This window comes from Saccostrea cucullata, unplaced genomic scaffold (genome assembly GCF_032062105.1).
Source record: "Saccostrea cucullata isolate Sc308-1 unplaced genomic scaffold, CSIRO_AGI_Scuc_v1 ctg650, whole genome shotgun sequence".
Classification (NCBI taxonomy): Eukaryota; Metazoa; Mollusca; class Bivalvia; order Ostreida; family Ostreidae; genus Saccostrea; species Saccostrea cuccullata.
In genome coordinates this window covers 58,815-202,993 of record NW_026922915.1, presented here as the reverse complement: position 1 = coordinate 202,993, position 144,179 = coordinate 58,815, and the positions used below count along the sequence as shown (strand labels likewise).

The following is a 144,179-nucleotide window of genomic DNA, read 5'->3' as shown; positions in this document are numbered from 1 at the left end:
TATAAATTTATGATCTTGAATACTGCTCGTTATCTCCCTATGTTTCATTCTATTAAAATGGTTAATTTTTAATTTACGAGTTGTAAATAAATACTAGGCTAATTATTTTTTATGATGCTGATCATCCTTAATTCTCTTGCTTTTGGGCAACAAAGCTTCTATCTTTTTTATACTCTATGGATTCTGGTTTTATACTCAGGTGACCATTCAGGCCATTGGACCTCTTGTCTTTTTAAACACAGACGAAAGATAAAAAATCCCACTTAGGCGAGAGAAATTATATTTTTCGTATTACGGATCCGCCGACCCGATTTTTTTCGATTTCTAAAAAAAAAAAAAAAAAAAAAATCCGGAATTTTCATATCCACCCAAGTTTGGTTTTAAAATTATCTTTATCAAATAAAATCTTCAAAACGTTTGACAATGGCAGCACTGAATGTGTAATTTAAAGCGTCTTATTCACACGGAATATTAACCAACATGGAGACACAATTAAGCCATGCTTGGTTTGTTCATCTGTGTTATTCTGAAGATATTTGGAAATCAAAAGCATCTTCAGCATTCAGAAATGTCCTAATTTATTTGAGCCCTACACTCTAAATGAGGGTATTGGCCACTTACTTGCATTGCATTTCAACTAGGCCACATTAAAGAGAGTTTTGTCGATAGTATTTTAGAAAAGTATGTAGTAACTAAGTAAGGCTTCCATCATAATGAGTCCCACTTATGCACAGTCTTCAATTAATCTCTTTATTCTCTTTGGGTTTAGTATGATGGAATTTTGATATGAAGACCAGATTATTTAAGTTGTTAGGCATGTTTACTGCATAAACATTTAACCTAGAACTTTTGAATAATAGTAAGCCTTACTTGATCACCCTGCCGTTTTTACATGTAATTGAAATAATACATATTGTTCATTTTAGTCCTTTAAACATGGGTGAATTTTTTTTATCATTGTATGGGTACTCCTTTTTTGAAAATCATATTCTTTTTTTAAGATGATCCTTTCCGTTTTCAAAAATAGCTAGTTTCTTGCATGGTTCAATTTGGGATTTATTCTGTTCATACCCTAGGGCTTTCAAGGAGATTACAAACAGGCAATACTTTTACTAAACATTGGAGGTACAGTACTTAGTGAAAGTGATTTAATCTAAATATTAAATATCTTATCAAATTTGTCTGCAGCAAATAGTTTGGTCGGTACAATTGTAATTTCAGCCTGGTAAAAAGTACCAGGTATTGGCAGAATTTAAAAGGCCTACCTGATATCCTTCATTTTGTGTCTTCAAAAGTAATTTTCATCACAAGCTTCATAGCTAGTATTTTACTTGGATGATAATCAGACCCTAAAGACTAATGATTTTTGAGAAATGTACATATTCAGTACTGGAAAGTGTTAATAGCTAAATTTACATTATAGTCTGAGTATCTGAAAAATTTGACCATTTGTATATTGTCATGTCAAAGAAATTGACACTGGTATGTGATATTTTTTTTAATAAGTCAATCTTTAATGTGTATGATGAGTTCCATGTGCCAACCAGCAACACAAGTTGCAACAAATGGCAAAAGACATAAAGGTTTGATAAAATTTTAATTGAATAATAAAATATATCTGTCTCTCTCTCTCTCTCCCCCCCCCCTTTTTTTCCTCCTCCTACCCAATTTTTTTGAAAAAAATCCATAAAACTAAAAATTAAATTTCTCTCGCCTTAGCTGTGTATTTTCTTTTAACTGATAGAGTAATTCACGAAATAAAATTTCAAAGGCTACATTTTTTTCACAATTTATTGAAAAAAAAAAATATATATATATATACTTTTTTTTATATAAAAGATTCTTATTCAAGGCAATGTTACATCCAACAAATTATTATAGAATATCTGATGTGTAGAAAGGAATTCTATATGAATTTTCTTTTTCAGAAACATCAAGTTTTAGTAGCTATTGTTCTTTAGAAGTCAGCACTTTTTTTTTAATTTTAGAGAAGATTATTTTCATTTTTAGAAACAATAATGTATGTCAATATGTTTTCAGAATGTGTGGGAATGTGGGGGGGGGGGGGGGGGGGGGGGGGGGATTTCGTTCCTGGAGAAGTGTGAAGTAATAATGTGTAAATTAACTTTTACATTTCATGGTTGCCATGAATTCTTGGGTCTCTCGATACCTCGGAAACGACGGAATTTGAACCCCCATGTAAATTAAAGATTTCACTGTATATATAAATCCCGTTTTCGAAGGGATGCTTTGTGGTGTCTACGTTGATGTTTGATTTGTTAGAGTTACAGCTCTTGTCATATTCGTCATGGTTCAGTTTTAATTATTAGTGGTCTATGTTTGCTCTGCTCCACAACTTGTATTGTTTAATGAACCTTTGAGCTTGAATAATGTTCGCTTTCTCCATATATTTCATTCTTTATATGAAATTGATGTCCGAGAGAGTAATGATGTTCTTCAGCATACTGAAAGTATTTTAAGCATTAAGTTGGCATAACCTTTGAAATATTAAAAGTATTGATACATTTTAACAAGTGTTTTTCAACCAGATATTTTAAGGTTTTGTCTCATGGGATATATTCATTTGAATATAAACAATTCTGGGAGATTTTACAAATAAAATATTTCATAGACGTAATTCCAAGGCTGAATTTGATCATTTTCTATTAAGATAAAAATAATACAAGAGTCGCAAACTTTCTAACTGTGATCAACATCTTATTTCAATAAAATCAAATATACTTGTAGAGGAGATTGAACGAGGCCCAATGATAAAGGCAACCTTTTTATGGAAAACCTGTAGATTACTTATATGATAAACCATCACAAAATCAGAGTACTGAATGTACTGATAGGCGGAAGCATGATTGCAAGTTCTCATGTGCAAAACTTGAATGACACATATTTGAAGCATAATATCTGTCTTAAGGGGGAGGGGGGTAATAAATATTTTGAAGGATTGTAGTATTGAAACCAAAGAACAAGAATAAACAATATGTCTCCCTTTTGAAGCAGAGATACGAGAATAGGTGAAGCCAATAGCAATATGAACATTTTTTTAAACATTTATTTTTGTAAAGTATAGCAAGATAAAATTGAAATGCAAGTTGTAATTATACATTAAATTTGTAAGATACGGTTTTTGGGAACAAGAAATGGATAATTATAAAATTTCACACAAAAATGAGTACTAATGAGTAATAGAAAACAATAAATATCACAACTGCTTTTTAGGGAGAGGGCTAAAATAGGCTTTGCCTGCTGCCCAATCCCATTCACTTATGTGAATAAAATTTTGTATAAATAAAAACTGCTTTTGATTTTTTCTGTATATTAAGTTGCCTTAGTACCGATGAAACAAAGTCTTGTTAAGCTGCAAATCAAATAAGGATGCAACATACATAGAAGACCTTACAAAGATTTACAATGTGCTTGTGGTTCTATAAATTGTCTTGATTCAATACACGTATGACTCAGGTAGAACAAATCACGTCTCTAATGCTGATGACAGGTGAGCCCTGTGTCATGATGTCCATAATAAATGGATTTTTTTTTTCAGGAGAGCTCCTATCATGGCAGACCCTTGAACGCCATACAATATTTTTTTTTATTCCTGTGGCCAATTTGTCTTTCGGGATTGTAAAAAATTGGTACATGCATCCTAATATCAGTAGTGTTTTCTTTTCTGGAGATTGTCTTCACCATTCTTCTGACAACTGTCTCTTGTTAGAATTTTCTACAAAGTGTATAAGTGAAAAAAAATAAAGAATGTCTCATAATTTTATTTGGCAAATATTCCTTTACAATTTATCCGACTTTCAATAAATGAAACCAAGGACTTCAAATAACCCTTTATGATGTATTTAATATATTTTCGAGGGATGTCAACTTAACCGGATACTCGATCCAACGTCCAAGTATTGAATACTAAAAATAGATACTCAGTTACTCGGATGTATATTAAATAATTTCTTATTTCAAAGTAAATACTTTTATCAAAACTTATCAATATTAACTTAAATATGCAAAAGGTAATTAGCATGTTTTCATCTACATCTAGCTGTAAAACACCCGTTATCGCCTCTACATGTAGCTGTGAATATGCAGTAATTACTGACCAATTAGCAGGCACAGAGTCGTTCTCAACTATTGTGGCCCTTAATTTTTGAATGGGTGACTTCAACGATTGTTTTCAGTAAACATCATAATGATTGGAGTATTTGCAGTACACAGCAGTGAAATATGACATGCATAGAAATGCCGCTACCCACTTCAACGGTGAAGAAATATATATTTAGAAATAACAAGATTCAAAACTGTTAAAAGTCAATTTGCTTATTAAGTTTAGTGTATACTAGTATACTGGATACGACCAATAAATGAATTATTATAAGACTGAGCATGCAATCCGTTCAACATCCATTCCTTCTCTTTCGCTAGTTTAATAAACAAACCTGCACAACAATTTGTCATCCTTTTGCGTTGATCAAATAGATCCAGAACCTTTTGTAATTTTGGGTGTATTAATTGTGCATTAAATTTATTGTTTTTTATTTGATAAATAAATTAAGTACTGAAAAATAATTTCCAATCGAATTATTGTTTATTTGTACATGTTTGTGGGTTAACAGAGATTAACTAGGCTCAAGAACAAACTTTTGTCTACATTTTACCGTCAGTAACCGAGTATTCAATCGGGGAAAAGTCCGAATAACCGATTATTAACTATCAAATAATTTGACCGATTGACTTCCCCAAATATTTTCCTGTATTTCTCTCTTTCTCTCTCTCAAAAGCATACTATTGTTCGTAATCATGCATTTGCAAGAAAGCAGATTAATTGTATATAAGAAATACAAGATATGGACTGATAAAAGATAAAAGTTACTTTGGTGTGTTTGAAAAATTGAAAAGAAAAAATAAGTCAATTTAATAACAAAAATACAAAATGTCAAATTATACTTACAAAAAAATATTCGGTTCATTTTTGCCATTATAACAAGAACATTTGTCATGCTATCAAATATATATGTATCATCATAACTTATTACAGATTTTTACCACTTGAAATATAATAAATTGATTTAAATATACATGTACTCACCTTCAGAATCATGAGAATAGTGTATCTGACTGCGGTTGTGCTGAGTAGAGATGACACAGAGCGAAATTTCTACATATTCACCATGCAATGTTAATTATCCCGCTGTCTGTTAGCTAACTCCGTAGGGACACATTTATACCGACTAAAATAGTTCTTATATGCTTGTGTCTTTGAGACTGTCCAATTTTCATAGCTTTGGTCCATCCTTCAACATATTTACATTAAATGAAAAGGATATATAAATGTATAACAGACTAGGCATGATAATTCCTCAAATAATTTTTCCCAGGCATGCATAAAATTATACACAGATACAGTACCAGTTCGTTCGATCAAGACCGACCAAAACAGGTATCATGTTACGATATCTAATTAAAGCATGTCTGCATAGGGAGGCGACATTTTCAAGTTAAAACAATAAAGATAAAGGTTACAATGAAAGATAAGCTAATCAGACAACGTGAGTAACCTTGCTAATGTTGAAGGGAAGCCTGTCACTTCCATTGTAAATCATTTGTACTCCATGTGGGTTTGTTTACAATAATTTCAAGCTGAATCGTCTCATGTTAGATTATTACGCGAAAGTAGTACATGAGTATAAATAAACAATTGATAAAAGGAACTACATACCTCTTTTCTTCTATTTTCCAATAGATTATTTAAAAAGATTAGTTTATCAGTAGCAGTTTACCTGTCATTAAATCTTAAAATTTAATATAATTTATACCTACTTGAACTATTTTGTCCCTCGTAATATTTCTGAACATCGCTTCAGGACTCCGTGATATTGAACCCCATTTGTTTTTGTTTTAAACATACAGAGTTGTCGTTAGTTTCTCTCTCAAACGTGAAACGTATCAGGAGTACTTAAGTAAATATTAGTTAGTTATTAGGGTATTATTTTTGACTTTTTAATTACATTAATCAAAATAAATGATTAAAATAAATTCAGTCATAACACACGCTTTTGATATGATAATAACGATAAAGATTGGGAAAAGTGTCGAATAATGATTAGGCGGCTTCCGCCTAATTAGATGTAAACATTAGAAAACTTGTAAAATTGTGGTTGTCTGTTCCACAACTTAGAACCAATACTCATTTTGCGAGTGGGGTGACAACAGGTGTTTATTTGGGCCCCGCTTGGCGGGCGCCCTATAGTGATCAGTCTGTCCGTCCGGCTGTCCGTCCGTCCGTCCGTCCGTCCGAGATCTCTTGTCCGGAGCGTATCTTCTCTCTCCTTGACCCAATCTGCCTCATACTTCACCCACAGAGTGCCTTTGGGTAACCGGTGTGCAGTGACCTTGAACCAGGTTTCTAGGTCAAAGGTCAAGGTCATAGAATTTTATGAAAAAACCTTGTCCGGAGCATATCTTCTCTCTCCTTGGCCCAATCTGGCTCATACTTCAACCACAGAGTGCCTTTGGGTAACCAATGTGCAGTGACCTTGAACCAGGTTTCTAGGTCAAAGGTCAAGGTCATAGCAGAATTTAATGAAAAATCCTTGTCCGGAGCGTATCTTCTCTTTCCTTGGCCCAATCTGGCTCATACTTCACCCACAGAGTGCCTTTAGGTAACCGATGTGCAGTGACCTTGAACCAGGTTTCTAGGTCAAAGGTCAAGGTCATAGCAGAATTTAATGAAAAACCCTTGTCCGGGGCGTATCTTCTCTCTCCTTGGCCCAATCTGACTCATACTTCACCCACAGAGTGCCTTTGGGTAACCGGTGTGTAATGACCTTGAACCAGATTTCTTGGTCAAGGTCATAGCAGAATTTTATGAAAAACCCTTGTCAGGAGCGTATCTTCTCTCTCCTTGGCCCAATCTGGTTCATACTTCACCCACGGGGTCCCTTTGGGTAACCGGTGTGCAGTGACCTTGAACCAGGTTTCTAGGTCGAAGGTCAGGGTCATAGCAGAATTTTATGAAAAATCCTTGTCAGGAGCATATTTTCTCTCTCCTTGGCCCAATTTGGATATTACTTTACTCACAGAGTTCTACTAGTCAATGGATGTGCAGTGAGCTTGGTCGAAGTTTCTAGGGCATGGTCAGAATTAGCCTCTCTGTTTAAAATCTTTGTTTGGTGCATACTTTTTTCTCTTTAATAGCACCGATCGATAACTCCTGAGTGTGCTAAATATAACTCTATCCCAAAATGCATTGCGCGCGACGCCATACTTTCGGACAATAACAATGGAGGTGTCTGAGGCGTACAATGTATCAGCAGTGAATATTAGCGAAAAACACGAACGCAGAGGTGCAACTAAGCATTGTGCTTATGGTCTTTGTAAAAGTGACTCTAGATATATGGATAGACAAGGTATGGAAGGCGTTTTCTTTATTCGCTTTCCACAATTTCATCGTGAACCGGAGAAGTGTACTCGATGGGCCAATGCATGTCGACGAGAGAACTTTACTGCTTTGTCGGTAAAGAAGGACACATATATATATGTAGTTTGCATTTTAAGGGGGGTAGAGGCCCCACGGAAGAATATCTTGATCCAATTCCGGCAACAGCTACCAAATATGAGGTAAACACAGCATGTGAAAACTTTTTAGACGGAGGCTTAGCCTCCGCTCTATTGGTACCGCTCATCTGAGGCGGAAGGGAATTTGCGATCGCCATCTAGCGGCAAATCACGTTAACTTTGATTAGCCTGGTCCCCAGGCTCATACTTTCCAAGGCAGGAGTACAGGAAGCAAAACAGGGACAGGGAACCAGGCTAAATTTTGATAAACTGGCCTGCCTGTCTGATATCAGATATGCGCTGTATACAGACAGGTGATCAGTGATGTATAGAGTCTGCTGCTGACACGCTCATTGGCTGATAAAAACTCTCGCTGACACAGAATTTAAATTGTCGGGGAAACCAAAACAGATCACCGAGTGCAGTTCTCTGCATCTGATTTTGATGCAATTAATCTAATTCGGTCACAATATTTTCCAAAAACAATACATAATTCTTTTTTTTTCCTCATGTACCTATAATTATCTGACCTCGCCTGAGGGCTTTTAAATTAGTTTGCGAAGGTCCTATCACATTAATACCCTACATTACCTAGGTAAAAGAAATCTGCATCATTGTTTAATTGAAACTGACATATTTTAAATGTTCACTCACTGACTCAGCAGAGAGCTGCGTCTTATCTGTTTATAGCACAGGTACAGAATCTCTGCTGCATCTATTTTTAGAATTCCTTATCACATATTTCAGAAGATTTTGCAAACTATTTAGATGGGACAAACTGACCCACATGTTTCTATGTTTACATGACCAAAACAGAGGCTTGAATCTTACTTTGTGGTGTAAATTAATTAAGTAATATTATGGCTAATCTGTGCAAAAAAAGGATGCATTAAAACACTGTTGTCATGGAATCTGCAATAGTGACTCAAAGTATGCCCACAAAAAATATATGCAAGGAGTTAAATTTATTAGGTTTCCCAAACCTTGGAGAGATATTGAAAAAGTGTCAAAGATGGGTGAATGCTTGTAAGCGGTTCATTGGTGGATCCAAAGGAGGGTAGGTTCCGGGGTTGGAAGCCCCCTTTATTTTTTGTCAAGTGGAGAGAGAGAGAGAAAGAGAGAGAAAAAACATTTTCCGAGAATAAATTAAAATACATGTATTTGTACGTCTAACTTATGTATTAAATAGATAGATTCTCACACATTAAGTTTCTTCCACCCACTATTCCCTTTTATATGAAAGAATATAGAGTATACAGTACAACCCTGGAACTCCCCTTTCAAAAATGGCTGGATCCACCTCTGAAACGGGAAGGATTTTCCACGAAATTGGGTATTATCCGTAAAATCACATATAATACTGGATATTAGGGTATCGTTGAATCCATGAGATCTAGTATTAAGGCGTTGTAATCACTTTATTAAACTTAAACAATGGGATGGCACATTTTGCGGTACGTGTCAACTTTCACCTGGATGCAAATGTTTTCTTAAGGTATCACCAATCAAGTAAGAATTTGGAAGTCAGGATTAATGCACACTGGAAAATAAAAGCTATAGAGCTTAGTACATTTCATGATCTGGACCAAACAGGCGTTTGTTCTGCTTAATATTTTTCATGTTTGAAATATTTGCATCCTCTTCATGTTCATTACCCAACACAACAGAATTGTTAATCAAAAGTTGAATGTGCATGTTTTGATCTATGCATTGATATATCTGAATGCTTGTATCTCAGCTCCTTTTAGTCCTGAAGAGTTAGATATACTAAAGTACTTTTGGTTTTCTCACATTTCAGGAAGCTCTTACCATGAGTCACTAAAGAATTCAAATTAATATAGTTTATTGCAATTAGAGTGGTTTGTCCTTTTGATGAAAAATGGGAATTCAGTAAATTACATAATTAAACATTAGACCACGATAAATAAATGAAGAAGATGTATTTGTGATACACTCTGGCCCCCCGTGTGGCAATATAGCGAAGATGCAAATTTAATATATTGGTACCAAAAGTATGGTATTCTTACTGGAAATACAATTGTGAAATATGAAAGTAGGCTAAGGCTTAAGTTAATCCATAAGTACGGAAATCTCCAAGGTAAAGGTCAAAAGGTCATGATTGTTGGTATGCTATGAAAGGTCTTCCCACAAAGAATACATATGTGAAGTATGAAGCCCTAACCCTTCAAAAGTTATGAAAAATGATATTTTTTTTAAAGTAGGCCAAACTCCAAAGTCAAATGTCCTGCAATAAAATGAAAGGTCTTGTCATAAGGATTAAATATATAAAGTATGAAAGCACTAACCCAAAACCTTTTTAAGTTATGGTCAAGATTTGCTTTATAAAAGTAGGTCAAACTCCAAGGTCAAAAGGTCAAAGTTCTGGGTCTTCTTACAGGGATTACATATGTACGTATAAAAAGCACTATTTATCCCTTACCATTCAAAACTTATGGCCAAGGTTAAAGTTTTTTCATAAGTATGGAATCTCGTAGGTCAAGGTCAAAAGGTCAAGCTTCTTAATATCTAATGAAAGGTCTTTCCACAAAAATACAAATATGAAGTATAAATGTCCTGGTATCTAATGTTCAAAAGATATGACCAACTACCCTTAGGCAAATGTTGGGGTCAGAATATGAATAAAAAATTCCCAAAGAGATAAACAATCATGTTCATTCCAAGCCTCCGTCTATCAGTACTTTCAGTACTTTGATTTATAACGCCGCCAGTCAATGTTTATCATTATTATTGTATTGTGTCTAAAACATCACACCAAGATAAAGGGTAGATAGATGCAAATTTACCAACAATTTTTGTGAACCATGTACTACAATAATTCAATTCTCCCCCGCACAAGTCATAATTTAAAAGCGGGGATTAGAATCAGAGGAATCTCGGATTAGGCCTAGTTCAATAGTTGGTATATACAACCATGTTACAATACTTACAAACATACATACATGTAAAGTCAAATACTAAAGTAGATACAGTCTTTAATCTGTCATATAATATAAGGGTTGAAATATGTGCTAGGCTTATATTAAAATGACATATTACTGTTATGTAAAGTGTAGAATTTTATCAAATTTAAACACAAATCGCTCTTGACAGAGTTGTTGACAATACAAGTAACATTATAAATTCTAATTCAAAAAAAATGTGTGTGCATGCATTTAATGTCTGCCTCATAGAATCTACATTGTCTTGTGTAACAGGAAGGGAGAAAATGCATAATCCACGGCCCTAACCATTACACTTGTAAAATTCCCAATATCAAAAGTAAATAAAAGTAAATAAGTACAGTAGTGGGTTTATAGTGTCAAAAATTTTTATTCATTTGATATCATAATACTATTATGCCATATTATAAAAAAAATCTAGAAAATGTATATTCTTATTGATATATTTGTTTTTAGCTTCAAAAATTTGTCAGAAGCAGAAAGAGGCCGTTAGTTCGAAAAAATTTGACATGGTCCCCAGAACCCAAACGCAAGAAGAGTGATTTAGGGAATATAGACATTGCTCAGACAGAAGCTGCTAGTGCAACATCTACTGAGGATCATCCCATTGCTAAATTAAATCTTGATACAGTCCAGGCAGCAGAGGCCTTATTAATGCTGCAGAATTCTGAAAGTGAAGAAGTGAGTTAAATTTTGAGGGTTTTTACTTTTTAGAAATTTTCTAGATTCATATCAACAGACTTTTGCTATCTCTCTGTCCCTGAGGTATACAAATTTTAAAGGTGTGTCTGGTTAAAATGTGTACTGGGTCTTTCATCTAAATATATTAAGTTATTATATATTATATAAATATTGCATTTAGTTGAGTTTGATATTGAAAAATTTCACCCCAAGAAAACCAATGTCAGCGGAGCCCCAGCCAAGGTTGACAGTGGTTTGCGCCTCTGTTGACAATGGTTTCCTAGCCTAGGTGAAATTTTTCAATGTTACACTCATCTACATGCAATATATATTATACACATACTGAATGTTCTAACAGTAAACTGGGTGCACATAAATTCTGCGCAGTCTTTATTTTTCGGAATAACACCTCGTCAAGCAATGTTGACTGTTGCTGTGCTAGAAGACATGGCTTCATTATTCAGCGTGTACTAGCATTTTTTTTTTAAAGTTTCTCGACAAATCAGAATCAACCCGAATCAACTAATTTGCCTGAAAGTGTAATATAAATAAATATCGTACTTTCATGTAAATTACTTGAATTCGTTGAGAAACAATTGTTAAAAAACACTATTGCCCGCTGAATAATAACACCACACCCTCCTGTGTAGCAACAGTTAAAAAAAATAGTGACTGCACAGAATTCATGCGCGCACGATTCACTGTTATATACGTATTTGTATAAAACATTCAGTATAATATAATTAATATAGCATGTAGTTGAGTGTAACATTGAAAATTTTCACCCCTGGAAAACCACTGTCAACCTCGGCTGCACCTCAGTTGACAATGGTTTTCTTGAAGTGAAATTTTCAATGTTACACTCAACTACTTGCAATGTTTATATAATACAAAATTATTTTTAGCTCACCTGAGCCGAAGGCTCAAGTGAGCTTTTCTGATCAAAATTTGTCCGTCGTCTGTCGTTGTCGTTGTTGGCGTTGTCGTAAACTTTTCACATTTTCGTCTTCTTCTCAAGAACCACTGGGCCAATTTCAACCAAACTTGGCACAAAGTATCCCTGGGTGAAGGGGATTCAAGATTGTTCAAATGAAGGGCCACGCCCTCTTCCAAGGGGAGATAATTATGAATTAGTGAAAAATTATTAGCATTTTTAAAAAATCTTCTTCTCAAGAACCACTGGGCCAGGAAAGATGAAACTCATGTGGAATCATCCTCAGGTAGTGTAGATTCAAATTTGTTCAAATCATGACCCCCGGGGCTAGGGTGGGGCCAAAATGGCCGACCAAAGTTTTACATAGGAATATATAGGAAAAATCTTTAAAAATCTTCTTCTCAAGAACCACTGGGCCAGGAAAGATGAAACTCATGTGGAATCATCTTCAGGTATTGTAGATTCAAGTTTGTTTAAATCATGACCCCCGGGGCTAGGGTGGGGCCAAAATGGCTGACCAAAGTTTTACATAGGAATATATAGGAAAATCTTTTAAAATCTTCTTCTCAAGAACCTTTGGGCCAGGAAAGACAAATCTTATGTGGAATCATCCTCAGTTAGTGAAGATTCAAACTTGTTCAAATCATGACCTCTGGGGCTAGTTTTGGGCCCAAAATGGCTGACCAAATTTGTACATAAGTATATATAGGGAAACCTTTTAAAATCTTCTTTTCAAGTACTTCAAAGCCATGATTAGTGATATTTTTCTATTTACATGGAATCATCCTCAGGTAGTGTAGATTGTACATTGTTCAAATCATGACACCCAGGAGGGTTAAAATTCAAGCCCCCCCCCCCCCCCCCGGTTAACTTTCAGTTTTGATCTGATATGTGCTTTTTCCTAGTAGATGTGCTCAGGTGAGCGATGTGGCCCTTGGGCCTCTTGTTATAATAACAATACTATTTCATTTTTTTGTTAAAAATTGAAATACTTTAATTAAATTAAAACTCCTTGCTGCTTCATTACACAATATAATAATAAGTTCACAGTTGGTTGCAAATTGCAGTAGTTGTGAAAAAATATGCAGATGATGCAGTTTTTTCTACAATGCCTGCAACAGATTTGCCTAGTATATGATTCAACAATGAAATCATGTAGCATTCAATTAATCTTGATCAGGTAGGTTTATTTTAAATGCAAGGTCATTCATCTCAGTTCTATTTTTTATGTAAAAATTTTCAGTGGTTGACACTTATTAAGTACTGATGTGTTCTAAAGATGTTTGACTTTGAAGGAGTAAGACTCAAAATGTATTTTATTTTGCAGGTAAACATTGTTTCTGATGGACGGAAAGGACTAGATATCCAAGATCCAAATTCCATGTTAAAGAATTCATGTGATGAAGAAACCCAGACATCATCTTGTTGCTTAACCTTGAATGAATTTTTGGCATTAAAATTAGAAAATTTTGATTTAAAAAGCAAGATTTTTGAACTTGAAAAAAAAAGTACACAGTCAAAATCATTTTCCATTGCTGATGTGAAAGATGATGACAAGAAAATGATATTTTACACGGGTTTAACTTATGGGCAATTTATGTGTTTGTGGAAATTTCTTGGACCAGCCACAAGAAATCTTTCTAGAATAAATAATATGAGGAAATTTGAGCTTACTCCATCTAAGTCAAGAGGACCAAAGAGAAAATTGTCACCAGAAGATGAACTTTTCCTCACACTGGTTAGACTTCGTCTCGGATTATTGCATACTGACTTAGCCTATCGTTTTGGTGTTTCAGTTAGTACTGTCAATGAAATAACTTCAACATGGATACAGTTCTTATATTTACAGTTTAACAGACTACGAAATGCTATGTTTCCATCTAGAAAAATAATTAGCAAGCATTTACCAAAGTCCTTCAGAAAATATAAAAAAGTACGTGTAATATTAGATGCCACTAAGTTTTTTACACAGGTACCTAGAAATTACGAGCAGCAGGGTAATCTTTACTCTTCATATAAGAATCATTGTACTTGCAAAGTTCTGATAGGAATAACACCCTCAGGAGCAATATCATTTGTATCTGATGTGTATGAAGGGTCAATTTCTGATAAGGAAATTTTCAAAAAGAGCAAAATTATGGATAAAATAAATCCTGGTGATCTGGTAATGGTAGATCGGGGATTTAATGTTCGAGACATTTTGTTGCAGAAAGGTGCCGATATTGTAATCCCACCATTTTTGGGAAATAGAACTAATTTGTCACCACAAGAAGAGGCCCAGACACGTGTTATTGCAAAATTACGAATTCATGTTGAGAGGGTAATTGAACGCATAAAAAAATATAAAATTTGCAAGAAAATTGTACCTTTGAACACACTGTCAACTTTCTCCCAAACAGTCTTCATTGTTGCATGTTTGGTAAACTTTCAGAAACCAATAGTGAAATAAAGGTGATGAAAACTGTTGTATTTTCAGTGTACATTTTGAAACTGAGTAAATTTTAGCATCAGAAATTAATGAATTTGAATTTTAAACCATTTTTTTGAATTTTCATGATTTACTTGATCTAGTTGGTTTAATCTTTAACTGATCAGAATACCTGTATGCACATATTTACTTATCTGTGAATTTGCAAAATAAAAACAGTACACAAGAATGAACGAAAACTATGTTTTATTATGTACCGATGTAAACTAATACTTAAGCTGTATAATTTCAAGTTCACGAGGTAGTCGCATGAGGAAATATTCTGGAACAAGATATTCTCTATGAAAAGCCTCAAGTTGCGGACACATGTAAGACCACAAGTCATTACTGACAGTTATTCTCTCCACTGACATACCCTTTGGAGACCAGACAACAAAGTCACAAACATCTAATTCACATAAAGCTCACTGCATTTGAATTTGATTATAATATTTATGATTTCTTTTGAGTCTCAAATTTCCTTGATTATCTTTAACACAACAAAAATCTTTACATTGCTTTATTGACAAATTGTCTATGAAATTCAAGGGATTGCAATTTCTAAGTACATATGGGCATTTGATCTCAATTAGACCCTTTGTTTCATTTGATTTATCAATGAATATTCCATCAGGACTACATCCGAGAGTAGGGTGTTTAGGGTTCAACCACAAACCTGTTTCCTGCACATTGTAGTTTGGATGTTGTTGTTTGTAATGTGCAAGAGCATCAGATTCATGTTCACGCCCATACAGTAGGGCTGCTGTTACAGGGGAATCTGACCACAGAAGCCTATTGACTAGACTCGTAATACCTGTTCTAACACATTTGATATCTTTTGCATTCGATGCTGTTACCCTGCACCATCTATTTACCTGCCAGTCTTGCGATAATGACTGACCTACTGTGTTATCAACTACAAAGGGGGAACATTTATCAGAACACTTTTCATTTAAATTATCAATGAATTGTTTGCATTGAATCTTTAAAATATCTACACCATAATCATCGATACTGAAATTTTCATAATGAAAATCTAATAAATTTGTCCATCCACATTCTTGTCCATTCATGACTAAATTTGATAGAAATTCATTTTTCTGTTCATTTGATAATTCATTCTCCCTCAGTTTTTCAGGTCTTGGATCAGAGTTCAAGATTTCTTTGACTGAAGTTTTTTGACGTTTAAGATTTTTCTTCATGGACTTGTATTCCTTGTTAAAAATTGTCTCTGGATTCTTATTTTTTCTTCTACCTTTGTTCCACTGTAGTAGTTTGTCTGTGCAGGTAGGCAGGTCAGTCCCAAATTCAATAGTGTAGTCCTCTAATGCAAACAACACAGCAGCAACATGAGAACATCTGCCCATGCCAGAAGCAGAGAAAGTGCACGTACCCTCTAACACTGATCCAGATGATTCGGATAATGTTACTGTACAATTGTAGGAATGTTTTGAGTAGGAAGCTAACACTGATGCTTTAACAAAATAGTGTCCTTTACAACTGACATCATGCATGTTTTTCACATGACCACTTCTGAAAAGATTCATACCCTTAGTAAATGGTTTGCTAGTATGTACATCATCTTGACAGTCATCATCAGAACTGTTTGAGTCACACTCTATTGATGCTACTGATTCCACAAGATAATAGTAGATATGCCCATGATTAAAATGTTTTGGTATAGAACAGATGGAAACTTCTTCCAACCTTGAATTGGAACATAGGGAACTTGTGATGCAACAGGTGTTGGATTCTTTTTAAGATTCAGCCATTTACCATCGTCAACTTTCAGATCAATTTTAACATTGTTGTTTACAGCATTCTGGCATCTGCATAATAATACGTAAATTATTTAATGGCAAAAAGGTCAAAGTATGTGTTATTGTAGATTGTTTTTGTAGATTTCCATCATTTAATAATTTAATTGCCACAAAACATTACCGAAAAAAATTATTTATATATTTATTTTTTACATAAATGTTTCAATCGCGGTGTCGTGATTTTCGATGTTTACAAATACACATTATCAAAAATTGGGTACCTTTCTATTAAATCTGGCCGTTTTCCAGAAGTAGGAAGCCCACGACATTTCAACCATCTTTTTAATTGAATATTTGTGTGTTCCTCGACCGATGTATGAACAAACTTGGCCCCAGGAATATCCTCTTCTAATAACGAATTGGCCACCATCATAACTATATTTGTCCGAACCGACTGCAGCGCCTCTAGCGGGAGACTAATTTTAATTTATGCGCATAAATTATGACGTAAATTTCTATCGGTGCTATTCCAGTAACTTTATATAACTGGGGATACAAGATAACTTCGATATATATCTGTAAATACGCAATATCCGTGAAGTCCTACTAAATTACTTGTACTGTATTACACAAATGTTCCTCTTCAAAATAAACCTTTTTAAACTACCTTACATTTTCATGTTCATTGTTGAAAGCGGGGCCCTTTGAGATGGCCACCATCTCAATGATATCTAGTTTATATATTGTTGCATCATTCTAAAAAATATGAAAGTATGTACATCAATGGTGAGACACGTCAAGAAATAAAGGAGTTGGACGGACAATGCGTGCAGATTGCCTACGGCTTTAAGTATATAACAGTCATTCAATTAGAGACTTTATTATTAAGAGTCCTCATTATTGAAATTCATGAAAGTTATCCTAGGGAAATTTGTCGCCCGCGTGGCGCAGTGGTTAGAGCGTCTGCTCTAGAGACGCGAAGTAAGGAGTTGCTCCTTAGTTCGAGATCACTGGGGAACGTGGAAACCGGTCCTTCGGATGAGACTGTATGAACCGAGGTCCCGGTTCCCCCCTGCTCAACGGCCCTAAGAGCCGAGTATAGGACGAAATTTGCAGCTCTCCACAGGCAAGTGGTGGCGTCTCCATATTAGTGAGAGATTCTCAAGAGGGACGTTAAACAATTCATCAATCAATTCAAGGGAAAATGTAAACATTTTAGAAAGGCGTTTTAAGTAAAACAAGCTAATTCAGAGAATCTGTGCCCACAGTTTAGGAAAAAAAAGAAGAGCATGCGCGGATGTAGATTGGAGGAGGGGAAGTTCCTCTTGATTGCGTAAATTCATCTGTAAAATCGAGTGATACCCATACAAAGTTGGGTATATAATTTTTGTTTGGACAGTGTTCATGTTGATGGTGAAAGGTTTCCCTCTGAGTGTGTCCGAGTTGGTGACCATCATGATAATGAATATCAGGACATAAGTGTCGATATTGATTCTGAAGAAGAAGAGAATGTTTCTTCTTGAATGAATTCAGTAAATGAAATATGTTTGTCATTCATAAAAAATGTATTACAAGTCTGTGCATTAGGTATGTCAAGTTTTCAGCAACCATGCTAATATGTACAAAAATTAAATGCATTTTCGCGTCTATTTCTATACATGTCCATTCATCACCGGTTTAACATACATTAATTTCATGCGCGGAAGAGATCTTGAAGGCCAAGAGGTCGGGGGGGGGGCGGAGGGGGATTCACAAGTCAGAAGTTTTCCGGACCTTTTTTCACGACTCTGATATTTTACGTTCAAGGAAAACACTAGAACAGTGGTCATTATAAAAAGGGAATAACAAAATAAATAGAAGTTATAAAGCAGTAAGGGGTGGAGGCCGGTCCTTAGGATGAGGCTGTGGTCCCGTGTTGCAGTAGGTACTGGTACGAAAAGGTCTCGTAGTTGTCCGTCAAGTGGTGGCGTCTTCATATGAGTGAAAAATATTTTTCGTGAGTGACGTTAACAATATACAATTAATCTAAAAACCAACAATATAACTCAATTTAAAAGCGAGATAACTAACAACGTCTTATCAGTTTGAGATTCATTTAGGCATATGAAATCATAATCTATGATGTATTCAATAAATTCTGAACAGTTAATCCTACAGGCTAAACCAGGAGCATTAAGAGAAACGATTTTAAGAGAGGATATATCACAGGTTCTGCGCCCAGCATCCTCAAATTCCTAGTAAACTAATTGTCCTGCCTGAATGAAATTTAATGGTGCAGGGTCTTTCACGGGCTCCTCCACTGGGGCGGAACCTCTTTCGGGCCGCTGTCCAGAATGTCATCTGGTTCATACAGTTGACTGTTGGCGTCAAGTTTATCTTTGACCATCTTAAATGTGTTTCCTTGATTGCGGAATTATCTCATCATAGGGTGTACAGCTTTTCTATGATCTTCAACAACAGATGGGAATTGTTGATGTTTTCCATAATATCCAACACAAGATCTGCATCTTTTAGGTCTTATGGCAATTGAGCAGTTAGGAGTCTTTTTCGTGCCAGCATATACTGTGACATGGGACCTCAGTTTACACTGTCTCATTCGAAGGACCAGTCTCCACAATCCACAATTGGACTAGAACCCGTGACGCTCTAACCACTGCGCTACGCGGGCGACGGGGAACGTTACAGAAGATAAGTATCTAGTTTAGTTGAAATAAGGTGGAGAAAAATTGTATTGCAGGACTATAATAAATGTTTTAACAAAATCATCGCAAGGGCTGGGTTCATTTAATCATTTTTCACAAAAATCAAAAGAACATATAGCATCTAGGTAAGGGGGATATATATATCATGGATACCTTATTAGGGGTGGTTAAGTTTTTAAAAATATTAAGTAAACAAAATATGTTGCAGCACTATAATTAAATTTTTAAACAATATCATCCGGGGTAGGGAGGGTCCATTTTAACAAATATTAAAGTGTAAAGCATCTTGATCTTTGGAAGAGGGGGGGGGGAGCGGAGGCATAACATGGATACCTACATATTGGGAAGTTTCCTTTGTATCTAACAGAAACATATCACGTATGCTCTAAGTTCAGTAATATACCTTCCTAGATATGTTATATATCTTTGCATCTAACAGTTGCCTGCAACATGCATAAAATCTGAGAATACTCGCGGAGACATTTTTTTCCTAATGAAAAAATGACAGTATACATGGAGAGGTCAATTGAACTTGTGAAATGTCTTGAGAGCTTGAAATTACGTGCACCTCAAGAATAGAGTCGGTATATTGTAAACAGCGAGGCACCTGTGGAAATTCGGACGTTTATCAAATTAATTCAATAACTCAACGTCCGAGATTACATGTTTAGTTCATACAAACTGTCTCAAGATACGCACAATAAATGAAAAGACGCAAACGCAAGGTAGAACCCGGATTTCCCACGCCGATTAAGCGGAAGTGAGTATTATGAAGTCGTACAGTCTATCGAAAAGACCCAAATTAGCGGAAGTGATTACTGTCAAAACATGTATACAAACTCATGTAAATCTCGTGCGCGTCTGTCTTTGTGCCTGACGCTAAGGAGGCCAGATGAAAATCTCGTGCGGCTGTCTTTGTGTTTGACGTCAGTGGTTGAGGACTATTGAAAATGGCATGGGTGTCCTCATGTAATTTAAATCTAATAGTCTACTTTTACAAAATCTAAATCTACCATTTTATTTCACAATGAAATGTAATTGTAAAGAATCACTGTCTAGTTAGTATAGTATCACAGTCCACTAGGCCGGTGTCCTGAAGCTCCTACAGAACATCAGTCCATAAAAGACCACTAATTCAGACAACATCCCCGGGAAACTGTTGAAAGAACGAGGAAATGAAATATCACCCATACTTACCACTATAATCAAAGTTTCGATACAGCAAAGACAGTTACCTGATCAATGGAAAGAGGCCCTCGATCATAACAGCATTATTTAAAAAAGGAGACAGAGGAAAGGCTTCAAATTACAGACCAGTCTCCCTAATATCTATTTTGTTGCAAGTTAATGGAACATATATTACACAGCAATATCATAGACGCTTGTGTCAAAGATATTTTTAGATAATGTATTAATAGACGAGGAAATTCGAACTATATTCGTATCATTTTCTTTCAGTGCATAGTGTTAATCTTTAGTTTATTGTAAACCTTTCTGCTTCATAAACACTAGAATGTCACGGAAATTTGATTTTACGCACGCTTCAAAAATGACATAACTCACTGTATGTTAAAAGAACAAGGCTTGCAACTTCATTTGCCCCTTTCCGTGCCCCCGTCTCGATATTTTTCTTTTAATACTTACATACACCGCTTACCAGCTGAATTACGAACCCCCATCTCTCCAAATAATCCTTATATAATGATATAAATCCTCAGGTATAAACTTTTCATCCATCTTATATTTATAAATAATTATTTTCTCTCCAATTTCACTCGTTTAATCCTGTAATCACGGAAGTCCCCGAATTCCAATCCGAAACCAAACACGGGCGGACAAAAATTAATTGACAGCTCTAAAAATCGCAATGATCAGAGTATATGCCGATTTAAAATGTCTAAAACTTCTTACACGACAATACACAAGAAGGTGGTTTGTGATTCAAAGGAAGAAGAGTATGATAGGAACGTCAGCGATAGTGGGAAACGTGATATAATTTATGCAAAACGGGCCTCGCCATTTTATGCATATTATCCCACGTTTCCCACTATCGTTGATGCCCTGACATACTATACAAACTAGACAGTGATTCCCTAATTGTAGGAGTAGCGTTTTTAATTTCACAGAAATTTCTTTTTTTTAGTTATAATGTTATGCCGTTAATCGAAATCAAACATCGACGAAATTATAATATCATATATGTATCTTAGTGTAGTCTGCTTGCTTGCAAAGTTACAGTTGTATATTGAAATTATACCTAAACTGGGGGAGGGGAAGAGTTTGTGGAAATTTTTTACAGACAGACCTTACCACTACAACGGCTCTTCTGGCTTCTACCTAGTTGCGCTTAAGGATATCCGATACTCAGCCAGGAAGGATAAATCCAAAAATTAATATTTAATTTTAAAGCATCAATTTGAGGCTTGAAAATTTAAACTTTTCATGCAACAATTTTCATCCTATTTATCTTTATATGATTCAAGGTTTATGGAAGTCTTAGAAAAGGTCTTATAAAAAAGTTGACATTTGTACCCCATAAAAGGAAAAAAATAAATACAGTTTTAGGGAAGTAAGATTTTCTTGAATCGAACCTTAGATACCAATGCTTATTAGCATGATAAGAAATTAAAAGTGATTTGTGATGTCTTGCAATGATAGCAAAAGCCTTTTACGCTATGTATCATATAATACATGAAGGAAATAGAAGACATAGTGTACCAAATAAGTATAAATATCATAATTTCTCTGAATGCCTGGATACCTATTGTTTTTTAACCAAAAATATATTTGTTGATCAACTTGCAATTAGAAAATGCATAGCTGATGTTCCTATTCGCTTTTTCTGAATATATATTTGAGATTTGACAATTATCCCTATATGATATGATTACCTTTAAATTTTAACTTTAAAGAAATACTGTGGATAAATTTACATTATTTTGTGGATTCAAAGATATTTTTATGAGTATTTTCGATTACTTAACTGCTAATTTTATGAACCTGAGGATCGGACTACATTAAAATTTAATCATATGCACGTAGAACCCTACTCTCCTACAACCTTCCCAACCTTCAACTGATGGTTCGTACAATAAGCTGAAGTACAAGTTGATTATCATTAAGTTAATTATCTCAGTGATTTTAAATACGATGTGAAATGCACAATTGGCATACCTTGCATTTTATGCAGACACAGCTAAATAGATACGGATCAGTATGATTCCCTCCTATAAACAAGAGGCCCACGGGCCTTATAGGTCACCTGAGTAACATGTAACAACTTTCCAACAACTGATTTTGGTACGACTATTCTAAACCAAAGGCCTTGAAATTCACAATTTAGAAAGAGGCACCGTTGTTTATTAAGCATGCTTACTTTGGTTACTTAATACCCACAGGTAGATCAAAGCAACAAAGAGAAAATGTATTCCACTTTATAACCAACAGATGTGCACACCAACCCAGAGGAACCACTGACCCTGGGGCCACATATTTCAAAAATTTTGGAAATTTTATCATAAATTTCATTTCATCATAAATGGGTGATTAAAACCAAAGAGCAGATTTCAAAGTATTACTTTATTTTCAGACTATGACCCGCCCCCCGTACAGTACCCCTAACCCATGGGCCCTGAAATTAATCATTTTGGAAGAGGTACCTTCCTTCATCATTAATATGTACTTAGATGATTGGCATTATACCTAGGAGCAAAGGAAAAAAAATCCAAAGATTTCATGCATTTTCATAATGTAATCATTGTAGAGCCCCACCCTAACCCCAGAACCCATGGGCCGTGAAATTCACAAATTGGAAGAAGCAGCCTTATTCAGTATAACCATGTACTTGGTTAGTTTATTTCATACCCAGGAGCAGAGAAGATTTTAAAAGAATTAATGCATTTTCACTATATAAACAATAGAGCCCCGCCCTAACACCAGAACCCCTGACCAAGGGGCCATGAAATTCACAATTTTTGGAAGAAGCAGCCTTATTCAATACTGTACAGTATAACCATGTACTTGGTTAGTTTACTAAGTATTTCATACCCAAGAGCTGAGAATATTTTAAAAGAATTAATGCATTTTCACTATATAAACAATAGAGCCCCGCCCTAACACTAGAAGCCCTGACTTATGGGCTATAAACACAATTTAAGAAGAGCATTCTCGCTCATTATAACTATGTATTTAGTTTGTTTGTTTAATACCCAAGAGCAGAGAAGAAGATTTTCAAGGAATTAATGCATTTTCACTATATTACCAATTGAGCCCCGCCCTAACACCAGAATCCCTGACCTAGGGGCCATGAAATTCACAAATTGAGAATAAGCATCCTTCCTTATCATATCTGTGTACATAGTTCATTGGTTAAATGCCCAAGAAGAGAGGAGAAGATTTTTCAAGAATTTATGCATTTTCACTATATAATCAATAGAGCCCCGCCCTAACACCAGAACCCCTGAACCAGGGGCCATGAAATTCACAATTTTAGAAGAGGCAACCTTATTCAATATAACCATGTACAGGGTTAGTTTATTTCATACCAAGGAGCAGAGAAAATTTTTTTAGGTCACCTGGGTAAACTCAGGTGACTTATTGCTATCTATTTTTGTCTGTCGTCGTACGTCGTTCGTCGGTCGTAAGCTTTTGAACATATTTAGCTTCTTCTGTGGAACCACTTAACCAATCTTAACCAAATTTGGTATACAGAATCTATGGGTGAAGGGGAACAAAAATTGTTAATTTCATGGTCCCTGCCCCCCTGGGGCCTGAGGGGTGTGGCCAAAACCACTAAAATTAATGCAATCTTTAAAAATCTTTACTCCTGAACATCAAGCAGTCAAATTGTTTGCATGATTGTAATCAGCATTGAGTCCTTTACCAAAATTGTGAAATTCATGGCCCTGGGGTCAGGGGGCAGTCTTCACGACAATTTTTTTTCCAGCACATGCCCTTCGGGCATGTAGACCCATCATTTTAACCCAGCCCGTTCAAATTTTTACATGCCCAACTCAAAATTCTTATATTTACCGGTGCATGTATGGTGCAACCAAAATAAATAAAGGTTTTATATCAATTTTTGTATTAGGGACAATGTTTCAAATTCTTTCCAGCTCCCTCTCAATTTCAAGCTCTGTCATCTCCATATCGCTTTCTTCACTTTCTGTTTCACTTTCCTCTAAATCTGTCTCTGCATCTGCCTCTGCATTTACATCTTCTGTCAAGCTGTTTACCTGTAAGATCATATTGACACAAGAATAAGCAATACATAGATGAAGATATTTTATATTAATGTTTCACTGCAATTGTCAATGACACACTTGCCATTTAATGAATTTTCAGATACCTTATTCAAAACAGATTCAGATTCTGTGTTTGCCTGTGCCGTTGTGACAGTCACTGACTGTACAGAATCTTCATCCACTACCTCCATAATGTCAACCTATTAAATAATTGTATTTCAAACCTTTTGATCTATTGATTAACAAATGTTTGTTTTTAATGCAGAGAAATGTTGTAGGAGTACTTACCTCATTTTCAGCAGTTAAGGGTTGTGTCACAATACTTGTTGATTTTGTGGAAATTTGTGCTGAACTGCTAGTTTTCTTTAAGTTATTGATCAGTCGTCTCTTCTGACCAGAAGGATTTTTCTGAAAGAAAAAGTTCCGTGAAAAAATTTGAAATGCAAGTAGCTACAACAGAAATCATATAACATTAACAACTCTACCAAAAAACTACTTACCATCCAGTGTTTAATTGTTTGGTCTGGGTCGAAGTTCTCTACACTCTCAGATTGTATCTGAATCATGAGGAGGTCATTTAGAGTGCTGGCCTTCATCCTTCCCCTCCGTTTTCCTTTGCAGAGCTTCATGGCCGAGAAGGTGCACTCATTCACAGATGTTGGTGGAAGACAAAGGATTATGTCAATGAGCTTAAAGATGTTTTCCAGCCCATGATTAGAGAATCTTACCATTACTTCCTTCCATGAGAGCAAAGGAATTCCTCTGTCATACCTTGAGAAAATATTATTGAAATAAGCTGTAGTTCTGTGAATTTGTAATTTTATAGCAAACTTCACCTTAAATCAATAGAATGCATACTTTTCATATATAACAGCTTTTAATAGTGCCCATTCTTGAAGCAAATCCTCCTCACTACATTCATAAGCATGGAATTGGTCGGCCAGGAATTTAACTTCCTTATTTCCAAATTCTATAAAGAAATCATAAACATTTTATTTTATCTTATTAATAAATTAAAATATAATTACAGGAATATAATAATTTCAATTGTTTTCAGTTTACAATGAAATTAATTTCAAAATGAATTAAGTAATTTATAAATCACACCTTATTAAGTGCTATGTTATTATGTGCTGTGTCAGGAATTAATCCAAATAAAAACAAGCAAACTGCAAACAAATTTGAAAACAAAATCTGTAAAAAACAAACAAACTGAAAGTGTCTGAAAAATAAATTATAAAAAATAAACATTAATAATAAGTAACCAGGTATGTTCTCTTATCCCTTTTCTGGCCAGTTAATGAAAGATGCAAGGACAGTGGGTTCCACAATATCTGTGGCTGGAAATCTCTTTTCCAAAGATGATTTCAAACTGGTGACAAAATTTTGTACTCTTGCATTTGGTTTCCCACCTTGAAAACTCAAAGTTGTCCCTTGATATGATTCGCTTTCAATAATTTCTTTCACTGACAAAACATCTCTACAAATTAAATGATCTTACCATATTGTCTTGTTTCAAATTAATAATCAACTTTCACTCTCATTAATTGAATACAAAGCATGTGTGTACTTACACAGATTCCATATGAGTAAGTACAGTTTTTGTAACACCAAGTCTGTGAAATCCATCTGCAAAAGACATAGCCCTTGAGTTTGCAGAAACAAGGACAGCTTCATCAAGTGGTTTATGATTTCCTAGTCAAATTTATTACAACATATTTTATTTTTAAATAATGAATTCTCATTACCTACATGATCGTCATTTTGTGAATGCGATATTTGTAATTGTTTTACCTTCAATTTTAAGATGTATGCAATGACATGACCATCACTGATCAGGCGAGCATATCCCTCTGCCTTTGCATTATTATGACTACTGGTTTCAAGTTGTTGTCGAATAGCTTTGTATCCTGAATGATTTTAGTTTCTGTGACTTTCGATGACTAAACTATTATAATAAATTTGACTATTATTTATAAAATAATTAAAATATATATATTTGCATGAATTTACCCTTTATGAGTACTGTGATGGCCCTGTATGTGTGTGGCAACCACCTCGTTCCTCCTACCCTCGTAGGCAAAACCTGTTTCATTTCTAACGAGGCAAAACTTCGCTGGAGGGCCTTCTTTTGTGTTGGACTTTTGTGGTAAAGGTAAAATAGTCCTATAAGTAATGTCATGCATTTAGTATACAGACTTGGTTGGCACGATTTTATTGCATCTTTGAAACTCAATTCAAGACGATGGGCTAGACAATGCACAACAACTAAATGGGGCCTTGTCTCCTTCAGCAGTGCACCAAGTCCTGATTTACAGCCTATAAAAAATAATAACACCATTTACTTTTCATTTTACTTTAATTAAAAGTCATGATCATGGAAAACAAATAAGGCAATACTTATTACATTTATCATGTAATGTTGCGCATCAGTTTTAAAATTACTAATAGGTATGACATACCTTGCATGTTAGATGCCCCGTCTGCACAAAAACCAATAAGCTTGTCTTTGAACACATCATGAATCTCAAGGCTTTGGAAAGTTTCCTGGAACATCAGATGTAGATCACTTGCTGAAGTGGAGTTGGGACTCCCAATGTGCAAATACATATCTTCAACGACCCCTTTGTTACAAATTCTCACATAAATGTTTTCTAACTCATCCCCTGTAAAGTCAGTCACTCCATCACATGTAAGGGAAAAAAACAAACTGTGACGTAACTTTTCACATACTTCTGATCTTGTAACTGCGGCAGTGTGGTGTATCATTGTAGCTGCAGACTTGTCATTGAGGTACTGTTCTCCTACATCAAGACCCTTCAATTTGTCCAACTGACAAATAAATGTGTAGTCCAAAAAACTTTTGTTGTGCTTCGCTATAGCATGGGCCGTTCTAAATTTTATAGCCATTTTGTCATAATCGGCTTTTTTAAGTTGCAGTAGACATTTTGATGCCAAACTTTCTGAGTGAGTTTTTAAAGAGTACTTTGATGTAAAGTGTTTGTGCATTGATTCCTCGTGGTCTTTTACAGCGTCGATTCGGAAATGATTAGAGCCTGATGTAAACTTACTTTGTACACCTTTTTTACACCATGCACAAGACATCAGATTGTTTTCCGAGTCATACACCAGCCATGGCCTGTCTTTCTGCCATTGGTGCTGAAACTTTCTCACACGTTTTTGTTCATAATTCACTTTAGAGTCACTTGCTGGTCGTTTGACCGGTTTAGCTGATTTCAAAAATGGTATCATGACCTAGCCTTTCCAGATAACGCCATCTTTGCCAAGAACGATAACTCTAATCTATTGCAGAACTTGTTCAGAGTCGGCCATGTTGACTTCATATGGCTCGGAGTAAGTAAGTATTTTTTGTTATTAATTATATAAGATAAGATAGGACCTTGACATAACAAAAATTGAGTAATGCTGGTAAGTTTTGAGTATAAATCATCTTTTATACAGTGTTTTGTTTTTGGAAAATCGCGTAAAGCACGAATAATGGTATTTTATTATGTACACGGGCGTAATGAAAATATGAATAAATTTTTTTTTTGGAGGATAATGATAGGGTACGCTCAAGTTTCACCCATTTTCGTAAGCGGTAGACATACTGCTACAATATGTACGATTACTGAAATTTTGGAAGCTATGGCTTTCTCTTGCTGATTTTTTAAAGATTAATGCCTCAGTAATGTGACATGGAAAATTGATATTATAATGGCAACACGAGGGCACACTCATAGTTTCCTTCAATAATTAATTGATATATGTAAATTTAAGATATTAAAATATATATTTACGAAAAATCAAGTTAGAGTTTAATTTATTCAATTACTTTTATGCCTCCCAATAGTTTCAACCATTCTAATAATTGAGTTACCTCCCTTTCATCATAGTCTTTTTCAATATATCATAGGAAAAAAGTGATTTATATATCTTTTTGCAGATAAATTTCAACAGTTATATTGGGATGCTTTATGAGGTGTAAATAAACTTTCCCGGATAATCAAGGTAAATAGAATTTCATTAAATGTCATTGCTTCCATACAAGTACATGTATTTGCAACAATAAGCATTTTGTTCTTCCAGATTTCACTGATTACCTAGCCAGAGACTGTGTGTAAATATTCTTTCGCTTGTTTGTTTATTCCTGTACATACCCCTTGTTGGAAAACTCAAGGGTAATTTCTTTACAATATTTATAATAACACTTATAAAGTTGGCCACATATAAAATGTAAGAATTTATTGCAATTCTTTGAAATTATTAATGACATTTTTTTAAAATAATAAATAATTAAATATATATATTATGAATTTTATTTTCAGATTCATCTTTGGTTTTTCTTCATTGAGGATTTTTCCTAAAGACATTGAAAAAAAAAAAGAAAAGAAAAGAAAAAAGACAAAAAAAAAAGATTTATTCAGTTGAGCTTTTAAGGTATGTATTTATTAAATAATACAGAGGGATCACTTATTATGGAACTTGTCCATCTGTCAGTCTGAAATAAAAATAATACCAATGCAGGCGACGCTATCAGTATGAATTATATATGTGTGTGATGTGTGTGCATCGTCTAGTGTTTGTCTCGTTTTACTAACATGCAATATCATCATTTCTTTCAAAACAGCCAACATAGTATATGTGTATATAGGGTAAATATATTTGTTAAAACTAACTTATCATAACCAAAATGTCCCTAACCAACAAATTAGTGGTCGAAATATATGAAAGATGCAAAGGGAACATCAATTCAATTCAGAGTGATATATGCAGAGTTGTAGGTAAAAGTCGGGAAGAAATTGACAAGAAATCACTTTATGTTAAAATTAAAAGAACTAAAGCAAAGATTCAACAGCTTAAAGGGAAAAAAAATTGTGAATGTGAACATTTTTTGAGAAGTACATTTAGTGTACCAGTGAAAGTGACTTCTAGAGCTGAACCACCCTCATTGCCACCACCACAACCAGCACCAGCACCAATAGACCAGGGTATTCAGATTATTCAATTACAGAAGAAAGTGTTGCTATTGAAAGATCAGCTAAAGAAAATTAAAAGTAGGAGATATGAACAAGCCATACAAAGGAAAGACAGAATTATTAAAGATCTGCGATCAAAATTACATGTATCAAGGAAAATGAAAAAAGAAGAGAAGATAGACAGAAAAAAAGACAAAGAAGTATGTGTACCGGTAGATAAAATACTTAGAGACAAAAGTGTTCAGTGCAACTCATTAAATGGTATTTTAAATGATTTAGAAAAAGAACTTGATATTTTACGTTGTGAAAAAGAGGAAGAACAGGAAGGGTGTGACACAGTTAAAGTTTTAGATTTTAGGGAAAATACCAGAGGTAGACCATTTGATCATAGGATTAGGGAACTTATATATTTTTTTAGATCTCATAACATTGGTATCGAACATGTCGAACCAGTAGTTAATGCTGTTTTATCTTTAGTGAATTTTAAAGTGAAAGAACTGCCATCTAAGAGTACTAATGCAATTTTTAGCAATGAAATGGGTATTTTATGTAAAAAACAGTTAAAAGAAAAATTTTTAAATACAGAAAATTTAACTATGCATAGAGATGCTACCACAAAAAAAGGGAGACATTTTTATGGTGTGAAAATAGCCACAAATAATAATATTTTTACTGCTGGTTTAAAAGAAGTAAGTGACGGCAAGGCTGACACTTACGTCCAAACTACTTTAAATATTTTAAATGAAATAACTGATGGTCAGTCTTGTGACATTTTAAATAAAATTTCCAGTTTTATGACAGACCGTAGTGTTACGGAAGAGAAAGTTAACGGTATTTTAATGAAAAAATGCAGGGATGATTTTAATTGTGACAAGGACTTTTATTCTTTTAAATGCTCTGTACATGCTCTTTTACAGTTTTCAGATCAGTGTTTGAAAGAAGTTTTAAATTTTGAAAAAGATGTAAATGTTTCTTTTAACAATGTATCTTGTAGAAGTAATGAATCTTACACCTTTTATCTCATTTCATGTGTATCAAAACTTTTTTTTAAAGATGGAACAGGTGATCCCTTTTTAACAGCAACCTATGTAAAAGAACAAGGTTTTGACAAAGTACCTGTGGTGAAAGTCAAAGGGAATAGATTTAATGTTTTGTTTTATAATGCTGTAGGAATTTTTGGTATGAGAAAGCATATTTTACAGTATTTGTTATCCACAAAAAGTTCTTTGAATTCTTGTACTGATTTTATCGAGTGTGGCTTACAAAACAATCATATTTTATGTATTTTAAGAGCACTTGGTATTATATGCAATTCATTTTCTGAACCTTATTGGTCCAAGGCAGAAGAGCTACCCACTGCTTTGTCTATGGGTAGCGTGTACAGAAGAGTTGTTCAATTTTTAGATCTGTGTATACAGGAACCTTTTTTACTTTTATCAAGAAAAATTTCTCTGTTTTATGGTCCTTTTCTTCCAACTGATGAATTTGAGGAGGTTTTATATGATGATTTTTACAATGATGTAACATGTTCGATTTTGAAAAAGTTTTGTGTATCTTTAAAAACCAAGTCATTGTCACTGTTTAGTCCTTTTATTGAAGAAACTGGAAAATATTTTAATCCATCTGAAGATGTTGTAAATAAATGTAATAGTTGTGGCACAAATAATATTTCTGTAGAAAGACTAATGGGCAGGTTGGACAAAAAAATGATGGATACGCCAACATCTAGTGTTTTTAGTGTAGAGAACCATATTTTATTTAGTGAAAATAAGACAAGTGAGTGGTTAAAGGAAAAGACAGTGTCAGAGAAGAAAGAGCTTTTAGGAAATATTAGGAAGGAAGGGAGGGAAGTTTTATGTAAGAATAAGTTGGGAAAAAAATTGTTATTTCAAAATCATCTGAAAATTATAAGAGAAAGACAAGAAAATGTAAAAGCAATGAAAGAAAGAAAAGAGAAAAAATTGACAAAAGCAGTAGATTCGATATCAGACGATGGATTATGGGACACGGAAAGCAAGGTTGACAACAGTTTACAACATATAAAGAAGAAAAACGATAAAATTACAGCGGTGAAGAAGCAGTTGAACTTATACAAAACAATATTTCCTCTAGAAAAACAACATAAAGGATTGACAAAATTCTCAGAAAAAAGGAAAACTTTTTACGATTGAAAAATTAATTGAAAACTTGAAAACCATCATAAAGCTAAAGAGGGAAAGGACCCAACGGGAAGTGATTCCATCTACACTAGTTAGGAAAAAAATCATTCATACCTGGACAAACGATGAATACGAAAATGTCGAATGGAATGGTGAAATTGTTGGTTATGAGAATGGAATATTCAAAGTAATTTATGATTACTTCAGTATTAAGCATTTTAATATGAAGTTTACACTAAACTCTTTTTAAAGTGGTATAGTGTGTTTGCATGTAAGTAAATCACACAATGAAAATTTTGTTAATCACTGACAGTGTTTTCCCTTTATTTTAAAGTAATGGGTTAAAGATGAGTTGTTACAGGCTAAGGCTATGTTAACCTTACAACAAAGTTTGATTTGCAGGCAGCATTTTTATCAGTCAAAGCGGTCAATTTGGCTGACTGCTGGTTCTTAGGGAAAACACTGCACTGTAACAATTTCACATCCCCAAACCTTTATAAGATATGTATTGAGTTCATAAATGATAGTTTTGTTTACTGTGTCAAGTTATTTTAGTTTTTCTTCATGAATTATTTATATTTCTAAGACAATATTCAATTTAATTCAATCAAAAAAGGAAAAGGAAGAATGCATATCTTAAATATAATTTTTCATTTGACTTGACTTTGTAAACATTACAAGACCTTGAGTGAATGAATTTTAGTATACCTGATTTACTGATTACTAGGGCCATATTTTAAAAATATATATATATTTAATTGATGAGGGAAATACAAAAAAAAATGTAAAGTTTTTAGTCAGTAAGCCTGTAGAGGGCAAATAGCAAATTTTTTTTTTTAATATATGGCATAGTATGAAATAATTTTCTTCCTATCACCTACATTATTTTCTCTAAAATACTTTTAACTTATTGAATGTGTTTTAAAAAGGGGTATGGACTATGGAGTGATAAACAGTACTTAAACATTTGGTACACTTTATTTGAGAAGTAAATTAAAAAATCATTTTGTGTATAGAATTTTAAATTGAAAATAAGTAACACATTTTTATTCTTGTATTGTTTCAAACTCCACATAGGTAAAATTTCTTCTTATTTCAAACTATTCCTTTCAAAACCCATCACAATTCGTTACAATGAAGTATAACATTCCAGTGGTGTGAGGTGGTTAAAATTTTAGCAATATGGTATACTTTAAATATTTAAGAAATTAAAGCATTTTATCTTTAAGTAAATTATATATGTATGTCTTGTATTTGTAATGTCTTACTTTGTGTTACATGTCTGTGTCTTTAAGTAAAGTAGATTTTAATATATTTTGCCTCATTATGAACATAACTGACTTATACAAATATATTACAACAGGTGCAGTATTGGCTGGATGGTTGTGAGAAGGACGATGATGTTTATGAATTAACAGAACAGGAATTTTATACAGATTTGAAGGACGGAAATTTGTTTATCCTTAGTAAGTGCATTTTACATTTCCTATTTCAATACACTGCTTTTTGGGGGGATGTAATTTATTACTGGGATTAAAATTGTCCTAATATTTCATTATAACTATGTAACCTAAGAATATTTAGTTATTAAAATGAGTATTTATTTAATTTTCAGACAGTACACAGTTGGATCATTGCTACACAAATTCTTGAAAAAGACTATAAGGTTTATTGATTTTTTAGAGTTATCTTTCATAAAAATGAATTGTCTTTCTTTGAAATTACAGTCTTATATTTGTAATTGGATTACCTCCCTCTTTGAACAACTGTTTCATTAAAAGAATAAAATGTAGTTTTCAATTATTTATAATTTCTTCTTTCTCACTATGAATATATCAAAATTCAATGCAGTCTTAAGTAATATTAGTAGAAAGATATTTGAAAATGTTAAATATTGTTTTTTTTTTACAGGTTTTACAATTTTATGTGGAAAGGCTGCAGGTGTCATAACAGTATTACACTTTGGTTCACGTCAAATCATGGCTGACGAAAAATAATCCCGGAATCTTCCCTTCCGATTCGGACATTTTGATACGAGACTGGAGCTGAATTTTTTTATGAGATGAAAAACAACATGTAAACTTCCTGTATTGACCAGATTTATTAAAATTTAGGGCGTGCTGATTTTTCTATATACTGTCAAGAGTGGGGAGTGATTAGGCCCTGGACTAGATTTTCAAGCACCTGCTCGACTTCGACCGAAATAAACTTGCGTGCCTTGCTGGATGGCTATGTATTTTTTGGTACTAAAATCTTTATAAAGAATGGTTTTACAAGATCTGAAAAGGAAACTTCTCAGAAGTTTGTTTTGAATTAGTTACATCTACTCAAACTTGCGCATTTTTGGTAAGAATATATAGCAGAAATTAATACTGTTGTGACACCTGCAGTAAAACCGAATTTTGTACTTAGAAATATTGTAGTCTAAGAATTAAGGTTTTATTTTGTGAGTTTAGACGGAAAATGAGAAATAATGGCATTTTTCGGCCGTCATTGCTGTTCGTTCATGTTTAATGGAGCATAGAAAATTAGTCCAGATTTCCTCCAAAATAAATTATGTTGGCCACACCACGGCCTGATTTGGATGTATCGGGTTGAGAGAAATGCATGAAATTTAGAGGACAGCTTAAAAAATACCTTGCCATCACACTCGTTAACATTATTTACTCATAGTTAATTTTAAAATCTATAAATTAAAAAAATTTAGACCACACTCGGAGCAAAATAAAAATTTTGAATATGTGTAAATTTCGGTTTATTTGGAACACATTAGTAACAGATAAAGAAATCCGGTCGGAAAAAATAATTATTGAGGCAAATCAATCGTAATTAAGCAGAAAACACTTTAATATTTCAATAATATTTATTTTTTCGATGCCCATTTTAACCCCACCCCCCAACCTTATGACAAAAACTATTTCTTTCGCCCTATTATAAAATGCAAACTTATTTCGAACAATTTTTCATCCTCATGTGAATCAGTATGCATCCATTAAAAAATTAAAACGAAAAAACAGCACAAGTTTAACGCGCAAGATCATTACATACAGTTCAACTTGTGCCATATTTTTAGAAATCCGTGTTCACCGCGAAGCCCCCTGTCACAGAGTTTTGCCCGTAATTTTCCTATCTTGGGACGGATTTTTATGAAACTTGGTAAATACATTAGATAATCATCATAGATCGGGAAAATAGCAATATAACGGCAAGGAAAAAATTTAAGTTTAATTGCAGGTGTCATAACAGTATTACACTTTGGTTCACGTCAAATCATGGCTGACGAAAAATAATCCCGGAATCTTCCCTTCCGATTCGGACATTTTGATACGAGACTGGAGCTGAATTTTTTTATGAGATGAAAAACAACATGTAAACTTCCTGTATTGACCAGATTTATTAAAATTTAGGGCGTGCTGATTTTTCTATATACTGTCAAGAGTGGGGAGTGATTAGGCCCTGGACTAGATTTTCAAGCACCTGCTCGACTTCGACCGAAATAAACTTGCGTGCCTTGCTGGATGGCTATGTATTTTTTGGTACTAAAATCTTTATAAAGAATGGTTTTACAAGATCTGAAAAGGAAACTTCTCAGAAGTTTGTTTTGAATTAGTTACATCTACTCAAACTTGCGCATTTTTGGTAAGAATATATAGCAGAAATTAATACTGTTGTGACACCTGCATGACCGCCCAATCATGACTACACGTGGCATCGATGTACGTCTCGTAGTTAAGCAAACATATATACAACAGGTTTAAGTAAACACTTCAATGATTACGATTGACGCTTATTTGACAAGTCGTACCGAGAATGTAGACTGCACAAAGCAATTTACGCGAATACACTTGGGTACGATGGAAAAACTGGCAAGTAAACATTGTACGTTGACAGAAAATTTACACATGCCCTCCGGGCATGTTATTTGGCAAGTTTTACATGCCCTCCTGCAAATTCACCAGGCCCCGGGCATCGGACTCCCGGGTTATTTCGAAGACTGGGGGGTTCTAGTGCTGGGGCGGGGCTAACTAGATTATATAGTGAAAATGCATAAATTCTTTGAAAATCTTCTCTGCTTCTGGGCATTGAATAAACTAAATAAGTACATAGTTATGTTGAATAAAGCTGCCTCTTCCAAAATTGTGAATTTCATGGCCCAGGGTCAGGGGTTCTTAGGTGCTAGGGTAGGGCTATATGGATTATATAGTGAAAATGCATTATTTCTTTGAAAATCTTCTTTGCTCCTGGGTATTTAATAACCAAACCGAATACATAGTTATGTTGAATAAAGCTGCCTCTTTAAAAATTGTGAATTTCATGGCCCTGGGTTAGGGGTTCTGATGTTTAAGGGCGGGGCTCTATTAACGATATAGTGAAAATGCAAAATTCTTTGAAAATCTTCTCCGCTCCTTGGTATTAAACAAACTAACCAAGTTCATAGTTATGTTAAATAAGAGTGTCTCTTCCAAAATTGTGAATTTCATGGCCCCTGGGTTGGGGGTTCTGGTGTTAGGGTGGAGCTTTATTGATCATAAAGTGAAAATACATTAATTCTTTAAAAGTCTTCTTAAATGAACTATAAAACAAGTACATAGTTATGTTGAATAAGAGTTTCTCTTCCAAATTTGTGAATTTCATGGCCTATGGGTCAGGGGTTCTGGTGTTAGGGCGGGGCTCTATTAGTAATATGGTGAAAATACATCAATTTTTTTAAAAATCTTCTTCTTTGCTCCTGAGTATAATCCAATGAACTGTGTACATAGTTATGATGAAGAAGGATGCCTCTTCTAAATTCATGAATTTCAGGGCCCCAGGATCAGGAGTTTCGGTGTTAAGACAGGGCTCTAATGAATATACATGTATAGTGAAAATTCATCAATTCTTCGAAAATCTTTTCCTTTGCTGATGGGTATTATGCCAATGTTCTAAGTAGATATTAATGATGATGAAAGGGGCCTCTTCCAAAATGGTTAATTTCAGGGCCCCTGGGTCAGGGTAATTGGAGTGGGGGTTACATAGTCTGATATTAAATTAATGCTTTGATATCTGCTTTTTAGTATTAAACAACCATTTATGATGATATAAAATTCATGATAAAATTTCCAGAATTTTGAAATATGAGCCCCCAGGTTCAGTGGTCCTGTAGGGTGGGGTGCACAACTGGTTATAAAGTGGAAATGCATTTTCTCTGCAGTCCATGTAATATACAATACGTAAGTAACCAAAGTAAGCAAGCTAAGTGTATAGTTATGATAAGCAATAGTGCCTCTTTCAAAATTTTGAATTTCACGGCCTTTGATTTAAAACACGAACGAATTCAATTGTTGGAAAGTTGTAACATGATAATCAGGTGACCTATAAGGCCCGTAGGCCTCTTGTTGAAGAATTAATGCATTTTCACTATTTAAACAATAGAGCCCCGCCCTAACACCAGAAGCCCTGACCCATGGGCTATAAATTTTACAATTTTAGAAGAGCATCCTCGCTCATTATAACTATGTACTTAGTTTGTTTGTTGAATACCCAGGAGCAGAGAAGAATATTTTCAAAGAATTAATGCATTTTCACTATATAACCAATTGTTGTTAAACAGTTGCAGAGACGAAGCTGAAAATGTTCAAATGTTAACGCACGACGACGGACAAAAATGGATAGCAATTGGTCACCTGAGTTTACCCAGGTGACCTAAAAATAAACTGACGTTGAATTGTCATTCTAATCAATTATCATCTTATTTAATTATAATTCCTTAGCCCATCTGTCGTCGAGTAAAACGCATGTGGGGATTATATTTCTATACAAATGATCGATATTGTGTACACTACTCTGAAAAACTGTGAAATTATATACTAAAGTTTCTCTTTATCACGTCATCTGGTGCTCAGGAACAAACAAGTAAATTTGTTGATCTCCTGACACAATGTTCCAGAGCCAAATCCTACTTTTCTTCGTGCACTTGACGACTCAGATTTATGTTTACATAATCAAGATTTTACCTATGCTTACGTTTATAGATAATTTCTTTTTTACTATATTGAGATTATGTTTCATCATAGGAAAGGGCTTTTGGACCCAACGCCTCAGGTTTGGCTTTTCATCGATCACTGCTTGTGCACTTAAGTCAACGATATGAATTATGTACCATTGTATTTAATTATTGATATGAAATAATGGACAAAAATCATCCATTTTGAGATTTATAAATATATATGAGAGATTTTGCTTTTGAAAAAGGAAACCCACACACATTAAGCTAATGGTGGCAAAAAGCGCATTTTAATAGCAGGAAATTTTTTTTTAACAATTACATGTGTATAGATTTTTTTCTTCTGAAATTAAAACACCTAAGTGCTGATGTAAGTGATTGGCATCTGATATTTCATGACAAGAGAATTATATCTCTGCTATCTTATTTCAAAAACAACAGGGAAGTAATGACAATCTAAGTGTTAGTTTACAGATGCCGCCACACAACTAAAAAGAAAATGACTTCAAATTGTTTACATGTGAAAAGCTTGAAATAAATTACATTATTATCTGAATTAAAACTAATTATAGGCCTTTTTCTTTAATAATTTGAACATGGGCTCTTTTTAAAATAGCCTTAATTGTTAACAAGCATCTTTTATTCATTTGGATAATTTTATTCAAAATCAATTATAATACCTGTCTTCGGTTTTGAAGATAAGTTCAGCTATTTGAAGTTAGATACAAATATTAAAACATTTTAGCTATCGTTTCATACTTACAGAATTTTGTTTGCATGAAAATTCAAGTCTTTATTTTATTGTTTGTTTGTCTACGGTCCCTTTGAGTATTTTCACTCATAATAAGATCAACAATTTGCTTGCTGCCAATTTAGAACTGTGTCCGGTGGCATTATGCAGCATATTGAGAGGTCTTTCTCGAAGCAGAACCTACTGCGACATGGTAGTCGTTCTATAAGTCCCATCCGATGGACCGGTCTTCATGTCATAATATACATTTGTGGTATCTTTCCATTATATAAACATACAGAGAGAAAAAATCTTCAATTCTGTTTGAAGTTTGTCAGAGGTCAATACATGGCCGAATCACAAGGCGCAATAATATCTACCGTTAGTTAGAAATATAAAATGACTTGCTTTTCATGTATAAAACTTAAAAAAAATAAGCAAGTAAAATAATATTATTGTTTTATTTTCAACGTAAACAAGTACTTCATACATTTTTTGACGATCGATTTAACCTGTGTACATAGATAATATATCGATAGAGGCTAAACTTTGTTTACGGGTTATCACTTTTGTCAGCTGCACAGTGAGTCCCTAACGTTTATCCATATTTTTGGTAGACTTTAAGTTAAATCTTCGTGATTTAGGCTAAAACTATATTTTTTCATTAAAATGTACTCACGATAAATATGTAAATCTGTTGGAAAATATCAAAGCATTGCAATCACGCCACGAACAGCTAAGAAACCTGTCGTACTTCAGTGTTATAGCTGTCGCCAGTGTCTCCGTGTTAACATCATAAATGTGCTTTTAGTTACTGAAATCGTGGATTGAATGTGTTTGATCAAATTTAACTTGATTGCAAGTTAACTGGCTCGGACAAGTGTATCTATCCATCGGATCCATGCATCCACTTTCAGGCGACCGAAATTCCTCCAACTTTTTCATCAATCTCGTCTGTCTTTTGAAGTTTTCAGCATCAATTATCAATTTTCACAAATAAAAATATTCCCAGACACGAATCTGTTCACTATTACTGTTCACATGTAGCCTTTAACAAGATATTCCCTTCGAAATAAAATTCTTGGCCTGACGAATTCGAAGCATAACCGCCTTTCAAGCCGATTTACACCTTGCGTACGTACTTTTGACGGAAATCTACGGCGACCGTTTAGTGCAATATTTATATCCGAATATATTTATTTTAATATTAAATTGTCCATCTCAAATGTATATATAAGTAATAAATAACAAGTTTATAAACGTCAATGGGAATTGAAGTGGGTCGGTACGTGATCAAATCATTTGAGAAGGCCTTCGGCCTTCACAGGATTTGATCACGTAACCGACCCACTTCAATTCCCATTGAAGTTTATAAACTTGTTATTTATTTCTTAATTGTGGATTCATACCCATGACGTAAGGCTCAACTCCTTACTGTCTTTAGTTTAAAGCGAATCTTTTAAACATTTTACCGCTTTTCCTCAAGGTGATCAATAAGACAGTTGAAGGGTTGCAATCCCAATATGTAAACGAAAGACTGGTCTTTTAACTTGCACTCTTGAAAGTTATCCTAGAAAGTGTCATGAACTCTTCATAAGAGTTCTGTCATTGTACTTAATCCTTAGTACTTAATCCATTATAAAAGATTGCTAAACATGAATTTTATTATATACCAATACATTTTCATTTTTCAACATATAAATTTGACACGCATTAAAAATTGTTATTAATTTGATATATAATGTGAATATGCATTGCCAATTTTATTTATATATGTACTAGTATGTGTACAACTTTACATAAGTTTTATCTGATGCTTTTTGTGTCATTAACACGGAAAACATTTTTTAATGATTTATAGAAATACTTTCAAAACAATTCATATATATCCACTTTGTATGATTTCTGCTTAATGCATCAGAACTCCGAATACATCAGAGTTCTATGAAAAATTGATTATAGTTCTGTTGACAAGTTTTTTGTTTAAAGAAAAATGACCAAATTCTCAAATGACTCAATGTTTCTTTTGCTTTATTTAAAGCCTGAAAATATATATAAAAACAGGAACACAAACAAATGAATTCACTCAGATATCAATATATGATTGTGTCGTAATTGCAAACCGGGATAAAAAATATTGCAGATTACCAATCAACCACATCTAAGCTCTTTATACATTAAATTATTTGAATTACCTCAAGCATGCACATCAAAATATTCTATCTCCAAATAACTATTAGTATTTACATGTTTTGTACATATATAACACAGTAAATTTGAAAAATGTTGAGCATTTAAGTTAATACAAAAAATTGACAAAACATCTATAAAGTGACAAAGAAGACAATACCAAACAATGATCAATCTACAAAGAATGCAGGGCAGAAAACAAGGACCCCTTAAAACTGCAGATATGAGATCAGGTGCCTATGAGGAATATTCCTCTCGACCAGTCAGATCCAACATGTCCCTACCAATTGATCACTAGACAGAATTACATGTATGTTGTCAAAATTAGTTAAGAAACAATGGCTTAGCTATAGTTTAAAGAGTATTAGACCAAATGTTGAGTAGCATTTTCAAAGAAGATATATTATGATGATCATAAAATTTTAAAAAGAAATTCTGACCAAGATAGTTGAAAGCGCTTTAAACTACATCAAGTTGTTTGTTAGTAGCTTTTCTCGGTTTAAAAATTTGATTATTCACAAAGTATATTCAGTGTCAAAAAAACACCTTATGCAGGATTGTTGAATATAATAAATGGATAATTTATGAAAGAAAAACTGACACCATCTCGTTTGTCGCACAATTTATTGTACAATACGTTATAAGCTGGCCCCCACTTTTCAGACCACGAAAGAAAAATCTTATTCGCCTTTCAGTTTGTCACAAAAAATTTGGGCATAACTTTTGAATGAGAAAGAGGGCTTCCTTTTTACCTTACCTGTTATAAGTCTGAATCTTAAATCTGTGATCATGCAATTCAACCTCCTATTTAAAAATTGTAACATTGCTTTACCTGTGACTAGACTTCTCGGAATGTATAGTAATATTTGATAGAAGAATTTGATGCATTTTTTTGGAAACTTTTGTTATAACCTTTATTGAAAATTGAATCTTTCTTTGTGTTGATTGTATGTTGTTTACGTCCCATTCTAGAATTATTCACTGATTTAGATACATGTACGTCACCATAAAGAGTTACAAAGATCTTACTCGGAACTCAAATCCATTGAGCAGTAAGAGATCTTAACCATGCCAACGCCTACAACGTGACCCTCGGGTTTTAAGGTCTCATCCAAAGGATCCGCAACTATCACTTCAAAGCGCTTATCGAGGACCAGTTCCTACCTATTTTTGATCTACTTAGGTCAGGAGAGGCTGAGATTCAAAATAATAGGCCTTCCGATCACGGAGTAAGCGCTCTACCTAATGAGCTACTGTGATTGCCGAATCTTTTGACACTGAATAGATACATGTATAACACGACACGTAGCCAAGCAACAAGACTCCGGTTTTGGGGATATCATTACCTTTGAATTTTCTTCGATTGCAATTTGAGGGTTAAATATCCTTGTACCTTAAATATATATTTCCTACTTTCGATCGTGTAAAAAGAAACGAAAGGGAAAACATTCATGTTTTACATGCATTTTATGAATTGTTGCTTTGAACACTTTGAAAGTGCTTTAGACTACACATTACTGAAGAATCTTAAAAGTCAACTCGTACTGTTGTCATTACTAAAATGTGTTATCTGTGTTAATTATTAAGTAGAACACCCAAAACCCAATATTGAACAGGATAAAAGTTAGCGGAAATAAAACTCTGGAGATTTTATCCACATGTCGTGCTCTCTTCCTAAAATCAATGTGCTTCAGAATCGGTAGCATCGGTGATGGTGTCGTCTGTGGAGAAAACATAATCAAACAGTGTTTAATTCATATCATATATAATTATGCATATCGAATACTTCCACTATTCTGTCAATCATTACTTTGATTTTTGGTTGATATGAATCTGGATGGTTTATTTTTTAGAAAGAAATTGAATCAAAAAAAGTTTTTTAGAATATAAAAGACGTAGTTATCTTGAGTTAAGGCAAACTTTAGAAATTTGATTTTTACCTTATCTCGTACATATGCAGTTTGTTATTATCAAAATACTCTTACACCATTCCATTAACATTGTTCTTTTTTTTCATTTTTACTTCATAAAATTAATGCAAACATGGAATATACGGAGATAAGAAACAGTATTCAAACTCAAAAGTCTATTCAAATCAGGTTCAGAGCAAAATCGGACCTCTGTTAGGATCAGTTGCCAGGAAGGAGTGAGCATCCCCTGCAGACCGGTCACACCCGCCGTGTGCTCTTTGTCATGAGAAGAAAACAATGGAAAAATAAGTGTGTAAAAAAATTTATTATGGAGAACGTCCGTCCGCAATTATTATTCATGTAGATTCATGTTTGCTGACAATGTCATTGTATCGTACGCGTCCATACAACTAACTTAATGATGACTTTAAACAAGACTCTTGTTATCATTTGTTGATGAACATCTTCGAATTGCGATAAACTCAGTAGGTTCATTCATTATCATCGTAAACTATAGGAAGATGATGGTTTCTTCAATCAGCTGTTACTATTATTATCTCTTTCATGAAGGCGCGCTACTTAATCTTATAACGGCTAAATTTCAAGAATCTAGAATTAAATATTTTATTTTCCATTTATTTGCCAAATTGAACATAAAGCATATTTTTATCAACTTTATAAATTTCTTCTGTATAGTAAAAATAACCTTAACATATTGTGTAGGGAACCATTTTGTTTAAATCTTACTTTACGCCTACCATATATGCTACGTAAATTTGGAAATATAACAGAGGTAATTTGGAAATATAACACAGATGTAAGCTTGTCAAGAAACTTGTATGGCACGCCCTCTGGTGAGAGATTTGGCGGAAACACAATGAAGATTGGGTACCTTTGGATACTTAATTACGCCTCTCTTTAGGGCCATTTCACACTGTGAAGAGGTACGGATTGGCCTCGACTTCCGTCTTGAAACGACATTTATATATGCAAATTCCAGGAGAGCCATGAAGACAAATGTAAGGCAAACTGACATCCAAACATCGATGGCTTTGATGTAAGACACTCGCGGTAGCGCACTTCGTGCACCGGAACTTTGTGTTGTCATGGTGAGAACTGTGAGGACACCTAGTGACACACGCGCCGGAATAGCGTCCATATCAACCCAGAAAGACACCCATGACAAAGTTACTATCAGTATGCTTGGAATAAATATCTGTGCAATGTAGTATCCAGTATTGCGCTCAAACTTGAGCTCAACAAGCAGACAGCCAAAGTCACCAACTGCAAAAACAAACACATCGGTATCAGATTCACAATTCTTTATGCATTCATTCAAATGAAGCTGAATTCAGACCCCTCCCCTAACAACTACCATGAATGAAATATCAATCATACAGGCACTTCCTACTACCCATTCCTATTGTAAAGGCTTTTAATTTCATTTGATAGTCTACTCATATTTTTAGGTCACGTACCTGAGTAAACTCAGGTGACCTATTGCAAACCGTTCTCGTCCGTCGTCGTGCGTTAACATTTGAACATTTTCAGTTTCTTCTCTGCAACCGCTCAAACACTTTCAACAAATTTTGGCATAAAGCATCTATCTTTAAAGGGGAACAAAAATTAAGAATTTCATGGTCCCTGTCCCCCCTGGGGGCTGAGGGGTGGGTTCAAACCCACTAAAATTAATGCAATCTTTAAAAATCTTCTTCACTCCTGGACATCAAGCAGTCAAACTGTTGACATGATTGTAATCAGCATTGAATCCTCTACCAAAATTGTGAAAATGGCACCAGGGTCAGGAGTTCTAGTATTGAAAATGCATTATTTCTTTGCTTCTCTGGGGCTTAAATAGAGTATGAAGTAAAAATGCATTATTTCTTTGAAAATCTTCTCTGCTCCTGGGCATAAAACTAGAGGTACTTTGAGCTATGAGCTCACTAAATGATACCCCCGCCTCCCATATGAATATAATGGCAGTGTCCATGTTTTGCTATGGTAAAACCAAAATATGAGTCGGATCAAAAAGTAAAATACATGTAGGAGGTGCATAATGGCAATATATTATAAAGATTCTGTAAAGTTTTATCAAATTTCATTCTGTGGTATGAGAGGAGTTGCGGATAAGAGATATGTACCCTAAAGCGTAACAGACGCTTCAACCCAAATCAATTGTTGGAAAGTTATTACATGATGTTCAAGTGACCTATAAGGCTGTGGGCCTCTTGTTCAGACCTGTTTGCAGGTGTCCGTCTGTTTGGGCCATGTTTTGAAAAATAAGGAAAAAAGAGAGTCATTCTAAATATTTAGAAAAGCAGTTATGTAATTATTTTAATAGTACTGTTGTCAAAACTATTAAACACATACATATTGGGTGACAAGTAAAAAAAATTGTGTTAAGAATTCTGTAACTTAATTATACAAAAAATTATTTTAAAAAAAAAAGTGAATGGGATTGGCATCAGGCAGAGACTATTTTAGCCCTCTCCTTACAAGGTCAAGTTAAAGACACACACCATACAGGTATAATACTAAATAAACAAACATACATGTAGTAGAAAAATAAACAAGAGAAAAGTAGAAAAAATTACAAAATACGTATATTACCGGTTAACTTAGGATATGTTGGTAGAAGTATCGTTTATATATACGACTATGTCAAATAAAACGTTTGGTTGCATGTACTGCTTCAAATCTTTGAATATAATACCTACTCCATGATTTAGACTACCATATAATAATCAATCAAGTTCTTGAATCTGATCACAATCGTTAATATTTTGGATTGTTTGGGAAAAGTACATTTCTGGGAAAGGAATTATGTTGTTGCAGATTCAGAATTGTTTTTCTATGCTTGTAAGCTCTGTTGTTGCAGATTCAGAATTGTTTTTCGAAAGAAAAGAGAGATTGGGATAGATTATTTAGATATGGTGTTATTTCTAATCAAATACATATTGTATTCCAACAGCATAAACATACCTTCCCCGTATTCTGTTTCGCATACCGTTGTTTTGATCGAATCGGGCATGTTAAACTGTGGCAGTGAGACAGGCGGAATTTGAACAGGTCTGTAGCTGGCCCAGTGGTAATCTATGTTTTCCTTCGTGTAACTATCTGAGTAAAAAAGGAAATGGTAGTCGACAATTATTTTTCTTTGAAATCCAGTGATGAAAATCGACGTTATACGTATTTGACACTTAATTTGGACAACTAGAACAATCTAAAACTGGACGGAGATACTCACAACTCTCAATGGTAATTGGACACACTTGTCTGTCTAGAGGGTAGTTCTGCAAGGCCATTGCACAGGATAGTGTCATCTCAATTCTACGAGGTAAATGACATTGCACTTAAAAGTAGACGAAAGATGAGCGTGTATTCTACAATTTACAATCTGTCAATGCAAATGCTAAAACTATTTGCATTTATACTTAAAAGTACGTGTATATAGTAGTTTCTAATAGTCCTTTATTAAATATGTACAAGTAATTATCCTTTTTTCTGCTTGAAAGGTTCGTCAAGGTTTTAGGAAGACCTTGAGTAAATGCTATATCTTATTTTCTAATACTTTATTTTGAAATGTGGTGTTTTGTTGTACCAGGAAGGACATTTAAAATCACCAACAGATATTAATTGATACTGGAGAAATTCTTGCCTCATGCTGTAGAATACGGTTCCATTCTCGTATATATGTAGGAGTTGGTTTGGAACAGTTACTTGGTGAATTGTTGCGCTCTTTTCTTTCGGAAAGTACGAATCTGGAACCCAAATTTTCTCAATCATCTTTTGAGAAAGCTCTAAAGAATTGATATTGGAATGATTAAAAACCAGACGCTTATCTGTCCACCTCTGCCTGAATATAACATCCACTGAGAAATCCTGTGTAGAAACGCAGAGAACATTAACAAATACACAAAATACCAATTTTAAAAAGACTATACATGAAAGCAATAATGTTGGTCTTTATAAATCTTTCTTAATAGCTTAACGTTACGTGTATAGCCATACAACATAAGCCTACTAGTATTTATATTACATAGTTCTTAATAAAAAAGAATTTTGAATTGATACCAAATGCCCACTTACCATACGAAGTTCATCAAGACTGTGTATATTCTTGATAATTAGTTGAACGGAAATATTTGTTGGGAAATCTACAACATTTAAGCAGAGGAATTATCTTAAATTCAAAATAAAAACTGAAGTTCAACATTTTTTATTCATTGATCAATGTTGATACTATTGTTCCATTATCATCAAATTCAAAACCATTATCTGGACGAGGTACAGGAAGCATATCAGATGTCTTTCGAATCTATCGCAACTAGTATTTAGAAAACACTTATACTAATATTGTACTTTATTGTCAAATAATCCATTAATGTGTTTATCTTTTCAAGATTATGTTACAGACCATAACTATTGCTTTTAAGACGATTGCAATGGGATTTCATGATGATATTGACATTTTTTAACTGTGTGCTGTTGTTACGATATTATTTTGCTAAAATCATGCGATGAAAATGAGAACTTTATATGATAAAGTACATGTACATGTTTGTGATATTTTAAAAATCAGTCATTATATAAAGAACAAAAAGTAAATGGCTATTGTTCAATTTCTTAAAATCCTGGTGGAGTAGTTCGCAACAAATATCAAAATTTGCAACTTTTTTTCTCTATCTTTGCCCAGAAAGGTATAAATCAGGTATTTAAGACCTAAGCCTAAATTTTGAAAGATGAATACCCCTTACCATCTTCGTAGTTTGGAGCAATAAGAGGATCATAGCCAGAGTCATCCAGCAGATCGTGCAAAATTTCATGTCTGAAATAGTAAAAAAAACATACACTATTTCATCTCATGGATGCAATGTAATACTTCTAATGACGACAACCTTATCCCTTGTGTTAAGTTGATTGTCAAACTATTTTCTTTTCATGACATTGAACATAAAATATCGGGTGATCTGTTACCTTGTCAACTCCCCGCAGCAACCATAAAACTGAAGGAATATCATCACAATAAAGATCATCTTCTACACGGACACAACGACAGGGGATCATCGGGTGTCCTAGAGAGAGAATGGGGTTTCATGTGTTAGAGAAATCTTGGTGATTCCATTAGAATCTCAGTTAAATTTCACTCTTGTTTTGTGATTCCTGTATGAAAAAAATTAATGTAGTTTGAATAATATTTTTACATTATTTAAAGAATAGATGCAATGCATTACAAAGGTACATAATATTTTACGGGCACTTAAATCTTCATATAACATATATTTATATGATTACATGTGTGTTTAAAAAACAAAATGTATTAGCTGATTTTTCGACGACAGTTTTTAGAAACTGTTACAAATTAAAGAGGCGACATCATTTGCTTTAAAATGTTTCATAGGTTCTTGACGCAGCCCTTCATTCCAACACAAATGAGTTCCCTTCTCAAGGGGACCATACCAAGTCAAACGCTGGTCAAAATCTCATTTGAGCTTTCAACCTTGTTTAGCAAACTGCTTTTTTGACTTTTCTGTAGTAGAGGTTGATCTTCAAGAACATTAATGATTTATCAAGTACTTGCTCTCTGTTGAAAGATGTAAACATTGAGTTTGTAGGCAACACGCACTTTAAAGGAGTAGACTAGCTCAGTTAATCGATTGATATATTATATTATAATTGAATCGATATGTTCTGTTTACTTTGAATAATATATTTATTAACAAATTTACAAATTCAGCAATATTAAATTTGCAAGAAAATAAAGCCGTGAAGCTAGCTAAGAGCCTTATTTTAATCCCTCTCTAATTAATATCTGTAATATATATCGTGTGAATGTTCATAATGCATTATCATTATGCTTTAATGGTTATATTGATATACTTTAACGTCTAGTTTTGCCATAGTTTCTGCGAGCATCAAAGGAACACTCAATTCATATTTATGTTTGGATCCTTGCTAATTTTTTCGTACGTCAACGTGTGGATTGTAAATCATGAATGTTTGCTAATGTCCGTCAATCCCAATTTTTCGTAAAAACAGCTCTTTATTTGTTTTTTTTCATTCAATGAATATCCACAATACACGATAATACACGGGGAGGGATCAGATGCCTGGCAGAAGTAAGCATCCATTGTTGACCAGACATACTCGTCGTAATCCCTATGGCGTGCACTGAAGGTTATACATGATAGATAACTTTCATTCTAAATCAGTATGATATTTTTGAAAAAAAAAACAAAAGGTTAAATAAGCTTATGACTCACATGGGCAGCTGTTGATATAGCTATAACTCAAATTTTATTTAAATAAAAAGATCAGAACATTTTTTTTCTATTAAGTATACCAAACATTTAAATTTGTGGGTTTTTTCTTTTAAATATCCTGATTTGATGTTGAAAGCAGTGTTTGGTAAGAGGATAATACCTGAGTCATATTTCACCATTCAATAAGAGCTATCCATTTGTTAAATTAAATTATCCAAATATTTACATTTCATAATTAATATTGTTGAACAATATTGCACATTTAACACAACTATAACTCTTTTAAAGCACTACAAAAGTAAAGATCAATGCTCATTATCTGTCCTGAAAGAGCGATGTTTACAGAATCTGAAACAATCGTTAGAAATCCTTCTGAAAAAAGCTCTTTTCATCACAATCTGCTCTCTCTGTTGATGTTAATTTGGATCTTTTTACATTTGAAATAGAGACTGAAAAATAAATTTGAGAGTTCTATTTAATTAAAAGTAATTTTTTCTGTCGTTTATGTACCACTTAAATCTACATGTTAATTTCAGTAATTATATAAATAAGAAACTATTGCTTTTTCCATAATTATAAAATAGATAGATTAGAAAGCAGAAATAATTTTGAGACCCATATATGCTCTTTTTCTCGAGGGGGACGTTAAACAATATATAATTAATCAATCATTACTTTGCTCCAAAAACTATGTGACGTTTTTTGCGACGTTTTTGACTTTTGTATATTTGTTAGCAATATTATATACCATGTTTTGCAAAATGTATAATGAAATGTCTAATGTAATAGTATAATGTTTTAATGATAAGGCTTGTCATTTAAACACTTCTTAGCGTTCACCAACAAAATAAATCTTATTCAGTTTTATTTACTTTTGCCTTAAACACCCAATTTTATGTTAACGCCCCCAAAATCTACCTGATTCAAGATCAATAATTTACCGCCTGTCAATCATTAAAAACACAATAGCTTCTGATTTGATTGACAGAAATACTCTGAGTTTGCATGTTTTGAAAACAATTACCTGGTCACGCGTCTAACGCTTTCATGTACCCGCATAGTATACACGGGGGTTAGAAAAATAATATGTTTGAATTTTATTTCAAACAAAAATTGAAAGTAGATTATTAAAACATTGACATAATTATTTCGAATAACTATTTCTTTTTTATCTTCACTGCTGTTTGTTACTTGTAAGTGTTATATCGTCCACGTATCTGTAGAAAAAAGACCGCGTCCACAGAAACAGGCTCTATTTGCCGTAATTGGAAGTCCGACGATTTAAATTATTTTTTAAAGAATTAAAGAAAAATATTCAGCACTAATAAACGGCATAGCATAGTTTTTAAAATATGTTTTATTTTGTACTATGGCTACAATCCGCACGATGTTGTACAGAAATTGATGTCAGAATTAATGCTCGAATTTCCTTAGAGTCTGTATATATACGTACATTTTTCCAAATTTTGTTAAAACACGAAGAATCAAAATTATAAATAAAACATTGTTGGCCAGAAAAAAAAAAAACATTTCGATTGTTCACATGCACGACGGATAGGTGGATTAATTATTTTTTATTTCAATATTCAGACTTTTTAAACCAAGTGACTTCTTTCACTGAAGATTAAAAAAGATAAATTTTATTGATTTGTAGTTTTTACTCGTGATTTTTAGCTCTACTGGTCAGAGACCAGAAGAGCTTATGCGATAGTAAGGCGTCCGGCGTCCGTTTGTCTGTCTGTCTGTAAACAATTTTTCAAAATGCTACTCCTCCTACAGTTATGGTCTAATTTCAATATAACTTGGCACACAAGTAGACTACATTAAGATACATAATTCTGTGTATCGGTTTTTGATTTCAATGAACGGTGTTGCCGTGGTTACTATAGAAATTTCTGTGAAATTCTTTCAAAATGCTTCCTCCTACAGTTTTGGTCTGATTTCAGTATAACTTGGCACACAAGTATAAATTAAGATACATAATTCTGTGTATCGGTTTTTGATTTCGATGAACGGTGTTGCCGTGGTTACTAAAAATAGAAATTTCTGTGAAATTCTTTCAAAATGCTACTCCTCCTACAGTTTTGGTCTGATTTCAGTATAACTTGGCACACAAGTAGAATACACTAAGATACATAATTCTGTGTATCGGTTTTTGATTTCGATGAACGGTGTTGCCGTGGTTACTAAAAATAGAAATTTCTGTGAAATTCTTTCAAAATGCTACTCCTCCTACAGTTTTGGTCTGATTTCAGTATAACTTGGCACACAAGTATAAGATACATAATTCTGTATATCGGTTTTTGATTTCGATGAAAGGTGTTGCCGTGGTTACTAAAAATAGAAATTTCTGTGAAATTCTTTCAAAATGCTACTCCTCCTACAGATTTGGTCTGATTTCAGTATAACTTGGCACACAAGTAGAATACAATAAGATAATAATTCTGTGTATATTTCGATGAACGGTGTTGCCGTGGTAACTAAAAAATAGAAATTTCTGTGAAATTCTTTCAAAATGCTACTCCTCCTACAGTTTTGGTCTGATTTCAGTATAACTTGGCACACAAGTAGAACACACTAAGATACATAATTCTGTATATCGGTTCTTGATTTCGATGAAAGGTGTTGCCGTGGTTACTAAAAATAGAAATTTCTGTGAAATTCTTTCAAAATGCTACTCCTCCTACAGTTTTGGTCTGATTTCAGTATAATTTGGCACACAAGTAGAATACACTAAGATACATAAATCTGTGTATCGGTTTTTGATTTAGATGAACGGTGTTGCCGTGGTTACTAAAAATAGAAATATCTGTAAAATTGTTTCAAAATGCTACTCCTCCTACAGTTTTGGTCTGATTTCAATATAACTTGGCACACAAGTAGAATGATAATTCTGTGTATCAAATTTTAATTTTGATGAACGGTGTTGCCGTGGTTACTAAAAATTGAAATGTCTGTAAAATTGTTTCAAAATGCTACTGTTTTGGTCTGATTTCAATATAACTTGGCACACAAGTAGACTACACTAAGAACATTCTCATTATTCTATATATTGCTGTTGTAAAGTTTCAAATCCCAGCTGCTTAAGTACTCTTCTCTTCCTTTGCTATAAGTTAAAACCAGTAGAGCTTCAGTCTCGACAGAGACTTCTGGTTTCTTTTATGTAAGGAAAACATTTCCTAAAACGATATGTATACATGTATCTTATTATTTTTTTTCCCCTTCAAAACATTACCATGATTACGATGAATGCGTTTAGTTTACAAATAAATTTCATATTAAAATAATTATTTTACGTAGTTTCACTCAAAACCAGACACAAAACACGTAATGTTGACCCTGATTACCAAACACAGACTTCCTGTGTAATGCTATGTATACACAGATTTTTGACATCTTGGGTATAGGGGGTCTCCAGGTAAAAAGCACCACTGTAACTTCGACCACTCCCCCTCCTCAGGTAACCGTACGGTAAAAAAATTGGGTCTTTAAGTGTCTATAAAAATGAGCATTTTATTATACATGCATATGTTCAGTACTCTACAGTGATACTGATTTATAGTACATGTATAATCAATTTCTCATTTCTTTTTCTCAAAATCTAAATATGAGCACCCCTTTCGCAAACATTGTCAACTATTTATTTTGCCATTATTTCCAGACTGAGATAATACAAGGGTAAACGAACTCCTAATATAAAGGGGCAGAATTCATTAGAAAAAAAGAAGTGATCACGATGTCAATTGGTATTTGACAATAACGAACACAGGGTATCGCGACTGCAAACAAGATGTCAAGTGAACGATAATAGACGATTGATTACACGCTTACATGTTCTTTAGGAGCGAAAGTTTTCCGATCTTAAAATAAAATTATATGCAAAATGGGAAAGATTTAAAGAAATAGTGGTGTAATGTTGGCTTAGGGAAAGATGATGCAAACTTTTGTCATAAAAATTGAAAATAACAACTTGAGTCATGTTTTAATGAATAAAGTGAATAAGTTTCACTGCGCAGTTTTTAATCTTTTATTCAAAGTTTAAAACAATAATGGGATTTGAAGTGAAAACTATTTGTATAGATTAATAAGGATGGTTGCAGAAAGGTGGAATTTTTAACATCATAGAACGTTTACAATTTCTTAATATTTTAAAAATATATTGTTTGAATTATTTGCAACAAAAATGGGCCAAGAAATATATACCAATTCAAGCATCCATTTTTTGTATCATCTCTCCTTAAACACTTATAAAATTATCACTAACTTGCAAAACTTGTTTGATATTGCATGTTTTCAACATAAACCATATTTTCTCCCATTGTTAAATGCAGTTACTGAATAATATATAAGACTGTGTACAAAAATCAGGAAAAGATTTGTCCAGAATCAATTTGTGCTCGCTTGAAAGTAGGCGATATTGTGATGGATTTTACAGTTTATTTATCAGTCCTAATATTTAGCAGACACACGAATTAAAATTCTGTAAACAGTGAATAAGACTTCATCAGGAAACAAACTTATCGAGTCAATATTTCAGTGTTTGGACACACATTTGTTTTCCCACAGAGTAACGCTACGTCCATACAACTATGCATGTGTTTACTTCAACATAAGAGACAAATCCTTTCTCAGAGCATACATGTAATTCTAAATTGACCCCTTCAGTAAAAAGAATTTGCGTACCTGATGTAAGGTCATGTAAAAGGTCAAGGTTAGTAAGCAATGCGGTGGAAAACTAGTGTTCGGACAACTACTCTGGGAGCCTTGTTGAGAGTATATTTGTAGCCTAAAGGTGTCTAGAATCATCAGCACATACTTTAAAGATCGGTTTTAATTGTTATTTGTTTGGGGCAAAGGCATCATTTCCAAGAGAAACTAACTTAAGCTGACACTTTTAAGACTGGCAATGAACATATAGAATTAAAACATGATCAATGTTTAAATGCACATGGAGTCAGTATACAAGTAAAACATTTTAGGTACCAATTTCATAAATATATAAAAAATAATACATATTAGTAAGATATATTTATTGTGCATCAAACTGCAGTGTGTGTATAATGCATCAACGTGTGCACATACTTAATTGCTAAAGACGCTAACTTTTACACTAAAGACGCTAACTTTTACACAGTGTACATGCATGTACAAGTACTTACTATAAACAGTTGTCTGCGACAAACCATCCGCTGTTCATACACATTATTGTCACAAGCCATCTGCTGCCATGCAGTGTATGACTTATACTAATTTATAGATTGTTTTCCATAATTTTTCATTTGCATGCACTTGCGCCCCCTCTGCAGTGTTCAAGAATTACGTCCTAATCAGTTACCAAAGTCCTGTTATAAGTCAAAGTCAAAACACTATCCTGATTATGTATGACGTGGAGTCAAACGGAAATCCCAAATATGCAATGAAGCCTAGAATTTTTATTCTGTTCGCTTCATAAAGTATTCAGCAACAAGGCTGAATATTCCCGGCACTCTGTCGATCTGATGATACGTATCCTCAAAGCAATATGATATTATATCTTTCCTCAAAAGGTTCAATTTGACGTATAACCGCCGTGAGGTATTGTTTGTATTCACCTGAATACATAGAAACACAATAAACTGTCCTACAAACTATTTTTGTTCAAATGCGATTCAGAATTACATGCAGATGCAAATACTGGAATCACCTGGCCGAGCAAGGCCATCAGGTGAAGATCAAACCGATGTTTGGTGAGGTCAGATAAAGAGTACAATACTGAAAACGTCTGAATGATCAGCCACTCAACATAAGCAACGGAAAATCTATCTGCAACAGCTGTCTAAAAAATAGGTTATAAGCGCAATTAGATTATTTTCGTTTATTCCAATGAGAACATATATTTTCATCGTTTATATCTACATGTTTCTGTTAGAAGTATAAAAATTATAAGCTCTTTGACTTAATTACTGGTATATTTGCAACATATGCTTTACTGAATAAAATACTTCGTGTAAACTTTTTCATGCTTGCTAAGAGCTTCCGATCCTTTACTCCTCTAGCATGGGATTCTGATCCGCTAAACACTGACATATATGTTTCTGATCCGCTACTCCCTCGCCAAAGGATGCGGATCTGGTACTCACAGTCGTGGGGTTCTAGTCCGCTAAGTATTCTCCATACAATCCTTGTGTTTAAAAAGAATCGCAAATCAGAAACCCCTGGCTAGTAAAGATGGCATTTTACTTCCCTGATAAAAATATGACAACAACTATAAACAATAAGAATCAGAAGTCTCTGTCGAGACTGTAGTTCTACTGCATGGTTTGTACTTATGATTAAGGAAGATAAAAGAAGCAGTTGGGACTTAAAACTTTACAAAAGCAATAAATAGAAAAATAATCCTTGATAAATTCTTGTTTCTGTGGCAAGACTACAATAAGACTGCAATTAACAGACTGTAGGACCGAGTAGCTTTTAATAAAACTTAACAGAATTTTCAATTTTAAATACCATGGCAACACCAATCATCAAAATCAAAAACAGAAAACTGATAATTATGTATCTCAATGTAGTATACTTGCATGCGAAATTATATTACAATCAGACTAAAACTGTACTTGGAGTAATATTGAAAGTATTTCAAAGAAATTTCTATTTTCAGTAACCAAGGCAACATCGTTCATTGAAATCAAAAACCGATACATAGAATTATGTACCTTAATGTAGTCTTCTTGTGTGACAAGTTATATTGAAATTGGACCAAAACTGTAGAAGGTTTAGCATTTTAAAAGTAGTTCACAGAAATTTCTATTTTTAATAACCATGGCAACACGGTTCAACGAAATAAAAAAGCGATACACAGAATTATGTATCTTAGTGTAGTCTAGTGGCCAGGTAATATTGAAATAAGACCAAAACTGTAGGAAGAGTAGCATTTTAAAAGTACATGTACATGTATTTCAAAGAAATTTCTGTTTTTAGTAACCACGGCAACACCGTTCACCGAAATCAAAAACTGAAATACAGAATTATGTATCTTAGTGTAGTAGTCTACTTGTGTGCCAGGTTATATTGAAAATCAGACCAAAACTGTAGGAGGATTAGCATTTTAAAAGTAATTCATAGTAATTTCTTTTTTTAGTAACCACGGCAACATTTTTCAACGAAATCAAAAACCAATAAAAAGGATTATGTATCTTAGTGTAGTCTACTTGTGTGCCAAGTAAATTTGAAACCAGACCAAAACTGTACGAGGAGGAGCATTTTGAAAAATTGTTTACAGACAGATACACAGACGGACGGACGCCGGACGCATTACTATTACATAAGCTCTTCTGGTCTCTGACCAGTAGAGCGAAAAATTAAGACTTCCATTTAAACGAATTTACAAATCAGAAGCTACATAAGTGTCGTGGTGGAATAAGCATCCTGTGTCGACCGGTCACACTCACCGTTTGCTCCTCGTCATGATCGGGAAAAACAGAAAAACCTGTAGATAATTTAGTGTTTAAACAGTGGCCTAACATTTAGTATGAAAAATATCAGACAATGTTCGACTTTATTACAGATCAACTTGTTTGTCAATAGCTTACCTAGTTTTAGAAATTGATCGTACGTAGAGCATTTGTATCCAATAGATCTGATATTCTTAAAAATAGATCAAGATGAGGAAAAGGTAACAAAAATTTATGGAACGCCAAATTAACATATATTTAAATATTTGTACCTATCTTCAGATAATTGCACCTATCTTTAAGTAATTGTACCTACATGTATCTTCAATTCATTTGAAGAAATAATCAATTCATTTGAAGATATCTTCAATACATTTGAAGATGTCTTCGATTGAATTGAAGATAGGTGCAGATAATTATATCTATCTCCAAATGATTATACCCATAGGTACAAATTAATTATACCTTTCTTTAATGGAATTACACCTATCTTCAAGATAGGTTCAGTTGAATTATACCTATCTCTAACTCATTTGAAGATAAGTATTACTGATTTAAAGATATGTACAATTGATTCAAAGATAGGTGCAATCGATTTGAAGATAGGTTTAATTAAGACATATCCACAAAGGATTTGAAGATAGCTACAATTCAATTATACCAAGGTACAATTCGTATTGTGTTCTTGAAAATAATGAACGCTCATTTGGAGACAATATTGAACATGGAGGGAAACGCACAAAACCTACAAAGCGACGACAACGAGGATAAAAGGAGAAATAAAAGTAAATTAAAAATGTGCAAAAAGCATAATATACTCATTGAAATATCAAGTATATCAATAAGTGAGCGAAAAACATATACCGGAAATGAGGTATGATAAAAGGAGTAGTTATTATTGCCAATATCTTAGTAATTACAGATAATTTCATTTCAATTGTACCTATCTTGTAATCAATTATACCTATCTTCAATTCATTGGATTTGTATCTATCAAATATATCTTCAAATGAATTAAAGATATAATTCATTTGAAGATATAGATACAATTGATTTAAAGATAGATAAAATTCATTTGAAGATAGGTACAATTTATTTGAAGATAGGTGCAAATATTTGATTATAAGTTGATTTGGCGTTCCAAAAGATTACCCATGGACCATTTCATAGAAATTGGTAATGTTTGTTTGTTAAAACTAGAAAATCAAACAATAAATACATATATAGTACAATGACTAATACTAACCGATACCATTGTGCTTTCGGTTCATGTAAGTTAATAATTAAAAGTAAGACGGTTGTCCAGGCCCTTTGCTTTTCCGTTGAAGTTAAATCGGAACACATTTAATTTTCATATCGGACTGAAACCATATCCGTACGTGTTTAAACTGCACTATATGTTATTAATGACTTGTAAGACTTATTTATTATTATTTTTTTTTAAATCGTTGATAAACAAAATGTATGTTAATGTTTTCAGAAAAAAATAATGTGTAAGTATCAGAGACTACGGTTCAAAAAATAGTGTTCACAATAAATTACTAAATGGATTCACTATACGACGTTCTGCGATGGAAAGACCTTTATAGCTCCCATAAGATTAAGAATGCCGCGGGACAAAGACTTGTACATGGTTCCTGGTAATCAGGTCCAATATATTTGTAGAAGCAAAAAATTAGTTTTCTTTATCCATTAATCTGAATAGAGAATAATGTTTATTGGATTAAAATGAAACAGAAATAGTTCTCATCATCCAAACAATAGAGAGACTAAGCTGTCCATCGTGGTTTACAAAAAATTCAGCTAGATATTGTTTCAGTTGCCAGCTTAGTTTTATACCACAAAAGCACCGTTCTCCAAAAACCAAATTCACTTTGTGATGAAGTCAACTCAATTTTTCCTACAAATGAATTAAATTGTAATCGTCTGATATGCTGGAGACCAGCATGACTTAGACCAAAATCTATCTCAATTTCAGATTTTTATTCCTATTAATAGTTTTCTCGTGGTTTATAATTACATGCTAGGACTTTTTATGCCCCCGTAAAAGAAGTTTTGGGAGTATATAGTTTTTGCCGTGTCCGTCCTTTTGTCTGTCTGTCTCTCTCTCTGTCTGTTTGTCCGCAAAAACTTTAACCTTGCCCATAACTTTTGATTTAGCGGAGCTACATGTATGACTTTCATATTTCACATGTGTATTCCTTGTGACAAGACCTTTCTTTGGGTACCACCAAATTTGACTTTTGACCTTGACCTTGGAGATTGACCTACTTTTGCACAAAAATTCCGAACGTTTACATTGGCCATATCTTTTGAACAGTAATAGCCAGGACTTTTATACTTCATATATGGATTTGTTGTGGCAAACCCTTTATTTGAGTACCAACAGCTTTGACCTTTTGACCTTGACGATTTTTGTACTTATGAAAAAACTTTACCTTGATCATAACGTTTCAACGGTAAGGGCTAGGGCTTTCATACTTCACATATGTAATCCTTGTGAAAAGACGCTTCATTGGACACAAAGAACTTTGACCTTGACCTTGGAGTTACACATAGAGTGACCTACTTTCCTAATACAACCTTGAAAATAATTTTTGAAGGGTTAGAACTAGGGCTTTCATACTTGACATATTTAATTCTTGTGACAAGACCTTTCAACTGATATCGAGAACTTTGAACTTGACCGTGGAGTTTGACCCATTTTTACATAAAAAATCAAAATTTTTACGTTGGCCCTAATTTTAAACGGTAGATACTGGAAAATTCATATTTCAAATATCAATTCTTTGTGGCAGGACCTTTCATTTGAAATCAACAATTTTGACCTTGACCTTGGACATTTCTCACGAAAAACTTTAACCTTGACAATAAGTTTTGAATAGTCAGGGCTAGGGTGTTCATACTTCACATATGTAATTCTTGTGATAAGACCTTTCATTGGATGTCAACAACTTTGACCTTGACCTTGGATTTTGACATACATTTTACAGACTTTAAATTTGGCCTTAACTTTTGAACAATAAGGGCTAGAGCCATTAACTTGCTCCAAAAAACATTAACCTGGTAAATCCTTTGCTGAAATTGCAGCACCTGAATCCTTGGCTGGTACAATGAAACATACTAGAATTATCCTTCCTGCATTTCAGAAATTCTGACTGATGTAGGGCATCAAACTTTAACCTACTCCAGAAACATTAATCTGGTCATTCTTTTGCTAACATTACTGATCTGAAACCTTAGCTGGTACAATGAAACATACTAAAGGACTTTTGCGAGAAGCACTGACTGTTACAATTGATGGCTTACTTTTACGCTAGAACAATATGTGGAAGCTCTTTTACAATACAAATATTAAGTTCAACATTTAATTCAACGAAAAAAAATGTGTTTGTGAAACACTGATGCCTCCATATGGCAACATAGCGAAGATCAAACTTTTCTTTTAAAAGCAAGTTAAATAGGTTGGTACCCAAAGTAAGGTCTTCTTACAAAAAATTCAATTATGATTTATGAAAGCCTTAGCTATTACCACCTGTCTAGAAGTCATGGCCAAGGATAAGTTTATGACAGGTAGGTGTAACTCCAGGGGATCAATGTCAAAGGGTCAAAGCTGTTGGTTTCTACAGAAAGATCTTGTCACAAGGATTACGTATGTGAGGTATGAAAGCCTAAACCGTAACCATTTAAAATTATGGCCAAGGTTAGCGTTTTTTTTAAAATAAGGTCAAATTCTAAGGTTAGGGACAAAGTTCTAGGTTTCCACTGAAAAGTTGTCTCACAAGGATTACATATGTGAAGTATGAAATCCCTAGCCCTTACCGTTCAAAAGTCTATGCCAAGGTTTAATGTTTCTAAAAGTATGTTAATCTCCAAGGTCAAGGCCAAAGGGTCAAAGCTGTTGGTATCCAATGGAAGATCTTATCACAAAGAATACATACTAGTGTGTGAATTCCTAGTATCTACCGTTTAAACGTTATAGCTAAATTCAAAGTTTGGAATTCTTGTTTAAAAGTGTATCCAACTCCAAGATCAAGGTCAAAAGGTGAAAATCAGTGGTACCCAAAGAAAGATCTTGTCACAAGGAATACACATGTGAAATATGAAAATCATACTTCCACTAAATCAAAAGTTAAGGATAAGGTCAATGTATTTGCGGACAAACAGACAGACAGACAGATAGACAGACAGACGGACGAAACAACAAAAATATATACCCCGAATGACAACAAGATGTGTTTTTTAAATTTTATTAGGAAAAGCTAAATTGTAAAAATCAGCCTATGTGATATTGCTAATTTTTAGTCATTTTGTTCCTCTTCTTCAAATTCACCTGGCTTGGTATATTTTTCTAAAGTTTATACTACACTTTTAGCACCAAGGTAACATATTCTGAAATTTGTTTTCACCTGTAAACCTTTACTGAATGTTATTTGTCTATATTTGTTTTTTCATTGAAATATTACTTATATTTTCTTAGTCTATTTCATTTTCTAATTCTTATTTATCCACTTTTCTAAACTTGTGACATGATATTAAATCTTTTTCAAAGAAAAAAATTGTTTGTATCAAAAGTTTGGAATTTTGGTGTAAAAGTGTGTCAAATTCAAAATTCAAGAGGTCAAATTTGGTGGTACCCAAAGAATGGTTTTACCATTCAAAAGTTATGGGTTAGGTTAAAGTTTTTTTTAATGTATGCCAATCTCCAAGGTCAAAAGGTCAAAGTTGTTAGTATCCAATGAAAGGTCTTGCCACAAGAATTACATATGTGAAGTATGAAAGCCCTAGCTTATACCGCTCAAATGTTAAGGTCAATGTTAACGTTTATTTAAAGTAGGTCAATCGTCAAGGTCAAAAGGTTGTTGGTGTCCCATGAAAAGTCTTGTCACAAAAAATGCATATGTGAAGTATGAAAGTCTTAGTACCAGCCGTTCAAAATTTATGGCCAAAGTTAAAGTTTGGAATATTGGTGTAAATGTGTGTCCAACTCCAAGATCAAGAGGTCAAATTTGGTGGAACCGAAAGAAAGGTCTTGACAAAAGGAATATACCTGTATAATATGAAAGCTAGTGGCCAAGTTTTTTCAAGGCCAACTTCCTTTCATTTTCAATTTTTTTGTCATACACTACTACATTTCCTTTATATCACTATACTGTGGTTAGAAGTGGGGGGGGGCGCAACCAACCTTTCAATGGACATTTTCAATAATAAAAGTAAGGTTGGGAAAAAAGGGGGCAGGCCCCCCTGCCCCCCCCCCCCTGTTGCTACGTCCCTGAAAAGTAAGTGCTTCTCGCAAAAGTCCCGAAGAATTTTGTTTTATACTCGGCACTTAGGGCCATTGAGCAGTGATGGATCTTTTCTTTAGTGTCAGCACCTACTGTGACACGGGACCTCGGTTTATACGGTCTTATCCGAAGGAAGACTGGACACCACGTCCCACAGTGGGATTTGAACCCTTTTCACAAGAAATTTGTAAATACATATGTGAGATATGAAAGACCAAGCATTACCTGTTCAAAACTTATGGCAAAGGTTAAAGTTTTTAAAAATAGGTCAAACTCCAGGGTCAAGGTCAAAGTTGTTGGTTTCTAAAGAAAAGGTTTTGTCACAAGAATTACATATGTGAAGGATGAAAGTCCTAGCCCTAACTGTTCAAAACTTATGACCAAAGTTATAGATTTTTAAAGTAGGTCAAACTCCAGGGCCAAGATGAAAGTTGTTGGTATTTGATGAAAGATCTTCTTACAATAATTACATATTTAAAGTATGGAAGCCATAGCCATTCCCTTTCTAAAGTTATGGTCAAGGTTCAAGATTTTTAAAAGTAGGTCAAACTACAAGATCAAGATTGTTGGTATCCAATGAAAGATCTAGTCACGAGAATTACATAATTATGTGAAGTATTAAAGTTCTGGCCATTACCCTTAAAAAGTTATGGCCAAGGTTTTTAAAAATTCTTTTTAAGAATGTCAAAGTTCAAAGTCAAGGATGTTGGTATCCAATAAAATAATCAACCGTTTAAAAGTTATGGCCGGCGAAAAAGCTTGTTAATTTTGCGTTAAAGTGTATCAAACTCCAATGTCAAAAGGTCAGATTTGGTGGTATTAAAAGAAAGGTCTTGTCACAAGGAATACACCTTTGAAATATAAAGGTCAGAGTCCCACGTACCCAGTGAAAAGTTACCGGCAAGTTTAAAGTTATTGGGACAAACAGACAGCTAGACAGACGGATGGACAGGGCAAAACCTATATGCCCTTAAAATCTTCAATTACAGGGGCATAATTTTTTTTAAACTGTCATTGGGGAATAAACAAAAGAACTGCAACACCCTCTTCCTCTCTACCAAACATGCTAAATGAGAAGAACAGGAATTTGACCGACTGCAAATCTACAACTCGGAGACTTTTCAGTATCCACAGAACTTTTCAACTTCACTTAAAAACTAACCTTAAACGTACAATCAACAATAAACCTCTAAAGATATAATATATACCTTGTAGCAGGTGTTGGCGTTTTACTTGCTCAAAGGTATGTCAATAGCTTTAACAGTCAAACAGTTCCATGACGTTGTAAAACAGAGAGAAGTCATGTTCTATATGTGTTTAGTACGTTTAACTAGAAAACTGACCAGTCAGCAAGGGCACCGCTGAGGGGTAGAAATATAAGGGTGCATCTCATTGAATAAGAGTTTTACTTGATTACATTTAAAAAAAAAAAAGATGATAGGTAACAACTGAATTTTTAAATTTTCAAGATAATTCCTGAGTAATTCCTGAATGTCATAAAAACCTGTAAATAGTAACCTTGTATTTACATAAAACAGGGAAAACCTCATGTCTTATTAAAAAAACTAAATTAAATGTGTATTAAAAAAAATTTAAGCAGGTGTTTTATAAAATGCATGCCTTCAGTGAATGCAAATATCACCCAGGATTGACCTTAACTTCAAAACAAACATCAGTTACAGACAAAGGTGTGCATTAATCTTCATGTGACAGATAAAAATAAGCCTCTAAATTTTCTGCAGCAGGCTAGATAATTAATCCCAAGGGATTAATTGTACTGCTCCCTTTCTTCTAAATTTACAATAACATTTTTTTTTTACCTCTGACAGAATGGGGTTATTATCTGATTACCTATTAAATTAACAGCATTAAGGCAGCCAAAAAAAAATAATTAAAAAAAATAAAATAGTAATAATAAAAAATGATATCTTAATATATATCTTGAATTTTGAATTCAATCAAATTACCGGTATCATCAATCATTGTGTACAGTACTTTAACCAAAATAAAGTATGAACATTATCTTAAATCCATATTTCAGAGAATGTAGACATCATTCAAAATTAACCTAACTTCAAAACAAAGTTCATTTTCAGACAGACGTGGTACAGTTATTAATCTCAATGTGACAGATAAAGATAATGCTTAGGATTTTCTTCATGTGGAAGGTTAATTAATCCCAAAGGACAAATTACCCAGCCTTCCCAGTTTACAATGGTAACATTCTAAGCAGTTATCTCTCTTTGCCCATTCATTCTTATGCATAGTTAAAGAATCTACCCCACCACCCCAGCTCCGAACCAGAAGACATAGAGAATCAAACTTAGCATCAAAATATGTAATTCTGCCTACTGAACTACCATACCAAATTTGAACTTGATTGGGCAACCATAAAAAAAGTTATTACAAAAAAAACCAGAAAATTTGTGGACGGAAGAATGACAGACGGACAGAGTGATTACTATAGGGCACCCGCAAATCCTTGCGGGGCCCTAATAATATAGGCAAGAATTTTGGTAAAATCCAACAACAGTTTAAGTACAGACTGATCAAAGTTATTTTTCTTGTATTCAGTATTTATACGCAGGGCCAAACTAAGCGATCAAGATTTTAGCAAGCTGCTTCTAACCTGCTTTATTAAGCCAAAAGTTAGCATGCCGCTAAAAACTTCATTCTATGCGGTAGTTAACAGCAGATCAAAAGATCGATCTAGTGTAAGCAAACATCCTAAAGCAGCAGATTTTCCATAACTCTTTCAACCCTGTGTACTTATTAAAGTGGGCTTCATACATGTAATTTAGCGGCTTTGGCGCCGACAACGATGCGCTAATTCATAAATAACACTAAGAATTCATTTATAAATACAATAAATCCCGCGTTAGTTTGTTGCGCTAATTCATGGACAAGCCAACAACTAAATATCCATTGATTGAGATAAAAATTCAAATACGCAAATTTATGCCCACGTAAAGAGTGCATGTTGTCCAAAAGAAAGAGGGTGATCATGGATCAACGAAATACTCTAGTATTCAGTAACAAATCATGTTGATCAAATTCCTTGCGTTTGCTTGGGAGTGCTAATATGCTCCCACTAGGCACTATCACCATGAAGACTACAGATCTACTGCTTCTTCAAAGATGAAGCAGAAACAGATTTTAACCTCTCTGAAAAACATTTAATTAACGAAAATAATGTTTTGTTTTAATCTATTACTTACAAGTTGGATAATAGATTTTAATGGATAAAAAATAGCTCTTTAGAGCTGTTTCTTGTTGAGTTACCCTACTTTAAATGATATTACAATATCTTTATCTTAAAGACTCTTCTGATATCAAAAATGGTATGAAAGAATTTTTTTGTATTTTATATATTAAAAGTTCTTGTGCAAATCTAAATTAATTGAATTTACAGTGATTACTCATCATAAAATCTTGGCATTGTGACCTAATTCGTTTCTCTACGGACGATTCAATCAGCCAGATTTTTAGCTGTTTATAAAATAGGACATAAGTATTATTGTTGTCATGAACTAATAGACAAATGGGCAAACAGATTAAGTGATTATGAAATCTTATAAAATATTTCATTAAAAAGGATTTTGATTCAATGATCAATAAATTCAACACTTAAGAATGTGGTCAGAGTTTATTAAACCATTATTTTTTACATACTTGTCCATAGTTTTTCTTCAATATATAATCATATTTACACCTTTAATAATACACTACACTTCTAAAACAAGCTGCAAAAAATACAAAATTTAAAAGGTATGTAAATTATTCTAAAAATTCATCTTCAATTTCATTGTAATGGTTATAATTTGACAGATAAAAATATACATTTAATGTATCAGAAACATACAATGTAATATTTATTTATGTTTTTTACATGTATCAGGGTGTTGTGGACACTATGAGACATCTATATTGTACTCAAAATCAATGAACTATAGACACAGAGAAAAAGGAGAAATTCGTGAGAAAAATTTGCCAGATTTTACATTACCATAATGTCTAACAAAATACATTTTCAATCTTAAATTTTGGACAGTCATAAATTTCGATTTATTTGTCACTCAACAACTCAAACATATAACGATTCACAACACTTCATAGGATTCTGAAGCACTTTTTTCAGTGATGATGTACATGTAACTGGTACATACAACATACATTTGTAACTAAATGTGTTTTTATTGATGAATGAATGCTGTTACATTCTGAGAGAGAGAGAGAGAGAGAGAGAGAAAGAAAATGAGAGAAAAACATTTTTAGAACATGGAGAAAAGCAATACACAATAAAGTGTATATGAACTACAAGGTATGAGTAGCTCAGTTCAATAAAACACATAAAATCCATTCATCTCCTATCATTTCTTACTGACTTCCAATCATATCCTTAATCTAAAACTATTAAAAAAATATTTTTACATCTAAATCATGAAAAATAAATACCCAAATAAAAAGGGTCTACATATAAGTCATTCACTCCAAGGGGCCAAAGAAGCTGGTACTGTTATTCCTGGCACTGGTGCTGAACAGTTTTCTCCTCTTCTTGACTCCCCCTTCCAGGAGGTTGACACTGTCACTAGATTCTGCTCTTTTGGATTTAACAGCAGATGGTACAACGAATTCATCAGAACTGCGGTTCCCCTCATTGAAGCTGATTAAATCCTTTAATGGATTCTTATGAGTGTTCTCCTTGGCACTCGTCTCCTCCAGATTATATGTACTGTTCAGAGTGGCCTGTGGATCTCCATCTTCTTTCTATAAAACGAAGCCCTATTATGAATCTCATTAACTGTATGACCATAAATCATATGGTTTGTACAAAATTCAAACTCTTACATTATTACTTTGAAGGAAAAACAAAAAGGCATCAGATCTAATATAAAATCTTTACCAAATGAATTTGCTAATCTCTAACCTCTAAATAAATATTTCTCCTTACTACTGTATGCACACGTCAGTCTATAACACTTACATTTTCCTGGTCAGAGTTGGCTTCCCTGTTTTTACACTTGCTGACGTCACACCCACATCCGTCTGTACACATGTTGTCCTTTTTCTTACAGGAACATATTCGACTGCTGCAGTTAGTCTTACACTTACAAATCAGTGCAGATGAACTGGATTTCTGAGAGCAAGAAAAAGTTTCCAATTGAAGTATTTATGCTTGATGTATGAATAACATGAAATAATGTATACGTACGATGTAAATGCCTGACTTTTTCCTTAGTTTTGAACATACAGTTTGTGCATAAATTTAATAACCTAACTCAAAACTTTTAACATCTAATTCCAAGATGACATGAGTGAGTTCTTGCTATGAACCATTATTAAGTACAGTAGACTGTGCAACTGCCAATAATAAGCAACAGCTAATATACTCTAAATGTTACTTATATTCCTTCAGTTTAGACCTCCCCTTACTTTGGTCACTTGTGATGTCTCCACTGCTGATTTGTCATTGGTTGACTTGTCATTGATTGAAGAATTTTCTCCACCCATGGTCTTCCTGCTGGCCATTTTCCTCTTGTACATTGGTGTAGCTCTCCAGTCCTCATCACTGGAGTCATCCTCAGTGAGGAAGCTCTCCTCCTCTGTCTCCTCCCAGTCCTCCTCTGCCTCCTCCTCAAGCTTTTTCTTTTTCTTTATCTTAAAAAAAAAAAGAATATACACAACATAAAAATGATTTCTTTAAACAGGCCTCTAAACAAATCATTCTTTTCAAATTCTGAAATAATTGTGGAGACTTTACAAACACACAGTCACACACAAACAAACAAAATGAACATGGTAATTACTGTTGATGTAGTTTAATAATATACCTTAGGTTTTGGAGTGGGTGACAGAAATGGTGATGACTTGGGATCATCAATGCTGGGCAGAAGGGCCATTCTTTTATTCTGATACATGGCTCTGGTCATTTGCTTAATGACAAATGTTAAAAATGATTCTTTGTAAAATATACTAATGCCAAAGACAAACCATCTAAATTAAAGTATCAGTAACTTGACCTTTCTACTGACTTTTTTCAGTTCCTCACACTCCTCTGATTTCTTGTTTAATTCTTCCTCTAAGGAGCTCAGTCTGTCTATTTCCCCCTCCTGCAATCAAGTAATAAATTCACATATCAACCAGATAAACATGGATATGACTTCCTATAGTAATAAGTCTGTGTGCAATATACAAATACAGACTGTTTAGGAGGGGGACATCACAAATTATCAGGTCTGAGTAGGGTTATCACTCCCTATAAGGTGTCATTACTCAGATCTACGGTTTTCTTGATTATGATCTTGTATTTTCATCATAAATTGTCTCCCACCACATAGCAGGCTTTAAACCAGTCAGATTGGATGCATTATTTTGAACGACATTTACTAGTAAGCTGAACCAGAAGCAACTACATTATGTCAACTGTTCTCTTAGTATAAATGTTTGTTCAGACCTTAAAAGACGTGTTTGTACTGACCTGAAATTTTAGGCGTTCCTTCAGGTCCTCATCAGCAGATTCAACATTAGCACTTCCTTTTATTTTGTTCAACAAGAAAAGCACCTACCAAATAGATAAATACAAAGGATTTTTACTTATGTGTCTATTTATACTACAAAAATTTACATGTATATCATATGCTATTCCTTTTCATCCCAGGTAATGTTAAAAAAAATTTGATGGTTCACAAAATCAATATTAAAGCTTCCTTAAATTTCCAGTCCTCATCATGTAAGGTATGAGAGCATCAGTAGGACATATAAAAATTAACCTAATAATTACTGAGAAGCTTTCTTTAGATTACCTTCTCCTCTTGCTGTTTCTGCAGTGTTGTGATCTTTTTCTCATGTTTATTTGACTGGTCCGATAGTTCCTTTTCTAACCTCTCAATCTCCTCTTTGAGGTCTTTGTCGTCATACTCAGAATCCTTTAGTTTTCCCTGCGTCCTTGTCAAGTCTGTTTTAGAAGACACTGCCTGTTCCATCAACCATTTGAGAGCACATTTAGCCTCTACCATCGTGTGCAAAGTGTCCCAGGATATCTTGCCCTTGATATCTATAAATAAATTATGCATATTAAATTTCCATTCAAAGAATGTTGTTATAGCAATAAAGCCCCTACAACAATTTTTGTAATGAACTTCCAGGTATTAAATGTACATTTACTACTACAGAGTAGAAAAGATAACTTTTAATCTCTTCTGTTATAATTTCCAAATGAAACAGAACAAACCTTGGTCAGCGTCCACAATTTTCTGCTGTAGCTCAGAAATCTGAGCATTTCTCAGCACCATTTCTCCCTCCAGAACTTTCAGCTCCTTGTTCATCTTGTCCACTTCGAAGCTAACCTCTGTCTTGTCACCGTTCTCTGCCAACCATGCCAACTTTTTGATTGGTGGACCATCGGTCTCATCCTCTAGCCTCTCTTTCAGTTCTTTGATTTGTTTGGCTATTTCCTTCCTGTCATTTAGTAAGCTCTCCAGATGGTACTTAGCTTCTCGAATGCTGATTCTTACCTCTAATTCATGGCTTAGCCAGGACTGTGCAGAAAATTAAAAAGAATCACATTCCATTTTGCATTCAAATTTAATCAATTGTAAATTAATGCAATACTGTTCATATATTCCTTTGCATAAAAAAGTCCTACTTTAAAAAAAGTATGATTACAGTTCACAGTCTTGCCCCAATCATAAATAGGAGGATAAAAAAAAATATTTTTGCATAATATATATATTATACATATATTACATGGCTTCGAGGGCAGCATACCAGAATATTTGCCCCAAGGTGACAGGAAAGCCCTGGAGTGTTATGTCGCCCGATGCCGCAGGCAGAGGGCGACATAACACTCCAGGGCTTTCCTGTCACCGAGGGGCAAATATTCTGGTATTGCTGCCCGAGAATTAAGCCATGTAATATATGGTATATAACATTTTTAAGCACTGAACCCAAATCGATCATCGAACATATTTATCGAACACTATGTACACATATATGTACCGGCGTTGAGTATAATTCCGAAATATCCCGTCCTGTTTCATGGCAGAATGATTTCAGTATGCTGACACTTGTGTTGATAGCCTTTGTTGTATTAAAAGAATTTTTCTCCTCAATTAAATTATCTAATTCCTCTGAATTAAAATAAACAAATCGCAGACCTTTTTTTGACTTTTTAACTTTCGCGGAACTGTTTACGTTTGCTTAGCAACTGCCTCTGTGATTTTCGAACCCGACGTAATTGATATGCAGAATGATTGCACGCGAGGGAACATAACCGTGTTCGGGAGGGCAACATAACTGTTTCCGGGGAACATAACTGTATCCGGCGTGATTCGGCAGTTTTTCAGGGCATATGGATAAAAATATTATATTTGTAATATAATTGGAAAACTTCTTAAAAAATGATATATACATGTTTATACATACCCTGACTCTATTTCCTATGGAAGATGAATTGTAGGTCTCTAATTTATTTGCCCTTTCCTGTTGGATCTGCTTCTGTTTTGACAATGCTTCTTTTAACCTTCTGTTGGCTGCAGCAGCCTGAAATATGAACACAAGATAGTATAAAATTTCTTTTTACATCAAGTTTTATTGTGCCATACTATAAAACACTACATTGTTCCACAACATTGAAGACTTGTGAAGTCTTTCCATTATCCTACCTCTTCACTTTTACGTTTCAGTACAGACTGTTGTCGTTCATTCTGACGCTGCAGCTTAGCGATCTCAAACTGTCTTTTTCTGTCTTTCTGCATCAGCTGAGCTACCTCCTTGTCTTTCTGTTGTTTGAACTTCCTGAAATCATCAGATTCTTCCTTCATCCTCTTCATCAACTGCACACGCTGATGTTTTAACCCCTGTCAATTAAGGAAAGTTTTCAAATGAATCATGAATGGTCTCAACTACTCTTGTATCTCAGCATGTTTAATACTTTTCAGGAAATATTTTTCTCAAGGTTATGTTATAAGTATAAAAGAAAAGATTCCTATCTTCGGGTATAGCCTTTAAGGAATATTTATTTTCTTGAGTAGTGTCAAAACTTTGTGAATTTTAATTGCACCTGTTGAGATTCTTTTGACTGGAGATCACCTAATTAGTCTGCTTTTGAAAAAAAAATTTCTTTTAAAACTTAAACGTTTGTACCAGTCTAGTATTTACCTGTATTTCACCCTGGAGATTGGAGACACTTTTGTCTCTCTGGTCTTTCATTTTTAGCATTTTTTCCTGTTCCGTCATCTTTTTGCGTAGCTGAGAAATTTGCTGTTCCAACTCTTTCAAGCGCAATCTTCTCTGTTCAGCAACTCTGTCAATGTTCAATGCATTCAATTAAGGCCATATAAAATCGAAATCTTGGTTCTCAGGCCCGCGCGCATCCGTTTTGAGGTAGCCGCATTGCCGATTTTATTGTATTTTTGATAAAATAAAAAGTTGGTATTGCGGAGACCAATCCGGGAAAAAAAATTCCGACCTCATTTGTTTTGTAGTTTAGTATTCAAATATCACTTCCGGTAGCCATTTACAATGAGATTTTGGCTACTTTGTTTGAAAATACATTCGAGGACATTACCTACGATGTTTACACGCTGTTAAGCAATGGATAAAGCAGAAATTTTGACCAGAAGTGGAAAGTATATCTGTGATTAAAAAAATTATCTTGATGTTAAAGAAAATTCAGAAATTAAAATAAAAAAAAATACCTCCCTCATCTACTTTATTGCCAATAAAATGAAAAATAAAATGCCGCCCTCCCGCATCTGTTTTGGAGAAAATTGGCCTGAGAACCAGGGAATTAAATTTAGATAGCCTAAATTTTCTTAATTTGACAAATTGTACTCATTTCCCAAGAGCAGTATTTTTGTTATGTTTCAACAATAATGGTTATGGTAAAGAAACCAAAATTCTGAAAGTTTGATATTAAATACAAAAATTCCAATACATTAGTGTACCTGTTTGCATTTGCATTACTCTTGGCATCATCTAAAGCCTGTTGCATTTCTTCCTTTTGTTTTTGTGCTAAAGTTAATTGATGCTCTAACTCTTTCATCTGGGACTGAAAAACAAATTATCAATCCGATTTCTGGTATGTGTTCATTGTGCAAGTTATTATAAAACTCTGTGTAAAATTGTTTTTGTGTTAATCAACATGGACATAATAATTTTTTTGTTTTTGTTTTAGCAAACTCTTTTACAACACTTTGTATCAAAAAAATCTACAGTACAGCATATCTGATAAACTATCTAGTAATAACATTCAAACACTCACTTCGTGTTGTTCACGGATTGACTTCATCTGGTCATCGTTTAACGTCATTTTGGTAGCCAGGGTTTCCTTTGTCTCCAGTAATCTATTTAGCTCCTGAAGTTCCCTATTCATTTTGGCCTGGCGGAGAGTGAACTCTTTAGAGCGAGCTCGGCTGTCAGGGGTTTCAGGAGGATTATCATTTTCATTTTCCTACAGAAGTACATGTATTTACATATGAATTAAACAATATCTGACAAGTCCGTACACAGTCAAGTACATTAATTTTTCATGTAGTTTTCAATCTAGGCAATAGTCTGATATTTATTTTTTAATTTGTACTTTCTCATGTAAAAAGAAGTGTTGCACCATTTATGAAACAATTGAAAAAGTAAATAAGAGATTTTGCTCTTATTAATAATGCATTAAATGTCTTTTGATAATGTAAATATACCTCTTCCTCTTCTTCAACAATTGATAGTGACCCCTCTTCTTGCTAAAATATTAAAAACCAATAATGGAAATAGTAAGGTTACAGTCACTTGGAGGATCAAGATTAAAAAGTTAAGTGTATCAGACAGATGTTAGGACAGAATGAAAGATGAACGATATAAACACTACATGCAGTGCTTATATTCAAATAGGACACAAAAATATTAAACATATGTAATTTCAGATCTAATTAAGCTCCAGAAATTATATGTTTACAACAGATGGATGTGGTGATTCCAATAAATATATACCTCCCTAGATTTTGTTGGGGTATAAGAATAAAAATGTTTGATAAAGTACCTCCTCTTGATGTATGCTGACTGTCAATGTTCGTATTCTCTCTATTTGTTCTTGTGCCTCTGGGTTTTGCTCTGCATTGATACTGGTACCAAGAACTTCAAGATCTATCCTGTAAAGTAACAGCCTTACATTTTAGAGAAACATTGTTGTCCAAATAAAGTTAAAGGCTAACATTTTCGAGTCATAAGAAAATAAGGTGAAATTTGAAAAATCCAGACATTGTGTATTCCAAAATCTTATCTTATATGATCAAAAGTTTAAATGTAAATTAAAAAAAAAAAGTCTATTAAATCTGGCCAATATCATTGGAATCAGTGGTGTATGGATTAGACAAGTTTTACACTTCAAAAATTTAAATGATAATTTTTTTTTCCTTTGACCTTAACGTAGTGTCCTTAAAATTTTCTTGTGACTTAAATGATAGCTTACTTTGTGTCTGACTTGAGCTTGTCTAGCTTGGTCTTTAATTTCTCACACTTTAGTTCCAGCCTGATAGCCTTCTCACACATGTTGGTGCTCTGATCTACAGCCCTCTGCAGCTCACGAGAAAGCTTGCTATTCTCTTCCTGGGTAAAGAGGTATATACATTAAGGATGTAAAAAAATATTTGAAAATTAATTCTAGTTAATATCTGAATATGAATTTAAAATTGGATTAGTAGGGTTTTAGCAGAAAGGGACAGCTATTATTAATTTCAATTGTAACAGTGCTTGAATGAATCTTGTTTTATGTACATTGTATGTATTAGCAATCAATTTAAATTGCCCAATCTCTTAACTACTTTCTGGTGGATCTGATGAAAACCTTTTTTTTTCAAGTGTGGAGTTAAAAAATTATTCCCAAAACATTATTATGCTTTTATTACCTCCAACTGTTTGTTCTTCTCTGCAATTGATTTGAGATCTTCAGATGAAGATGAGGAAGATGTTGTGTCAATACTCCTACAATATGATAAAAAAAAAATTATCAATCAAACAACAATTTAGTAATTTAGAAAAAATAATGAAAGTGCCTACCAAAGGAATCACAATTAATGTCTTGTCTTATCCTTGTTTTTTTAGGGGGGGGGGGGGGTCATTCCATGAATTTACTAATTTGAATTAAATCATATGTCATTACTCACTCATAACCATCTAGAAACAAGAGAAACTTTTATCTCCCTTTAATACCTCCCATACCTTTAAAATAAATATCAACTGGAATTGCTTTATCTATATTTTTTCTGTCATATTTATCATGAGAATCTTATCTCTCACATCATGTATTACATGCAAATTGGAGGCAAGTAACACAAAAATATAATTATAATTTATTTTATTTTAATACAATTAAAATGCAAATCTTTAAAACACTTACATTAATGATACGCCTCCACCAGTATTGACAAGTTGTACTTGGAGCTGTTGCACCTGTAAAATTAAGAGATCATACAAATTATTTATATTTACATGTTTTATTACTAACACATACTCAAACTTGTTGACGGATGACCACCATGCCCTTCCCTCTCCACTGATTTTTTCTTGGGCTATCATCAAAAATAGTCGTGGGGATTTAATATTTGTTTTGAAAGTAATCCTTCTCATTTTAGTCATATAAAATTTCAAAAATATTTAATCCCCCATGTGCATTATTTTTTTTTTGTAAAAATAAAAACTTGCATGTTGTTTTTTTTTTATATGACAGATCATTTTGATCTCCCCTTATATGTGTCAAATATCTCAGACACCCACCAGCTGTTTAAGGCGGTATATCTCAGCAGCCTGAGGATCTCTGTTGACAATAGGTTTATTTTTGATTTTCCTTGCTCGGTCAGCGTATCTCAATGTGTTTAGGGTTTCCTCCATGTTAGAGTCAGCGGGGCTCACACAGGCAATCATTAGAGTATAACTGTTTCCTCCCAACGAGTCTAGAAGAACAATTACACAAAATACTGACATATACTTATGCACACATATACTAGTAAATACCGGTAATATTGTAAGACGTACAGGAATATTAATAAGATATGTACATTAATAATACATGTATTGGAAAAACATACATGCATATGCATTTTGAAAAAATGAATTTATATATATTCTGAATAAAAACAAACAATGTTATTTTTTCACTGTAACAATAACACTGCAATTTTCATTTTTAAAAATCTAATACCTTGTAAAAAATTTAATAATTGTAATTCTAGTTCCCCGTCTATCCATGTGTCACTAATTAGAAATACTGAGATGCTCATACAATACTAGTATGCACATACCTTGCAGTAACCTTGTCAGCTTGCTATCTCGGTAAGGAATGTGATTCCTGGCCTGACTCTCCTCTCCTAGAGCACTGATGACATTTCCTAGTGACAGCAATCCCTTGTTAATGTTGACGCCCTCCTTAAACCTCTCCCCTACTGCCTGTGTCCTCTTGGCCCTCTCTGATCCAGCCAGATCAACTAAGTGAAACTTACACTTACAAACATCATCCCTAAAAAACAATATGGTACAAAATATGACTTATACTGCAATTACATTTAAATGCATGCATTTTTAAAAGTAATTATAAATTATCTACAAATCTTATCTGACACAGTCTATTGTAGAAATTGTATTCATATAGGTTAATGGTCATCAGTTATAATATGTTTCTTTTGCAATGCATGAAAGACTACTAAATACAAATATTACTTACATATCTTGCCTTTTCTTCTGCTCAATTTGAATTGTGAAAATTGCATGGGAACGACTTGAATGTGTGTTCATGGCTGTTGAACCTGTTGTTCGTCCACTTGAACCACTTTGTAAACAGTTCATGGTTTCTTCAAAGCTTTCCACTACCACCTCAGACAAACCTGGTAGCTACAAAATAAATAAAAATCATTAATTCTTTTATCATTGAGAGAGTGGCTAAAAACCTGTAGGAGTCTTGCTCAACCACTTTACCCAAATAACCATGTAATACCTTGATATCTTTTCCCCCTAAAAAATACTCTGTAAAGTCATTACAATAATATTTAAAATACCTTTATCTGTCCATTCACATCCTCCCTTATGGCTAATGGTTCACGTTTAGCAGGTGGGCACAGTAGATCATTTATATCTTCATTATGGATCTGCAATTTCAAAAACCAATGTAGCTCATACAATATCAAATATCCCCCTTTTCAATTCAATTTGCACTGCTGAATATGCTAGAGAAAAAAAGATCAGAGTACATTAAATACATATAAAATGAAATCTGTTGATTCAAACCTATTGAAGTTAATATGTATATACCACTTCTTAATTTAAGATGTATACTCTATACTTCTGGTGTGAATTGTATTTTCTGAAGAAAAAAAAAGCCCACCTCTAGGTATGAAACTTTCACTGTAAACTCAGAATCAGGTCTGTCTGTGATGCCATTAAATAGCTCTCGTATTACTCTGGGAATAATCCCCATCTCTACTTCATCTTCATTAAGTGATGCCTCATAGCATCCTCCCATGGTAAATGTCTTACCACTTCCTGTCTGTCCATAAGCTAATACAGTAGCATTGTATCCTGCAAGAGCAAATTTTAAGCATAATTAGTCAAAGATTATAAAGATTACTTCAACCATGAAAAAAGTCATGAAAACCCCCATGACACAAGAAATTGGTAGATCAATATATGTGTACCCACTGTAAGCAAAAATAACTCATTGAATCATATAATTGTAAAAATAACCAATGCAACCAGTGTGATATAAATGAAAAAATGCTGTTTATCGATATTTTTAACTGTATTGCGATAACAATATTTTCAATGTAATTAAAATGGCATTTTCTTACTATATTTACTTTAATTTATATTTTATAATGCAAAATGTACATAACTATGATAAAACAAACACGGAGAAAAAAATCTTGTTGATTTCATTGATGCAAATGATTCCACAAAACAACTTCTGTCTTACTGTTTGGCTTAATTACAAACTTTCATAAGTCCATGTATATATTTAAAGACAAAATTCTAATCTAAGCATATTGTATATCGTATTACAAATTCGATGCTATACGATATTTTTTGTCATTGTATTGCAATATATTGAAATATCGATATTTTTGCCCAGCCTTAGAATAAATGCTCCCCGAGTGGAAAGGATACAAACATGCATTACTGGTTTCAACAGATTAAAGTCAGCACTATATTCTTGCAAAATATGGAGAGGAAAAAATGTTGGATCTACTTAGCTATATTAAGAAACAAGAAGCTGTCATTATCTAGACGAACTCCAAAAACGAAGTTAACAGAAGTAAGAAACTGGGACTGAAAAGGGCTCCGAAAAAAGAGTCTGTGCATGCGCAGGTACATAAAAATATCAATTTTTATAGGTTTACAACAACTGTCCATGCAAAGTTTTAGAAAGTGTGGCAATTATACCAATACTTTGATATGGTACATAAAAGACATCTGAATAGATCGTATTTGTTAGATTTTCGATTTTATTTGCAAAAGGAGAGATATTCACTTTCAAAGTTCATATTTCAAGTTAGATCAATTACAGAGAAAATTAAACGTTTGGCAAGTAAATACGCATGATAAAAGGGAAAAAATATGTAAAATTGAATAATACAGGTATATGTTGTAACTGTTAAATATTGACTGAGTGTTACCCATTCATAATATAATTTCGTCATATATATATATTGTAATCCTGTACGACATCTGAATTGAGAGTTATCACCACCATTATTTACCTACTTATCATCACATATGAACATAAATTATCATCTAAACATTTTTAGAACTGTAAACTATCAACTTGAGAACTTTAAAAAATCCCCCTTTTTAAATCACGGTAAAGAAAAATTCTTTATTAGTATCTTTTTTTGTGAATTTTTTTTTTTTCATAAAACAAATACGATTTAAATTTCTTGGAAGTAAAATCTAAGCATCTTTATTTTGGGAATGGCATGAAATTTAAATCAAGGAGACAATAAATAAGTTAAGAAGTTAATTTTTCTGATTGTAATGAATTCTATGCCGTATATCCAAAATCACTATTATGCGAGAATACGAGGTGATACATAAGTCAATAACCACTAAATAGCTAAATAAGTGCAATTATTTATTCAACAAAAATTGAAATCCACTCACAGTTTACTAAATACAGCCCTTTTGCCATTTCTCTTGATTTAAAAATATAGCTTTAAATAGCTATAAAGCTTTATTAAGCTATTCAGTATAGCTTATCACTATTTTACATAAATTTTAATCTAAAGGTATTTTTAGAACTGTAAACTAAAGCAATTTGGTGCAGTGACGATATACAAAATCACCCTTTTTAAATTAATGCATGTAAAAATCACCATCAAACGAAACTTTGTATCTCAAAGTTTTACAAGTTTTGGGGCTATATAAAGCAATTGATACAGTTACTTTTTATTATAAAACAAATAACAATTTAAATTTAACAGTTGGCACAATGAAAGCAATCATCCTTTCTTGCCTCAAGGCACCGAAGGTAGTGGATAGTTAGTCTTACAATAGAAATTCTCTTTTTGCTTAAAAGTATTCAAAAGCTGCAAAGTTAGAACTTTCTTTGATTTTGGTCATTGTTTTGATAGCCCATATTACAAATATGAAGAGTCAAATACATGCGACTTTTTGTTTATTTTCAGCAAAAAACATTTTCAATAACCATATAAATAGCTAAATAAAGCAATTTTTAGCTTAACAAAAATTGCTATTTAAAGCTATATATATAGTTTACTAAATACGGCCTGTTAATTGGTCGTATTTGAGGAGAAAGCGAACAACAATCCATCGTTTGTTAACATAGGGCATCATTTTGCCGCTATGCATGACGGAGCCAAGGAGTTCACGCCATTTTTGGAGTTTGTCTAGACTGTTTACACATTAAATATTTTAAACGTACCTTTGAATATATGTTTAATGAGTGGGAATACTGATTCCTGGTATACGAATGGTTGGCTTTGTGATGGGTTGAATACATAATCGTATGTAAAGGCTTTGTCCTTTCCAAGGATAATCTGTGGCTCGTCAGGAGTAAAACCGACACAAACCTGACATCCCTCATTCGTCTCTTTTGGGATGAGTGGACGGGCACGTACAGCGACCCTTACCGGGATAACTTTTCCCTCCGACATGTTGAAAGTGCTTACCTCATCCTATAAATGTACGCCCGATTACTATTATTATAAATATAAAGCATAATCAACTTAAATCAAGATCTATGCGTTAAAAATAAGCTTCGCAATTCAATGAAAATACTGTGTGACCAACGAATAACATCTTTTCAAAAACAAAAGGCACACAGAACTGATGTCAATTAATGCATTGCCGTCAGTTTTCAATAAAAAACAGATAAAATAATCTAAATTTAACAAAATCTTTGAGTTTTTGTTCTAATTCTTCAAACTTACCGCGACTCTCTGCATAAACCGTCCAATGAAATGAAGTGTTCAAAACGAGGCTTGATTTCGGAATTTTTCGTTTCACGAACGCGACTCTTAAAAAAATAATGGTCAAGTTGGCTATCCAGAAAGCCTGACATGTCCTTTAATTTTTTGTTTTCTTTAATTTGTTTCTGAATCATTGTAATGATCACGTGCAGAATTAAAAAAAATATTCTATGCTTTATCATTTATTATGTACAGCATTATGTTGCAAATAAGAAAACGATTACAAGTATTTAACTTTTCTTATAATGGCATTTATTACATTTAAGGAACAAACATGATGGATATATCAAACCATAAACCATTACAAAACAAGAAAGAAACTTTGATATAAAGTGGACTAAAAAAAGCTAATTTGTTATATCACTGCTGTAACCGGCATCAAAAACATTTTTTGTGATAAAATTTTATTCAAAATATATCTAAACAATGATAATCTATAAATATATATGTTATTAAATATCAATGAAATGTCTTATTTCCTGTTAAATTCATATTTTTCTGTGGGACTCATGTGGGAATTAACTTGTTTTAAATTTCCCATCCAGAGAGCCTAACCACAGGCGCTTGTTTCATACAGTGATTCAGTTTAATTACTATATATTAATAGTTATAAAATTCCTTAAACAAGCGTTTGATTTGTTATAAAATTTTTTGTTTTCTTTAATTTGTTTCTGAAATATGTGTCGTTTCTGAGCCAAAAGAATCAACTTACATAAAAAAAAATGTTCCGAAACCGACAGAAGTTCATTTAGGATCTTCATGTTTACATCAAAAATTGGATTTGATATAAATGGATAAAATAGATAATTTGTTATATCAAATCTGATATGGTACATATTCTTTCAAATTGTATTATTTGTTTTTGTTATTGCATATTTGTTAAATTCATAGTTGAGAATTAACAAATTTACGAAAGAATTTGTTGCAACAATTCAGTTTAATTCGTTAAAAAAGCTATAGAATTCCTTCAAACGCGTTTGATTTGTTATAACAAACTTTCGCATTCTTTATAACAAATTCAGCAAATCTATTATAACTGATTACATTATAAACAAATCAGGGAAATTGATTTAACTAGGAGTTTAAAATGCATTATGTATAAAAAATTCAACATTCGTTATCTTGATTTCAAACATATTTTTGAAAGGTCCTTGCTGCAGAACCATGGGCGTTGGAAGCAAATTGAAAGGGGGGTGGCTAAACCAACAAAAAAAGCCTAAACCGCAATTTCCAATGCCTATATTATGAGCTCAATCTTTTTTTTTTTTTTTGTTTTTGGTATGATGGCAGATAATTCAAAACAAGCTAGTTAAGGCGATATTAGGGGATCTGTAGCATTATGGTCAAAGACTAAAATATAAAATTATAACGCTACGGTTCTGCAGCTAGTCCTAAATGGAGTTCTGTATAAATTAAGTGGGTTCATTTTAAATCTCTGCATGTGTATTTGCTATATTGCTTTAGTCTTCTTCTTTTTTTTTCATTCCTTTACCTGCTTTAAAACAAAAGAATATAGGTGCTCTTTTTTCCATTTCACTATTGTTCTTCAATTTCCACATCTTTTTTCAGGGAAAAAAATGACTGATGTCAGAGTGTAAATTAAGATATATTAAAAGGATGTGTGAGCAAGGCGTGCAGAATGTCCATAGCTTCAGATATTAATAAAATGATATTCACTTTGTGAATTAAGTATTCAAGGTGAAGTTTTCTTTATTGAAATTTAATAAACTATACTATTGATTGCATTATGTTTAACGTCCCTCTCGAGAATTTTTCACTTAAATATGAAGATGCTACCCTTTGCCGGTGGAGAGCTGGAAATTTTCTCCTACACTCGGCACTTAGGGCCAATGAGCAGGAAGGGATCTTTTAGGTGCCAACACCTGCTGCGACACGGGTCCTATTTTTATACGGTCTCATCCGAAGGACCGGTCTCCATGTCCCACGGTGGGATTCGAACCCCCGGCCTAAAGATCAACTCCTTACTTCGCGACTCTAGAGCAGACGCTCTAACCACTGCGCCACGCGGTTGACGAAATTTGAATAAGCGAATGTTTCATCATTATTTTAGTGTACTTTTGATGTATACATAGTGGGTCATGGCTCCATCTTTTTATAGGCGAAAATGTATATAATTATGCAAACTTTAAGATTCACTTTAAAAAAAATGAAGCAAAGACCTAGTCCTATCGGAAAATGTTAAAGTTATGAGAAAATGATCCTTTTTGTCCTCTTTACTGTGTACATGCTATATCATCGGCAAATAATCCCAGTCTTAAAGCGATTTCTGTAATTTGTAGATATTTTAAATAAAGTATACTTTAGTGTTAGATGAAATATCACAGAAAACTTTGATATACACTGTAACTGCATTTTTTTTTCACTTCAAGTTTGTCACAGTTGAGGCATTCTGCCCACCTTATACATCCATCTTCTAATAAAATTTGAAATATTTGAAAGGTAGTTAATTGACTGATGTTGGAAAGTGGAAAAATTCTCCCCAAAAGTGCTCAAAAAACATTGCGCCGTAAATTGCACCTTTTTTGCATTAAGGGAGCTGTAGCGTTAATGGTTATGGTCAAAGACAAATATATATAACCATAATGCTACAGTTCTACAGCTATACTCCATCTAAACACTGATGATGAAATCATTCAACTTGAATACATGACTGCATTTCATAGTTTCCTTATCAGAGCATTTCCTTTTTTCAATCAAAATTTAATAACATTCATTTTGAAACACTAATAATTTATTAAACATTTTCTCTATAAAAAATTAACAATCAGCAGGTTAACACAAGAACAACATCTAACATTATAAAGCACAAAGGGTTGCATAAAATATAATGTTTTTTTACAGACAATATCACAGCTGTTCAAGGATAATATGACAAAGGACCCATGGGTCCTTTAATACTATACTCTCATTCGAGTATCATAACACAATTTTTCTCAGATACTTGCTTCATACAGCTTCCACACTTATATCAAGCTGCACAAGTTTCTCTGTTCTAAGTTATTCTACCATATAATTATACTTCTCCCTCTTGATTTTGTCCACAAAATTAACTTGAATCCATTGTTTGACCATTATATATACACATTAGAAAACCACACACTAATTTCTAATCTATCATGTAAGGTATGAAGTTCAGAAGCCAGGCCTTTTTTGACCCCATGTCCCCAGTGCATCCTACATGTAGGTTTATGCATACTTTTCATCAAATCCAACTTTTGTGTAGATTACACTGTAGAAGAAGGTGTGTCATTTGCTTCTATAACCCAAGAAACAAACTAAAAGCCTACTTGTGCCCATTTTACACATGCAATCATTTTATCTCCTTCAAATTCTAGTAATAAAAAATAATTCTTATTTTGAAGGATTTGTATCACTCCTCAAGCCCAAGGGGAGGGGGGGAGTCTTAAAAGAAGCTGAAAGTCAAAAATAATGATAACAGATGGGAACATTTTGCAATAGATCACCCTAGTGATTCAAGTGACCTATTGTACAAAACACTTTTTGGCTGGATTCTGATCAAATATTCATTGTGAAGTCAAATTATAACTCTGCATGCTTTTCTGCATGATAAATCCTGGACACCTGCACCAAAAGTGGACCAGTATCAGGATCAGACAACCACTGTTGTGCTGCCAGAGGACTGTCAAGCATCTGTAAAAAGGCTGAAAAAAATAAAACATAATACAATTTTTAAGTTTTCCATATATAGCATGCCTCTAAAAGGTGTATTTATTTACCTTATCCTTATCATTTCCGAGAGAATTAGGTAATTCATTTGAAATAAATTAATTTCAAGGCTATATATTCAGAAATAGGTAAAAAAAAAAAGCATATTGACAACATATTAAGCTAAACCTGGTACTTCCTGCAAGACACAAGAACAAAACATGTATTATTTTCAATATCTACTCAAAATTCACAAATTGTTAAAATTTCAATCAAATATCCTAAAAAAAATAAGCTGTATAATTAACAATGTTACACATTAATACACTTTTCCAATATATTTTAACACTTGCGTTTGCATTACCTATTCATGTCCAAGATGAATTGTTTTTGTTTTACATGTAAATGTAAACTAATAGTTATTTGAAATAGTCTTTAAATGTTGCTAATGCATCACCAAAATGACTTAAATACTTCTGTATTAATTAAGCAATATTTTTTAAAATTTCAAATGAAATAGAGTACAAAACAATTATTAGATTTTGACATCCATACCTAATAGACACCTAGGGTTGTTAAGACCTAATTGCACTTGTGGGTTTGCCATGATGGCTTTGTACACAGCACCATTTGTATCCAGACCCTCATCCAGGTCCTGGGGTTGTGATTTCCTGTCGCCCAATAACCACTCACACTGGAAAATATCCATAGCAACAAAGTCAACACATCAAAAGTTATGTCTTGAAGTAGGCACTTTAATTAAACTCACAAAATCCTTAAAAATTGCTTTTATACTTTATTCTTATCAGTTAAAGACTTGTGAAATCGGACACCTTTTAATTAATCAAAAGAAAAAAAACTTACTGCATCGTTTTGATTGTTTCTGCTGATACGCAGGGCATCCAAGGCATCTTTTTCATCAAATCCCATCTCAACAAGGTTTTGTAATATCTGTTAATGAAAAATATTGTTGCAAGCAAGGGACAAAACTATCTGTACAAATAGATATAAATGTATGTACTGGTACACTCATACCGGTACATTTTCAATACAAATACTTTCTGATGTCTGACTTTTGAATCATTTGCAATTTTTTCCCTTTCAACCTGAAGGCATTCAACATGCATTTCGTAATTATTAGATCTATAACACAACTGGTCAATTCTTTCCCGTATACCTTGTGGTTTGGTTTGAACTCTCTCTTGCGATACTCCCTCAGTGACTGCAGTATGTTGGTGGTTTGATGCCCATTTTTTGTGACAGAAGTTTTCTCCTCTTTTCCACCAACAGCACCCTCCTCCTTTACAAAGAAAAAAAATTCAATACCGGTAATTAAGCGGTCCTTCTTAATTCTTTTTGTTTTGATTTCTTGTACTAACTCTCTTCATTTAATGAAATAAAAGGTACAAAGTCTTGATTTCTTGTATGCCACTTCTAACAAATTGAACAAGACCTGGCACCAGGGACATTTAAAATCCATGTAATGCAGTATATAAAGACTGGGACTTTTCTATTTACCTTATTGATTGAGCTTCCAGGTAGAGGTTCATCTACATCTACATCTGACTCATGTTGGATGAGCCACTCCATTGAAGACATCACAGACATACTATAAACAAATGCCCAAATATTATTTCTTTAGTACCGGTACCTGAGATGATCCAATTCTTTACCGATAGTTATTGTAAGGCTTTCATTTAAATGAATTCTACAGAATGATTATTTTATTAACAAGGACACCACAAAGCAGAGCATCTTCCTCGCAGGGAGCACACTTATAAATCAAAATGGCATTTGACATCAATCCCGAAGCAAATTACTTCACTTCTGTTTCAAACAGCACTAATGAACACACTTAACTGCATTACTATATCCCCTTCAACTCTGCTGTGAGGGGATGATAAGGATTAGAGAACACTAAAACATATATTTACTCATTGAGAAGCAGAGCTTTCTTGGCCCTGTTTTCAGGAAATCCCATGTCACACAGCTGTTTTAATGCTGTAGCATCAATCTCCTGTTCTGGGACTGGTTCTTTCAACATCTCTGAGAAAAAAAATCAAAATAGTTTTTCTTACATTAGAAAAGACAAAAATGTCTCAGCAAAATGTATTATAATTTATTAGGGATGTCATCGAAGACTACATGTTCATAGTGGGAGAGAGCAGTGGATATGCAAATATACCGGTATATTTTTAATACTAAAATCGGTACTCGGTTACTCGGATGTATATTTTTAAATATTTCTAAGCTTATTTATTAATGCATTAAAACATCGGTTTTAAAACGTAAAATGTTCATTGCACTTGTACATACAGTAATTAGGGTTTCCTATGCTCTCTCTTGCGATACTCTAAATGACCGTTATCGCCTGTGGCAGTGTTTATACAGTAATTTTTTGTGACCAAACACCTGATGTACCTACCCGGGCTTTTCTCACCTTCGACTGTCGACTTCCCTTATATTTAGTTTGCTTTAATTATTTGTTTTCATTGAACATCGTTTAAGGTCCATTATATTTAAACAAATTAAATAATTTTGTCAATTCTCCAAGAAGCCGTAAATTCAAAGACGTTATTGCACGTGCGATTGTTGATTTGGATGCATTTGATTACATGCCAATTAATGCAAATGGTTGAAGGCAAATGCTTTAAAAATCTTATGTCCATCGTTGCTCCAAACTACAACATACCGTATCGTAATTCTATGAAATCTAGGATCAAAAAGTGTACGAAGATCGTATAAATCCGCTCTGTTATAGGATAACTTATCAAGTTTATACCGTACATATAGCTCAGACACTTATCACTTGGACATCAAACGCACCTAAGAGTTACATTACAATTACGGAACAAATTACTTCATTTTTTAAACAAAAACACTGTGAACCATTTATGATTTTATTTCCCATATTTATCTGATAAATAAATTGAACTTAAAAAATGTTCGATTAAATTTCGTCGGTTACAAAATGGTCATAATTGTTACAACGCATTTGCAGGTAACCTCCCATCGGTTTTATTTCTACAAGAGTTTACAATGTTTTACAGTTATCAATTAACTTGTTCATATTTATTTACACTTTTACCGAGTACCCGGGTACTCGATCGGAAAAACGTCCGAGTAACCGAGTATCAAAAATTGACCGATTTGACATCCCTATAATTTATATATCACATTTGTTAATTGTGGAATTATGCATTTCTCCTGCAATTACCTTTAAATTACTGAGTTGCTAAAATGAAAGCTATTCCCAATATTTTAAACAACTTTATAGGATTTACAATTTGAGTTTTCATCTCTTATCTCATTTTTCCTAGGAAAGTACTTCAAATCCTTCCTCAAACTAAAAGTGCACTGCTTAGAAGTTTCTCACATTTATTTCATACATACTCTTTTGAGAGATATCTACAAAATGATGATCAATCTCCTTATATACAAAAATGTAACAAACTAATAAACCTTCAGCTTGTGTGAATATTTTGGATGCTTCTGGATTCAGACTCAAAATTTTCTGTGATGCCTCTATTAGGGAGATTAGTATTTTTCTTAGCTCTGTCTGAAACTAAAACAAAAATAATATTGTAGAAGCAAATGTTTTTGTTTCACAGAGATAAAATTTTGCCAGTTTATGATCATGATGACTTCAATTCATCATTTCAATATATTTAAGATATACCGTACATGTATATAACCTTGTGAACATTTCTTTAACTAAGGATTTAATTCACTGATGAAAGGAATCCATGGCATGTCTAGATTGTTGGGTATGCCAGAATATTAGTAGCAGTTGGATGTGTAGGATATGACTTGCAATATGTGTGAAACCTAGTATGCATTCATTATCCCATGCTTTCAACTGTTATGTCCCTAGCATACCCAACAAACTAGAGCAAACCCTAGCATACCCAACAAACTAGAGTAAACCCTAGCATACCCAACAAACTAGAGCAAACCCTAGCATACCCAACAAACTAGAGCAAATCCTAGCATACCCAACAAACTAGAGCAAACCCTAGCATACCCAACAAACTAGAGCAAATCCTAGCATACCCAACAAACTAGAGCAAACCCTAGCATACCCAACAAACTAGAGCAAAATTCTTAAATCAGTTGTATGTCGAAAAAAAATTAAATTATGGATCTAAAATACAAGATATTCCATGTTGATTTTTATAATCCCTGCCCAGAAACACCAACCATGGTGACAGAAATGCAACTGACATTTTGACTTCCTTTGACATAACAGTTGAGTTTAGTTCTTCCAAATATCTCATACAGATTGAAGTTTTTAAGCAAATAATACACAAGTGCACTACTCCGATGGTCACATCATTGAATCGTTATTTCAATCAAATAATTCACCAGTTATTTTCTAATGATAATACACAAGTACAGAAAACATTTAACAGATTCCTTACATCCACTGTAACTGATGCTTGTTCTGGTAGTTTGACTGTCTGTGCTTTGGGTAGTGTTGATGTCAGTTTGTTGATTATATCTTCTGTGGGGATCTTCTTAGAATCATCCTTCACCTGCATACAAAAATAGGTTGTTATCAATAAATATTTCTCTTTTTGCAATGTTTCAAATTATTTCTTGTAAAATGTAAATAACTTACATTTGATGTTCGATCTTTCGTGTCAAAGTTCATGGCTGGTAATCTTTTCTTGAGTAGTAATAGTTCATCTAAAATACCACAATACTATTTTCTAACTCAGTTCTAAACAGTTTTTGCAGAAATCATATACAGTATATATATATATATATATGCATAATGTCTTAACAATAAACAATAGAGCAACATTTACATGTATAGAGAACAAAATATGATAAGATCTGCATTATGCATAATTATACTACTATATGCTTTTGGGTTATATAAATTAACCATTGTCGATATTAACCATTGTTTTGTAATCCCTCCTCAAATACCGTCTTTTCTTCTGACAAAACCTTTCCTGTGCGCACTAGCAAAATTCGATGGTATAAGGATTTCTTCATACTGTCAGCAGGACTTGAAAAATGATTTAAAGATATAATCTTCAATTCATCTATCTTCATATCCGCCTTCAACTCTGTCAAGAAATCTTGTCCACTCATGCTAGTTATTCTAACTCTTAGTCCAGCTTGAGGAAATATGCTGGAATCTGATACATACATTATGAAAACCTCCGAAACGAAAAATCCCCGAGATCATTCGAACGAAAACGTAGTTTTCAGTATTTTGTGCATTTTGAGCCCGATGTTATAAACATACGGTATGTACGCATGTCTCTGCTATGACCAAAGAAAGCTAATAAAGGCTTTCATGGATTGATCAATCAAGATAAGCGTGTTTTAGACAACAGAAAGCGTTTTAGAAATAGGTTTTGATTTTTTTAAAAAACAGTTTTGGGAAATGATTCATGAATTCAGACTGGATCTTTTAGTGAAAATGTGCGCACCATGCATGTGTCAGTCCCATTTAAAATTGTAATTCTATTAGTTTTCTGTGCGATGATGCCCGCTATTAGTTAACATAAATATGGCTCAGTACTTTAAAGGAAGAAGAATATGAAGAATAAATGAATGTTAAACTACAAATTAAATCCCTCACCAGCCCCAATTTCAAATTGAAGAAGATGAAAAGAATGACACGATGTCTTCTTGGAAAGGAAAGGAATTATCGAATAAATATAAACAGATGTTTCTAAATGGAGATTTGACTCTTTGTTACTGTTCAAGCCATGAATTAGTTGTACATGTATTTTTATTCTCATTTCTCATTATTAACCATGACAAATATTAAATATTAAAACAGGTGAAAACCCTAGAGTCCCAATCTTTAGATCAAGATGTACAGGATGTGTTTGTGAAATGCCCTCGTATGACAGCTTATTGCAAAAAAAATGTAAGGTTAAGAGATAGAAAGTGTTACCAGTATTACCCAAAGAAAGAATTGACATGTGAAAGCCTGAGCTCCAACTGTTCAAAACTTATGTCCAAGGTTAGAATTTTTGTTGGTCAAACTCCAAGGCCAAGGTCAAAACAGGAAAAACGATCTTGTCACGAAAAATACAAAAATAAAAATAATAGCCCTATATAGCAATAACTGTTAAAAAGTTATGGTCAAGATGAGAGTTTTTCAAAAACATAAACCTCAAAGGTCTTGGTCAAAATTAAGGTCTAAACTGTATGTTTGGTATCCAAAAAAGGTCTGGTCACAGTTAAGGAATACACCAGTAAAATGTGAAAGTCTTGCTCCCAATTCTTAAAAATCTACTTCAAGGTTAATATGGTTTTTTAAAGTTGACAAGCTCTAAATTCGAGATCAAAAAGGCCAAATTCCTTACACCCAAGGAAAGGTGTTGGCATAAAAAATAAACATGTAAAGTATGAAAGACCTAGCACAAAAGGTTATTGCTAAGGTTAAAAGCTCTCCGAGGTAAAAAATCTAAAGAGATCACATACGTTAATGGTATCTCAAAGAAAGGGTTTGCACATTTTAAACACATGTGGAATATGAAGGCCATAGCTTCCAATCAATCAAAAGTTATGACTTTATGGCACAGGCACTTGTTTCGGAAATAAATTTTTAGTTCATAGTATAATAATAACACACCTGTGTTATTATAATACTATGGGTTAAAAATTTATTTCCGAAACAAGTGCCTGTGCTTTATTATAGCCAATTTTTTGCGAACAAATAGACAGATATATAGACAGGAAAAAACTAAGCAGCATACAGCTGTACAGCATAAAAATCAAATATCAAATATAGTTTGAAACAATAGAAAAATGGTTTTTAAATCAGTTGACGTAATTGAGATATTATTAATTTCAGTTAAGTGTGCCGTTTTGCATTACGTCAAGGTCTTTTTCGACAGATGCGCCCAGCGTAAACAATTCAATCCACTGTGTGATTGGTTTTCTTTTATTATCAACATTGACATGGAAATAGTCTGTTGCACGAGCAACCAATCAGGGATGAGAAGAAATTTCCAGTCGTAAATCTTGCGGTTAGGATGCAATGTATTATCTACCTGGAGCGCAGCTGTCATCATGGGTTGTGACGTAATTAAAAAACTGCACACTTAATTGTGCTATTGATAGTATAATGAGAGTGCTTAACTCGACTAGCTATTCTTTTTCTGACATGGGAGTCGGAACCATGGGGAAGGGGCTTAGCCCCTCTTATTTTTTTTGCCAAAATAGACAACTGGGGTTTTCCTTTTTGGGGTTTAGCCCCCCTTTCAATTAGCCCCCCCCCCCACTTTCAATTTGCTCTCGACGCCTATGTCTGAACTTCAAAATATTTCATAAAATTTATTTATTTACCGGTTATTACATGAATATTTCTGAGAGAGAGAGAGAGAGAGAGAGAGTAAACTGGATATGGAATACTGAGTATAAATGATCTCCCCTGATTTGTGGTTGGATATGCTTATCGATGCAACAAATCAGGCGAGATTTTTTTCCACGTTTTAAATTAATATCTTGACTCTGTACATATTTAAGGAGGAACAGGACCTTTAGCTGAAAAAATTCTGTCAATGAATTTTTTTTGTATTTTTTATATTACTAATTTAATATGTTCTTAACATTTTAAAACGGTCCTGTCATGGGATTTCTTGACTTATTTAAAACATATCGCCCCACAAATACCGCCCTGTTTAGAGTTTGTATGGAGTTTAGATACTTCATGTTTACGGACCCATAACGGAGTCCATAATGCGAATTTTTTGGGCACAAACGATAAATATGATTAATAACACTATATACCCAAATATTTCAGAATATTCGTAGTGTTTAAATTATCTGAAAGCAATTGTTTTAATTTTATATAGTATTTAGTTGGGATAATTTCTACATTTTTCAAGGCAGCTTTAACGACAAAAACCTCATTTGGAAAAAATTCTGTCAATAAATATTTCTAAATTTACGATTGAATGTCAGTCCTTCATCGTATTTATTTACTGCATAAATATCACAGGGTGAAGCTTTAATACCTCAATATCGCACAGGACATCGTTGAATTAGACGTAAACATGATAAAAACGCTTCACGTTTGTATTTTCCGAGTGCGGGAAATCAATTGTGACGTCACACGAAAACATAAACATTCAAAATTATTTAAATAGAGAGACTCTTTCCTACTAAACACGAAAAAAAACAATTTTAGAATTTAGAATAAAATTACACAAAAACTGTTGATTTTACAACGTTTTAAAACATGTATATCATCACCGATTATGACGTAATATGTCTTTTTAGTCATGTGACATGTTCCCTGTCTCCCCTTAATGTATCTACCAGTGCCTTGGCATATATAGCATAATGCATTGAAATCACAAGTTATCGATGTCTGTACACACAACACCACGAACCGAGTACATATTCATTTAGAACAAACACTGATCACAATCCAATCATTTTCTACTCTGATAAGTAAATACTGAACATTTTACTGAGAGATATCCTTCGTATTTTTAATGTAATGTTTTTGTCTCTTTACATGGGAATTTAAACTTTATTTAAACTTTAAAACACCTGTATAAAGACTGGAACCTTTTCTTTTATGACAGATACACAGCTTAAAAAGGGCCGTGGAGATGGTTCGCTTGACTAGATACAATATGGCGAATGGACCGATATCAGATTAAGGACTGTTTTTAAATGCAGTTGTAAATATTCGAGGACAGTGACATAAATTTTGAAATATCTAACTTTCATGAAAGGACCATTTAGAAACTAAAGATTGGGTAAGTGATTCAATTTTGAAAATAAGTAAATACAGCATCCCATGGCGTAATTTGATATTGGTTACATATTATTTTGTCATTAATTTTCAATCAAAAAGTGAAAATTATCATGGCGGGTTGTGTTTTCTTTATTAAAGGTCGTGTTTTTATTGTCTGAATTATTAGAAACGACTCGCACCGTTTTCTGGTTTCTTTATATTTTTTTTTTTATGTTTGTTGCTATACACATATGCATGATATATAATTAACCATACCGATGATACAACCATTATCTGAGTATAAGAAAGATTGGGATTTAATTCATATAGACCTCTAACTGTTTTTTTTCTGTTGATTCCCCCCCCCCCCAATCCAATACCCCCTTCCATTTGGTTCAGGCGATGTTTTAGTTTATGTATGTCTTTTATGATGATTTTATCAAAATTCCCAAAATACATGGACCTATCACTTTAATCATACAGGCTCGTGTTGTTTGGCAATTGTACAAAATCATAAACAAAACTAATTAAAATAAATTGGAGCCACCAATTAAAATCTTATCGCATATCAATGTAACCTCATTGTGATATCGGCCCTAGAACTGCATATATCGATATTCATCAAACTAACACCATCAATGTAATTTTGACAAGTGCCTCATATATGCCAGTAAGGAATGACGTGCAAAATTCATTGTAAATCATTTTATAAATTTCCAACTATAATACATCTTTGGCTATACACTAGAACAGTTTAAGCCTTCAATTGATATAAAATAAACTCTTAAACATATTAGGAACGTGTTCTCAATTTCCTCTTTTAATGAAATTCTTTCATTGCTAACGTCAATAACCTGGCGATATACTCGGTCGAAGTCCTCAGAATTAATGACTGATTTGAGATATACAAGTCAGAGAGTCTCAAAAGCGTCAATATCTTCTCAAACATCGTAGTATTTTTGTTTCTTAATCAGTTGGAGAAAATGAATTGATCGCAAGACGTTTGTAAGGTAAAAATTCTAATATGCATTCGATAAATAAAAATTAAAACCGTAAGTCCCTATACTAATAGATGTGTTTTTACAGAACGGGTTTTTAAAAGGTTTAAAGTGTTGCAATTTATTTAAATCAAATGACATTGTGTTTACCATTTGACAAGAAGTTTTAAGCCTTTCATGAACAGAAATTACAGGTCAAAGTTGTCTCTGTTTCTAAATAAACTGATAAAATGGAAACTACGTTTTTTGTAATTTTTTTCTCACGGAATTTATTTTGAAAATTCAAATTTGAATGAAGTCTTTTCAGTATAATGCGTTTCCAATGAGTGAGAATTTTAAATTTCTAGAACACAAATGAAACGGAATCATTCTCGAGCTACTAATATTTCTTAACTGAAGTATATATTCATGCATTCATCAATTTATGTCACGGGTCAGTATCTTTTCCAAACCAATAAAAACTGCAATGTGAAGCGAAAAATAAATACACTTTTAAATAGATTTGTCAAAAAGATTTCCCGACTCTAAAAATATAGAATGCATATTTCGCGCGCTTACAAATGAACAAATATTGTAAATGAAATTGATATATTGAAATACTAGTATGTACCTGATTAGATACTGTATCACATTTCGGAAATATGAACTAATCTCGAAGACTTGCAAACGATTCAATAATTGTATTCTATTTACAATCAATTGAATACATGCACTTTTATTAATCATTTTCATTATATTGAAAAGGGTGTGACGTCCAAGTTCAATTCGGTCCGCGTAATTTATACCTTCGAGGAGGTAAAAGAAATTTAAAACTGTTAAGAAAATTGTAAATCTTTTTTCAGTGAACAAAATCATTAACTATTATACAGAATGACGCGACAATCAAGATGGATTTTAAATTTTAAATGAAGGAAAAGTATCTTTTGATAATGCCTATCAAGCAATTGGAATTGGGTTAGTATTAAGGATAGAAGTTGCAAGGTTTTAAGCATAATATCATGCTTAATTTTTGGTCGATCACACAATCCCATGGATATTAAAGGTTATCTCTCAGAAGCCTTTCAAATTGATTTTAAAAATAAACCGTATATCAATTTAATACCAGCTCGATTTTAATGGAATCTTTTTCCTCTGTATGTAGGAATGTCAACTTTGGTAGAGAATCCGTTGGAAAGTAATTTGAGTGGACCTAAACCGACCATCGACGATTCGCTGAATGGAGGAGAAGTCATACAATTAAAGGAAGCTAAATTCAACCAAGATGGAGTCCTCCAATACAAAGATACAGTTTTAGACAAAGAAAACCTGCACTTGGTGGGATCCCTCAAAAACAAAGAGGACGACATAGTTAAACATGACATTGCAAAACGCCCGAAAGACAGTGCCTCAAAAAATGATATTGATGGTAAGACAGAAGTGACGGCATCTTCTCGGCCGGTCACTGGTGTCTCTGTGAAGCATATTGGAGACGACAAAATAGACAATGGACGAAACACACAGAGTCCCTCTAAAAAGAACGGAAGGCGTTCTCACTCCGACTACGGCAGATCATCGAACATTGCCAAACAATCTGTGTTGGCCACAGGGAAGGGTAGATTTGATCCAATTCCCTTCCCCAACAGCGCAGACTACAGAAGCATGCCGAGCCCCCCTCCAAAACACATCCGAGTTCCAACCAAACTCATCCGGATAACCACGGTCACTGTATCGGCTAAGTAAGTATACCCAACAATTGAACAAATCTCTCAAAACTTTGAAACACGAACAGGTGGATCATGCAAGGACATCATTTGTCAGGTGACACAAAACTCTTTTTAAGGGAAATACTTGAAAACCGTAGCTCTCAGATATGTTTACTTCTTTTTTCCACATTAAAAAAATTGAAATGGCTCAACGTATAAAATATAGTCAATATCTTCCTGAACAAATTTCCCCCTAAATATAAGTTATACTAAATATGATAATTAAAATAAAATAGTCAAATGAACTTTACTTGAAATGAAAACATTTTTTTGTTTCAAAAGTCCAAAAGAACATGTCAATAGAATATATTAAGAATTATTAGAAAATTCACTCCACATCAAAATATATATCGTCATGAAATGCGCACGCAATCGTTTACATTAAGTTTGCTCAATGACTTGAATGGAATCAACTCCCAAGTTACAGAGCGTGTAGCTACTGTAGCTCGCTGGACTAATAACCAGAAGTCTCTGTCAAGACTGGAGCTCTACTGGTTTGTACTTATGGATAAAGGAAGAGAAAAGAAGCAGTTGGGACATATAACTTTACAAAAGCAATACTGTGGAAGCACACATTTTCGTGGGCATAAAATTTCGTCTTGTCATCAAAAATTGTTTCGTGGGCATTTAATTTTATTGTTTTCATAGTAATCATATTCAATATAAAGTCATATAAAATTTCATGTGGGATTTAATTTCGTTGAATATTGTTAACAACGAAATTTACACCCCACCCCCCACGAATATTTGTGCTTTTACAGTCAATAGAATAATGATCCTTGATTAAGTATCTTTTTGTGGCAAGATTACAATAAGACTACAACTGTAGGAGAATCTTTTAATAAAATTTTACAGAATTTTCAATTTAAGTTATCATGACAACATCGTTCATCAAAATCAAAAACATATAACTGATAATTATGTATCTCAGTGTAGTCTACTTGCATGCCAAATAATATTATATTCAGACTAAAACTGTATTTGGAGTAGCATCTTGAAAGTATTTCGCAGAAATTTTTATTTTTAATAACCAAGGCAACACTGTTCGTTGAAATCAAAAACCGATACTGGTAGTAAACAGAATTGTGTATCTTAGTGCAGTCTACTTATATGCTAAGTTATATTGAAATCAGACTAAAACTGTAGGAGGAGTATCATTTTGAAAAATTGTTTAAAGACAGACAGACGGACGGACGACGGACGCATTACTATCGCATAAGCTCTTCTTGTCTTCGACCAGTAGAGCTAAAAATTGGGATTGACGACGGTCTGTCAATATATTTTTTTGGAAAGCTACAGTTTCGCAGCTACTCCAAAGCATGTAAGTCAAAGTAGAAGCAACATGGAAACTTCGAATTACATGTAATGGAGTTCGAGATGAGAAAATCTGACTGTACATAACGTTATTTAGTACATGGTAGAGAGAGAGAGAGAGAGAGAGAGAGAATTTGAGTTTCGATTTCACTAAGACATATCCCTTTTGCAATAACATCCGTCATACGCAAGGAAGCCATGGCCATTGACAATTTCAACAAATGCTTAAATTACATTGATCTCCCATGGTGGCATCAATACTTATACACAATGACAAATACAAAGTCGTGCAAAATTTATAATAGTGATTATAACCAATAGGCTTCATTGAAAAATTTTCCCTACACATATAGATTTTTACCCGTTTCAAGCCTCTGAATAACAGGAAATTGATCTGATGTCGGCTTCATTATTGAATTATAAAAAAGAAGTAAACAAGAGGTTTTAGCTCCCGTTATTAAACATTTAACAACTGACTGTAGCTGGTTGTTGTGTAGATATAGAAGTTTTACGATTTCCCTCTTGATTCCTATGAACTGATTAGATGTTCCCGCCGTTACTGGGCCCTGTTAAAATAAGATGCTGGCAATATCACGGAAGGCAAGTACAAATCATTTTTAAAGTAAATTTTAATGAAAGAGATATATTTCTACAATCCAATAAGTAGAATGTTATTATGAGGCTCGTAGCATACAAAACTTAACTGTACTGAAGTCAAAGCACCAGGTTTTTCTATTTTTATTAATAAAAAAATTACGGGAAGACAGTATCCTATTTTGGTTCAAATATGATTCCTTCTACTTTAATAGGTAAATTCGAATACATGCATGTACATTCAATACATGCACAAACGTACAACATACAAAAAAGATAAACTGCTTAATATGTAGAATTTTGTCCGTCGAGACATATGTACATGTAGCAACAATTTTATCACAATGAACATTGCATAACATTGTTTGAATATTATTCAAGTAAAGAAGATAATTTACATGAAATCAGATTGTATAAATTGCATTAACAGATTTACAATTCATACTTGTTTTCGTAAGTCAGCAATAATAAAACTATAGACAGATAGACATAGAAAGCAAAGTTTGTACAAATGACATCGTTTTAACAAACCAATTATATATCTCATACATCTCTTCTTACAAAGGGAGAGATTAGTAACAGATAAGTCCTCTTTATGTAATTTCTTGCCCATGGTTTACTTTGCAGTTTTGTGCAACAAAACATCGTTTAAACCACCTCTGAAGTTTTTGCTCGGTCTTTGTTGTAATAGTGCATATAATAAGCCGTATTTTTTCCATTATCAGCGACTGTCAACTCCTAAAACAATTTAGATAAACACTCTGAATGAAACCCTGCATGGATCAATACCTTTTATAATTGTATGGTAGCTTTTAAAAGTATGTGCTAAATTGAATGTTAAACACTTAAAGGTAAGAAAAACATTACTAGAAAAATTAAAGACTAGACATGAGTGATTTTTGTGAATTACCTTGAATAATCTTTATCAATTAAATTGAAAACTCCATTGTCTGAAAGTAATATTACACGAGACACTTTCATATTCAAATGTCCGTGTGTATATGGGGGTTTGAGAAGGTGACGGAGACATTAGTACCTGGATACGAGTAGTTTTAGATGGGTGAGTAGATTTCGAATCAAACTTGGCAGCATATTGCATTATATGTAATGTCCAATCTATACTATATGGAGGGTGTCATCAATATTGTCCTGCAATAAACCTGAAAATCAAAAGGATTGATTGTTAGTTTATGTACAAAATAATCCATTATTTGTCCACACAATTAACTGCTTTAAGTAATATTTAAAGTTGAACGTAGGCCTAACGATTCTAGAGAACATAGGGCTTTTCGGGCTATTGTGGTTCTTTTGCGACATACACGGGTATAGCGTCACGTTATTGTGACGTCACAATACAAATCCATAGAAGCTTAAGGTAAGTTCAGATATGCTACACTATGTTCTTATTTTCATTTTAATGGTCATACATCAGACGCATTTTTAAAATATTTTCAAAGGCACTTGATGAGAAAAAAAAGGTTGTTTTAACGTGCGTTTATATAGTCTAACAACTTTATAGGACACACTGTCGTAGTACCGTCACTTTCGTGTATAAAAGTGGGGATGGGTACAGCCAGGGAAAAAATGAATTTCCTAAAAATTTTGTCCAAAAATTTTTACAAAAAAATACCCCCCCAAATCCTAATTTGTTTTGGGTCAATTTTCTCTTTTCACAACTGATTTTATAAATACATTATTATATTCATGATATTAACCCTTCACAGAACATTTTCCATCGTTACCCCCCCCCCCAAAAAAAAAAAAAAACCTTGGGTCTCTCCCCTTTGTCGAGGTGTGTCTGTCTCTTATTAGCAAAACCAAAAAGGGGGGTTGCAAATCCCTAATCCCCTTCTCTGGATCCACCACTGTACACTGAGGTTGAATTAATTTAATTATCAACCAACTTCTCTGTATGTTGTTAAAATAAGTAGCTACGTGTTAGCTAAAAAGTTCATTTCAAATTTTGTTCACAGAATTACACACTCTACATTTCAGTTTTTAATGTAAAATGTCCAGTTTCAAAGAAATTTGAAAGTAAAATGGAAAACAAAAAAGAATTTCAATACTGTATATCTAAGTTGATTTAACAGCTGTTAAAGACTTCGAAGTCACATTTGGTTTGGATTTATCATAATGAAACTCTGTGTGCCGCTTTTTTGGAATTTCCGTAACAATGAATCTGTATACGTTTTCAAACGATCCTGCGGACATCACTCCAGGACTAAAACCGAGACCCCTCTGTCCTTTACAATCAAGCACGAGTCATCCATTTTTAAAAAGTTGAAATCCGATTTGCTCACTTTAACACTGCATTAATCCCCTTGACTATTTATTAATTAAAACACGTCGAGGTGTACCTTTAACTACAGTAAATCTCTACACACTTTTCTGAAAACAAATATCAAAATGGCGAATCAATGACGAAAGTAAAGCAACAAAACATGCATACAAACGGAACTTTCCAGGTGGTTCTTGCGAACAAATCCTTTTCAGTAACTGGACTATCTTCTTTGGGGAAAAATGGCTCTAATAAATCAACCCCGAAATCAAGGTATTTTTGTAAAGCACGATTACAACATGCAGCTTCCTCGAATTATTATGTTTCAAACAGTTTATTTACTAGTACTTGTCTGAAATAATGTGTACTTTGGATACTGTCAGAAAGAGGTACAAAGAACCAACTTTTGTCGGACATTCTAACTTTAAGCCATATTTACTTGCAGAACGAAACCAGCGCCACGACCACCAATGAGCAGCCTGTATTATGAAGAGCCCAAGAAACCAAAGAAAGTGATTGGATGGGATGAGGCCAGCAATGCCCGGCCCCCGCTGAGAATCGACATGGAGGGACCGGGGCCCTGTTCTTACTCCCCACAGAATAAACCTCTATATGAAACTAACGCTCCATCCTGGTCATTTGGATCCAAAACACAACCCGATAAAGGTACCGCTCGGTTCTCTCAGGCTCCATTGTATCTTAGCATGTTACAGAATTAAGATACATTCAATGTAAAAAATAATTACTTTATAACAGTTTGTAAATCATAGACGGATCCAAGAATCGGTGACATGATGCGAAGGATCAAATACATGAGCGTTTTCACAGTCTCTACAATTTACTCAGTCCAATTATACTGTGATTTGTTATGTTTCCATTAAGAATGAATTTGAAAAAAAGTGGAATATACTTAGAAAAAGAGAATGAGATGTTATATGGTCTTAAAATTGTTCTTGTTTAACCAGTTACAATCATGCTTATATAACACTCGCCACTTTAGGTGGGGGAGGCAGAACTTCGTGGGAAAAGTCCTGGTTCCAGAGTCCTCACCTCTACCAGCAGAAAACAGATTTCTTCGCCGATAATGCGGTTTGTACTTGTATATTTTCGACTTTTTTAGGTTCAAGAATTTATAATTACAAAATAAAATGATTAAAGTAATTACCGTTACTGTAAAGGTTGAAATTTTGCATGACTTTTATCAGCATTACAATAATTTTCACAATACTAAAACCGACATGAGTGATGTCCCGATTTTGCTTTAAAAGTCATTTATTTAGTAGTTCACAGGCAAGGGATTATAGCAATTTACTTTTTAAAAAAAAGAACTTATTTGCATTTCAATCAACAAAAATAAAAATTAAAAAGATACTTTGTATATTACAACTATTTTATATTAAAATTGTCTCGAGCTACATTTCAGATCTGTAGAAGCTGGTTTGAAATATGAAATGGGATGGAAAACCATCCTCCAAATAATTTTTTAAATCTATAATTTGTCACGTTCTAGCCGATCAGTCATTTCTATGTAGTTGTGTTTACTTACCGAAATTTCCATTTGTCATTCAAAAATTATCGAGGACTTATGAATGAATGCTATGAAAAACCTGAATTTAACACAATAAAGAAATTGAAATTGAAAAAAAGACATTCTAATTTCACTCTTTTCTTTTCAAGTAAATTATTTTAATTTGTAGTGGCCAACACCCAGTACCTATACACAACGCCCCCTCCTCGGTCCAAGACAGCGAACCAGCACTGAAGCCCCCTCCTTTAGTATCGGTGTCAGGAGGAAATTTGATCTCGCTAAACCCGGTATGTCTGTGTGCTCTACTGCATGCCAAATGCCTTGTGCAATAGTAATTATAAGGCGTTCATTCTTCTTTTGTCTTAGCCTTGTCTGTCAGAGTGAAGAATTTTTTTCTTTTAAAAAAAAACCTACTTTAATATCCAACCGTTTTGACCAAGTTTCAATTTAATTTGTCAGACTCTATTGCCACGGTTTCCGTGAATAGAATTTTCTTTTTGATTCTTTCAAAAATCCTCCTACAGTTTTGGTCCTGTTTTAATTAGACATAGAACAGACCGAAACTGAACTAAGATATGAAACATATGGAGATAACGAACAGTATTCATATACATATTGCGCATGATTCTGCATGGATACTGGTTTTTGATTTCAACAAACGGTATTGCAGTAATGGCAATTAAGATCTTTAATTTAAAAAAATTAACCCTAGAGTATACTTTATTAAAATACATACTTCTGTTTATCATTTTCTTTTCTACAAACTTTTTACCTGCTTTCTTAAAACAGAAAAATTCTTTAAAAGCCTTCATAAGGCTCTTAATTATACAGCTTTGGTCTTTTTCAATAAAAATACTATAAAGAAACCTGTAGTCCACACCATTGCTTTAGCGACACCACATCCTGATTTCTGGATTGTGATACTATTGGTAAAACTACAAAAAAAAAACCATTAACGAAAATATGTTGTTTTATTGAAGTTTTTACATTATATGTAGATATTATACTAAATAACACAAAATGCAATCATTATTTATCTATCTGACAGAAGCATCCAAACAACCCTCCCCTGGGGATTACGAGAGAAACCAAGCAGACAGGGTGATATATAGATCGAGTCCCTCATTTTCACACCAGTTCAGACGGGAGGGTACGATCCTGTGGTCTCATAATGGTAAGCTTAACCCTCAGCCAAACTGCTCTTCTTAAACATATACGACAATGATATTTAGACATTTGCAAATAAAGTTATAACATAAACTTACAAGTAACTTTTCAGACGTGTCTTAGATAAAGTTATATTTTTCACCATAATCCATATTAGGATAATCATTAATTTGTTAATAATAAATGTATAAAATTCATTGATAAAATGTAAAACAGGCTTTATACTCTATAAAAGAATATGCCTTCACTGATTTTGAATTTACAGAGAAAAACCCTGGTCCTGCAGCCTACAGCCCTAGGTTAGACCAAAGCAAGTTTATGAGCCCGGCCTTTACTATTCGGAGTTTGAGACGAGAAAAGTCACATGTGTTGGGACCTTTTTCTACATTTTAACTCACTGTGATAATGTTGAACAGTTTGTAAATGGTCTGTGATCAAATGTGCGGGGACTAATTTCTACCGTATATGATTTGAACTTTTGTAATTTGTTGAACAATTTGGTACTTGTTCTGTGAACACGTGATGGGACTATACTATATTTCAGTCTAAGTTATTGTCATAATTTATTGAACAATTTTGTACTGTGATATCAGATTTTTATTAGCTATTTATCCTTTTAATAATTTTATATATTTAAAAAAGATCCAAGTTTTGTTGTTTATTTCTATTATATTTCTATGTCCTGTTGAATTTTGCTCAAAAACAGACATTGCAGAATTTTTTTCTGTGATATAAATAAATGAATCATTTTATTCGTTCGATCTTTTGTTCTTTGTGTTTTTATAAAGGACAAAATACTGATGAGCCAGATATTACAATTAATGAAGAAAAAAACAGAGAGAACAATGTATACAGTCCTTTAAATAGCCAACTTTTTGTTTTCTTATAAAATACAACTTATTAACACATCAAGTTACTGTATTACAATATGTACCATACACCTATGAGTACGTGTGTCACTAGTATGTACACTACAAAGTTACTGCTTCGTCGATATACTTTTCCGTAGCAAGCCACCAAGAAAATTATATGGATAAGCATGCCACTGTAGTTGTGTATTTCTATCGACTTACCTCTGAGTATTCATGAAATGTTGACGTGGTAACACTTCTCCAGTGAAATCATATAAAATACTGCAAATTGTAGACACAAATATCCAATTACTTGGCGCGGATATTCCAATTCGCTTTTTCCATAATCTTTCCTGTATGTTGAAAAACTAGTTTTGAAATCTGTCCTTGGTCCTTAGAAAAAATTATTGTGATATTTGTAAGAGTGGCACTTGCTTTTATAACTAAGAGTACAAGTTAATCCTGTATACTCGATAGATGAAATTTTATAGCGGATCTAACTTTGTCCTGACTCTCTAGATCTGCCCTAAATTGAGCACAGTATCAAATTCATATATATTCTAACAAGTGTCAACCGGCATGCAGAATGTTGAATTTGCGAGAGATACAAGTTTATGATTTGAACAATTTCTAAATGATTTTTTAATGATTCATCTTATAGATTTCTTTCATTACAAAAAAGTAATATCAATATATCGATAAATGCATACAAGTGCAACTTTTTTATTCGCACATGATTATCGCCTCCTTGTCAGATTTCATGCAAAAATAAGATAATAAATAAATGACAAACATAGACACTATATGTATATACTTAAACATTACAATTTTAAAAATCATTGATTTTTATCACTGCATGATAACGGTCAACTCTTTAGGGTTGAATAAATCAGAGTTATCTTTTCCTTGGACGAAGAGATAACTTCGGTAACGGATCTAGAACAATGTCTGAGAGAAAGAAAATGAAGATCTCTGAAGAAAAACAGACAAAATTTCCCGGAGAGGTGGACGAAGTTCATCCTCTGCCGTTTATAACGATGCCCCCGCAACCCCAAAAGAAAAAGCCAGGACAGCTCTCTAGCAAACAAATTAAACAGTTTTTTGATGAGGTAAGTGGACCCCTTACTTTGAAAGCATGCAGATGCATGAAAAACATCTTATTTAGAATTTAAGTATAATTCAGATAATTTTGTATAGTACTATTACTGAAATGTGTTAACACTGGAATATTTTTTTTCCTGGTGATAATTGGTCTTCACATATAAATTTACTTTTCAAAGTATTGGGATCGACCCCTAGAGCGCTATATTTTTATTAAGATAAAAACTTTATCTAGAGTGATCGTGATATTACATCAAGTGACCTCTTTATAAATATTTTACAGGGTTACACTGTAGTCGAGGACTTTTTCACTCCAGAAGAGCTCCAGCCCTGTTGGGACTCTATCTCTGAAATGGTCGATAATCTGGCAGATAAACTCTTCAAGGCTAACAAGATAACAGGTGACGCCGAGGGTCCCCAAGCAAATTCTTCTCCCTCCTCTAATACATGTTTCACCTCATCAAAATTCCAACACACGTTAGAAAATAACTCGTTTTCCGTCCTTTGCATTCAAAATCGAATTAGTAACAAGCAAATTCAAAGCAATGTGGTCCCCCGCTTTCAGTGTCTTTGTGAGTGAGTGTCATTATTTATGACATATTGTGTCAAATATGAACGCCCTATCATATGTAATTCAAAAGTTATTACCAAAGTTGATTTTGTTTCAAATTATGTCAAACATTTAGGTCAAGGGGTCAGAAATCATAGCAAACTCAAAAATACCTTGTCACAGCACAGGCACTTGTTTCGTATACGGGGTACCCCCTCCTTATATTTACCACAAGGTATACCTAACTCAATTTCAGGCACCTCCGCTTCAAGTTCGTGTTTTGTTCATATATTAATCATTAACCTACTTTAAAATGACATCGTTCGCTTCGAAAGACTCTATTCTTGTCAATTAAATCATTTCAGAAGTCTATGGTCGAACCTCTTTATCGTAAACCACTCATTTATTCCTCAAAAATTACCTCGATACAAAGGAGATGGGTGAACTTAGCGTGCAAAAAACCCACAAGCTGCAGGTATATAAAAATCATATTCAAATTGTGATTTTAGTATTTAGAGTAAAGTTCTAATCATTGATTTTTGTAAAATCATGATAAACAAAAAGTTTTGAGGAAAATTTTTCGTTAAAATTTATTCTTTTTAGTTTATAACAGAAAAATAATATGGTATCCATTGGGTTCGAACCCTGATAATAAAAATCCCGATTTGCATTCTCTATTGAGACTGGCACGCTAACCACTACGCTACACAAGTCCTGATGAAGTGTGGCATTTAAATCATGTTTGTGATATAACCATTGACTTAATTTTAAGGGACTTCAAGTATTTCTGAAAAGATACGAAAGTTATGTCATAAAATTATATTTTAAAGGTATAGTGGGTCTTTGCTCCATAATTTTGGAAACCAAAATATGTATGTTTTTATGCAAACTTTGAGAGAAGACCCACTCATAACGAAAAATAGTGTTTTAGTGTGAAAAAATGACTCGTTTTGTCCTCTTTCGTGTGTGTATAATATTTCATTGGCAAATAACTTCAATTTTCATGAGATTGTGCAAGTTGTAGAGATTTTACATAAAGTGTACATTAATGTTAGATGAAATATTAAGGAAAATTTTGATAAAATTGAGATTTAATTTTTCACCTTCATGTTTGTTGCACTATGGGCTTATCTCTAGTATTCATTCCATATACTCAGAATTTCACAAATGTCTTGCTGTAGTTTTTAGCCTCTTCATTCAGATTGTGAAAATGTATAAATGAATCTATATAAAATGTTTTCCTGTAAAAATTGGCCTTTTTCAAAATCAAATTTATTTTTCATTTTAGAAAAGTTCTCAGAATACGGCTTGTTTGAGAGATTAACAAAATTAGAAGAAGCTTATCCTGGATCCAATATTCTTTTGTTTAAGTCTCAAAAGATGCCAAAAGTAAGATTCATAATTAAAAAAAAAATGTATGCAGAGTGTAGATTTATTATGCATTAAGCAGAGTAAACTAAGAGCTTCCCTCTCAGTCTCTACAAGAGCTTGATACATTTAGCTTGACATAAGAATCAGACTGATAAAAGTATATTAAGATTGACATATAGTGATGAATTTAGATTGATATAATTATTGATTGACCCCGATATACTAGTATTGTTTAACTGAGTTTGATATAGTGATTGGTTAAAATTGACACCAGCCTTCTTCTTTGGTCTCAAAAATTCGATTTATTGCACTAATCGAGGACACATGCACTTGTTTCTGTGACTAAACTTTATGCTGAATTTTTATAACAGAAACAAGTGCCTGTAATTGAGAGGGAAGTGATTGGAAGTACTCACATTTTGCTCCTTGACATTGTTTTTTTCCAGAGTAATACATGTAGCACAACGTATTTTGATAGTGTTTCACTAGCGCAAATATATCTCTCATAATTGTGAGAGGGTAAATGATTTTCAAACTTTTGTGTGAACACAAAGCTAGAGCAATTGCTAATCGTAACTAACAATAATTGACGTCACCCGTTCGTCTTTTTTATTAGAACATCACATTATTTTATTGGGATCAGATTGTACTAATGTCTCATTGTTACAGATTTTCTCACGTTATAAAGTTGCAGAGAGTCCGTTTATTTCTTTTTAGTCCTTTCAAGATTTATGGTGCAATGAAAGATTGCTTAACGTAATGGAGCAGATTCTTGGTCCGGAAGTCGCAGGACATCCGGTTTGGAACTTGCGTACAAAGACACCAAATAGTAAAGCGGTCGACATTCCTTGGCATCAAGGTGAGTCATCTTTATATTATGCTTGAAAATGTTTTACACCAAGGTATACATAATCAAAGTACTGAAAGTACTGAAAAGCGGTTAGCATGCTTTCATCTAATATGTACCGAAAAAGTGCATAAAATGATGATATTTAAGTATGCATATCTTTGTCCAATGTCATCAGAGAAGAAAACCCCAGACATTCTGTTTTTGTAATACTTTACTCAATAGTAAAACCAATAACATTCCAAACTGATGTCAAAGATGGATGCAATCTAATTAAAATTAGATGTTCCGAATCCGCTACTGCTTCTCAAACATCTAACAACATCCTATTTGGGGTCATGTAAGAGTGAATCTTCGATTAGGCAAAGAAAATGGTTCCTCCGAAATCCTGGCTAATAGTTCAGATGGGTTTCTTGTTTTCACCACCCAACCAAAACACCCGAGGAGTTTTGTAGTAAAAAGATATGCATTGCAAAAGTTGTGTTATGTATGACGTGTGGGGTATCTTGTATAGTTTGTGCTCTTTCGTTTGCATTATTCACGTTTAGATGCCAGACTGCAGAAGATACATGAAATTTATTCCAAAATTACTTTAATTCAACGTAAGACAGTATCAATAATGATGATATGTAGCCGTGGAATTATTTTGAGAACTGTTTACCGAGGCTTGAATCTACATGGCCAAAGTGTTTGTGTTTACTTGTACATGTATTCATAATTGAAAGGTCGCTCTGATGTGACCCCGAATGGGATGTTAGATGTTTCAGAAGCGGTAGCGGATTTGGAACATTTAAATAAATTTTAATAAGATTGAAATGCATGTTTCAAAATTTAAACATGAGATTTCTTCATTTTGAAAGACAGGAAGTGCATTTTTAAAAATTCTCTCTTGATGGCATCCAATTGTTCTCTGGATAAAAAAAATTATGTTGATGTTGAAAATTTCATTGTCTTTTATTCTCTATTGAATCTGAAATTAGGTAATTGTAAAGCCTACTATAACAAACAACTAAAAAAATGACAAGTTAAATTCTTTAGATTAATGGATTTGGAGTAGTGTAGATCTACAGCTGGCTAGTCAGAGAAAAAAGGATGGCTGAGGAGAGACTTTGTGAATGAATTGATATCAGAGAGATTCAGTTGTGTAGGCTCATCGCGGCAATATAATTAACCTGTCAACGAGGGATGCTTACTTTTTCTAGGCAACGGATCCCACCTCTTGAACTTTCAGGAGTCAGCTTTTCTTCTAAAATCGATCATTGATCATTCTGTATTTTGATACAGATACTGAATACTTCCTTTAGTAATATTATAAACTACTACTTCTACGGGAAGACTGGCGAGTAAACAAGATTATCAAGCTTTATGAAATATATTTTATTGACTTTTCAAACAAGTAAATGTTCGAATAAAGTAAATGGTATATGAGAATCATTTGAAAGAAGTCTTGCACAATATAAGGCACAATATCTAGATAAGGACATATAAGGTGTTTTTATCATATACTCTTCATGCAATATTGTTCTCAAATAAAACATGAAAAGGAAAGTTGTGTAATCAATAAATACTAGTATTTAAAAATTCAAATGTACATTAAAAATCAGTGTAACTTAAGAAGTTATCAGTGTCACTTTCTTCAATATGTCGGTTAAACAATATACACTGATTTCTTTTCTATCAATGTGCCTCTAAACACCTGTATTTTAATTTTATTCTTCTCAAACGTTCAAAACAATAATCGACAAATTGGACAAATTCAAATTTTAAAAGTATTTTCACAGCTAATAATACGTTCCCTAGGAATTGATCAAATTTTCAAAACTTATAAATAAGCATTAAGTATATATTTTAAATTTTTGCTAATTACCAAAATTTTTCATACTTCATTCTTCTGTGAAAATAATATCGGTTGATTTTTAGAAGAGGATCACAATGCTGATTAAAATTAATATATATTTCTCCATTTTTTTTCAAAATTGATTTTACTACTTTAAGTGCTCCATTATTTTTTTTTTTACAAAACTAATAGTAAGTAATCCCTTATGATCGATTGTTATAAATTATCAAAGACGGAGTAGAGAATTTATCCCTGGGAGCAGAGCTTTTATAATCTGTTTATTAGACAGAGAAGAAAAGAGAAGAAAAACAAACGTTTCATAGTGGAGGTAACTCTATTGTTTCCATAAAATATGCCTTTCAACTGCCGCTAGGGGTCGGTGTTATGAACAATAACTCACTGCTGAAACTTGTTTAGAGCAGGCTCGGGGTATCTAACTGTTTATACGCAAGGCAGTTTTTAGCATTTCTCATGTGTTTCTTTGCTTTCAGTAGAATCTAGTGGTTTTAAAATTTAGCACCATTGTTAAACTTATTTACTTTATAGTTGCAGACACCGGTTTACTGCAAATAATTAAAATTTTTAATTAAAATAAAAAGTGAAATCTACCCTCTTTCTTAAATAATCTATTTAAATTTTTATACTCGGTCGTTCCCCTTCGTGCTTAGTAACACAAATAAGATGATCAATTATTGCGTTTACTTTTAAAAATAAATATATTTACATAGGAAGCGAAAAAGCGCGAACACAAAAAACATGACATTAAATTTTCTTCTTCATAATAATCGCCAAAGAGAGTTAAACTATTGAATATAGTCTGTTCCCTATTCATTTGACCATGTTATTTCAGACAGAGAGAAGGCGTTCTCTTTCTCTTGGTCAAAACTTTTTTTGTGAACAAAACAATGTAAGGAACCCTTTTGTGCATATAACAATTATACCAACGCTGAAGCAGCCTATATGTCATTCTTATAAACGATAACTCATAAATCGGCACTAAGTTGATCATTTTTCACACCTGAGTTACCTGTCCTTAAACACAACATCGGAAAAGTCAAGTATAAATGATTAAACTTTTTAATGAGGTAATTAAAAGTATGCACAAGTTATTATCTTTTTTGATAATTTTATGTACCTATAAATCTATGTATACAATGTTTCTACCATATGTGCAACTTGAAAAATCAGTTGAAAGGCCTACATAAAACGTTACAAAAAGTGTAAAACTTACAGATGCGTTCGGTGTTTTTATAAAAGCGCTTTTCAGGTATTAACTTAATAAATGGTGTTTCTTAATACTTTGGCAAGGAAAATCAAACTCGATCGAGAGATTTGCTGATGTTTTTGCAGTCTGTAATAACCTCCAACCTGCTGTTTAATAAACTTTCAAAAATAAACTAACAGTTGCCAGAAATCGCGATCGCGCGATACACATGTAACTAGTGCTAATTGTAACGGGGACCGTTACAGATGTTCCCCAAACGCTCCCCAACTCCCTTTTGGTGCCATATTCCCTGTAAGCTTCATTAAATAAGACAAACTTTTTGTTTTTGAGACTTTAACAACGTTTACCCAGAAGTGTACCAAGTTCATTCAAATTTTGGCATTGCGTGCGTGCGCACGTGAATGCATGTGCTTAATGTCTACATGATCTATATATTTAAATATACTAAATATGAAAGTAGTTAATCCAAAAATATTTTTAAAAAATACGCTCATTCAAGTGTATTTTTGATTTTGCTAATATCACGTGCACACACGTGCATACCCGGGCATGTGACCATCCCTTCTTATAGAAGTCCATTACATCTATCGTTGTTCTAAATCCCACCCCGTTTGGTTGAAATCCAAGGGAGTTATAGCTGTTTTAAGTTTCAACCAATCAGATTGCAGCGCAAGTACACGCATGTGTATGTATGTGCATGGTGACCATACCTTCTTGTAGGAGTCTATTATATCTATCTATGTTCCAAACCCCATCCTGCTTGGTTGAAAAACAAGGGAGTTATAGCTATTTAAAGTTTAAGCCAATCAGATTGCAGAGCACGTGCATGCACGTGTTTTCATGATAATTGCTATATATCACGTTGTAGGATATCATAATGCATGTCTATGCTTAAAATTTCAAAGGATTTCGTCAAAAAACAAGAAAGATATTGAGACTTTAGTGTCAGCCAATCAGAGCGAAGCGCACGTGCATGCGCGTGAGATCTTGCAATTTTGACCATGTCGTCATGTCTATACTACTAATATATCCTCACATTATGAGTTTCAAAGCATTTCATCAAAAAAAGAAAAGTTGCGGTTCTATCTATTATATTGGTCATTTCACGTGTTGCACGTGCGCGCTCTTGCAAGCACGTGGGCGCAAAATGACCTTGATTCCGCAAATCTACATAACATGTCTACTGACCCTAAAAAGGTTTTACCTACATCGGACGAAGAGTTTACAAGATCATTCCCGGACAAAAAAGTACCCAGGAAGAAGAAGAAGAAGAAAAATAATAATAATAATAACTAGTGCTAATTGTAACGGGGACCGTTACAGATGTTCCCCAAACGCTCCCCATCTCCCTTTTGGTGCCATATTCCCTGTAAGCTTCATTAAATAAGACAAACTTTATGCATTTGAGACTTTAACAACGTTTACCCAGAAGGGTACCAAGTTCATTCAAATTTAGCACTGCACGCGTGCGCATGTGAATGCATATGCGTAATGACCATATCATCTTTTCTACACAATCTGTATACTTTAATATACTAAGTATTAAAGTATTTAATCCAAAAGTATTAAAGAATACGCTCATTCAAGTGTATTTTTGATTTTATTCATTTCACGTGCACGCACGTGCATACATGAGCATGGTGACATACCTTCTTGTAGAAGTCCATTACATCTATCTATGTTCTAAATCCCACTCCGTTTGGTTGAAAACCAAGGGAGTTATAGCTGATTAAAGTTTCAGACAATCAGATTGCAGCATACGTTCACGCATGTGTATTATTGTGCATGGTGATCATACCTTCTTGTAGAAGTCCATTATATTTATCTATGTTCCAAATCTCATCCTGTTTAATTGAAAACTAAGGGAGTTATAGCTATTTAAAGTTTCGGCCAATCAGATTGCAGTGCACGTACACGCACGTGTATGGATGTGCATGGTGACCATACCTTCTTGTAGAAGTATATTATATCTATCTATGTTCCAAATCACATCCTGTTTGGTTGAAAACCAAGGGAGTTATAGCTATTTAAAGTTTCAGCCAATCAGATTGCAGCGCACGTGCATGCACGTGTTTTCATGATAATTTTTATAAATCATTTTGTAGGATATCCTAATGCATGGCTATGTTCAAAATTTCAAAGGATTTCCTCGAAAAACAAGAAAGATATTGAGACTTTAGTTTCAGCCAATCAGAGCGAAGCGCACGTGCATGCGCGTGAGATCTTGCTATTTTGACCATGTCTTATTGTCTATGCTACTAATATATCCTTATATTATCAGTTTCAAAGCATTTCATCAAAAATGTAAAAAGTTACGCCGATATCAATTAAATCGTAATTTTTCGTGTTGCACGTGCGCGCTCTTGCAAGCACGTGCGCGCAAAATGACCTTTGTTCGGCAAATCTACATAACATGTCTACTGACCCTAAAAACATTTTACCTTACTCGGATGTGTTGTTTACAAGATCACTCGAGGACAAAATTTTCCCAGGAATAATAATAATAATAATAATAATAAGAAACAGAGTAAAAACAATATGTTCCCCAACTTCGTTTGGGGAACATAATAAGAAACAGAGTAAAAACAATATGTTCCCCAACTTCGTTTGGGGAACATAATAAGGATCAAATTCTCAGTTCTTAAAAGTAAGTGTTGTAAGTATTGTCAATGCTTTGGTAAATATACTAATAAGAATTCGATATAATCGTTATAATAGCCACTCTTAATACACAGCATATACTTCGTTAGTACGAAGTGATATAGTAGGGGCTGGCTTTAGTCAGACTTCACAGCATATTGTCAATCTCTAACCAGGGGGCGTATTACGCCGACAGTATACAAATCATTTGCTGAAGTTACCGTTGTCAATAGGTAGGTCCTTGTGGAAGTTTCCGGTTTTGGTTGCAGAAGGATAAGGTTACGAGCGATAAAGCGATGCCGATAGGTAGCGCCTTATGGAGGTTTCCGGTTGGACCGACACATGCCATATAGCGGCTAGCGAAGCTAACCGCTTAAAAAATGAAGAACTGTGGCTCTCTGGTTGAGAAAATTCGGACAGACTTTGGTTTGTCTGTTCGTATGTTCCAAACCAAAGAGTTACAATTCTGCAGTTAACCCAAATAGGCAATGGTTATTTCTTTAAGTAAGTGAAATTTTAAGGTCAAAGTCAACATTGAACAAAAATAAGGTTCACATCACAAGGAAAGTCCTTGGACTATGAAAGTCCTATAGCTCCAACCACTGAAGCCATGGTTATTATTTTTTAATTAAGACAATTTCCAATTCAAGATCAAGGTTACAAAAATGTACCCAGGAGAAGGTCTTATCAAAAGAAATATCCATTTGAACTTATTTTGAAGTATGAAAGCTTTAGTACCAATTGTTCAAAAGTTATGGCAAAAATGAAAATTTGGACGGTAGAATTTAGCAAAACTGGGCCAAAATCGAAGTTAAATTGGTCCAATGTGTTTGTACACAAAGAAGTTTTATCACAAGAAGTACACACGAAAAGGATTAAAAAAAACATCTCCAACTGATAGATCTAAAATTTATAAGCATGAAGGATTAATTCTTGTGGATAAACAGACAAACAAATGGACAATGAAAATCAAAATCCCCCTTCAATTACGGAGACATGCATTTAATTTTTCATATTTTTTGCATGTATATTAATAAAATATGCAAATGAAGTGCCTGTGATTGTTTCCTATAACCAACAAACAGAATTATTGGATGTCCATTTCAGACAGTGCTTATTTCAGTAATGAGTCTTATGACCACATGATAGCCACAGCATGGATTCCATTTCTCGATGCCACTGAGGAAAATGGTTGTATGCAGGTACTTCAGTATATCTTTATATATATTAATAAATATTAAGGTATCTGACAGTTTTCCAATTGTGGATGAAAGGTAAATAAATATAGAAGCAATCCATAAGCGAATTATTTGTATCGTGATTTTTATAAGGTTGCCAAAAATGGACATCGGAAGGGTAAAGTCGCTACGCATCAATGCTGTAAAGGTCCCACGTGGTACGTCATGCTGGAAATGGAAGAGATGGAGAAAACTCTGGGTAATTGTACTCGTAAAAAAATTACAAGCTATATTACCGGAAATTCACTGAAACCTGCGCATTGATTCCATTGAAGTGGATAAGCAAGACCTTTTCCGAATTCGCTTGAATTTAAAGACTGAAATGTTTAATTTTCTCTTACTTATTATTAACTTTCTGACTATGTTTTCATTTGTTCCAAATGCAAGGAAAGTTTAAAATTCCTCTATGAAAAAGTTTCTCTTTACACAGATGTTGATACAGAAAAGGATATTCTGACATTACCTATCAAATATGGTGGGCTTCTTCTCTTCAACAACTTGACGCCCCATAGAAGGTATTCATCATAATTTACATTATATGATACACTGCAATTTAAACCAGAAGTCTCTGTCGAGACTGTAGCTCTACTGGTTTGTACTTATAACAAAGGATGAGAAAAGAAGCCATTGCCATCAGACCAAAACTGTAGAAGGAGTAGCGTTTTAAAGGAATTTCACAGACATTTCTATTTTTAGTAACAATGGCAACACTATTCATCGAAATCAAAAACCGATGCACTATTTTATGTATCTTAGTGTAGTCTACTTGTGTGCAAAGTTATATTGAAACCAGACCAAAATTGTAGGAGGAGTAGCGTTTTAAAGGAATTTCACAGAAATTCTATTTTTAGTAACAATGGCAACACTGTTCGCCGAAATCAAAAACTGATGTACTATTCTATGTATCTTAGTGTAGTCTTCTTGTGTGCCAAGTTATATTGAAATCAGACCAAAACTGTAGAAGGAGTAGTGTTTTAAAGGAATTTCACAGAAAATTCTATTTTTAGTAACCATGGCAACACCATTCATTGAAATCAAAAACCGATGCGCTGTTTTATGTATCTTAGTAGAGTCTACTTGTGTGCCAAGTTATATTGAAATCAGATCAAAACTGTAGGAGGAGTAGCATTTTAAAGGAATTTCACAGAGAATTCTATTTTTAGTAACCATGGCAACACCGTTCACCAAAATCAAAAACTGATGCACTATTTTATGTATCTTAGTGTAGTCTACTTGTTTGCCAAGTAATATTGAAATCAGACCAAAACTGTTGGAGGAGTAGCATTTTAAAGGAATTTCACAGAAACTTCTATTTTTAGTAACCATGGCAACATCGTTCACCAAAATCAAAAACCGATGCACTATTTTGTGTATCTTAGTGTAGTCTAAAGTTATATTGAAATCAGACCAAAACTGTAGGAGGAGTAGCATTTTGAAAAATTGTTTACAGACAGACGGACAGACAGACGGACGGACGACGGACACCTTACTATCGCATAAGCTCTTCTGGTCTCTGACCAGTAGAGCTAAAAATTAGCTTCATAGACAGTAGCCATTTGTATGACAATAAATTAAGACCGTCGAATATTTCAACAGCTTGATGAATTATTCCAAAGAAATTCGTTGGAGTGTTGACTTGCGGTGGCAGTCTCCTAAGCATCATTGGGGATTTTACGACATAGGAGAAGGAGTCCCTTTCCGGTCTGCCGAAAAGGAGATCAAGGAGCCGGACTGGGAGAAATTCTTTTCCGTGGATAGGAAAGAAATATGGCAGAAAAAATATTTCAAACAGGTAAAACAGATGCATGAAAAGTTTTTTATTTAGCGAATACATATTAATTTTGGTTTTTTAAAAATGACTACGAAATATTTAAACTGCATGTGCATGCACAGGGTCAGCCATATGTACCATTTGGACCCCCTTCTGCTGTTACCTTTATTTTTTCCAACATGAATAAATGATATAATGTGATCTTTAAGATATATATTTTGAATTACGTTCCATCTTTGAATCGCAATATATGTTTCTTTTCACAGAAAAATGACTTGGACCCTTTCGATACTACAATAACAGGTCCTTGGATTGGTCGCTGGGAAATTGTTAACCACAACAAGCATACTGATGCCTTTAAGCCTGGGTAGGCGAAAAAAACGCTTAACCTGTTAATTAAGTCATCTGAATTTTCTATGCACACATATATATATATGCTTCTGTCAAGAGCATAATTACACTGTATCTGTTATAATCAATTAAAACAAAATTGAATTGCATTATTTCCTTTCACACTGAAGTTTGCAGATAAATGAAATGTAATTTCGAATAAAAGTACCGAATCAATGATGTTTACTGTTTATCTGAATGCTTCATTAAATACTTAGCACATTGAACACAAAGAATACTAGTATTGATGTTGATTTAATATGTGTTATTCTAGCATTATATTCTGACATTATATGTACATGTTGTAAGAAAGTGATATGTTTTTTTTTTTATTTTTGTTATCTTGGCGATGAGTTACGACCAACCTAGGAATTGATAAAAAAGTCCTTTTTATCTGGTCGCTTATTTTAGTTACCTATTCAAGCTGAATTATCGCAATGATTCAAAAATCTTTACTAAATTAAATCTTTGAGTGAAAATAAAATCATCACTCAAATTAATTAAAATGAATACGTTTTACAAATGACAGTTTGTAAACAGTGTGAGAGAGAGAAAAAAAAAGTACTTCCGACCACGACGAGACTCGAACTCGCAATCTTCCGATCCGAAGTCGGACGCCTTATCCATTAGGCCACGCGGTCTACGTCACATTCTTGTATAAAAGCTGGCTTTCCTATCATTTACCTTGCACAATCGGTAACACTGTACTTTCATGCGATTTCATCAGTGTTACACTGCTTAGATGTTAATACAAATTGCCTCAACATCTTAATTATTTAAATCTACATTTTTCAACCATGACGACGTCGAGCTTATATAATAAAATAATAAATCGAAGGAAAGACAACTCTAACAAACTGCCTGTTCAGATTTTTTTTCCCCATTTACCGTTTATAAAAACCCACGTTTTCCAACAACTGGGACGGAATCTGAAATAAAGGAAATAATCTTAATATATATATTGAATACTGCTGTCAGAACTCTAATAATAATCACATACTAAAATACTATTTGGTCCAAATATAAATTAATATTGGAACTTGAAGTCGCCGCCCTAAATTAACTTGTTTACTTAACTGAACTAGCCTATATAATTTTAAGGAAGGGTATAACAACTCCAAAAAGACTATCTAAATTATATAGCTTGAGAAAGCATACTGCACTGGGCACATTCTCCGCCTGAGCTCATATATCGAGGAGCACCAAGTAATTCCCCGACTCGAGTATACTATAACACGTACCCCCCCCCCCCCCATTTCTTCTTTTTTTTTTTTGACTTACTGAAAAAAATCTAACAAGATAAACTCAAATAATTCATTTCATAACCATAGGCGTCGGAACCATCTTTTTGCAAAGATAGATACAATATATATGCATTGAACATTGGGGCGTAGGATTAGCCCCCCCCCCCCTTCAACAGGTAGAGCTAGGCTTGAACAGTGTAGCCAAAGAAGGGTAAGCGGTAGCTAGGGTGTGAGAATTGAGAAAAAAAAATGGTACGGAAGATTTTCGCGTTAGGAGAATTTACTATTTTTCCTTTTTTTAGCCGTTTTTTTTTTTTCAGGATTGATATACCCCCCTCCCTTCCTCTTTCAATTTGCTTCCGACGCAATAACTTTAAGACGTGTACATCAAATGGACATACTGCATTTAGCATATTGATGCACCAAACAAGAATAATAGTCTAAAGGAATTCCTTTTGTTTCTTTTGCTTACAAACTTACTTGGGTGGAATGCATCGCAATCTTCATCAATACGACCATCTCCGTCATTGTCTAAAAATTCAAAGAAAAAATCTTGGGCGAGATACATCTTTACATATATCATATCAGGATAAAAATCAGGAAATACAAGAAATTTCTGGATTACTTATATATAGAGAATATAACGCCGCTTTTTAACTTCCATAAAAGAAAATAAATAAATTTTAAAACTTTTCTGACTGATGTTTTTGACCCCCAAAAAAAAGCAAAATAAAAGGATCTTTCTCAATATTTCTCTTTAGCAGTAAAAACGTGAACAGAAATGTCATTTTGATACAAAGTAAATATAGCTTCTCTATATACATTGTAGAAAAGCCTATTTTTTATCATCAACCTGAAAGAATAGAAGTTTTTAGTATATCCATGCAATAACTCCTTTATGCAGTTTGTCCACGAACTTTTTGGACAACTTAACACTCGTATATACGAGGGTTGTCCCATAAAATCGTGGACAAAGCGTTTTTCTCGAAAAGTAATGTGTGCACTAAGCTGAAATTTTCAGTAAATGTTTATTCATCATATTTAAGTGAATCATAATGTTTTTTATTATATATATTCAAAAATAAAGATTTTATTCTGCTTGAATGTGCACAAGGTATTGTCCTACGGCGCACGGTAAAAATAGCAAGGTTATATTAGAGAAGACATACGAATTAATTCGTAATAAAAGTTTTCAATACATAAGATTAGGATGAAAATTATCCTTATTCCATTCAGTAATCAATTCTGTCGTCTTTTTAAAAATTTCAGGGCATTTGGTTAATTTTTGGCAGTTTCCTGAGCATTTGAAATGGGAAAGTAATAAACGCAATACACGAAAAATGGCGACTTTTTATGACGTTACGGCGCACCGGAGAGCAGTTCAGATAGATTATGATGTTGTAATGACGCCTTAAGAGACTTTAAATGAATACAGAAGAAAGAAAATGTGAAAAATATCACCAGATCTTTAGTATATAAATGAAATGAAAGTTTTCTTAGTGAAGTCTTCGGAGAATAGTACAAAGAGTCCCCAGATAGTACAAAACATATAGACAGACTGCCATTTGTAATAGCAAAGGATGCTGTCACTGTCGACCGTCGATGTGAGATTCACTTTTAGTTAAATGATGGTGAGAATACTGTCTGTAACTTGCTAATAAATATTCAGAAGATCGCATGAGTGTGCCACATTGGTTTCTTTACTGGTTATAGATACTCACATAAATAAATCAATAAAAATTTCTAAATTTAAGTGGGGCTTATCCAACTTCAAGTTTAGCAAAGATGAAACGAGTTATCATCCGTGCGCCGTAGTGCGATACAGTACATAACATAAAATATCACAATTTGTTTACCTATGCATATATCCATTTGAAATTTGTTATGTATATTCATAATTTATTTACTAAAAAGTGGTGAAAATTTCAGAACGCAGTGATGATTATTTTTCGAACTAGACAACTTGTCCACGATTTTACGGGACAACCCTCGTATATAACTTATTTTTAGTATGATGGATACAACGACAAGATTGATAAGGTAGTTTTGATATGCAGATTGGTTTAATCAATACAGCATCACACCGAGAGCGGGTACGAAAACTCTCTGAATTTAATTATTTTCTTAGTCTTTATCCTCTACTTCTTCATTACCTTCTTTTTAAAAACTAAATTGCTTTGCATTTTGCTTTAAAGGACAATTCAGCAATTTTGATATTTCAGAAAATTTGATCTATTTCCCAATACAATTTGTGGCCATTAAAAAAAAATTATTCTAAAATAGATTTTACTCGATACTCCTTTTACTTCTATTTTACAATCAGAGATCTTTTTTGTGTTCCCCCTTCAGCAAAAAGTGACTAAACACTTAATGATTTTGAATCGATTTGATATAGCTGAAAATGAATTAGAAAATTATAAGAACCCACACTTGTTAAGAAGAATATGTAATTTACATTATTTCTATGCTAAAATTTGAACTCTTTTGGGTAGATCATCCTTGCCCCAGGACCAGAAGGATAAAAAAACGAATCAGTACTTCATTGGCATGCTTGCATAGAATTGGGAATTTCTATCTCTGTAGCGATGGGAAGATTACTTTGATCATACAGAATTACAGTCTTTTTTCTCAAGTTTTTCGCATAGTTTGCTTCTTCACTCAACGTTTCGATCATTTGCTTATTCATTTGTCGTAAAATACGAGTTATAATCTGCTTCCCCGTGGCTTACAACCATACAATCAGCTGACAAAATGAGTATTATAAAAACGAAATTAAATATTCTTGTAATTGTACATATTTTAACATTTAAAAATAGAAATTAGTTGAAATTTAAAGCCAATGAGATTTCTAATGCTAACATTATACCCGCAAAACAAAACTATCTGAAAGATTATTTGATTTTTTAAAAAAAAAGTTAACAAATCAGTACATTTACCTTTTCCATCTGCCCTTTCTTCGTCAATCTCCCCATCACAATCATTGTCTATTTCATCTCCGTACTGCATCGTTTTAGCACGGCATCCCTAGCAAAACAATTTAAATGCAAATCAAAGAATGGACATATGCAAAAAAATGCATTTCCTGTTTCTGCTATTGATTTAAAACCAAATCACAACTCCCCTAAGAATGTTAAAATCTATAATTCGTCATTTTTTTCCGTTTTACAAACGGCATTACGTTTATTTTAATGTTTAGTCACATAAAATTCAGAATTCTGAAAACAAAAATATTAAGAGAAAGAAATTCTAGATTTCGGCTATATAAAGACTTTCATAGCATGTCATTTAAATAATCCTCTTAAAATCACATATTAGGGACGCTCTAAACACTGCACACGAAAGAGCTCTATTTATTGGGTAGTTTTATGCAGTAAGAGTGATCTGCCCTTATATGTAAGATTAAAGAAATTGTTATTTACCATTAATTACATAATTCATAATAGATTCAAATATTTTTAGCATTATATTAGACCAAGAGTAAGAAATTTGATTAATTATTTTCATTAATTTTCCCAATGTAAGTAAACAACAGTGATTTCTGCTCACAAATAGTCCATTGTCTTTGAACATTTTTCCTGCGCAAATAAGGCACGTACCCTATGTTCTAAATAAATGAAAAAGTCTCAATATGCATTTTTTTTAAATGATATATTTTTCTCTGAGTTAAAAAAAACAGTTTCTATTAGTGTTTAGAGCTTCCTTAACAATATTCATTGATAATAAAATGTATTTCGATTTCAATGCTTGTTTATCATGGTCGTATTTTTTATGTATGGTGAAAGTTGGTCTGAGATGTTTCTCAAGCTGAAATGCACAATGAATTTTAAATAACCAGTCGGAAAAACGACATTAACAGCTATTTCTTGCATTGGCCTTGGTTTTTTTTCGTGTTTGACAGAGTTATAAATGGAGCAGGGTGCAAAACTATAGGTCAATATAGAAGCATAAATACTAAAATACACAGCAGTCGGATTTTTCTTGATGTAAACATTTCTCTGTTTATGGAACTCCCTCTCTAAAAGAGATTTATATTGGATTTTTTTGGTAAAATTCTTACCGTGTTGACTGGGGTGAGTAGTAAACCAATGGGGAAGGCATATGATTCAAGGTTTGCTTTGCCAAAAAGAATTGCTCCGATAACCGTAGTTGGATTTGTGTGTGTAACAGAATGAGTCCCTACAGGAATCTTATGAAAACCAGCAACTAAATGACTTCCCGGTATCGTCACATAGTGTTGGTTACTTGGCAAAGGCTTGCCATCGAGTCGTAAGCCGTTCTTTTGGGAAGCGTCTACTACGAACATAAAGTAATTTGTATATTGTCCCTTTGAATAAGCCGGTGTGGTGAAGGTATAGTCAGCTGCATACTGTTCTATGGGGGGTACAATCAACATAGCAGGGTCTGCCAAATCTGTGCCTCCTTTCTGTGTCAGGGAAAATTCAAACAAAGATATTGGTTTGTCAGATGTCACGTGGGAATACAGTGCAGAACTGTATTCTTTTTTGACGTAAGTACCCGCCTTTGGAATGACAAAATGGTCATGGAATGCTTTGCCATTTATAACACCTGTTACATTAACATGGGTGTTGTCTTCGCTGGCAAGGAACTGGAAAATGTCTCCCACGGTTCTCTCTGGAATAGGGACAGTAGCATAATTCTTGCCCCAGGATGATACCGGAAGCAGCATCTCGACTAAATGATCACGTGAACCACCAGTGTTTCCAACCACTGCCTTTTTGTTTCCGCTTAATACACCAACAGGTTTATCGGATATTATATGCGCTCCGCTGAGATCTGGAACAGCGTGGATTTCAAATGTACTAAATCTGTCTAAAGTCACATTGATCCAATCGTTCTTAAGATACCTATGGCCCTTGTATGTAACGTTCAGATGAGGTGTGTTTGGAAGGTGTATTGAAACATGTGTTTGGTCTTGAACCCCAATGACAGCAAAAACACAATAATAGTAAGATGGGCTGTAGGACATAGTGTAATACTCGGTACCAAGAACATCAGTGGGCAAAGCCAAATAACCGTCGTCGGAATACACCTCCCTGTTCACTCCATAAACAACAATTTCATCATCTGCTTGAATGAGAATACCTTTTTTGCTAAGCTCTGTTTGGTTCAAACGATAGCTTGTATCCACTGCGACACGTTTCACGTGGCCATTTGTGATAGAAAATGTTTCATGAAGGTGAGAACTACCTACACCCGGAGACGTCACAGTCACGTGAACTAGGTGGGTTTTCGCTGTTGTAATGAAGATTTCTGGCTGAATATCTCTGTTTTCTAAGATTTTGTTGTCCATGAAGGTAATAATAAATTCGGTTCCTCTATTATCTAAAGCACCTACAAAAGAATTATTTTATAGAAAAAAAAAACTTAAATGACATCAAAACTCATCTTTCAACTTTGAAATATACATGAGATTTGGCTTTTCATATATACTGAGGGGCTCTGACTCATTTATTTAAATTATAGCCGTCAACCATGATCAAAGGAAACTTTTCAAATGTTCAACTTTGTAGTTTTTAACAACTTCTCTTCCTTTCACGCCCCTTTCGCTCTCTCAATCAGAAATAATGCAACAAATATCACATTTGAAAAATACTTTGAATGCTTTATAAAGCCATAATGATTATTGTTTTGTAGTTGTAATTTATAACTATATATATGCATTTGCGTTAACTATTTTTGTGCGTCTTACGGGAAGCATTTCACCCTTTTTGTTTAAATATACCTATTAACAATAACTGTTTTATTAAACCGATATAAATGTAAAGAAAAAAAAATAGAGGATTACGAATGATAGCGAATTAGCTTCCGGCCTAATACTAGGGGATTAGTCTATTAACATACTAGACAGATACAAAAGTAAAATATAGAGGATTAAGATTACGGATAACCGGGGAATTAGCTTCCGAAGCAGAGATTAGCTCATATGATTAGTCCAATTCGATTCACATAGATTTCTAGGGAATTATTCACATTTTACTACGGGCGTAGACTACCTAACTTTTATACAGGTAAAAAACTGTACAGGTATAATAAAATTCTATGTAACCAAAAGTTAGTGGGTAGGATGTCATAATTTATGATATATTGTGTCAAATATGAACGCCCTATCATGTCATTTAAAAAAAATCACCAGGGTATAAATTTTTTAATAAAAATTAGTTCACACTTGAAGATCAAAGAGGTAAAAATCATAGCATACTGGTAATTTTTTGTCTAAGATAATGCATAGATCAATTATGAAATCATTAATCTCTTCTAAATCAAAGATATAAAGAAAGATTTTCTAATGAGGTCAAATTTCAAGGTCAAGGTTACAGAGTCATTATAATGGTCTTGTTACCGGTTATATATTTTTTAATTACAAAAGTCCTTTTTTCTTATTCAAAGAGCAACTCCAAGGAAGGATATGGACATAACGAACAGTATTCAATATCAAAATCGATAAACACTATAAAATAGGAGCAGAGGAATCACGGACATCCGAAACATCAGATGTGGGATCAGGTGTCATGGAGGAGTGAGTATCCCCTGCTGACTGGTCTCGTCCGCCGTGTGCTCCTTGTCATGATCAGGAAATAACGAAAAAAATCCGTCGTCAATTCAGTGTATAAATAATGGACTAACAATTAGTATGAAAAACGTCAGTCAGCATTTGACTCAATGATAAATTGTATTTGCTGACAAGGTCATTGTATCGACCATAGAACTTACGAAATGATGACGTTAAACGAAACTGCTGATATTCTTGTTTCATCAACTTGCTTGTCAATAATTTACCTCGTTTTAGAAATTGTTCATTATGTAGAGCATGCTCTTGCGTATATCAAATCAACTGAGATATATACACTCCGTATGCAGGTGATGCAGGTATATTGCTGCATAAGTAAGGATCGAAGTTGACGATAGAAAAGTTAAAGTCATCACGTTTATCATATAATTTGGTTGTTAGATTACCATTAACATCTTTTTCAAGTAAAATATGCAAGTATGAAACACATGTGTCAGACTCTGTGCTATCTTTTATATCAAACTCACCAGGATATATCGTATCGAAGTAGGAATGAACATTACCATTGTTAATTGACAATACGTCGTCGATATATCTAAATGTCGAGTTGAAGGCCACGGCAAGTGTTTTCTTCTTTTCAAGCATAAGATTTTGCACAAAATATGCGTCATATGGATATAAAAATAGGCCTGCTGATAACAAAGTAATTTTCTAATTTTTGAAAATTAGGTCAAACTTCAAGGTCAAAGAGGTAAAATAAATCATGGTATATTTGAAAAGGTATTGACACATGTAATGTACTGTAAATTACTTTTTATTCGCGAGAACTTTATTTTCGCGTAACTATGCGAGACAGTGTGCTCGCGAAAATTTAATTCCCGCGTATGATGACATTCCTTAGGATTTTATACGGCAATAACCACAATTCGTGAAAATTTTGTTTCGCTTATCAAGAATCAATGCCTCTATCGCGAAAATAAGCTGTCGCGAAAATTTATTGATCTACAGTACATGTGAAATAATCAAAAGTTATGACCAAGGTTGAATTTTTGTGACAGACGGAAAGACAGACAAATGAGATTTAATGGTCCCTCGCTTTCACAAAAGCGGGGAACAACAAGGTCAGGTACGCGTTATAAATAAAGTGATCTACTTAGCTGTAACTAAATTTAGAAATCACTCTTTCTGAACTTTTTCTATATAGGGAATAATCAAGAGTCATTTCATATTATTGAAGTATTCTATGCTTAAATTTATACTTATCCTGAAAAGTGTCAACAAAGGTAATTCTGATTTCTGTCTTTAAAAGAAGCATTATTTCAAGCTTTACCTAATGTCAACTGAAAGAACAGGAATCCATAGAGAGAAACAATAGCCCAAAACATCTTGAAACAGCGAAAGAAAGGATTAAACGTTTGGTATACTGATGGTAACTTATCAATAGTGGGAGTGGTAAGTCTGTCCTCGTTTGTTGGTAAATATCGGTCATAATAGTTTCAATGATAAAGTTCAAATCAGTTTTTGACACAGGACAAATCCCCATTTTGTTACACGAAGTATAAAAGTGAGTCGACTCGTTTATATGTGTAGACAACTAAAATATATAAAATAGGAAGACTGTTTCGACTATTTCTAAACCATTTCAATACTAAAGTCACTGTGAATACCCCCAGTATTTATTTTTATGTTGTTTAAATCACTCCTATAGTGAATTTTTCACTCATTTGGAGACGCTACCACTTGCGGGTGGAGAGCTGCTTATACTCGACACTTACGGCCATTGAACAGTGATTTTTCTTTTTCGTGTCAGCACTTTTCTGCGACAATGGACCTCGGTTAATACGTTCTCATCCGAAGGACCGGTCTCCACGTCCAACAGTGGGATGCGAACCCGCGAAGTAAGGATTATTTCGCGACCCTTGAGCAGACATTTTAACCAGTGCGCCATGCGGGCGACTCCCTGTGAATGACACAATGCTTAGAGTGCAGCTTGCATTGTTGGTGTTTTTCCATGCTAAATTAGATCTCTGAGTCCAGCATTGTTTTATTTATAACCTTATAAATTATCAAAAGGTTCAGCAAAAAAGAAAAAAAAGAGAAAAAAAGACGTTTGTAAAACACTTATCCCCCCTTCCCCGTATATACTGGAATTTTTTATGTCCAAAGGACACACAACTCTGTCCCAATAAGCTCGATCGTACCCAAAACATAACTTAAAAATTCATATGATAAATCTTATATCAAAGTTCATTTTAGTAATAATGACGTGCAACCTCTGCGAAGAAGATGAACGGAAAATGCAAATAATTGGAATTTTTCTAAATCCAAGGGGCATAACTCTGTCAAGAATGACTCGATCGTACCCAAAATCAAACTTAACCTAGATATTCTTATTATAAATCTGTACACCAAAATACAGAATCCGTATATTTTGGCATTGATTTTGTGAACCCTAAATTTCGCAAATTACACCATAAAAAAGTCAATAACCAAATTATTTAATTTATCATTATTAAACAAATTTAACAGACGCGATAATTGAACCATTTTGTAAATACAATCGCAATACCAGGATTGACACAAATGACTCAAAGCAAAGGCACCTGGCCCTGGATACAAAAAATAAGCATACATGTATGGGAAATTCAATCGCTGAATCACCATCAAGAGAACTGATTTGTAGCAAAATAATTACATTCTAAATTTTGTAATTATCTCATTTTGTTCAGAAAGCAATTTTATAGATAAGATAACAAGATATGTTTGTAAAACACTGCTCCCGGCGGCAACAAAGTTCGAAAAAGCAATTTATAGCATATAGGTCACAGTCAAGGTCACACGATCATTGTCCTTGGTGTCATTTGAAAGCACTTAATTAGTGGAGTATGCATACCAATATGAAGTTTCTATCTCCTATGGTTCAAAAGTTATGGCGAAAGTTCGAAGCTATTTTTAGCATGTAGGTCACAGACAAGGTCACAAGGTCATTACCGTCTTCCTTGGAAGACGGTATTGTATATAGTTGAAGTTTTTTACAGTCTTCGGACTATGCACTTCCTCTCTTTTGTGATTGGTAGAAATTGCATGATGAGAAAATTTTCAATTATTTCATTGGTTGAAATACTGTTCAAGGCAAGGGAGATAACTTTCTGATGATCTATTTTTCGTACGACTTAACAATTTTGCAAGATTTCCAATCTTAAAAAAATGACAAAACGAACAACAAAATCAGCAGTAATTATTTCTTAATAACATGATATTTTTTACAGCAATAAATAAAAAGTTCTCTTTAATTTCATTATAAATAAAATTTGATAGTTATTGCTTGCAGGCTTTACAATTTGTTATTATTCTTTTCCCCTTTCTTGTTTGAAGAGTGAATGGGAATCAGCCGAGGTTTGCCGAAAACTCTCGGCCAGTCAAAGTTTACGGAGATGAACGAGCGACAACCGTGGTAGGGCCAATGCCCATAAAAAGCTAATTTAGAAATACAACATCAAGAAATTCAAAAGAATTATACGGCCTGTTAAGTATAGATCTGTTTACTGTTTAAAATTGTTGCTAAAGACGGTAAGCTTTTTTGAAAAGCTCTACTTGTGGCGTTATTTGAAACAGTCCAAATTCCTGGAATACGCGTGCTCGGCATTACGGTCGTGCATTCTGGGAAAACTATACTATAAATAGCTTTTTATGAATACCTCACACAATTTAAAATACTTGCACAACAACATAATTAGGATTACAGAACCAAGTCCCTACATTTAGCCAGAATTTAAACTAGGAGAGCACTAAGACTTATACAGTCCAGGAAAACCCTGCTCCACCGGAGTATGTTCCCTCTACAGATCCCATGAATGTGAATCTGGAAGGCATGACGCTTCAACAGAAACAACGTTTGAATCCAAATCTAGATCAATTTTCCCTCCTAGCCGAGGTGGTAAAGCCAACGTCCCCTTTCGAACCCATCAGGAAGATAGGCAGCCCAGTGTTTGTTATTGTATTTCGACTTTATCCTGGATTACCTCCGTTCACCAGAAGCATTCCCAAAATTCCTTCCAACAGACAAGGACATTTTACGACAGATTTATGTGGAATCCATTGTTTAAGGCCTTCGTTACCTGACACTGGCTGAGGAGACGAAATTTCCTCTTCCCTTTCCTTATGGGAGGAAGATCTACTAAGATAAACAATGATTGTGATATTGAAGTGTGATTGATTATTAATATTCATGTTAATTTATTTATATATACATCTCATAATTGTTCTCATTGTATATTATCATTATTTATCATTACATCATGCATGTCCATAATATTTATGATTGTCATTCATCTTGTTATTCAATGTGATCATTTTCCATGTTTATCTGTGATATTATTGTTATAAATTATATGTTTATGTTCAAATGTTAAAACAAAAGTAGCATTTACCTTTTCTCTGCGTTCTCCCCTTTATTGTGGCTCTTTGATGACCAACACTCGAGGGCGAATGTATTTTAGAAGGAACGGGCCCGTGTTACGAACACAGCTTCTATCTTTTTTTTTATAATCAGATAAATAAATTCATGTAACAACAATGCCATGTGAGCTGAACAGCTACTCCGGATAATCGTTTATGAAATCGCGATATGAAACATGTAAATCGAGTATATATATTTGCATTTAATTTTATTATTCATGATTATTGAATTGTGTTTTGAGATAGAACTATCTATCGAAATATTATAACCCGAAATTCCTTGACCGAGATTCACATGCACTTTATCTATACTTTAGAAACCAAACAGATAATTCATTGCGACCCAATTCTTGGGCATATAAATTCTATCTGAGGTCTTATATAGTGTAATACCTACAATCATCTTTTAACACGTTTCTATCCAAAACAGCATCCTTAACCATGTATGTTATCCAATTGCAAAGGCAACATAGCTTCCTAACACTATCGAATATAATACGCGGATAAGATACGTGTGTGAAACGTCATACGCGTAATCACGTAATACACAAGAACTTCATAAAACAGCGGTCAGCTGATTTGAGAAACAGATTGTTCCTACTTATACTTCCCTTTCTAAGGAAGAAATTCTTCAAAATCAGGTGTCAGTTTTGAATATTTTTCAACAGAGCAAAAATGAATTTGAACTAACCTATATACATTCAGATTGGATTCCGAAATTTCATAAGAATCCTTACAAACAAAGATACATTGCGGGTTCCAGTAAATGTTCAACCAAGCCTCTTTCGTTACTCCTCACTAAGATATTAACAGTAGTGGAGGAAAAACTGTTCAGCAATATATTGAAGAAGTGGTGTGAATCAGAGGTGGATACTCAAAAATTCCAAAAAACTTTTGGACAATTTGAAATCACAAGATTTTACCCAAATCATTAGCTTAAAAACTTACGACTTTTCAATTTTATACCCAACCATTCCCTACGATAAATTGAAGTCCAGGCTTTTTGATATCATTGACAGCTGCTTTTTCAATACAAATGGAACTCTTAAATTTACTTACTTGGTCATTTGCAAAATTATTTTGTTAAAACACATTCTGATAGCACACACAAGTACTCTGAGGTTTACATCAAAAAGATGCTTGAGTTTCTGATTGACAATTTATATGTGGCTTTTGGAGACCAGGTCTTCCAACAATCTATTGGAATTCTCATGGGTATCAATTGCGCTCCGTTATTAGCAGACCTATTTTTGTATTCATATGAAGCATATTTTGTGCAAAATCTTATGTGTGAAAAGAAGAAAACACTTGCTGTGGCCTTCAACTCGACATTTAGATATATCGACGACGTATTGTCAATTAACGATCATGGTAATTTCCATTCTTATGTCGATACGATATATCCTGGAGAGCTTGAGATAAAAGATAGCACAGAGTCTAACTAATGTGTTTCATATTTGGATATTTTACTTGAAAAAGACGTTAATGGTAACGTCTAACAACAAGCTATATGATAAACGTGATGATTAACTTTTCTATCGTGAACTTCTCTTACTTATGCAGCAATATGCACCTTTATCACCTGCATACGGAGTGTTTCTCAGTTGATTCGAAACGCAAGAGCATGTTCTACGTATGAACAATTTCTAAAACGAGGTAAATTGTTGACTAGCAAGTTGATGAAAAAAGAATATCAACAGTCTCGCTTAAAGTCATCATTTCGTTCATTAAGTTCTAAGGTCGATACGATGACCTTGTCAGCAAATACAATTCATCTGACGTTTTTCATACTAACTGTTAGTCCACTATTTATACATTGAATTGACGACGGAATTTCCCGTTATTTCTCATGAGAAGGAGCACATGGCGGGTGTGACCGGTCAGCAGGTGATGCTCACTCCTCTGTGACACCTGATCCCACCTCTGATGTTTCGGAGGTCCGTGTTTGCTCTGCTCCTATTTTGTACTGTTTTATGGACTTTGATATTGAATACCGTTCGTTATCTCCATATCCGTCCTTGTCATCTAAAGTTAAGAACTACCATGGCTGAGGAATCTCTTTGGGTAATTGTTAATTCTGAACTTTAATTAATGAGATCTGATGCCTGACCCAAATTTGGGATAATCTATTAATAGGATCTTTTATATAAATTATTTTATATTTATTGTAATAAGTGTAAATTCTAGAGTGGGAGAAATTTATGGGAGAGAGTTACTCTCAGAAGTGATTTGATGCTCCCGCTAGAGCCTGAATATTAAATCATTGTTTATCATTGTTTCTTATTATAGAAAGTACTCTTTTACTGAATATATATACCATTGAGAGGAGCATAGGAGTTTATCTAATAATAAAATTATTTGTACTTTTATTAAATTCTTCGCCCTCTTGTTCAACAATCAGAATTGGGAGACCCACACGTTACTTTCTGTAAACTGTAGGTAAAACATCAAGGGGTGAAGCAGATTGATAGCCCAAAGTGGCCCCACCTCTTCCTGTGGGATTTTAAATTGAACATTTTGTATCTATGCAATTGGAGAATTCTTCCAAATAAATATGGCTGTTCATGGCTGTATTTTATTTTTTGTTATGCAATACTTTGATGGCACGTAGTGGCTTCACCAAACCCGAGAGGATAATGCATATGATGAATTGTAGAAATTAAAGAAACCGAGCGATAATCGAGAAGTCATCTGAGGGAGCAGCTTGTCTGATTACTTGCCTTCGGCGTACACTCGTCACCTTCGGTATCTTAGACAAACTCGCCCCAGACAGTTGACCAGAATTCACAGCAACAACTACACGACACTTCCTACAACAGCGTGGTATACAACAACGACTATCATTTGTAGCATTTCCAAACAGCAGTTGCCAAGTTGAAGTTGGAGTGCAAACAGGGAAATGCCTCATCACAGAATACATTGTTTCTTATCGTGACGTAAACACTGGCCTGTTCCAACGTGCAATGCTATTGTACAAAAATACAACAGACAGTAACACAAACACAACACTTTGCCAGAGAAGAGGCTCTTTGCATCCGCAACATGCATTCAACAGAACGATGGATGAACATATCAGGTGCCATGGGGGTGACCACCCTCTGCCGACCGTCACACCCGCCGTGTGCTCTTTGTAATGATCAGGAAGGAAGCAGATTCTCCGCTTTCCACATAACTTGGGACCCCATAACACCGACGCTTGTTCTCCTACAACTAAACCGAGTTCCTTTAAGAAACTCATAGTACAGCAAGTCGTAATCCCCCAGGCAGTTGAGTCCAAGTCAGCACCTCGCCACTATGGAGGTGTAACACATGTCCCAACCAGAAGTCTCTGTCGAGACTGAAGCTCTACTGGTTTGTACTTATAATAAAGAAAGAGAAAAGTAGCAGTTGGGATATAAAACTTTACAAAAGCAATAAATAGAATAATGAGAAAAACCGATACACAGAATTATGTATCTTAGTGTAGTGTACTTGTGTGCCAAGTTATATTGAAATCAGACCAAAACTGTAGGAGGAGTAGCATTTTAAATGTATTTCAAAGAAATTTCTTTTTTAAGTAACAACGACAACACCGTTCTTTGAAATCAAAAAGCGATATACAGAATTATGTACCTTAGTGTAGTCTACTTGTGTGCCAAGTTATATTGAAATCAGACTAAATTTGTAGGAGTAGCATTTTGAAAGAATTTCACAGAAATTTCTATTTTTAGTAACAATGCCAACACCGTTCGTTGAAATCAAAAACCGATAAAAAAAATTATGTATCTTAGTGTAGTCTACTTGTGTGCCAAGTTATATTGAAGTCAGATTAAAACTGTAGGAGGAGTAGCATTTTGAAAGAATTTCACAGAAATTTCTATTTTTAGTAACAACGCCAACATCGTTCATCGAAATCAAAAACCGATATACAGAATTATGTAACTTAGTGTAGTCTATTTGTTTGCCAAGTTATATTGAAATCATACCAAAACTGTAGGAGGAGTAGCATTTTGAAAGAATTTCACAGAAATTTCTATTTTTAGTAACAATGCCAACACCGTTCGTTGAAATCAAAAACCTATACACAGAATTATGTATCTTAGTGTAGTCTACTTGTGTGCCAAGTTATATTGAAGTCAGACCAAAACTGTAGGAGGAGTAGCATTTTGAAAGAATTTCACAGAAATTTCTATTTTTAGTAACAACGCTAACACCGTTCGTCGAAATCAAAAACCGATAAACAGAATTATGTATCTTAGTGTAATCTACTTATATGCCAAGTTATATTGAAATCAGATCAAAACTGTAGGAGGAGTAGCATTTTGAAAAATTGTTTACAGACAGACGGACGGACGCCGGACGCATTACTATCGCATAAGCTCTTCTGGTCTCTGACCAGTAGAGCTAAAAATAGCACGCTGATCATGAAATGCAGTTGCATTTCAGTATTTGAGTCTTTTGATCGTATGGGAATTAAGTATTAGTATTTAGAGCATGGTGAACTTCCGACAAATTATCTGCCATAACTGGCCAATCGACGCTTATATATAGACTTTCTAAGGTATCACGTGATAGGGCTTAACCAATAAGATAACTGTACGGCGACACCCGACCAATCGTGGCACTGTACGGTACCGAACAACATGAGACTTGCCGTACAATGCCGAACAAGTTTGCCGAACACAAAGGATAAATAATTAAAAACAAGCTGTGATTTGACAAAAACACATGGATTAAATTAATATGACTATGCTGGATGTTATCTCAAACTGTAAGTAAACAAGCAAATTCAAGGAATTGTGGTCCCCCGCTTTTGGTGTCTTTGTGGGTGAGATGTCATTTGTAATAATATATCGTGTGTATTATGAACACCCTATCATATATCATTTATTTAGAAATCATCACTGCACTCCAAGGTCAAGGTCAAAGGGATAAAGTGTTTGGTGTTAGATGAACAGTCTTCTCACAAGGATTACATTTGTGAAGTATGAAAGCCCTAGCCCTTGCCATTCAAAAGTTATGGTAAAGGTTAAAGTTTTTTCATAAGTACGAAAATTCTCCAAGGTCAACTTCAAAAGGTTGTTGGTATCAAATGAAAGGTCTTGCCACAAAGAATACATATGTGAAATATGAAAGTCCAGGTATCTACTGTTCAAAAGTTGTGGCAAAGGTCATAGTTTTTTAAAAGTAGGTCAAACTCCAAGGTCAAGGTAAAAGGGTCAAAGTTCTTGGTATCCAACGAAAGGCCTCCTCACAAGGATTACATATATGAAGTATGAAAGCCCTAGCCCGTACCGTTCAAAAGTTATGGTCAATGTTAAAGTTTTTTCATAAGTTCGGAAATCTCCAAGGTCAAAAGGTCAAAGTTGTTGGTATCCAATGAAAGGTCTTGTTACAAAAAGTATATATGTGAAATATAAAAGTCCTAGTGTCTACGATTAAAAAGTTATGGCCAAAGTAAAAGTATGAATTTTTTGTGTAAAAGTGGGTCAAACTCCAAGGTCAAGGTCAAAAGGTCAAATTTGGTGGTACCCAAAGAAAGGTCTTATCACAAGAAAGACATATGTGAAATATGAAAGTCACAGCTCCACTAAATCAAAAGTTATGGGCAAGGTTAAAGTTTTTGTGACGGACGGACAGACTGACAGACTGACGGACAGACGGACAGACGAATGAGATTTAATGTCCCCTCGCTTTCGCGAAAGCGGGGGACAATATATTTCAGTTCATAGAAATATGTATGTCTGTCATAAAAACATTGAATCGTATAGTAGACGATGTCAAACTAGGTACAATCAAATACGAATAAATGATAAGTTATTAAATGTACAAATGAATGCCTAATTATAATAAATAGTTTGTAACAATTGTTTTTGCAATAATCTGTGTTGTTTCAAATAATGCACGATCAGATAAATCTTAGAAATACAAAATGCAAAACTCTGGCTAGTATTAACGTCACATCAACAAAGATGTCAGCGGTTTGTATGAAAGAGTATCCAGAACAAATAAATCGCGTCATCACAGTTCATTTAAGTAATAATATCTCCAACCAAGTTCATGCATAACTGCAATAAATCATGTAGTTTTAGAGGTATGTGATCAGATTCCTGAGAAACTGAATTAAATTAGAAAATAGATCATTTACATATCAACATGTGCCATAAATAGGATAAATACCTAACATGTTGTGAAAAACAGAACTCTATCACCAACAATTAAATAACATGTCTGCAAAAATGCAGTAATGAATTACACAATACAATACAGTACAAAGGCAGAGCTGACTGATGCTAAAATATTATTTTACACATGATAGGCTATAGATCTTACACTCTCCCCACCCAAGAATGTTAATTCTTCTGAATTACAATGTATGCAAAAATAGAATTCTAACTATCATACTCAATCATTAAGTCAGCAGCATCAATGGTGGCAATAAGATAATCCTGTTATCTCCTACCAGCTCCGTACTCCAAGAATACCAATAGTGCCTCAGTCTGAGAAATTTAATTTGCGATGTCCCGAATAGATTGATACAGGTGACCCTACTTTTTACTTGCGACTTGTTTATTTTCTTCGGCGAAAGAAATGTCAAGCATCCATGGTTGTTGGTACATGGGATCCTGCATCAAAGTCGGATTCTGCGTATAGTTCGATTTCAGGGACTGGGGAACTGGGAACCTTAGGCTTGCTGTAAAATGACACACCCCTGAAGTATTTTACATCTACTCGAAACGCAAAAGCCGTGTTTCGCTTCAGAGTGCCATTCATGCAACGATTTAAACTCATCATTTGGAGGCAGTGAGGGGGGGTTCTGAAGTGCCATCTTCCTCGTGAGGCTCCCTGTGCTCCTGGCATCGAACAAAATGGTGTTGTCAAGGTGCACACGGAAAAGGCAACATCCATCCTCCGAGAAAGCAAATATCTCCCCAGGAATCAAAGAAATGGACACCACTGAATAGATGCTTGGAGAGGTAGGGCTGTACTCAGCTTGATTAACAGGTGCCTGAAAGTTGGAAGGTGGTGCCTCCCACCCCTCCAACCAATCCTGTCTGGTCTTCCTAGGTCGGAACGAAAATTTCTTAGTTGCCTCCTGGAGGATGGCCCTCAGTCGAGTGGACGCTCTGTCTTCTTGTCTGTCGACTCTATAATGGCTCGATAATGGGCAGGGTGGTAAGCAATCCAAAAAGCATTGTTCTCTGACAGTAACTCCTCCAGGGGCATGTTGGCTGCAGCATCCTTGAGGTCCGCCACATGGTTAAATGTAACCTCTTTCTCTCGACAGAAAGGGCATATCACTTTGAAGGCCTTGTGTGGTGCTGGGGTGAGATGCCCCTTCAATTTCCGCCGATTGTCGAAGGTCTTGTTACATGGCTGCCCATCAACCTCGAGTTGACATTTCAATTCCATTCTATAGGAATAAAAAATTTGACTCTAATTCTCGGGATAAGTATGAGATTGGCAAAAATTTCAGTTCAGTTATGGTACTTGATAAGTGTATATCTAATAGCAGGTGTCTCGAAATGTAATCATTTCTCGCAATATTTATTTAGGTAATACACATGGAATCTCCCGAGGAACATTTATTAAGGTACTCGGAATCGAAAGAAACATCGCATTCTTTATAAAAAAAAATACTAGTAAACGATTTTCTTGATTGTACAAACATTTTCTTAAAAGTTAGTGTTTTTTTTAGTAACAGTCAGGAAACGAATCAATGTGTCAATTTGATTGCCGACGTGCAATGATCAGATATGCATGTGTACCGTATTTATTAGAGGTCCTTACCTCTTCCTTCGTCTGAAAAGTCTCACATCCACTGATATTTTTTTTGTTACGATTTTTTACGCACACTTTAAAAATGACGCTTTTACATTAATTCGGTTATTCTCGAGTTGTATAGTGCATCATGACAATCATGTACTTTATATGATAAACCAGTATATCGATGATGCAATGTATCCAATGTAATATGTTCACGGTGCCACCGTTAGGGCGAGCGCAAATACTTATTCTGTTTTCATTTAGATCGGGCTCGTCAAACCACACGTGACATTCGGTGCGTCTAGGACTCTGACGTCACATGAATTCGTATCATGTTGCTTTACAAATTCGGAGCCTGAACAGGACTAATTTTAATGAAGAACCATTTTGTTGACTATTTCTTTGCAATAAATTCATTAAATCAAGGCAAGTTTTTTTATTCGTTTAACTTTTGTTATTATTCTCGCGAGAACGTTGCTTTAGCGTTTGTGTACGAAGCGATGCATTGTGAGTCCAAATTACTGCGGAAAAAATTCTAACGAATGAATTTGCAGTAGTCCGAATTTTCTCTTCGCCCAGGCGTTGTCGTTAGAGCTGGCAGTGACGAGCGACACTTGCTACGCTCGCTATTAATATCCGACCCACCTGTCTGTTTACGCGGCAACGAAACTCCTCTCCTCAATGAAAGAACGCACCAATCTCGAAACTTTCGTATTGATTTTCTATTGCATTGCTGGAACAATTGACCAACCACTATCGTGGTGTAAAATGTCAAGGCATAGCTGTTCAAAACCAAGTAAGCAAGACTGAATGTCTTCCAGTCATTCCCTCTTTGTTTGTTTTAAGACGTGGATCTTCTATAGTATGGATAGCTCTACAATCTCTAAATGTATTGACAAGCCTTAAGGTATGCATGAGGGGTTCCACAGCACCATCCAAAACTTTTCCTTTTTCTCCCATGCTGTCTTTGTATGAAGCATTAAATTCAGCATTTCACAGTCTAGAACATCCTCAGCTAGTTTGTTTTTTTTTATGTTTGAAACATTGGTAGGAATAATGTTTTTTAGGTCACCTGAGTAACTCAGGTGACCTATTGCTATCCGTTTTCGTCCGTCGTCGTGTGTCGTGCGTCGTGCGTCGTGTGTTAACATTTGAACATTTTCAGCTTCTTCTCTGAAACAACTTAACCAATTTCAACCAAATTTGGTATACAGCATCTATGGGTGAAGGGGAACAAAAATTGTGAATTTCATGGTCCCTGCCCCCCTGGGGCCTGGGGGGTGGGGCAAAAACCACTAAAATTATTGCAATCTTTAAAAATCTTCTTCTTTACTCCTGGACATCAAGCAGGCAAACTGTTGTTATGAATGTAATGAGCATTGAGTCCTCTACTTAAATTGTGAAATTCATGGCCCCAGGGTCAGGGGTTCTAGTGCTAGGGCGGGGCTATATAGATTATATAGTGAAAATGCATGCTTTCTTTGAAAATCTTCTTCTCTGCTCCTAGCTATTAAATAAACTAACCAAGCACATAGTTATAATGAGCAAGAGTTCCTCTTCCAAAATTGTGAATTTTATGACCCCAGGGTCAGGGGTTCTGGTGTTAGGGCGGGGCTCTATTGGTCATATAGTGAAAATGCATTTATTCTTTGAAAATCTTCTTCTCTACTTCTGGGTATTAAATAAACTAACTAAGCACATAGTTATGATGAGCAAGAGTGCCTATTTCAAAATTGTGAATTTTATGACCCCAGGGTCAGGGGTTCTGGTGTTAGGGCGGGGCCCTATTGATTATATAGTGAAAATGCATTTATTCTTTGGAAATCTTCTTCTCTGCTCCTGGGTATTAAATAAACTAACCAAGCACATAGTTATGATAAGCAAGAGTGCCTCTTTCAAAATTGTGAATTTTTTGACCCCATGGTCAGGGGTTCTGGTGTTAGGGTGGGGCTCTATTGGTTATATAGTGAAAATGTATTTATTCTTTGAAAATCTTCTTCTCTACTTCTGGGTATTAAATAAACTAAGTACATAGTTATGATGAGCAAGAGTGCCTCTTCCAAAATTGTGAATTTTGTGGCCCCATGGTCAGGGGTTCTGGTGTTAGGGCGGGGCCCTATTGATTATATAGTGAAAATGCATTTATTCTTTGGAAATCTTCTTCTCTGCTCCTGGGTATTAAATAAACTAACCAAGCACATAGTTATGATGAGCAAGAGTGCCTCATCCAAAATTGTGAATTTTGTGACCCCAGGGTCAGGGGTTCTGGTGTTAGGGCGGGGCTCTATTGATCATATGGTGAAAATGCATTAATTCTTTGAAAGTCTTCTTCTCTGCTTCTGGGTATTAAATAAACTATGTAATTAAATAGTTATGTTGATCAAGAGTGCCTCATCCAAAATTGTGAATTTTATGACCCCAGGGTCAGGGGTCTGGTGTTAGGGCGGGGCTCTATTGATCATATAGTGAAAATGCATTAATTCTTTGAAAGTCTTCTTCTCTGCTTCTGGGTATTAAATAAACTATGTAATTAAATAGTTATGTTGATCAAGAGTGCCTCATCCAAAATTGTGAATTTTATGACCCCAGGGTCAGGGGTTCTGGTGTTAGGGTGGGGCTCTATTGGTTATATAGTAAAAATGCATTTCTTCTTTGAAATTCTTTCCTTTGCTCCTGTGTTTAATGCCAATGATCCATATATATATATATATATATATTCATGATGAAGAAAGGTGCACCTAGCAAAATGGTTATTTTTTATGCCCCCACCCCTTCCCTGGGTAGGGTTGAGGGGGAGGGGGGTGTACAAAGTCTGAAAATGAATTAATGCTTTGAAATTTGCTATTTGGTGTTAATCAACCATTTTATGATAAAATTTTTGCAAAATTTTGAAATATGTGGCCCTAGGATCAGTGGTTCCTTTGGGATGAGGTGTACAACTGGTTATAAAGTGGAAGTGCATTTTCTTTTAATGTTTTCTGATCTACCTCTGGGTATTAAGTAAATAGAGTTAGCATGCTAAGTCTAAATTATTATAAGCAATGGGACCTCTTTCAAAATTGTGAATTGCGAATTCCATGGCCTCTGGTTTAAAAATGAACCAAATTTAATTGTTTGAAAGTTGTTGCACAATACTCAGGTGACCTATAAGGCCCGTGGGCCTCTTGTATTAGGAAGTGACCAGTGGGTTCGAATAGGATTTTTACAGTCCCAACTGTATGTATCAATCCACAAGTTCCATGTAACATTATGTCCTGAACCTTTTACTGTTTTTCGCTTGTCCGTTGCTTAAAACGTTTTATTTTTTATTTTTTTTTGAAGAAATGAGATGGATTCATCATCATGATCATGGTCTCATATAGGTTTGTTGGACACTTGGCAGTAATACATTTTTCAGTTTGATCTTTTTCGGGAAAATGTAAATGGAGGAATGATCTGTTGCTTACAGTACTATCTATTGATATGTACTTCACAGTAAAATCATATTGTTTTATTTTTTCTACTGCCACCCAAACTCTATAATAGAGATAACTAGCAGTTACTTGATGGCTCAAAAAATGTGCAAAAGGAAATCTGAAGCCATCGATTCCTTGAAACATAAGTTGCAGAACATGAGTACATGGTGTTTGCTGTCATTTTCCTTCTCTTATTGATGAAATAGAATTAGCTTCCTCCCCCAAACGAGTACTGTAGATCACTAAATTTTCGCGACACCTTATTTTCGCGAGATAGTCATTGACTCTTGATTAGCGAGACAAAATTTTCACGAATTGTGGTTATTGCTCTGTAAAATCTTAAGGAATACTATTACACGCGAGAATTTAATTTTTGCGAGAACACTGTCTCGCGTAATTACGCGAAAATAAAGTTCTCGCGAATAAAAAGTGATTTACAGTATCAGTAAATCCAACAATTTCCAGATTTGCTTCTGTTTTCACAATCTCCATGACAATGTGAAAAGTTTACAGACGATTGGACGGATGACAGACAAAATGTGATGAGAAAAGCTCACTTGAGCCTTCAGCACAGGTGTGGTAACAAGAGGCCAAGGGGCTACATCGCCCAACTGAGTACCGAGGCTAGGAAAAAAGCAAAAATCAGTTTAGTATTTAAAAGCTTAAATGCATAAGTGGTCCCTTTGATCCCCCATTCTGGCTCCAATCTACCCCTGGGGTCATGATTTGAACATACTTGAATCTACACTACCAGAGGATGCTTCCATATGAATTTCGTTTTCCATGGCCTAGTGGTTCTTGAGATGATTTTTAAAGATTTTCCCTATATATTCCTATGTAAAACTTTGACTCCTTATCATGGTTCCAGCCAGCCCATAGGTCATGATTTGAACAAATTTGAATCTACACTACCAGGGGATACTCCCACATGAGTTTCATCTTTCCTAGCCCAGTGATTCTTGAGAAGAAGAATTTAACTTTGAACCCCCCTCCTAGTGGCCCCACCCTACCCCCGGGGGTCATGATTTGAACAAACTTGAATTTACACTACCTGAGAAGAATATTTTTAAAAGATTTCATTAATTTTTCACTAATTCATAATTATATCCCCTTAGAAGAGGGCATGGTCCTTCATTAGACCAAACTTGAATCCCCTTCACCCAAGGATACTTTGTGGCACGTTTGGTTGAAATTGGCCCAGTGGTTCTTGAGAAGATGAAAATTTGAGAAGTTTACGACAACGACGACAGACAACGGAGAAATTTTGATCAGAAAAGCTCACTTGAGCCTTCGGCTGAAGAGTGTGAAGATCGCCGTTATAGTTAGCAATGTAAGGAACATGCACATGTCAAACTGTTTTGTTTGTATTATTTCCATTTTAAAAATTCATTTTCGTACGTGTAAACTTCTTGACATTTTCAAAGAGGAACAACTCGATGATAGTAACGATGGCCGCGTAAATTTTTCTCGGTAACTTGCGCGATCGCGTATAATACACCCACGCGTAATGTTTGACAATTATAAACGTACTTAACAACCAGCGTAAATAACCACTTTTACAGTACTTCCAATGCTACTGTCATAGTACTGATTATTATTCACTTTAACGGAGGGGTAATGTATTTCACTTTTCAATTTTTTATTTGTATTTAAATCAGATTTTGTCATATTATCTATCACTAAACGATTCATACTTTGAGTATTTTGATCGTATCTTTTAAATTGTATTTTTATGCCCCCGTTAATGAAGTTTCGGGGGTATATAGTTTTTGTCTTGTCCGTCCGTCCGTCCGTCTGTTTATCCATCTGTTCTCCGCAAAAACTTTAACCTTGTCCATAACGTTTGATTTAGTGGAGCTATGATTTTCATATTTCACAAATGTATTACTTGTTACAAGAACTTTCTTTGGTTACCACCAAATTTGACCTTTTGACCTTGACCTTAGAGTTTGACATACTTTTACACAAAAATTCAAACTGTAACTTTGGCCAGATCTTTTGAACAGTAGATACCAGCCGGCCTGGGGGTTATAAAACTTAGACGAGCTCACTTTTGATCTCGGTCTCACTTTTCTACTATATATTCCTTTGGCCAGGACTTTTATACTTCACATATGTCGGTTTTTGTGAAAAGCCCTTTTATTGCATACCAACAAGTTTGACTTTTTGACCTTGGAGATTTCCGTACTATGAAATTTTTTTAACCTTCGCCATAACATTTGAACGGTAAAGGCTAGTGCTTTCAATACATCACATATGTTATCCTTGTGAGAAGACTCTTCATTGGATACCAAGAACTTTGACCCTGGAGTTTGACCTACTTTAAAAGCAAACCTTGACCATAACTTTTTAAGAGTTAGAGATACTACTTTCATACTTTACATGATTAATTCTTGTGATAAAACCTTTAATTTGATATCTAAAGAATTTTGACCTTGAAATTAAACCTACTGTTTAAAAATTTTAACCTTGGCCATAACTTTTGAACGGTTAGGACTAGGGTTTTCATACTTCACATTTGAATTTTTTGTGGCAAGTCCTATCATTGGATATCAATTACATTGACATTTGGACCTTGACCTTCAAGATTTCTGTACTTATGAAAAAGCTTTAACCTTGGCCATAACCTTTGAACGCTTAAGTCTAGTGTTCTCATACTTCACATAAGTAATCCTTGTGAGAAGGCCCTTCATTGAATATCTAGAACTTTGACCCTTGGACCTGACCTTAGAGTTTAACGTACTTTAAAAAACAAACCTAGACCATAACTTTTGAAGGGCTAGGGCTAGTGCTTTCATATTTAATCTTTGTGACAAGACCTTTAATTTGATATCAAATATTTTGACCGTGGAGTTTGATGTACTTTTTAGCTCACCTGAGCCAAAGGCTCAAGTGAGCTTTTCTGATCGAAATTTGTCCGTTGTCTGTCGTCGTTGTAAACTTTTTACATTTTTACCTTCTTCTCAAGAACCACTGGGCCAATTTCAACCAAACTTGCTACAAAGTATCCTTGGGTAAAGGAGATTCAGTTTTGTTCAAATGAAGGGCCACGCCCTTTTCCAAGGGGAGATAATTATGAATTAGAGAAAAATTAATGACATTTTTAAAATCTTCATCTCAAGAACCGCTGGGCCAGGAAAGATGAAACTCATGTGGAATTATCCTCAGGTAGTGTAGATTCAAGTTTGTTCAAATCATGACCCCCGAGGGTAGGTGGGGCCAAAATGGCCGATCAAAGTTTTACATGGGAATATATAGGAAAAATCTTTAAAAATCTTCTGAAGAACCATTGAGACAGAAAAGATGAAACTCATATGAAATTATCCCCAGGTAGTGTAGATTAAAGTTTGTTTAAATCATGACCCCTGGGGCTAGGGTGGGGTCAAAATTGCCAATCAAACTTTAACATAGGAATACATAGGAAAAATCTTCTTCTCAAGATCCATTGAGACAGGAAAGATGAAACTTGTGAAATTATCCTCAGGTAGTGGGTCAAATCATGCCAGGGTGGGGCCATATGGCCGTTAAAAGTTTTACATAGGAGTATATAGGAAAAATCTTTAAAAATCTTATTCTCAAGAACCACTGGGCCAGGAAAGATGAAACTCATGTGGAATCATCCTAAGGTAGTGTAGGTTCATTTTTTTTCAAATCATGACCCCCGGGGCTAGAGTGGAGCCAAGATGACCGACCAAAGTTTTATATAGGAATACTATATATAGTATATAGGGAAAACTTTTAAAATCTTCTTTTCAAGTTCTTCAAAGCCAGGATAGTGATATTTATATGGAGTCATCCTCAGGTAGTGTAGATTCTAGTTTGTTCAAATCTTGACCCCCTGGGGGGTGTTAAAATTCAAGCCCCCCCCCCTCCCCTCAGTAAACTTTCAGTTCTGATCAGATTTGTGCTTTTTCCTAGCCGTTGTTCTCAGGTGAGCCAATTGTTAAAATTTTTAACCTTAACCATAACTGTTGAAGGATTAGGGCTAAGGATTCCATACTTCATATATGTATTTTTTGTGGCAAGCCCTTTCATTGGATTCCAATTACCTTGACCTTTTGACCTTGGAGATTTCCGTATTGATGTAAAAAATTACACCTTGGTCTGCTGTCATATTTCACAATTGTATTTCCTGTGAGAATACCCTACTTTGGGTACCAAAATATTAAATTTGCATTTAAAAAAAGGTTTATTTTTGCTGTGTTGCCATACGGGGGCATCAGTGTTTCATAAACATATCTTGTTCTTGATTGATTGATTGATTGTATATTAGTTAACGTCCCTCTCGAGAATTTTTCACTCATATGATTGATTTGTTACTCATTTGAGCAGAAATCTTTTTCGTGCCAGCACCTACTGCGACACGAAAAAACCATCATCTAAGGATTGACAAGTTATTTGATTGATTTGTTAATTAAGAAATTAAGCCAGAAAAAACCATCATCTCAAGTTATTTCAATCTTATTTAATTTCGTAAAGTCCATTATTTGATTCAAAATCGATTGGTTTATAGTTCAGAAAGTTGCCGGGTGTCCAAGGTACCGTTCTAACATTCCAGTGATGTACCTAGTGCCATCCCATAACATCAGGATACTCTGAGCCAAGTTTGATTAAAATTGGCGAAGTGATTATGAACGGAAAATCTCACATGAGCCTTCGTCTACGGTAAGCAAAAAACTAGTTTAAATAGGAAAATAAGTTTCAGAGTTCGTGAAAATGTTTACAATTAACAGGCGACCTACAACGAACAAAGCACATAGGAAAAATCGTGTGATTCCTTCGTTGGATTCACACATTGATCTCGTCTTTAAGTGTAGAGTGGACAAACAACCTAAGATATCGTCGCTAGTTCGTCGATCAAAGACATTAAACCCGATATGTACAACCTTTTTATATCTGATTTCCGATTTCGCCCTTTTTATAACATGCAACACCTGCTTAAAACTATGTTACCACCCGCGACTAGTGTGACTATTTATACAGTGTATTATATCTTTCAGCTGTTCACTTATTAACAAGGTACGCAATATACCGTAAAAAGAGTTTTAATATATAATATCATATTTATTTTCTTATGAATAAAAGATACAAACAATACTGTAATCTAATGAGTAAAAATTATAACACAGAAATGCCTTATATTTAGCAATATAAAAGTAAAAGCAAATACAAAAAAAATTAAAAAAAATCTTTTTAAACATCAGTTTATGCATTGATACGTTGGCAATAGCCATAGAAAAGGTTTTGTCTATCCTCCTGAACACAATCGTAACCACTTGGACATTCACACAGGTTTGTAACAACGTAATATACCAGCCAAGTGACTGGGTCTTTCACTCGCTGTACTTGTTGACACTTTCCACCATCCGAACGGTTGATGTTACATTGTGGCTAAAACGCAAAATAGCACAATATTATGCACATGTACAAAGTAAACAAATACAGCGAAAAAATATAAAGGCGATGCTTTCCTGTGAACAAGATTATTTTGAAATAGTAGTTGTAATGCATTTTTAAAATGAATATGAGGCAATGAGTACATTTTATTAAACTTTTTTTTAAAGCAAATACTGAACACTCTCTTACCATGGCGCAGACAAGGTCATGATTCTTCTTCCAGCCAACGTAGTAGCTTTTCTTGATTTTCAAAGGGTCATCGCTAGGGCATTTACAGTTAACATTTCTTATTTTTTCCGGAATATTTCCACCCTCCATCACCATTGCTACCTCATCATCACCGCATGTTCTTTCTCCTCCTATTGGGTTACAGTAGTGCAATGCAATCCCGATTCGTTTTCCTACAATAGATGTTTTATAAGTTAATATATTAAAAGGAAGAACATGATAGGCTATGTTACAACGCATTTGAAAAAAAATTACGCACAATGATTTTTTCGTAAGTAAACTGATACAAAGTTAACGAACCTAGAATTTTTTTTTTCAAAGTGCGTTAATGTCGACCTTATTAATGACCTCCGAATCTAAAATACACGGCAATGATGAATTGTATTTTTTAAATCTGGTTGAATTACTTTTGGTGGTTACGTCACTTCAGTTGAGATATTGAAGTTTGTCGTTTTATACATGGCCCTTTGTACCACGGAAAGGGGGGAGGGGGCATAGCTATGTGTTCCCTCAATAATCTCGTCTGATGACTTTTTCTTTTTCTTTGCTTGTCAAGGA

The 144,179-nt window shown here is 34.0% G+C and overlaps 8 protein-coding genes, 1 long non-coding RNA gene, 1 other non-coding gene and 1 pseudogene across 11 annotated transcripts in view; 3 read left to right on the top strand and 8 right to left on the bottom strand.

Annotated features, from left to right (window-relative positions):
* Window positions 1-3,088: 3,088 nt before the first annotated feature.
* Window positions 3,089-5,742, bottom strand: LOC134262790 (uncharacterized). The gene is made up of 3 exons (XR_009991108.1): window positions 5,574-5,742; window positions 5,105-5,309; window positions 3,089-3,736 (listed from the first exon to the last, which is right to left on the bottom strand). It is a non-coding gene; the product is annotated as an uncharacterized LOC134262790 (long non-coding RNA).
* Window positions 5,743-7,297: 1,555 nt separating this feature from the next.
* On the top strand, window positions 7,298-14,841 carry LOC134262791 (uncharacterized). Its single transcript, XM_062745121.1, has 3 exons — window positions 7,298-7,531; window positions 10,989-11,213; window positions 13,475-14,841. The coding sequence occupies exons 1-3, from the start codon at window positions 7,298-7,300 to the stop codon at window positions 14,594-14,596; spliced, it is 1,581 nt and encodes a 526-aa protein (XP_062601105.1). The 3' UTR covers window positions 14,597-14,841.
* Window positions 14,842-24,175: 9,334 nt separating this feature from the next.
* Window positions 24,176-35,186, bottom strand: LOC134262788 (zinc finger protein 862-like; annotated as a pseudogene).
* A 4,998-nt stretch (window positions 35,187-40,184) lies between these two features.
* Window positions 40,185-54,275, bottom strand: LOC134262796 (glycine receptor subunit alpha-2-like). The gene is made up of 9 exons (XM_062745125.1): window positions 53,693-54,275; window positions 47,248-47,433; window positions 47,028-47,098; window positions 46,360-46,427; window positions 45,929-46,152; window positions 45,518-45,600; window positions 45,253-45,387; window positions 43,181-43,554; window positions 40,185-42,081 (listed from the first exon to the last, which is right to left on the bottom strand). Exons 2-9 carry the CDS (start codon window positions 47,304-47,306, stop codon window positions 41,917-41,919), a joined length of 1,179 nt encoding a protein of 392 aa, XP_062601109.1. The 5' UTR covers window positions 47,307-47,433; window positions 53,693-54,275; the 3' UTR covers window positions 40,185-41,916.
* A 10,606-nt stretch (window positions 54,276-64,881) lies between these two features.
* Window positions 64,882-78,723, bottom strand: LOC134262795 (chromosome-associated kinesin KIF4-like). Its single transcript, XM_062745124.1, has 25 exons — window positions 78,675-78,723; window positions 78,167-78,419; window positions 75,614-75,807; window positions 75,288-75,377; window positions 74,957-75,123; window positions 74,538-74,752; window positions 74,014-74,189; window positions 73,637-73,689; window positions 73,146-73,221; window positions 72,710-72,846; window positions 72,281-72,389; window positions 71,943-71,984; window positions 71,513-71,701; window positions 71,196-71,299; window positions 70,408-70,552; window positions 69,912-70,106; window positions 69,673-69,789; window positions 68,480-68,786; window positions 68,052-68,302; window positions 67,727-67,810; window positions 67,281-67,358; window positions 67,080-67,181; window positions 66,682-66,906; window positions 66,233-66,385; window positions 64,882-66,015 (listed from the first exon to the last, which is right to left on the bottom strand). Exons 1-25 carry the CDS (start codon window positions 78,687-78,689, stop codon window positions 65,734-65,736), a joined length of 3,759 nt encoding a protein of 1,252 aa, XP_062601108.1. The 5' UTR covers window positions 78,690-78,723; the 3' UTR covers window positions 64,882-65,733.
* A 2,720-nt stretch (window positions 78,724-81,443) lies between these two features.
* LOC134262793 (ubiquitin-associated domain-containing protein 1-like) lies at window positions 81,444-87,610 on the bottom strand. The gene is made up of 10 exons (XM_062745123.1): window positions 87,308-87,610; window positions 87,022-87,089; window positions 86,822-86,935; window positions 85,863-85,965; window positions 84,335-84,446; window positions 83,919-84,009; window positions 83,578-83,700; window positions 83,265-83,351; window positions 82,956-83,094; window positions 81,444-82,396 (listed from the first exon to the last, which is right to left on the bottom strand). Exons 1-10 carry the CDS (start codon window positions 87,561-87,563, stop codon window positions 82,275-82,277), a joined length of 1,215 nt encoding a protein of 404 aa, XP_062601107.1. The 5' UTR covers window positions 87,564-87,610; the 3' UTR covers window positions 81,444-82,274.
* Window positions 87,611-90,994: 3,384 nt separating this feature from the next.
* LOC134262789 (ciliary microtubule associated protein 1A-like) lies at window positions 90,995-101,416 on the top strand. 2 transcript variants are annotated; one of them, XM_062745120.1, is made up of 7 exons: window positions 90,995-91,144; window positions 93,262-93,835; window positions 98,494-98,714; window positions 99,049-99,137; window positions 99,746-99,863; window positions 100,625-100,750; window positions 101,009-101,415. In XM_062745120.1, exons 2-7 carry the CDS (start codon window positions 93,264-93,266, stop codon window positions 101,134-101,136), a joined length of 1,254 nt encoding a protein of 417 aa, XP_062601104.1. In that variant the 5' UTR covers window positions 90,995-91,144; window positions 93,262-93,263; the 3' UTR covers window positions 101,137-101,415. The 2 variants fall into 2 exon arrangements, with proteins under 2 accessions (XP_062601104.1, XP_062601103.1); XM_062745119.1 differs by lacking the exon at window positions 90,995-91,144 and adding an exon at window positions 93,035-93,074 and having other exon boundaries at window positions 101,009-101,416.
* Window positions 101,417-102,500: 1,084 nt separating this feature from the next.
* LOC134262792 (probable alpha-ketoglutarate-dependent hypophosphite dioxygenase) lies at window positions 102,501-114,741 on the top strand. The gene is made up of 9 exons (XM_062745122.1): window positions 102,501-102,703; window positions 102,979-103,096; window positions 104,534-104,634; window positions 105,334-105,475; window positions 112,273-112,367; window positions 112,497-112,602; window positions 112,834-112,918; window positions 114,000-114,195; window positions 114,441-114,741. The coding sequence occupies exons 1-9, from the start codon at window positions 102,539-102,541 to the stop codon at window positions 114,543-114,545; spliced, it is 1,113 nt and encodes a 370-aa protein (XP_062601106.1). The 5' UTR covers window positions 102,501-102,538; the 3' UTR covers window positions 114,546-114,741.
* Window positions 114,742-115,132: 391 nt separating this feature from the next.
* Window positions 115,133-115,205, bottom strand: Trnar-ucg (transfer RNA arginine (anticodon UCG)). Its single transcript has one exon. It is a non-coding gene; the product is annotated as a tRNA-Arg (tRNA).
* LOC134262797 (IgGFc-binding protein-like) lies at window positions 115,188-123,763 on the bottom strand. The gene is made up of 5 exons (XM_062745126.1): window positions 123,668-123,763; window positions 119,866-121,160; window positions 118,745-118,832; window positions 116,289-116,339; window positions 115,188-115,493 (listed from the first exon to the last, which is right to left on the bottom strand). Exons 1-5 carry the CDS (start codon window positions 123,720-123,722, stop codon window positions 115,456-115,458), a joined length of 1,527 nt encoding a protein of 508 aa, XP_062601110.1. The 5' UTR covers window positions 123,723-123,763; the 3' UTR covers window positions 115,188-115,455.
* Window positions 123,764-143,025: 19,262 nt separating this feature from the next.
* LOC134262798 (uncharacterized) overlaps window positions 143,026-144,179 on the bottom strand; it is a 6,611-nt gene continuing 5,457 nt past the window's right edge. Inside the window, exons 3-4 of the mRNA XM_062745127.1 lie at window positions 143,583-143,794; window positions 143,026-143,387 (exon numbers count right to left, since the gene is read on the bottom strand). Coding sequence (XP_062601111.1) covers window positions 143,202-143,387; window positions 143,583-143,794 — 398 coding nt within the window. The 3' untranslated portion in view covers window positions 143,026-143,201. The remainder of the gene's footprint in view (window positions 143,388-143,582; window positions 143,795-144,179) is intronic.

Coding starts and splice junctions, on each gene's coding strand:
- LOC134262796 (XM_062745125.1), bottom strand. CDS start 47,306: ATGATCTTTATTGTGATGATATTCCTTCAGTTTTATGGTTGCTGCGGG. Junction 47,099..47,247: donor TGCTGCGGGGAGTTGACAAG/GTAACAGATCAC, acceptor TTACTATTTCAG/ACATGAAATTTTGCACGATC. Junction 45,601..45,928: donor ACCGTATTCTACAGCATGAG/GCAAGAATTTCT, acceptor TTTACCTCGTAG/AATTGAGATGACACTATCCT.
- LOC134262791 (XM_062745121.1), top strand. CDS start 7,298: ATGGAGGTGTCTGAGGCGTACAATGTATCAGCAGTGAATATTAGCGAA. Junction 7,532..10,988: donor AGAACTTTACTGCTTTGTCG/GTAAAGAAGGAC, acceptor ATTTGTTTTTAG/CTTCAAAAATTTGTCAGAAG. Junction 11,214..13,474: donor AGAATTCTGAAAGTGAAGAA/GTGAGTTAAATT, acceptor TTTATTTTGCAG/GTAAACATTGTTTCTGATGG.
- LOC134262792 (XM_062745122.1), top strand. CDS start 102,539: ATGTCTGAGAGAAAGAAAATGAAGATCTCTGAAGAAAAACAGACAAAA. Junction 103,097..104,533: donor CAAGGCTAACAAGATAACAG/GTGACGCCGAGG, acceptor TTTTCATTTTAG/AAAAGTTCTCAGAATACGGC. Junction 104,635..105,333: donor AGTCTCAAAAGATGCCAAAA/GTAAGATTCATA, acceptor ATTTCTTTTTAG/TCCTTTCAAGATTTATGGTG.
- LOC134262789 (XM_062745119.1), top strand. CDS start 93,050: ATGCCTATCAAGCAATTGGAATTGG. Junction 93,836..98,493: donor ACGGTCACTGTATCGGCTAA/GTAAGTATACCC, acceptor ATTTACTTGCAG/AACGAAACCAGCGCCACGAC. Junction 99,138..99,745: donor ATTTCTTCGCCGATAATGCG/GTTTGTACTTGT, acceptor TTTAATTTGTAG/TGGCCAACACCCAGTACCTA.
- LOC134262797 (XM_062745126.1), bottom strand. CDS start 123,722: ATGTTTTGGGCTATTGTTTCTCTCTATGGATTCCTGTTCTTTCAGTTG. Junction 116,340..118,744: donor AGAAAGGGCAGATGGAAAAG/GTAAATGTACTG, acceptor TTGAATTTTTAG/ACAATGACGGAGATGGTCGT. Junction 115,494..116,288: donor TTGCGATGCATTCCACCCAA/GTAAGTTTGTAA, acceptor CCTTTATTTCAG/ATTCCGTCCCAGTTGTTGGA.
- LOC134262793 (XM_062745123.1), bottom strand. CDS start 87,563: ATGTATGTATCAGATTCCAGCATATTTCCTCAAGCTGGACTAAGAGTT. Junction 87,090..87,307: donor GGAGGGATTACAAAACAATG/GTTAATATCGAC, acceptor GTGGTATTTTAG/ATGAACTATTACTACTCAAG. Junction 84,447..85,862: donor AATATTCACACAAGCTGAAG/GTTTATTAGTTT, acceptor TTTTTTTCTCAG/AGATGTTGAAAGAACCAGTC.
- LOC134262795 (XM_062745124.1), bottom strand. Junction 67,811..68,051: donor AGAAACAGCAAGAGGAGAAG/GTAATCTAAAGA, acceptor TCTATTTGGTAG/GTGCTTTTCTTGTTGAACAA. Junction 66,016..66,232: donor CCAACTCTGACCAGGAAAAT/GTAAGTGTTATA, acceptor TTCGTTTTATAG/AAAGAAGATGGAGATCCACA.